The sequence below is a fragment of the Harpia harpyja genome, chromosome 3, assembly GCF_026419915.1.
Source record: "Harpia harpyja isolate bHarHar1 chromosome 3, bHarHar1 primary haplotype, whole genome shotgun sequence".
NCBI classification, from domain to species: domain Eukaryota; kingdom Metazoa; phylum Chordata; class Aves; order Accipitriformes; family Accipitridae; genus Harpia; species Harpia harpyja.
In genome coordinates, this window is record NC_068942.1 from 64,638,959 (window position 1) to 64,766,418 (window position 127,460).

The window sequence follows — 127,460 nt, forward strand, 5'->3', positions numbered from 1 at the left end:
CCAGCACCTCTCCATCCCACCCTTTGGGTGACACTGGCATCCACACAAGCAGTGACTGCCCCCCTCCCCTGTGTCAGAGCCCTGTCAGGTTTGCCACCTCTCTCCTGGGAGACAAATCTCAGCATCCTGCCTGGAGGCACAAACTCAGCCATCCATATGCTTGAAAACCAACTGACTCTTCTCTAGTCTTCTTTTAAAGAAAATTGGGAGGAACAACTTGCCTATAATAATGGTATTAATCTGGATAAAAGAGGTTAAACACAAAAATTGAAAAAAATAATTGAAGAACCATGACCTCACAGAAATTAAAAAAACCCCCTCTTTAATAGTACCAGAAAAGCAACACACAGCAAAAGCAACAACCTTACTGTAAACGATTCACACTTCCCAACATGCGTCTGTCTGACTAGAGAAAAGGGAGAGAATCAAATACTCATTACAGGGGAGTTCTGACAAGCTCTTGGGCAGGAGATAGAAAAGCTGGCACAGAAGATGTGGGATTCCAAACCGGAGAGCTGCTCAGAAATCCAGGTCCTGCTCTTGGGTGGAGGTGTAAGACCATCTCTGAAATTTGGACACAAGTTCAAATTCCAAATAATAATGTCCTGACATGATAAATTAAGGGATTTCAGTTTAAGCCTCTTGTGAGATTAAAAGACAATTGCTATTTTGAAAGCTATGTCTGATCACTTCTTAAACGTGGAGCATAAAACAGATACATCATCTATTTAGATATGTGCATAGACACTAAATCATTACCCATCACAGAGTAAAAATTTTCCTTCTTTCTTTGGCAGATGGAAGACAAAATGTTTCCAGATATAAAATGACCAAATTCTAATTGTTACTAAAATATTGAGTTATAAGAAAGCCAAACCAAGAGATCTCTGTAATAATATTTCCATTCTTCCTTACTGATATTGCCCATTTTAGCATTTTATTCAGGTATCATTAAAGTGAATTGTTTGATAGCATTTGCTTTTGTAATGCATTCATTTTTGATCTCCCCTTCCTCTGCTAGCTATCTAACCTCTCTTCAAAGCTATGTGTCTTTACCATCCATCCATAGCAAACAACATGAGAAAAAGGAAGCTTGAATTCTTGTGGAATAAAGCAACCATGTTCAGAAATGAGAGATTAGGCTCATCCTAGCAGCAATAGCTGTCCATAGCAATTTTTGAATGGAGAATGTCAGGAGGACATCTCTTGTGGAGTGGCAGTAACAGCAGCAGAGTGCCCTTTCCATTACCTGTAGACCAGATCAGGTTTGCATTTCTATTCGCCTCTGGCGTGGTGACAGATCTGAGCCTAAGCAACCCCAGATCAAACTCCAAGACAACCCAGCTGGAAACAAATTTGTTGCCAGAAACAATTTCTGGCAAGAGGACTCCATGGAGAGGAACAGAGTATACTTTCAGGTGAGCCCATTTCTCAATCTCCCTCTAACAGTGTTTTAAACCTATTATTTAGTCTTTTTTCTTTTTCAGACAGATTAGCTACAGCTTCCGGATGAAGTGCCTAAAAAGTTATCCTTTTGCTACCTGGTAGATTAACAGAGTTCAGAGCGTGGTTTCTAGTGGAGAAAAAGGAATTACAGTGAATGCATCCCTCAGAGAATAAACTGCAATATTGTTTTTAGCTGCTGATGATTACTAATACCCTCACTTAAAATTATTGGCTAGTTTCTTCTAAACATTAAAGCTGTTCTGTGTCTTTTCAAAACCAATTGCCATCAGCTGTCAGGGACAGCAGCTCTGCAAATGCTTCAGCTGGCAGAATAATTCATAACAAGCATTAAAAGCCACTCAGAATAAGCTTTATAGGAAAAGCAAACCTCTTAGAGGAGACATTCAGCTAATTACAAGGTAATGAGCCTCACAAGGCCGCAACCTCTGGAGTTCTCTTTCCACAGTTCTTCACTTAAAAATAATTAGCAAGTTGTGTAAATGTCCTTGTGAGTCTGAAATAACTTTTTCTTTGGTTATCACCACACTGACACAAGAATAGCCAGTGGGAGTGAAGCCCCAGGGCAACACAAATGCACCCTCAGGTCAGATCTAGAAAAACTGGTAGGGAAAAAAATTTCTTCTCTGTGTGCTGTTCAATGGGATGCCAAGAAAACTTGCAGTTACAGCATCAGCTGGGTAATGTGAGTGACAACAACCACAGGGCTGATTAGGGAAGGAAAACTTACATTAATGCCCACACCTTTCTACACATGGCCCTGTGCAACTGTGCTCAGCCACAGGCAAGAAGTTTCCAGTCTGTCCAACCTCAGGAACCAGCCATCCCCCAGGCTCACCCTATTTGATGATATCTAGTATGATGACACCTATGTACACCTAGTTCAGCTGGGACTCACTTTCCTCCCTTCTCTCCCCTTTCTCCACATCTCCCTTCTCTCTTTTCCCGCTGTCCAGGATTGCTTACACTCCTCAGGTCCCAGAACAAATGGAGTCAATTTTTGTCTGCCAGCCACAAACTGAGAAAAATACATCTCACTGCAGATGTCAAGTGAGATGAGGTTTTTTAATGAGATATTGGAACCGCCACTTCTTTCTTCATTTAAAACTGTGATATTCAAATCACAACACTGTGATGTAGACATTGTCACCCCCTCAGCTGTGCCCTGCTATCACAGAACAACATACTGGTCTGATTCTATAAATCCAACATTCTCTCATGGTGTACTCCCCAGACCATGGAAAGACTCCTAAAACTTTGGGGATGTACCTTCTCTCTTATTATCTAAATTACAGCTGTAAAGCACCAACCGTAAAATAAGCTGGAAACAGCTACCTTCTGCCTTTTCTTTCACGTATCAGAAAGACCTTACAACTGTATGTGTAGATGCAGCATGATATGGCAGAACACCACCATACTAGCAATAAGATTGGGAGGCAGGAAGGACAGGGGTGAGGACAGTAAAAAACTTTGTTTCTTCAGAAAAGGAATGGAAGAGTGGGTGTCAAATACACAGGATTGACTCACTTTTACTGGCTTCTTGATTAAGGCAAATTTTAAAGAAGAAGTGGTCAGACACTGTACACTTCTGAAGCCAGTGTGAACACAGGGTGCTAATGTGGAAAATGTCACGGAGGGAGCTGATTAACAGACTGCTCAGAAAGTCCCGTAATGCTCACAATGACAGTGTCATGTCTTACGAGCCTACATGTAGCCATTTTTCCTTGCCTCACTTTAAGTTTCCTTAAATTTTTATTAATAAATATCTGCATGTGTTCTGAACAGAAAAGGACAGGACAAGGCTGCTATATTCTTCTAAATTCTCTATTTCTCAGCTCCCCTCCCCATGCACACATGAAACTGATCACTCAGTGATTTACTTTCCTTGTTTCTTTACAAAGACTGTCAAGAACCAGAAAAATGTACTTGTAAGACAGGCAACCTACAATAATGAACACAGGTTTTAAATCCTATTTAAAAAAAAATAGATTCATTTCTGACCAAATGGATTTCATTTCACTAAACAAACCTTCAGATTTCTAGTTTCCCAAGTCAGGTTCTGAACAGCAGCAAGAAAAGTGGCTTACTGTTTGGAAAACATAGTAATGACATACTTCTGAGATACAAAGACAAAACTATATAGGTATACAGAGAGCACCTACACACCAAGGTATGTTGTTTAAGAGTTTCTTGTTAGGTGTAACTTTTGGCTTGTGTTCTCAGAGGAAATGAAGTATTTAAATCACTTAGCAGTCATTCAGAATAGCTTATATCTAGTCAACTTAAAGAGTCCTGCTAAGTTCTCTGAAAATGACTACTGGAATTTATCTACTGGATATTTCTTTGGTTGCCTGCTGCAAACATGAAACAGTTTTTTAGTTTGTCTTCATTCCCTTTCATCAATACTACTTCAACATTTTGCTCTCACACCTAAGTAGAACTGAAGAAAGTTTCTTTGGAAGAACTTTTATTCAAAGTTCCCACTAGTGGGAACTTGCCAAGGAAATTAATTTTGAAGTTGTGATTTTTTTTTTTTTTTTGACACATTGCTTTACTTGAGTCCTTGGACTGCCTCATTGTTTTGCTTTAACAACCTAGCCAAAAAACTGTCCTGCCACCTTTCCAGGGGTCTTAACCTTGTATACCTGGCTCAATGATGGAAAATTTCTTTGCTTCTAAGAATGAATAGATAAAAATGAAACTCACCTACGAGCAGAGTTTACGCAAAGAGGTTCTCCCTGCAGTGTGAAGAGCATGAAACTTCCCTTCTCCCAGCTCCTGCTCAGGCTGCTGGTGAGGCTGTCCTCCCAGCTGTGAGCAAGGCTGTCGGTGAAACAGCACAGGGAAGGAGGAGGAGATTGTTTCAGCCCGTGCTCTTTATGGTTCAACTGCGAAGGAGTCAGCCCAGCCCAGCCCTCTCCTCCCTCACCCACACATTCATAAAGGAAAGAGACGAGAGTGCCAAAAGCAGACACTAAATATGGAGATTGCAATGCACACAGAGCGGTGTTCACACCCAATACCTACCATCACAGATACCAACCAGCAGATAACTGCACTATGATCACAGCAGCTGGTGCAAAGCCCAAATACTGCTGCTTACAGCTCATCTAAACACACAGAGACGTTGCCTCATGCAGGCATATTACAAAGTATACAGACTGTTAGCATTGTTACTAGTATTATTTACAGTAAGTTGTTTCTAGAGCTTGCTGAGATCAGACCTTAGTTATGTCCAAACACAGCAGAAGCTCATCTCTGCACAAGGGAGCATCTTCTCTGACTGTGCAAGAGCAAGGGCTGTGACGGGGGGGTTCCTTCCTCTCTCGTCTACACAGTAAGACAGACTGAGGCATAAACAGATCAAAGGGCTTGTGCAAGGTCATTCAGGAAGACTGTAGCAGATGTAAAAGCTGACCTCCTGCTAATTCATGCCACTGCTCTGATTCCCGCAGGGATGAAAGCTGACACATGGGATATGTATTAAAGTGTCTGTCATTCAAACTGAAATGCACTACTCTTAAAAAACCAAATAGGTACAAATTACACCACTGAAGCTGGAAACAAAAGATGTTACCAGTTCAGGCTCTGAACTGGTACGTAACTCACCTGATGCAGTGCTCTGCCATGCTGCTGTAGGGACACCAGTGACACTGCGTGCTCAGTGCAGCACCTAACGAGAGCTCCCGTCTGCTCAGTGTAATGGGGCGACAGTGCTCCAAGGGCAGCCAGAGACAGCAAGTTTGGAAATAGGACTCTTGTGCAGGGTACTCCGAGACATGTTCTCCATTTCCAACCTGGTGGAAAGTAGAGTGACATAAGCACAGAAACAAAATAGGAAAAAAAAACAGGGAGAAGATACAACGACATTTACAAAACTTGGAAATACTCCAGGAGTACCCATGGCTAACGTCAGAACTGGCATAAAAAATAACTCCTCATTCCAAACACAGGCAAAGGGCTGTTCAGGTACGACAGGCTACCAGATGGCAGAGCCTTTCCTCTGCCAGGGCCTCTGGCAGATCAGAGATCTAAAATTATCTGCAGGGTTAAGGGACCTCTCTGATTTTCTGAGGAGGGATGCAGCAGAAAAAAAAGAAAATTCTTGACCATGGCCAGAAAAGGCTACAAAAAGCACAGAACAATCCTTTGCAGGCTCACTGTGCTGCTCAGTGGATGGCAGACACGCAGACAGCATACCTGGCTGAACAGGCAAGGCACAGGCTCCCAGGAGCACAGCCGGAGGCTGAACACCATGTGCAATATTAAAGAATGTGAAGGGTTGGTATCAAATTTATCAGGGCTACTCCTCTGTTTTGTTTTTTTATTTAGTACTTATTTATTATTTAGTATTTATATGTATTTTTATATACATATATAAGAATACATATATTAAGAAAAATCACACAGACTAGGATCTTTCCAGAAGCAAAGTAAAACATTTGTTCCAGTGCCTTTTAATTCACAATTATGTACCCTTGGATATCACAGCTATTTTACTAGATTTAAAGAATTTATAAAAGATTATATTAAGAAAATGAAGTGCAGTTACTTCCTTGGCAATATGTGCACTACTCTTCAATAAGAAGCAACAGGGCATTATATTGGACTACTTGCCTTTCCTGAGAGTCTGCCAGGGGCAGAGATCACTTTGGTATCCAGGTCTTGCTGGTGGCTGCAGGGAAAGCATTTCCACTTCCTTCAGGGTCCAGGCTGCAGATGGTGAACAAGTCCTGAAAAGACCCACAGACAGTGATTACCCCTTTGGGTGCCAGCAAAAGCAGAGACACTGGTGGAAGAAACATTGTGGTCAGTATCTCTTTCCTAGTTCCCACCTTAGCTGCAATTCTCTGTCATGCTGAACTGCAAACATGCTCAAAGATGTGTTAGATGTTAGACATGCATGGCCAGAATATCCAGAAAGCAGAGCCAGAGCCTTGGTCATCAGACACAATATATGTCTATCAGAGTGTGCTAAAAAGGCAGCACTTGACCAGCGCAGCTGGTAAATCAGGCCTTGCAGGTGGAGCAGAAACAGTCACTTTCACAAACCTCCTTTTCAAAAAATTACAAAGCAAAATAAATTCCAGAAAAATCCTGATTTGCTTTTCATTAATCCAGCCATTCTATTTTTCTTGTCTCAGCATGCAGATGCTGTAAAGCAGATCACTAAAATAAAGGGATTTGGTGGCTTGGGTCACCTGCCTTCATCACTTCCAAGGGGGCACAACATGGTCTGTTGCAGACCCAGCCTCCACGACACACACTCAGCAACTGCATGTTGGGCTGTATTGAAAACTCTGAAAATGAAAAGAAATGACAGTTTTTGTAGCCTTTTACCTCCACAAATTATACAGCAGCTATTAAAGCTGACAAATAGCTATCATTCGGTGCAAGTGGCAATTCTTGCTTTTTGCTTGCTTTGGTCAAACCATTTTAATGTGTGTGATGATTAAGTAACTCTGCTGAATCAAATAGCCCCTGGCTTGCATGTGTCAGAACCAGAAACAGCAAGCTTCAAAAAGAATGGAGCTAAACTCATGCTATAAATGTCACAGATGCCACAGAAATGCAGCAGGAAGGAGGTCATCTAGACCATCTCCTTATTCTAAGGCCCAATAAGGAAAGCTAGGCTACCTCCTCCAGAGCTTTAGCTTCTTAAATTACCATTGAGGAAGACTCTGCCTCTCGTCTGGCAATGTCTCTATCCCCTGGCTAGGCTTGTTCTTAAAATTGTGCACTAATATAAAAATCTTAATCTTCCATGTTTCCAATTCATTTATTTTTTTCTTGTCCTTCTGTAAATGGACATGAAAAACAGTCTATTGCTACCTTTCTCAATGTTAATCATTTAAATGTCTGAGGATTAATCATGCTGTCCCTCTTAGACTTTTCTTTTGTAGACTAAACAACCCCATTTTTTCAGTCTTCTTCACAGATCATGTTTTCCAGACCTCTGCTCACTCATGATGATCTCGTTTCCAGTCGTCGGCATCCCTCTCTAAGCGTATTTCAGTGGAGGCCTTTTCTGGCAGTGTTGGCTCTGTTTAATTCCAATTACCTGATCTGTGCTTTGCCTATAAGGGTCAACTTTCCTATGAAGTTTGATTTAAACCCTTTCAAGCACCCATTTTTGCGAGGATAGGAGGAAAATAAATAACATCTCTCTTTTGCAGTGATAATCCACATGCACATTCCCATTTTGTGTAGCTGAGAAACAAGGACTTGCTACTGCTCTTCCTTCCGCCCTCGTACCATCTCTAGAGCCCTTGCAGGTCCAGCTCTTACACTGCACTGAGGGGTGGCTATGCAACACAAGGCATCACTTGTTTCAGCTGCCAGCGCAAGAGGGAACACTGCTGCAGATTTCACTGCAGCCTAGGCATCTTGCTTTAGCTATCTGTTCTCCTCCTATTTTCTCTTGTTTTTGTTCTTGTCCCAGTCTGCACTGCATCATGTGTTATTTTTAACCTTTTCCCCAGGTCTCAGTTTTCACTCTGCAGGGCACATGCGCAGTCCTCAGATCTGCACTCCAGGTGCTTTGGGAAGATGCATGGACCAATGTCCTAGAATTTGTGCCCAGAATATGTCCCAAGTGGTGAGCTTGGCTTCAAGACTTCCCAGTGGAAAATGCCATTGTCTAACACACATCTCACAAATAAGCTCAATCACCCAGGCCACCCTTCTACCTCCAGAAGAAACTTCATGTCTCTGCCCTTGCCACTGTGCAGGCAGTTGTCAGGTTAGACCCGCTCTCTTCCCTCTCAGTGTCTGACTTCATGGGATTTCCCAGCTTCCCTTCAGAGCCTGCAGGGTTCCCATTCCTCCAGACGCAGCAGAAGACCTAGAGCTCAGCTCTGTCTTCCAAGCCAACAGAGAAGCACCAAGCTCGTATCCTAAAGAAACAAAAGAAAGAAGAGCCGAAGTGCTCACTAAGCAGAGCACCATGTGCATCAGTGCTCTGCCAGCAGCATGACAGGGCTTTGACAAAGCTGGCACTGATGAAAAGCACTGGCCTGAAGAAGTGCTGCTGATACCATGACAATATGTGAGGCCTGTGGCTGGGGTCACCCACAAGCAGCACCTTGGTTATCCTCCTGAGGTCTCTCATGTGTGATGCTGGCTATTTGGGAGCTTCCATCCTTCAAACAGTTAATCTCTGAAGATGTACCTAATCCTTAACTATTCTAAAGACTTTCATTTCTGTTAGTAATGTCTGTTGACCAGACTTTTATCCCATTCACCATCATGCCCCACAGAGGAAGAGACAGAGTCAGGACATGCAGGTGACTCCTTTTGCAGCCTCCACTGCTAGTGAGCAGCGCCTTTCAGCTGACTTGGTGGGTTAGTGCCTCAGCTCTACCTCACATTGGCTAGCACAACTCTGGCCGGGTATCAGCCAGGCTCTGCAGGGCTAGAAATGCAATTTGAGGCCAGGTAATTTAGCTTGGGGTACTGATGCTTTCATAATTCAACTTACCTTATCCCTTTCCAGGGATATTCCTTGTGAGAGCATGTACCTTCAGCACGTATAATCTCTCTCCTTGCTCAGAGGTTACCAAACTGGCTCTCAATTGGCACCTTCAGCAGCTACTTTCTGGAAGGTGGAAAAAAGATTGAGAACTCAGAAAAACTGGGGATCTTCTGCCACAAATTAAAGCTCAGCATGGTGACAAAGTCTGAGACCATCTTAGCTCGTCACAGGAACATGTCCACACCTCATAACCAGCAGGAAATTCTCTCTCTGTCCTCACCGTGCTGGTGTTTCCCAAGCTCCTTCAAAATGTAAATTCAGAAGTGCTCATAATTTCCTACTTCTTCCCACGTCAGCAGAGGTAGGAACCTGAAAGAACAGCAGAGACTCAGTAAAGTAGGTGTGGACAGCAAGCCATCCCCACAGGGGTTTTTTTGCTAGATAGTGTGTACCTCTCCAGTTTCTTCCTGAGGCTGGGAACATGTTTCATTTACACTGAAAGTGTAATTTAACCATCTTTCACACCTAGACTGCAAACATCCAACATAGAGACTTCATTTTGCACACTAGAAATGGGCTTCATGTGGCTGAACTTGGGACCCTACTAATACTGTATGGTGTCTACATGCGGATTAGCAGTCATCTGCAGAGGATTAAGGACCTGTAGAGGGTGAGTTGGCTTGTCCTAGAGTGAGCCCCTGTGGTGCAGCTGCAGGTAGCTGGTTCTCCCCTTTGCCTATAAAGGGAGAAAGGCCTCAGTCTTACAGAGTGAAGAGTGAGGAGATATCAGTATTACACAGCCATCCAGGAGCTCTGCCGGTTTCTATTTACAGTATTGAACAACACAAAGACACAGACACAAAGTTGAGAACGCAGGAATTTCTATGCAAAGTCTATCAGAACAAATAAAAATTTTTCAAATTCTAAAAATCAAAATCTAGCAGGCAGGGGCAGTGAAATCATTTGTAGTCATCACAGCTACTCCAGAGTCCAGGCTAGAATACCTCTGTTCTTGCTATCTGCAGAACAACAGACTGAATTCATCCTTTCCCCAGCTATCATGCCACTAAAGAGACACTGGCTTTGATGTGTGGCCTTGCAACTACTGGTTGTGTGAAGGACCCATGGATGATTGTGGATGTGTTGGGAGTAACCAGCTGGACCAACTATGAATGCATGCATGAACTTCCATTCAGATATGGAAAAGAAGGTTGGTCTCAGGTAACTGGAGTTCTTCAAAATGGATAGCCATGTGGACTTGAACTCCTGGCTGCTGTTCTTCCCCCTATTAACATGGATCTGGGAATTTTAGTTTGAGAAGAACCATGGTCATAAGGTGGTCCATACGCCAGTGCCCCGATGCAGTGGGGAAGATGGGGCCTAAATGTCCTTGAATCAATGCTTCAAGGGCAAAAAAGCCCCTGGTCTTCAGTAACTGCAGTAGACGGTCAGTCAAAGTACAAATGTACATAGTTCTCCAGATACTGGCGTTTCCCATAAAACATTGCTACAAAGACATCGTGCTAAAAACAATAGTTACTGAGTTAGTTCACTTTTTGTTTTTCTTCTCACTTCCAGTTTTAGATTTGCTTGTAAGTATACTCTCCTTTTCCCAATAGACACTGTCTGTTAAACAGATATAGCCTGTTAAGAGTTTAACACGAGGGGAACATTTCTTTTGATTTTAGTTACAAAACTTTACATGGGTGAAATTTGATCCAATAAAGTCTTGTTAGTATCAGTTTTTATTCATTTGCCTGATTACATAAGAAGAAAACAAGCACGTGTTTGTATAGGACAGGGTGGGAGACTGAAGGGAATTCAGGATCTGCCAAATGGGACTCTGCTACCATTGATATGGCTGGTTAAATAAACAAGGAAAAGGATCTGTGTTCATGGGAGCTGCATGTGGGTAGTAGGACTGGGCTTCAGGAACTCAAGTTTTTTTCAATTAAAGAAGCCAAAATAAGCAAGGAAGGAAATTCTAAAACAATGAAAATTATGTGGAAACTCGTATTGTTAAAAATACCTAGGGCTAAACAGAAACACTATTGCCTCAATATGCAAAAAGTGATACGGACCTTCTTTAACGCATCTATCATCCTATTAGTATTTTTAAGGGCTAACAAATCCTCACAGAACTTTAACCATCAAAGATATCTGCTGGTCCTAAAACATGTAACAAACAAGCGTAGAAACTGTTATGAGATCTTGCATTAAAATCCTGCTACAGATAGTAGAATTCTGTATTTACTGTGATGAATAAAAGTTTGAAAGACATCTCAATAAGTAGATTTTGAAATTTGAAAACAAGACTGGCTCTAGACTTCATGCAAACGTGCATCTTCTGCACCACAACTACCCGCAGTGGTTTGCAGCACATGGTGTATTTCAAGGCTTGGCCATCACTTGTCACAAACACGGAGCAAACTGGAGCAATACAAATGAGCTAAAGGCAGATACGGGGAAGAGACACAGTGAGAGTGCCTATGTCACTATGCCTATTGTCACTATGGAGGGATGTGAGGGAGGAAAGGCCCCTTGAACTGAGGGCACTGGTGTATTTGGGCAAAATATTCAAGCAGGATGAGCAAGGATGAGGCAAAGGAGTGTGGGGAATGTTTGAGACAACAGTAGATGAAGAGCTAAGGAGCATCAGAAAGCACTGAGAACAGATGCTGAGATCAGGACTACAAACTGACCTCAAGACTTGAGAATGTGACTGCCTAACAGAGAGTCTGGCAATGGCAGAGAGGTACAAAGACATGACAACAGCAAGAAAAAATGGCAAAAATGTGACAGCTGGCTGATAGATGACTAAAACCTTTAGCAATGGAAGCAGGCATGGAAAGAGTAGTGAAAACTGGAACTAAATCTGGAGGTAAATAGGGTACAAAAAGTGAACTCCAGGGTAGGAAACCGTTAAAGATAACACTCTGGCCTGAAAAACAGAAAGGTCTCTAGTGCTGGAGAGAAGTCATGAAGGAAGGAAAGTTGCTGGAGATAAAGTGGGCTTGGCCAGACTGTGGTAGCTTGTTGCACTTTCTGAGCTGTAGGACAGAATCTAGCAAGAAGGCTCCTTTGTTTGCACATTTCATGCAAAGAGTTTTCTGCTAACACACCATGTGGTTGTTCTTGGAAGAAGTGAGTTTAGGGACATACTAAAACATTAAAAACATATTGTTCCCCGTCAAACGTAGATTACCCACCTCCTTTAAGCCTCAGCTATACAGGAGCAAGATACTACTATGTGGAAACATAAGAGAAAGTAGCAACAGCAGAGAGATCCTTGTGTTAAGGAAGGTACCAAAGCTGTATTCTGGAGTGTACATACTGGTGCCCTCATCGGATGGTGATGTAAACCTTTTGTGCCCTAACTGATCTAAAACTAGTCTACATGCAGGAGGAACAACTTTACCAGATAGCTGGGAGATCTAATGGAAATAGAGTACATAAGCTGTACAGTCCTGCTTACACAATGCTGTTAACACAGCTCTTTAAAGCATTCTACCCCTTTGTTTCATTTACTTAAGGACTAAAAAAGCTGTGACCAAGCTCAAGAGACTGAGGAAATTGACGGTTACCAACCTTAGCTTAATTTTAGTTAAATCCCAACTAAATCAATACAGGGTCTATCACACACAGCTTGTGCCTGCCTGCTTTCTCCATTTGTTTTTTCACAGAATCATAGAACATCTTGGGTTAGAAGTGAACCATAAGAATAATCAAGCCCAACTCCCTGTTCCTCGCAGGACTACCTAACACTAAACCATATGACTAAGAGTGTTGTCCAGATGCTCCTTGAACTCTGACAGGCTTTTGCACTGCTATGAACAAGCAATTCTTGTTTAGAGGATTGCAGTTCTAATAAAGGTTCCCAAGATTTTCCTTTCACAGACATTTCCCCGATTCTCTCTGTTGTCTACTGTTCTCTTCACACTTTTGAAGAAATCCTTGTGACTGGAAAAACACCATTTAGTTTTGCAAAACTTGCCATAGCTTCTCCCAGTCACCTTAAACTCCTGCCAGTACTCTCTTAAATCATAATTTTTTTCACCACTTTCCAGCTGATGCCATTCTTAGTTCTTATGGCAGCCTCTAGTACCAGCTTTCAAGATACACCTTCACAGCCCAGTCTATTTCTCCAGTCTAGCAACCCTTCATAACTATAACTTCATTTGTTATTTTTAGTAACTGAACTATTTCACTATGCACTGTTAGGTCAGGTTAATTCTGCCTGGTACTTGCCATTTGTAAAAACATTCTCAAGTTTTCCACCTTGCCTTGAACATCTCCAGTGCTGCCAGGATCTGATACTCCATGACTCTGATGGGCAGAGAAACAATTGTTAGGATAAAATTTTTTGGTGAAGCTTAGCACAACTGATTTTTTCCCCCCTCCCTTTCATCTAAAAATGCAAAACCACAATTCCAATGCTCTCAGCACAGCCAGGTTGATGTTTAACAAAACAAAAAAAAATTGTGTTGATCTCTTTACATCCATTTAACATCCAGGTTGTAGTCATTTCACATGAACTAGTGATTTCTGTAGCATTTCTTCTATGTTCTTTCTTAAAGTCATTTACCTGTGGCTGAAAATCTAATATGCCCCAAACATCTGGATGATGAGAAATAATTTCCAACCACATGGTGTTCCTTGATGCATCATTTTTCTAAGCTAAGTACTAGCCATTTTTACAATGCACTTACACTTGAAACTGCCCTTGTTACAGAAAAAAGTAAATTCTATTTCTTAATTCTTCTTCTTCTGGAGATTTTTTGTTCTGAACTCAACTGAAATCAGAAAAGGTCTGTTCACTTCACAATCAGCTCCCAAGTTTGAGGAACAGTTGAAGAATATCTAATAGGAAAAAAGTTTCCATGACTCAGTGTCTCTGTAAAGAACCTGGGCTTCAGATTTCTTGGTAAGGAGATACTCTTGTTGTTGCAGAGCATGCAACTCCCTAGAAGCAACTTCCACAGCAGCCGTTTCTTTTACTTCAAGCAAATATCGTCCTGTAGTGCGTGCAATTTTAAGCAAAATTTGTTTCCTTGTGTCAAACGGCTTCATGTACTTCGGAGTGTGAGCAAGCTGGAGGGAGCTGGTGTTGCCAAAGGCACAGCCTCTTGGCATTCTCAGAAACCTATCGGCAACTTGGCTGCCTCCTTGGGATGGGATCCCCTTACAAAAATCTGTTCCTTAATAGAAAACTTGATCTAGAGATTTAATGAGCCACGTATACAAACTGAGACACTCCATTACTGGATGCTGCTTGAAGCGTTACGTCCAGAACCATTCACAGCACTATTTAGCACACATAATTAGCAATCTTCAGAGAGCACGCGCTTCCCACCATGTCAGTAAATATCAGCATCCTACAGCCCTTTGCCATGCAGAGCTGGGAAAAGCCAGTGTGCTGAAGCCTAGGGCTCCTACAGAGAGAGGTCCCTTCTCCCTGGTGCTCAACATGTACCAGTGTACGGCTGCAGCCACCGGCTCGCCAGCTTGCTGCCGGCACTCCCAATGGCCGGGCCCGGCCGCCTGCCCACGCACAGCGGGTCTCAGCAGCCTTCAAAGTTGTGCAAATCAAAACAGTTGCTATTTCATCACAGTTCCCCTTTTCTTCTTGGAAGGAATCGAGAAGTCTGAAAGGCCTGGCAGCTCTGCCCACTTCACTTTTCGCTCACAGAAAAACCTCTCCCGGCAGCTCCTGCCATCTTGCACAAGCCGGCGCCTCACAGCACCTCTACCTGCCCAGCTCCACCTGCACAAAGGCGGGAGGATTTGCTGATTACTCTCTCTCTCTCTCACAACATAATTGACTTCTCTCCCATGTTAGCTTTGACATACCAAAACACCCATTTATCCTACCGATGGCTGCTCTGCGCACCCCAGAAAGGCAAAGAATAGCAGCACCTTAGCTGCGGGCAGGCCTTGTTCTCCCACCCACCCCGTTTCTTACCTGCTGGTGCAGCACACGGCAGGAGCATGCCAACCTGGGAGCCATTGTGTCTACCAAAGAAGACTTGAAAACAATTAATGAATTGAGCAGACTGCAAAATGACTGCACCTGCTGTGGCAGGACAGGCACCTATACCAACATCTTCCTTAATGTTCTCAGGAAGGCCCAAGCGCCACAGCATCGTGTGCTTCAACAGTTGTTCCATGCTATAACGTCTGTATTTAAAATTATCCGATACTTGAAAGGTACTATGTTAAGTATTAAGTACATTTTTATTCAAACTCACTAGAACTGAGAAAGTAAATAATTGTAAATACCTCAGAAAATGACAACTAAGGTGTAAGTGACTGGGCAGGTATTTCTAGCAAAAGCAGATCTACAGTAACTGACAACTCACAGATCAATTCCTCAGCAGTCCAGCCTGCAGGGCAATCGAGCACATGCCTCCAAAAAGGAGCTGAAAAAAGGAAGAAACACCAGTCTTTCACCTTTAGTGATCTGGCCAAGAATCAATATTCAGAGGGAATTTCTGGAAGAAGAATTTCAGTTTATCAAAAACACTCAGTATGTTCCAAGACTGTTGTATAGCACATAATTTTAAAATTGTTGCAAAACTATAGTTTGCAATTAAAATAGCAGAGAAGGCAGAAAGTTTCTTTGACAATTCGCTTCATGTTCAAAGATGAATAATTTCTCACTTTTGTAAGACAGCCTGAGAGTTAAGCATGAAACAGATTGTACAACTTGCAAGCTTGGTCAAAATTGACAGCATGCTTGGTGCTGTCTGAAGTGGTCAGAGAAGCATAAAAATCTAAGTCTGATTCTACAGTGACCTGGAAGTCACTTAATTTGCATGATTAATCCTCCTAAAGTCTTCAGTAAGAAGGTTACAATCAAATGGAAAGATTTCTGATATGCCTTTTGTGGCAATATATAAAACCAAATGCAACTCTGTCACACAGAGATGCAAATCAATACTGAGGCTTACACAAAGCTATTGCAGACAGATGTCCATCCAGCACCATAAATCATGGGGTTTTTTTTCCCCAAGGAAAAAAAAGAAGTACAACATCCATTTATTTTATTTTAATCTTTATTATAAACAATTTTGTAGTTTCCAAAATGGGATTACTACATACTAGATAACAAAAACATCCTCAACTGAATCAGTTTTAGCTTTTACTAGGTTAAATCAGAACCAGCAAAACAAGTATTTTTTTTAAGGATTTAGTCTATTGCAAGAAAAACAGCTTTACAAACATGAAATAGAATTAAAGATAAGCATTTGATCATATATACATAAGCAGCTGATGACACTCTGGACAGAAACATACAAGGAATTTCTTTGCACATAAATAGATTTTTAAAAGTATATTTGTCTCACGTGTATACAAAATTATTTTGCTTTCTATACTGAGCAAAGTTCTTGGAGACATAACCAAGGATTTCTAAGAGACAAAATCCCACATATAGCTTAGGATGTGGGCTGTCACGCACACAAGGATGTAATAATACAATTTACACAGCATTCCTATACAATACTTGAGCTTCTTATATACATACTTACAAGACACTTTTGTACATGAGATGCCACCTTTGCAATGGAAATGGCATCTACCCTGAAAGGCTGCATTAGTTCCAGTGTTTGTATAAAAGATAAAAAAAGTTTCAAAAGGCAGCACCACTTGGCTTGCAGAGTCAAGGTTCCACTGAGCTGCAGCTACAGTGAAGGCAGTGGAGTGATTACACTGACCTCTCTGTGCTCACACAGTCCCAGCGGGGAAGGTTAAGATGTGACCCTTGAAGTCTACACAGTCTACACAAGTTTACCTCTATAAAATGTGGCTGTGGAGAGAAAAATTGATTTTAACAGATCCATGGCTGAAGCCACACACTTTGGCTCTTCAGCTTTCTCTTTAAGCTACTTAAGCCAAGCGTCTGGTTCTGTCTTTGCGGGAGAAGTTTGGCTTTTACATGAACTTTTCACTATGGTGAAGTTACTTATCAATGGTGGGGCTGGGTTCAGCACACACACGTGACCTTTGAAACTCTTCTTTAATGCAGGTACAAGGGGTGCACAGTGCAGCGATGACAGAGGACCCTGCTAAGCTTCTCCTGGTGTGGGGAATGCTCATCACCTATGAGAATCAGGTGCCAAGCCTGCTGTGAGATTAGGTCAGGCTTCCGCTTTGTTTCAGGCACAACAGTGTCAAAAGAAGGGCTCGGGTTTTGCTCCTTGCTTCTCTTAATCATACTTTGTCCAACTAGAAAACAGTGCCCGGAGAACAGTCAGAGCAGCATGCAGGTGATGCCTTTTAAGACTTGGCACAGTGTCTAGCCAAATGCTACCAGGACGTCAGCAATGCCAAACACACGTACTACTAGCTGCATCCGTGGGTTACACACACCCATACTCATACCAAACCGTCTGCTGATCCCCCTGGGGGTCCGGAGACCCAGGAGTGCTGTTGGAGCTGCTTCCTCTCACAGGCTCCTCCATAGCCCCAGCACTGCCTTCTGGCATCTTACCCTGGCACTTGGTAAGTAGGGCATCACCCTGGCCTTGTCCTAGGGAAGTATTTCCCTCAGTGCTGCTGGAAACAGTTCTGGCAGGGGCCACTGTGGCCACCTCCCCAGTACGAGGGGCTGGCTTGGGTCTGACTTTAGAGGGAGTGTGTGATGCGGGTGAGTAGTGTTGCCCAGGGTTCACACGCTCCTGTTGCTGCATGTTCAGATTGCTGGTGGATGCAGTGGGTGAGGCAGAGAACTGATGGAAGGAAAGCGGCCTCTCATCCTGTGGTGGGGCCAGGGAAAGGCGCCTTGCGTCAAGCTGCCGACAGCGGGAATTGACACCTTGCAAGGAACCTGCCACCTTTGCAGACTGTGGCCTCTCTCTTAAGGTTGCCTGGGAGCTGGTTGGCACAGAAGCCCTAGTGGTTTGACTGACAGCGTCCTTGCCCCCATGCAGGTCTGCTGCTGACTTCTGAGGGCTCTCCTGCCTGTATGTCTCTGGGCCGGTGGCTCTGAGGAGGTCTGCAGAGGCTAAGCTAAATGCCCTGCTCAGTGATGTACTCCTCCTGCTCACTGTTCCAGGCTGCTGAGGCTGTGCCATCTGCCGCATCCCACTGGCAGGCTGGTGCTGTGGTGTGTGAGGAAGCTTAAGGGACCCCTGGGAGTTTGCCAGAGGCTCAGGTTCCACTTGTCTGAGGTTTGGCTTCATGTAATTTCCAGGCTTAGCTGTTCTTCCTTCTTCATTGGCGGTGGTCATCTTCATAGTTGCAGCAACAAGACTAGCGGGCATCTTAGCAGCCTCCTTTCTGGATGGCTGAACCAGCAGGTTCCCAGTAGTTGAAGGCTCATTTGCTTTCCTAAAATAATCGCTGAGCAAGTCATCTTTGTTACTGGAGGTGTCCTGCTGTGAGAAAATATGCACATGCCACATTAATGACACCACTTTTTGTTTAAAGAATCGTGCAGAACTTTGTGTTCAGATGATCTTCCTTCCCAATTAATTCAACCCAAATACAACCATAGATTTTATATTTAAAGAGGGGAACAGAAGATATAAATGTTTACAATGGGTATAAATCCAAATCAAGGAGTAACATGCTCATCATAATTAGATCATGACAGCCTTGTTTGCCAGACTAATTGTCTTAAATTTAAAAAGTTTCATCTCACTTGCAACCAGGGCAGCAGCTCTTTTGCTTCCTTTCACATCAGCCACTGTCACTGTAACAAGAATGTCATATTAATGACAGCCATTGGTATCAGCAGATATCAATGATGGTCTGTCATCTTCCAGAATACAGTTCATCTGGATAACACTCTACTGTAACTTCAGAGATATAAAAGGAGAGAATACCCTGGGGAGATGTGCTAGCATGACAAGAAAGTTTCATTGCTTCTTTATTGATTCCCGTCACCTCTCCCAGTCAATATACTATACATGTTAAAACCTGTGTGTACAATATAATGATGGTGGTATTTGATCAGCTGCCATCGGACTATTAGTAGGAGGCATACTCAGAATAGTTAAGGGACGTGCTTTCTTCATGAAAAACGTGCTGAAACAAGCTCATGGAATTTACTTCTTTACTCTTCTCTAGGGAGTATGTTAAAGCTTAATATATTCATTTCACTAGCGCTCCAAACGTTTCTTCCAGTCAGAAAACTCGTTTGCTGGAAGCGAATACCATCAATGGTAATAGTGCAGCGGGAAGATTTCTATGCTCAACTAAATGTTAAAGCGTTAGGGTTATTTTTAACTTCACTTTAAGATTCCGTTACGCACATTAACATTACAGAATGACTAGTCCTCCAAGAACACGCATGTTTATGAACAAGCACTGGAAATACTTTAAGAGCAATTAATGCAAGTGATCTGGCAGCCTTTAAAATAACAGCTAAGAGTTACAGTATGCTGCTATAGGTATTAATATGCTAGCAAAAGCTGTGGTAAGTTGGGAGCTGTTGCCTTCATAGCAAGAACAATGGATACCCTGGGGATATACAGTGAAGTAGATCTCCTATTTCCCCTGCCTGTTCTGTGCCTCACGCTGTCAGGACATGAATGACTGAGGACTGATTCGAGTGACTGCGAAGGTTCCTGACGGAGGGAAGGACATAGGGAGTAGCAAGAGGGATACAGTGCATCAGCTTCTAACAGAAATTGGTGCAATGAAATCATTTCACTCTCATTTAAACTGCGCCGACGCTGAAAAGGAACAAGGATGACAGAAAGAATGAAAATGGAGACATGATCAGATACTTACAGAGAAAAAAATAAATCAAATTTTAAACACCTCTAAAAGCTAAGAATTGTATTTAGGATAATAAGGGAATAGGAGGTATATTTAAATATTGCTCTGAAAATTCAAGGACCAGAATTTACTGATGCAATAAAATGGTACAGCTCTGTTGATTTAAATACTGTTACCAAGGCATTAATGAAACAGAAACATCTCTTCACTTACACTATCAGTGAACTGTTCTTAAGACATTAACATGCTCGATACTGCACCGCCTCACTACTGCACAGCATGTCTGAGCAGTAAAAGACAAATGCCATCTAGAAAACAAACATTTCATTTCTGACAAAGCACTTCAGCATGCGGCATGTTCTTGCAGTCATTGAACCAACAGAACAGTGCCAGTCAGCACACAAACATGCAGCATGGTGAAAGCATTGAGAACTTACTTCGGTCAGAAAAATATTCTCTCTCAAATGCACTGATGATATTTTCAGATTAGGAGATGGTTTTAACAACTGCATATTTTGCACTTCAGTTGAAAACTACTGTTACGTTTCACTTCTAATTACAGATTTAGCAGCTGAAAATTACACAGAAAACTTACCAGTTCACAAATAAAAGTACCTGGAGATGAGAACTGATGATATAATACGAAACCTTGACCACAAGTGTTTGATATTAAAAAGCCCTAGCAGTCCAATATATAGTACTTGCAGTGAATTATCTGCCTTACTTGCCATAGCTGATACACCAAAATAAATTAGCAGAGTGCTGTGCGAAAGTTAATCTTGCCTTAGTTGTTGGAACTGTTTCATTCATTTTGCAAGATTCAATAGTTCTCTGCAAGTTCCAAACCTATGAACAAGGATCTTCTTGTCTTTCCGTGTTTCCTTACACCCTCATTCCCCTGAATCAGCTTTGAACAGTTTTTTGACAGCTGAGAGGGGCTATCTAGCTCTATTGACTTACACTTGGTGGGGACAGCCTGTTGCTCTCCTCTAAGAACTCTTCCAAAGTTACCATCTCACTGCCAGGTGAGGCAGACCGTTGCCTGCCTGCATAAGACTGGGATGGAGTACTCTTCTGAGGTATATCATAAGAGATCAAACCATTCCTGTGGGAGGAGGACTCATGCCTGCTGCTAGGGCTTAAGACGGCAGAAGCGGAGTGAAAGGGATAGGTGTCTCGGAGCAAGGCTGGTGCCTCTCTGCTTGGCACTGTATCTTCGCTGCTGAGACTCTCAGTTCTACCATGGATATGATCTAAGGAACCTGAGGAGAAGCATAAATATCATTAAAGACACTGTTCTTCCCTCATTTCAGTAGATTTCTCACAGAGGTAGGAACTCTATCATCCAGGGCCACTTCCACACAGACTAGGTGGCATTTTTGACCTTGCTTTCTTCTCCCCCAGAACTCAAGGCAGTAAACTTTGAAAAATCAGGACTAGTAAATCTCTTACAGTACATACTTTGAGCGCCTGTGTTAAACAAGCACAACTACTTGTCCAAAGAATAGGAATAACACAGTCAGTAAGGGCTCTGTCCCAGTCCTGGCTGTGTGTGATCTGAGAGCCAGAACCTGGCAGTGGCAATGCAGAAAGCAGATTTTTCCACGGTGCCAGGTCACCTAGCATCCTTCAATTTCAGCAAAAGCAAATCTCCAGAGCGCACTGATTCCACACACAAGCTGTGTACAGAGTAGAGTACAGCAGAGACCTGTTGTTGTAAAAGGAGTGCAAGAGTGGCCTGATACTTCCCACGATACGATGCCAAGGCAGACTGAAGCAAAACTAGACTGCCTGCCTTAGAAGCCACCCTTTGCCAGAATCAATCTTAGAAAAATACTTCTTGCCAGCAGTTTTGATTCCCAAGACAGCTATGTCCAGATTGCATCATCATTACAATTTCAAACAACAGTCTCCCAATTTAATTGGAAGGAAAATGGCATTTTGCACACAGTTTCACAGAATTTCACTTCCTGTTTGTCAGGACTCAGCTGTAAAAGCTTTACCTTTCAAATTGAGAGGTGAACTACTGCTGGAAGCGTTTCTACTGCTCTCTAAACTGTTTGGCCTGGACACTGAAAAACACAAAACAAGCATTCAACAAACAGATCTTAAGTTCCTCCGATTCTCTAAAAGACTCAGTTACAGCTTGCCTTCTGAAAATAGGACCCATGCAACTCACTCACTTTGAAAACATTAACAATGTAATATACACAGTATGCCAAAGTCTAGACAGAGTAGAAACCATTTTCATTTTTCAAGTCAAGTTGTTCAGGATTCATCTTGTTTTTCTCACTTATTTTTTGCCCAAAGAAATATGTTCTGGGTTTTGCTTTTACAGCAACTATAAACAAAGTAATGTAAATACTGAAGAAGTTCAACAATAAGTTGCTGTCTCCTTCTCAGTTTGTTTCTTCAGAAGGAGCTGGTAACCAGCCTGCAAATTAAGTCTTTCACTGCACCAGTGCTCCTGCTGTGCATCCACACCCCCCACCCCAATTTTTTTTTATTGCTGATTCACTCCCTTAAGGAAGGAATTGAACATTGTCCAGAAAAATCAGCAACAAATCTGTAGGACATGCATTAAAGGATCTGTTGCTGGGGCAAGGGAACTTATCTCAATGTCAGCATTGTTTTTGAAAATTTATTTTGGGAAAACATCCATTAAAAGCTTCTCAGTAGAAAAATAGAAGTACTTAGACCCACATTCCCCAAATGGTGTTGCATTACTACATCTCATTCTATTATGTTAATTTAACTAAAATGCTCCAGGACAGTTCATGTGGATACAATGAAACAAGTCTTAATGTAGAGGTTTAGAGCATTCGTATATGCTACAAGCTTACCGTGCTGTCTGGTGCTTGCAAACTCTACCACAGGGGACTGTTCACATAGATTATCTTCTGAATTATAGCCTGAAAAGAACACAAAACTTAAAAGGCAATATTAAACACAGGAAGGTTAATCCTTCACATCAGTCTCCAATGCATTCTAGCAGTGCAGAAGACTGAGGTGATCAAGAGGCTTTTATAGAGCCAACATTGGAAGAGCAGCCACCTTCCAATGACTGCTGTGAACCACTGGGCAGGGAACCATGGGAGAACTGACATCCAAATGTGGTCTGTCAAGTTGATGACATTACAAGAGTGAGGAAACCCTGTATCTGATCAATTAAACCATTAAGCAGATAAAGTAGGAGTGAAAATACTAGTGCTCTGTTTTTGTGCTTGAATGCCAGTAGAAGCCATGTTTCACCCAAGCAGGAACTATCAAGTAGCCTGACTTGTACTAACACTGGTATATCAAATGCACCGCACACCTTTTGGTCTGTTCTGGAGCCTGGAGATGGGGGTGGAAGTGTGCAGATGAATTGCTGACGTTGAGTAAGTCCTGGGACCCAGTTCCACACAGCAGTGTTTTGTCGCAGAGTCTGCTGAGATTTCAACACTATCATTGCTGCCTCCATGATGGGAATTCCTCTTTTGCTTTAGGTCCATTAGCACTTAGGGGGAAAGAGGTAAATAAATACGAGTCAATGAAAAACAGCATTAGGAGATTTGTATTTATCTGCCCATACAAACATGACAAGCAGGCACAACGAAACTGCACAACAGAGGCACTAGTTTTGCAAGCTTTTCCATAAACAGTTCAGTATGGGATAGGAAATTTCTGCCACCAGTTTTTCAATCATGTGTGTTCTCTGTAAAGTGTGGGAGTGACAAGGGCTGCTTAGTGCCAGTGGGAGGGTTGATATTATACATGCAACAATTACCATGAAAGGAGGAAGAAAAGGAGCAAAGACATGAATGCAGAAAAGATAAGTGAGGTGTGAAATTCCCATAACATTATTCCTTGCAGGTACATTTTATAAGCACTTACTTCAGTAACAAAATAGAATAAGGAAAGAGTGACAGTAGTCACGCTCTTATTCAAAGAGAAATAATGCTGATTTGGAAATTATTTAGCATGATCCGCACACTAATAGATCTTTGCTGTGGGGTAAGAGCTCAGACTCTACAAGGTTAAAACTCTGCTGCTCTTATGATGCTCTGGTGCAATGATTTTTAAGTGGAATTCCTAGGATCTAAATATGAGAACAACAAAGACTACCTGATAGAATATTATTTAGATTCAGAAAGCTGAAGGCATCTTTCCCAGCAATGACGTAGGTTAATTCATTTCTTGTAAGGTGAATGTAATGCTTTAAGGCACACATAAAATAGAACAAAATTTAAAGAATTTACTATTGGAGACACCCTTAATGAGATGCAAGATTCTGGTTTTCTATATATTTCTATGGAGTACTTGCTTAACTAATAGTAACTAAATGTTGAAAACACAGAATAGTGCAGTGGTCAAAATAAACAACTTGCAGAGACAATGGACAGACAGTTAGTTCAAAGCACAGAGCAGCAGCAAAGCTGTATTAGAGAAACGGACCAAGATACTGTCATCTTAGATGACTCCTAGAAGCTGACTTCAGAAACAATGTTTTCTCCCACAGACTGCGTGGGCTCCATAGCACAGGGCTGGCGCTTTCTCTCGGAATTGAAGTTTATGGCATGCCTGTAGGGGCAATTACTGGCTAAAGCTTGGCATACAAATCTGTATTTCTAATTGACTTTGTAGATGCACTTAACACCTTCCATAGATGCCAGAATTATTAATTGCTCTGGAGACAAACGTTCCCTACAAATCCCAAAATGGGCAGCAACAGGCTGTTGTGCCAGTGTCCCTGGTTGTGCCACAGAGGGCCAAATCTCAGAGTGAGAAGGGAGATGAGATCTTTTGGCCTCTCTGCTGAGCTCCCTGTAGCATATTGCCCATGCTGCACAGGTCTCTCTAACACGGAGACACATTCATTTCAGAAGCCACCAGGTCATGACTATCATGCAGTAAGAATTCTGGGCAATGGATCCATGATGAAGGTTATTCCCAAGCTTAAGAGAACAAATCTACTTTCTTCTTCCAAAAAAATCTGTCAAAACTGAAGCAGCGGAAACTGAAACTTTAGCTCAATTCAAGATGAATTTTCATAACTGGAAGTGTAAAACCTTGCTGAACAGCAGGTTTGAATGCAAACGTCAAGCCACTTTGCAGAGAATAATTTTCCCAGTAGCTTCCACTCTATATTCAAAGCTAGACTATGTAAAAGCAGACAAAGATGTTAAAAAACCTGCCATTTTAGCATTTAGTGGCACAGAATGTTGGAAAAATCTCCAGGATTTGAAACTGCTTATATATTAGATTTGTATTTTAGTAGGACTACAACATTGTAGAAAGCATAGCAACAGCAAATCAGTTCAACACTTCAACTGGACACGATGCAAGTATGTGATTGCAAGAAAAATATCGAAGCGCATAGCAACTTCACTTTTAACATGCACCCCAGACAATATACATACGCAAACTGTATGCCATGAGGTCCCCTAAAAATGTGCTGCATTGAAGAAATGATCCACAGTGTGCAATAGTGATTCATCTTCTACAGGAAAATTTAAGTCCATGTTCACTAATCTGTGCTTGTATTTAGAGTATTGTAAAGACATGCTGAGTGTTTCTATCAGGGTGTGTGTTCTTTTAAGACACGTGGGACTTTGTTGTTGTTGTTTAAAATATTTGTCAGAAATAAATGAAGATAAATGCTAAAGAGAAGGTGTTAGAAATCTCCCAATTCCGGGAAAGAAAGAGGTTCATTAGGAGAGGATGGGATGTCGGAAGAAGACCAGAACCGGAGCCGATTAGAGAGAGACTGATGATTCGATGGAGACTTAGGAGACTTTTCTTTATCCTTGATTTTGCTTCTCAAAAAGGCAATCTTTTTGCGCTGCGCAGCTAAATTGTTATCACCCAGGTATCCCAAAAAGAAGAAGAAAAAAAAGTAAAAAAACCGCTTGTAAATAAAACTTAAAGTGTCTTAAAATAGATTAAAGACTATGCAACTAGTAAAAACTAAAAAGGCTAAACAAAGACTAACATATATTTGGAGACTGATTAATGCATACTTAATCATAATTAATCTGACTCAGATTAATGTATAGATTAACGCATATACGTAAAATATAAGCATGTCCATTAAGAAATTACTGTTAGGTCACCCAAAATGCTTTTACTTAATAAAGTAAAATCAGATAGGTGTGCATGTTACTTGGTGATAATATACTCAAATTTCCTAGATGTCTTCTAGGCTTTAATACTGATGCTCATCATCTCAACATAAGCACGTTTCATATAACACCAAAAAGAATGAAGCCCCAGAGACTTTATATTATCTCTGGCACTCCATGAGGGCCTTGTTCTGTGGCAACCAAGACCAAATTCCCAAGGTTGAACTTTGGATGCATGTTAAACACTTAACATCTCCTGGAATCACATGGATGATCTGAGACATGCATTTTTATTTTAAGTGAATCAACAACCTCCAAGAATTAGAATTGAGAAAGGGAAAGATAAAACCCAATCAAAACAAAAACTTCAGCCAGACAGACACCTGCAGTAGTTTATAACAACAGTTCTACCCTCCCCAGCTGCTCCCCTTCTGTTTCCCACACTCTCCAGTGGGAAGACAGGAATTATTATTTAAGGATTAATTTCAAAACCGCTTCTTGAAAAGTATTCCCAGAGGACAAAGATCTATATATAGAAGCTGACAGAAATGATCTCAATAGAATAAGCAAAGCTTGGAATATATATTACCTTTAATAAAGATCACAGAGTATTTATTTTGAGGAGCTTTCTTTTAAATTTCCAATCATTAGGAACACCTGATTTAATGTATGAACTAACTAAACAAAAAGGAATCACTTCATCTTCCTTACGTTCGCCTTACAGCATACAAAAAAATCATTTCATCATTTTACATTAAGAAATTTTTAGTTTGATTCAAAGTCAAAACATGGTATCATTCTCAAAAACAATTAATTACAATAAATTAGCATTTTCTGTGTTATTTCTTTTGTATGTGCGCCATCTCCTGGCAGTGGCTCTAAGACCAGCTATTACCCATTTGAAGAATAGCTGCTAATGAACCATATTATATGGTCCAACTTTAAACTGCTTTGTTGCAAAACCCCAGTAAATGAAGTATTTCCACCAACTTATTCAGTAATTTGCAATACATTCAGGCAAACCAGGAAACTATATACAAAAGCTGAAAGGAGAAGTAGTAGATAAAAGGAACAAACCAAACTAAAACCAAACCAAAACAAAACATAAATCCCCCACTTTTAGTTTACTCAGCTTTTTAGTTTAGGGGTCTTTTTTTTCTTATTAAAACTTTGAGTTTATTAAAAAAAGGGATATAAAATGTAATGTGATAGAGTATTAACATATCATACACATTAAATCTTTTAAAAATCTTTTTTAAATCGTTAAAAAAAATACTGTTCAGCTCATGAATTTAGGCTGGGCATTCCTTACCTTTGTTTGAAGAACCCCCAGGATTCTCCCTCTCTTCCATAGAGTTTGACCCTTGAGAGGTATTATCCTGAGTCTCTTGTTGATGTTTCAGTTTTTGGGAGGCAGATGGAGAGTTTACCGTCTCTGCGGATTCAGAATGCCATGGAGTGCTTTCTGCTGCTGGTTTCAACCGCTCCCTTGTCTCTTTCTTTGGCTTGATTAGTTTGACTAAGGCTCTGGCCCCAATCCAGTGGTTTTTCCTGATAAAGCAGGTTTTGTGAATGGGATTCATAAAACGCTACAAGAAATACTCCCTGAAGAAGTTTACAGCTGTGCTAAAGCCATCAAGCCATCCTACATTCTTATTTGTTTACTGTCATGAATTGGTTGGAAAGATGCAGCATGAATTTCACAGAGCTTGAGATCCTTTTCTCTCCCAAAGGCAAGATGATTTTACAGAAATATTTCTTCACCACAAGAAACGTGACAAAGACAAGCGTTCCCTCTGCTAGAAATCTAAACTACACATATGGACCCACATAAGACATTTTAACAGTGTTAAAAGGTCTACTACAGGAACAGACTGAGGAGGAAAGAAATGAAAACTGCTTTAAAGATGAATCCTGCTCTTTGCTAAGGCTATCAGTCAGAACTATGTGTGGTGGAGTTAGCTTGGCTCTTTTTTGTTGTTCTTAATATAATTTTTTAAAGTCCTTTCTCTCCGATGGACTGCTTATCCCCTTTGAAAGAGAAGCTCTGGAAACTCCTACTGCTGCTTAGTCACCATACTGGGGGTCCCTCCCCCCTGCTAGGGACATGATGATATTCATCAGGGCAAAGTGGCTCTTTTCCAATTAATATGTTTCAGATTCCAGTATTAAAACAGAGGGCCCCATGTGAGGTACTGTGCTCTATATTAACACAACCTGCTGCTTCAGGGAATGGCTTGCAGAGCAAGAGTGAAGAGAGAAGTGGAGATGACACTGTCCTTATTTCAGTTGAAATTTCTGTTATCACCAGTTACGGAGAGCCCTTTCTCACCCTCACAAATCTGTACAACAATAACAGAACCGAACCCATATGGGACTTACTTTTTTGGAGTAGGATCATAAAACTTGTACTGATCCATTATCTTCTCTTCAAGTTTTTCCTTGTGTCTCCTTAAGGCATTCAATTTATCACTGTGAGGGGGAAAAGCACATTCTGAAACATCTGTACAAAATTAAGCATAATGAAAATATTGAAGACCAAAAGCCACCAAGGGAGGAAAGAGACTGAAATATCTTCCTGTTGTGTAAGCTTCAGAATCCTACTGTCTGTTTAGAGGGAGCAAATGCAAAAGCCTACCAAACTTGCTGATGGGAGATTTTTGTGCAATAAGCATGAAAGGTGAAAGAACAACAGTAGATTGGTGCTAGATTACTCACTAATAACTCAGGCAGAGTTGCTTTGGTGGGTGTTAAGATTAACCTTATTCTGGCTTTTGAAAATTCGTTTGCTCATTGTTCAGTCTTATTCACAGATTACTGAGAATTACTCAACGGTTAAGAACCTTACATAGTCTGAACTTCTTGTCTAGGTGATAACTGGGTATTTTATTCCTGTTCTACTTACTCTGTTGTAACTAGAGAAATAAATGAAGTTTCATCTTTTTAAGACTACTTTGGTCTCCTGAGAGCAGTGTCAAAGCACTTTCAGCAGTGCCATGTAATCTTACGATTTTTTTTACTCATTGTTTTATTAACCTGCACAGTGGATGTTAGGAAATCTTTTTTCATTCAAGTAGTAGGTCTAATGTACCTCCATCACAGAACTGTCAGACACCTGGATAAATATCCTTAGAGTACATTTGAAGTGTATTTAGCCAATTTCAGCAAACAATTTCTAACATTTCAACCATATAATCCAGTACTGAAATAAAACTCAGTCAGTAACTCCCACATCATCCTGAAGTGCTTAGAGTAAAATTCTTTGGATTAAGAACACTTTTCTTCCTTCTTTCATACCTGTAAGAGAAATTCACTGCAGTGAGAACAGGATTCTTCGTAAATGTACAATATGTTTAAACAGGGTATCTCACTTAAGTGTGTCACCCTGTGCATAGGGGACACAGCGGTGAATGTTGCATCCTTAAAAAAAAAAAATCAAAGGAAGTATTTCTTATAATGCAAATGACAAAAACTAGAGGAGTATGAGTATTTGCTGTTCTTCAGGAACCTAAATATAAAATGACTCGCATAAGACTAAATTTTTGTTGCAACTCAGCTGTTTTCCAAGCTCTTCAGAAACCTTTGAGAAGTACCACTGGGTTTAACATTACATCTTTTAGAACTAAGTTTTGCACATGGTTTCACCTGTATTATTTCAAAAGAGCTGTGCTTGTCCAGGTGTGTATTGAACATCCCTTTGCAGTAAGGCAATGCGAGGAAATTTTGTAGTTTCTTCCCTTTACATATATCTCCTCCTAAACATCCCCTTTTCTAGCCAGATATCAAGTAAACCTATAATTCCCCTGCCTGTCCTATTCCTGATAGATGATTTGTATTCTATGTTTGTCTAGATGACTTTTTTAGGTTTCACAATTCAAATCTCTATAGTTTCTTACATGTACTGTTTCTGTTCTTCATGATACTGCTCCTTGTTCTCCATGTTCTGCTCCAGTAACATCTGATTCTGTTGGCTCAGCATCTGAATCTGACTCAGGAGATGATGGTTTTCTTCTTCCAGATTTCCCTTTAGACGGGACAGCAGCTATTAAACAAGACAGATTAATCTCTCCTCTGCATCTGGCTTCCCTGGAAATGCACCATAATCAAGCTAACACAATAGCATAGCAACTTAGGATACAAATCGATAAACTTTGAAGTATATGGGGGTGTTGTTATGACCACATAGCTTGACCTTCTACATATAGTGTGCCAAAAACTTCACACAATGAATGTTAGCTCTCTAACAGGAACCCAGCAGTATACCTACCTATAGCTACTCACCTCACAATGGTTATCCAGCTTGGTCAGGGAGATATCCATGGACTGGTGCTGCTCCTTCAGCTCATCGTAGCGAGCCTGCCAACGATTCAGCTCCAGCTGAGAGTTGTTCAGGGAAGTTTTCAGCTCTTTAGTGTGTGAATGCAGCCCTTCGTACTCTGCCTTTAGTTGGTTGTGCAAGAAATTCACCCTAAACACGAAGAAGCCAGCAGGCTTATGAAGGACACTTCATAGAAAGCACCTCATATTCAAAGACCACACCATCTGTGTGCAGCTGTCACTAAATCAAATATTAAGTTCCAAAAACTAACTCCTAAAGATATTTTTATTCTAAGCATATAATAAAATTTTATTAAGAAAGTAGTAATAGCATTATAAAATATTTCAAATCTACAAAACAACTGAAAGGAAAATAGATGAAAAATAAAACTTCTACTTCCTCAATGTATAAGAAACACACCAGAAATTTCTGAGGCACAATGTGTTTAGGAGCATTTGGATATAACAGCAGCTCTCTTTGGCACAAATAAAGAACACTCACAGAATTTTTTTACTGATGCATGAAATATGAGCATTAAGTGCCCTGAACTGTGAAACATTGTAATGTTACAAGATGATACTGTGGCATTCTTTTATAGCTTTTGGTAAATTTAAAAATGTCTACAAATCATGAAGGCGTAATATTAAATATACATAAGTAAAAAAGATTAATTTCTGTATCTGCTGACAGATCAGCTAAGCCTTGCTCTCTGCCAGCACTGCAATCAACGTTTTGCAACATCTTCCTTTGTCCCTAGAGAAACAGCTGAAAACAGCAAGTTTGAGGAAACCTCCTTAGCAGAGCTCTGCAGTGTTCTAAAGTATACTGCAGTTGGGACAGCATATGAAACTTTCATGACTGAACTTAGCATGTGCTTTTTAAATATGAGTCAATCTGACATTGCTCTAACTTGATATGACCTTGGCTCCTTATTTGTACCAAACTATTTCTCAAAATGCCTTTGTAGTATGAACGGTGGCACTGAACTGGTTATAATGGAGAGAGCCCCAGTAGGGATACAGGTTGGCGGGGGAGGGCATGTTTTACTGCTGCATTATGTAAAGTTCAGATGCTAGTTCACAAAAGGGGTTTTGACATGAGTTAACAGTTACCCAGTGATCATAGGAATCACTAAGCCCACTTTTAACAACAGGAACCAAGCCTCTTTCGAGTATTAACAAATGGCAGCTTTCTCTGTGCAATAGAAAATAAACAGAAATGTTAAATCCTACAACTAAATCATACTGCGTAAAAAACATAATACAGTTCTCCTCAAGGGAAAAAAAACTGGGTAGGAACCATTTCACACAACTCTAGCTATTATTGGGGGTTTGGGGTATTTGTAGTTCTACTTAAAAACAAGCGCTTGGAAACAACTTATTACAGAAACACTTGTGAACTGAACCACATGTGGAAGCTTATTTTGAATGAGTAAAAGTCCCTGGATCAGATCATGTTTGAAGCACAGGATAACAGTACTTGTTGACAGTGTCCATGAAGCTGATAAATGAGGTAAACAAAATGATCAAATTAACGAGACAGAAATTGAGAAAAATTAACAGACACATTAATGAAGGTATTCTGGAGCTACAGTTAACACAATATAGCAAAACAACTGTGTGTTTTGCATAATTGACTTTTTAAGGATATATACAAGAATTTAGCAAGGGAACCATACCTGTCCAATTCCTCCCTTAGCTTCTGATTTTCCCCAGTGGTTATTGCATTTGATCTCCTCTCTTGTTGCAGAACCTCTCTCTCAGTTTTTAAAACTGTTTCCAGCTCTTCCAGTTCTGCCTTGTGTTTCATTAAACTGTTGTATCTGCAAAAAGCGGAGTAGCATACTCTCAGCTTTTATTTAAACATTTTTCTTCCTCTAGTGTAAGATTTTTAATAGGTAACACCACAAAGACCAGAAAGGATTTTTTTTTTCCTGCCTACTTAATTTCATATACAGTTGTGTGGTTAAACATTTACCAAGGCTGAAGAATTCCACACTATGCATGGAAATTCAGCTTAGTCTGTAAGTCAACAGGGAGGCTTTTAGAAAAAAAACTGCATTTTTTTAAGCAAACTGGAGTGCAGTTGCCAGAACCTTATTTCAATTCGAGATTCTGATCATTTGGTAGAAAGCATGCAAGTCTCCAGGGTGAGTGGAAACTGCACCATTAAACTGGAATCCCATTCGCAAATAATTGTCAGTGGCAGGTTTCAAAACCCTGACTAAACAGCAGAAAGCAGCAGCCAAAAAGCAACAAGAAAGCAGTGGAATGAGCAATAGTTTATTAGGTAACAACCTAATGCATACTAGGTTATATGCTTAGCTAATAGCATCCTGCATAGGTAACAATCTCCTGCATATTCCAGACAGATGATGAGGCTATTATCAGTGAGATGAGAGCATCACACCTTTAAGTAGGGGCTGACCCACCTGCTTGAGTGGCTCTACTTGTTCACTACTGAGAAACCCAAGAGCAACACCAGTGTTCATGTCCAGGCTTCCACTGTTCCTTGGTTCATACAAATTGTGCATAAATCATTCAAGGCAGGGAGATGGGCAGAGACAGAGGGCAGGTGCCATCGACTATGTCTTTAATTTCTATCTCTGGAATGCTAAAATAACAGAGGTGTGGAACAACTTCCGATACTTTCCACAGGCATCAGTTAGGCAGGCTTAGCCTCCCTGAGCTGCTACACTGCCTGCATTCGGAAAATGCTGCAAAGAATGAGCTGGCTTAAGACCACTTTGCAAAACAGCAAGCTGTTCTCAGATTTTTTTTTCCTCTGGTGGCCTCTGTCAGGGTCTGTGCCCATACACGCACATCAGCAGAAGCCACTGGTGACACTGGTGCAGTGAATGTCAAAAGTCATCATTTTTCTGTGACTATGATAAAAGGATATTGCCCTGAAATATCCCTGGGCAGATACACCTGTGCCAGTCATGGAGAAACATACTTCTAAGCAATTTTAAAACAGCAACTAGGTGGAAGATGCAGCATTGCTTGAAAAACCTAGAGACAACAAGCATCATCTATCTGCGACTCTCATCCCAGCAGAGATGAATGCAGAGCATAGTTACTCTGCAGTCACGAAAACTTCAGAACAAAAGCAGCAGACAGCACCAAATACGCTGACTCCTTCCAACTTGTTTTTCTTTCAGGCTACCATTCCCTTCATCCCAGGGTCAAATTGCAGCCTGTCCCAAATTCCAGTCCATTGAAGGGCCACACAGAAAAGTACCTGTCTCACAGACAAAAGCTGCTTTTTGCTATTCATTCCCAGTAACAGCAGTGGAGTTTAATTAACCTTATTTATTTATTTTCTTCCTCCATTCAGCTCCAGGACATTTCAAATTCAATGTCCATACAACAAATGGAAGAATCTGAAAGCAGAGGAAGGTTTCACATCCAGCTCCAAGGATTTAAAACAGACTGCGTACCAATCCAGAGTCTGAGAAGACAAACTCCACAGTCAGTCCCTTGGCAGAGATTACCATGGCTGCCTCTGCAGAAACTGTGTTGTGAATTCTTTTGCCATTTCTGTATGATAGGGCTACTCCGTTCATTTTTATCCAAGCCCTCTATTTTTTAAAGAGGGCTACTTAGAGAGAAGCAGTATACTGGTCCAGTTTCAGTGGTTTGGCCCAGCTCTACATGCTGCCTTTGAGCATGAGAACCCCTGAGGTAGGCCACAGCTGGTACCCTAGATATTAGGTGAAAGGCAAGAAAGAAGAGACTGTCTGTAAAAATGCAAGTAATACTGCATCTCTGGAGCCCTAATGAAATCCCCAGGCAAAATTTTCTCATAGTTCAGATTCAGCATGGAGTCTATCAATTGAGCAGGATTTGTGCAACCTGACAAGCTCTACCACTGGGGGCAAGGTTACCCATCCTGTAGGCTATTCAACACTCATGCTCACTCCACTTCTCTAAGCATCAGGCACTTGGACAGAGGGGTTTTAAAAAGATTTTCTTACACATGCAAATGAAATCCATTTTGGCTCTGACACAATCCATTCCTGGGACTGAACAATCATATTCCTCTTCACTCCTTTTGTTTTTCACTCTTTCTGCTGCTTTGTTAGGAGAAATACTGCAGGTAGGTATTTGTGTCTGAGAGAACTTTAAAAATGCTCAGCTATGATAAAAGGCATGTGGCAAAAGGAACCCAGAAAAGTAACTACCAGCCAGTATTGGTAACATAATAATATAAGTCCCTGCAATATGTAACCCTCCACAGCAGGGATTCTGTTTTTCCAGTGAGATGAGTTTTTCCAGTGTCTCTGCAGGATTAGACTTCTCCAGAGTAAGCCACAAAGAAATGTTCAAGGATCTGCTAATCAATTGTGGCTAGTAAGTTACTACCTCCCCTTAGAAATGTGCAGTATGGAAAGAAATTTAATAAAATGCAGCAAAAGAGTCCAGCCTTTCTGTGTTCACTGAGACGGTCAGCCAAACACCACAAAGTCAAGAAACTGCTATTAATGGTAAATGATCCTAACATACTAACTCTCCTTTTCTTGCTAAGTCAAACCCACATGTCTGTGGTTTGCTGGGCTATGACAGGCCATTTCACTGCAGTTACACACAACCCATTATTAAACCCCCACTGCAGTGCTAATACTGTGCAGACAGAGCCATAGGAGGTTTAATGAGGTTTGCTCAGGTGCAGAAAATATTCTGTGGTTAGACTGCATCACAGTGAACTACACAAACCTCAGGGATCTTGGCTGTACATGGTGTTACGAGTCCACAAGCTAACTAAAGTTGCTGTGGATTTTTTTTTTAGACAAGTTGCAGTCATAGGTTTATGCAGGAGTGCAAACCTGCCTTAAGTAAGAGAACTATGATTACAGTGCTGTCACCAACTGAGAAGAAACAACTACCTTGGAGTTGGGACAAGCAAACCCCATCTCTTAAACCCTGCACAAGCAAACTTCTTGGATGCACTGAGCTGCTCTGGGAAAATTTAGCAGGTGGTACATTCTGGCTGAAGTTGAAAGTAAGATATTTCACCTTAGCAGTTAAATGCCTCAGCATGGCAGAAGAAAACAGTTTCCTTGCAGCTGTTTTTCTAACTTTCTCCCCTCTGCTCCCTCAGCCAGCTGAACTGCACATAGCACACGATGGAGGGAAAACAAAACACACACAAAAAAAGTGGCCTGTCTTTTTTTTCTGGCAGCCAAATAGAGATACAGACTGTCCTTGGACAAATCACCTTGCTAAGTATTTTCTGAGACTGATCTGCTGAGGAGGACACTGCACTCTTAAAACTGCCAAAATCAACCTGCTTTGAGTATAGAAAAGGCCACCATCTGCTCCCCTGCAACATCTCTCACTGGCAGTTACATCTCGGTAACAGACAGTTCAAATTGTTAATGTTTACAATGGTGACCTGAGCACTTATCACTAGAGATAACCTGTTTTTAGAAAACCACTTTTTCCTCAGGTTAGAACTGTTTAATAATTGGTACTCATCAAGAAAAGAAAGAACCCAACTGCCTCAACACACCACAGTGTGATAATCTCAAGCAAAGCCTGAATCAAGGAGAACCATTAATCAGTCTGAGAGAGACTTGGTAAGCAGAAACAGTGTCTGTGTAATCACTTACAGCTCATTTAGTTGACAGCCAAGCAGCTGTCCTGTCAAACAGCCCTGGTGGATATTTTAATCACAATAGGTTTATTTCTGTACTTTATCAAAATCTACCGCACGCGTACATTGTATTGCCAGCTCTTTAGTCTTTGGGAAAGAGAAGTCTAACACCAGTTTTTAGTCCACCCTCAAAGATCACCATTGAGTTGCTCTGAACCCAACTCATGGTCTTGCATAGAAACTGAACCTAAATACAGTATTTTGAGGAAAATCACTGAATTGTGTAAGAAAAGTTTTGAGGCATAGGCAGAGCAACATTTATATAGTAGTACATTATATATATTGTTTTATCCATGCACAGTTGTCAGAAAATGACAGTGACTAGAGACTAAACAATAAACAGATTACTCTGATTTCACAATTCAATTGAAGGTCCAGAAGCAAAAACCTTAGACTGTAAGAACTAGAAGAAAATAAATAATACATCACTATTTCATAGCTAGCTCAATACGGCTTCCTTCAGAGAGCCTCCTTTGTCATGAGATTGATGCCACACACAATCTTCAATGATTTAAATTTCTCAAGATATATACTACTCACACATAGGTAATTACCTAGGTGACTTGCAGACCTTACTGTATGACTAGAAAAGATACCCCACACAGTAGAACTGGGAGAATCTTTTTAAGGCTGCATGTTATTATAGCACAGATCCTTAAATGTAGTAAAGCCATTTAAGCTACTTCTGAGAAAGCATCCCCAAGACCCAAGCCCATATTTGCTAAATATCACCAGAGTCATCTGTGGTCTGCCACCTTCAGAGGTCTGAAATCTACAGCTTTGCAAATATTTTCATCCAATCTCCTAATGACGGCAAGAATGAAAAGACACTTTTTCAGGGGAACAACTTAGGAGTTTCCATTTGTAACTGGAGACCAACATTTAAGGCTGAAATTGTAACATGGGGACATCCAGCTACACTACACCCCTGAGCAGTGAGCGTACCTCTCACCCAGACCTTTGTGCTCCAGATCCAGGTTTTTGTGTAATGTTTTCAGGCAGCTGTGCTGGTTTATTAGCATTTCGTATTCTGCAGACTGCCGTTCATGCAGTGAAGCAAGGTGTTCATGGTCCTGAAGCAATGACTCATACTCAGCTTTCAGCTGCTCCTTCTGTTTCAGTAGATTTTCATTCTCGTTTTCCTTGGCTGTCTGCTGATTTTGAAGTAAAGCATTCTGGGCCATCAGTGAAGCACTCTGGGAGCTGAGGGTTGAATTTTCTACCTAAAGTTTCTCAAATAAAAAGCAAGCATTACTTATTTACACCTACTGGTACATACAACAAACATGTAGTAGCAGCTTGTGTCTGTATAGAGCTAATCAAGAATGCATCCATTGCTTTGTAGACTTAAGATATCTGTGGACAACTTGGCGTCATTTTGGTATCATTGCTGGTAGTGTGCGCCATATAGAGCCATGCTATCAGCAGTCTGAAAAGTATCAGAGTAACCTCCAAACTGAAAAAACACTGTTTTACTAGCAGAAGCTCGTGAGACTGAAGACCAAGATGAGCTAGAATACTCGCAACTCAACTGAATCTCTGACAATCACGTACAAAGCCAAAAGCTACCCCATGTTTGCGTACAAGTAATGAAAACTTAAGTTCACTCAAACTCAAAAAAATTAACTGCACCACTGTGTATGGGGGCAGCACTCCTAACAAGTCTGGTTTTAGTAGATAGGTAATGCATTAATTTTGTATGTTGCTTATATACTTCAATTACAGGTGAGAAATAATTAAAAAGAATAAAAAAAAAATCTGTGAACATGCAAGAGGAAAAGCTTAAAAAGGGAAATTCACATAAAAAAAAAATTAGAGCTAACCCAATATTGTCCTTTAAAACTGTTCTCTTTCTGAAGCTAAGCTTATTTTTGCAAAATTCAAGTAATGTTTAAGAGTATCTTTTTTCCACTGGCAACTTTGACATTCTGTCTGGAAGTATGAAAATTGTGATTGGAACTCATTGCTACAACACCTCTTGGGAGCTGACTTTTGTCGTCTTCCCATTTCTTCCAAGCTCTTTCACAGGCACAGCATTAACAGAAAAAAAGAGCAAAGATCTTTTATTCCAGAAATGCAGCTTCTGGAACAACACATCTGGATTTTGCTGTATTGATTTTAAAAACTTATCTCTAAATAACTACCTTCTTAACAAAGGCTACCAGACATTAGCTACAGAGTCGATTTCCATCCTAGCTTGGAGAAATTCAGACCTCAAGCTAAGCTCCACCTTATGGGCCTCATCTTTACATCACTACATCAGCCTACCAATACAAACATTTTCTTATTAGCTGTCATCTTCTCCACACTACTATAATCAACTCCAGTCTCCTGGCACAGAGGCGCAAGGTTGTCCTGACCTGGAGTTTGGCCGTCTGTGTCTGCAGCGCAGTGTTGTGCTCCTGAAGGAAGACGTTTTGCTTCTGTAGTGTCAGGATCTGATTGTTGAAGGAGACATTCTGTGTTTCTAAATGCTTCAGCTGTTCTTTAAGCAGCTGCTTCTCAGCATGCAGGGCTGCATTCTGAAAGAGAGATGGCATTGAAGCTGTGACAGGAACAAATGAAACAGCTGTCCTGATCATTTGGAGTCCTATCAAAGATGAGAACCAATTAGTGATGATCGTTCTGCAGCAAATGTGCAAAAGCAAACTCTTCCCAGCATTGAATGAAGGTAGGACAGATGTTATACACAGGATTAATCCCTGCAATGATGTTATACAAGATGTATATATAGCATTATAGTCCCATGCAGTCCTAAGAGATACCCAAGGAATTTGGTAGACTCATGTGCTCCACAAAACCCACCAGATTCCTACAAGCTCAAAAATCCAGCTCCCAGCAACCCACTCATGATCACAAGGGTAGACTGAGGGATAACAGGAAATAGGAGAAGGCTTACATTCCTTTCCAGTTCAATTGCCCTGTCCTTCAGTTTCAGCAGCTCCATGGTAGCCTCTCTGTGTCCCGTTTCCAATTTCTCATTCATTTGGTGGTTGGGAATGAGTTTCTCTGCAGAATACCTCAGTGACTTCTGAGCATACTGCCCATCCTGTTGAGTCTGCTTAAGTGCATCAAAGTCCTTCTTCACCTGCAAAGGCAACAAGCAACAACCTTCAACACTGATATAACAGTGGGATTTTACATTAATAATGATGGAATATGCAGTTCCTCTCTTGGACTGTAGGGACTTTAAGGGATTCAACAACCATTACCCTCACTTCACAGATGGGGAAACTGAGACACAGACAGGTGGAGGAATCCATGTCTCTTGGCCTCCAGTCAGGTGCCCTTGGACTTAAGCTCAGTCACCTAACAATAAGACTGTGCTTAGGTGAGATGTTTCAACTGCAGTCTTCCTTAGCCTATGCTTTCATTAAACAAGGCAGAAAAACAAGACCATGGCAATGAAAAAAACATGGGAAAACAGAGATCTGCAAATGGTAGTTATGTAAAAAAAACTGTCACGCCCCCAGCCCAATAATTTTTCTGAAATTGGTGCCATTATATAGAAAGGTACAAGAGAAAGCAGTCCAGTCAAAAAAGGTTTTTGGGAAGTGCAGGTATGGGGGGGGGGGGGAAGTGTAGACATAACTTGGTTTTGCTGAGTATAAAAAAAAAGCATGTGAATGTGCAGAACCACATCATGAACAATTAAAATTCAGTTAACCTCTTACCATATTTAGATCATTCTGTAACTGTTGGTTCAAGTTCAGGGAGTCTTTCACTTGAGCCTCCAGCATTGCAATCTTTTCCTCTTTCACAGCTAGTGTTGTTTTTAGTGCCGATTCTGTTTTGCTCTCCAGAATCTTGTATTTTCTGAAAGACATGAGCATAGCTTTCCAATGTCTGCCCCTAGGATATGAGCCACCATCTACACAGGAGACTTCACCTTTGCCCATTCCAAATCTCACCATGTTACATTATCTGTATTTGCTTCTTCAGGAAAATGCTTTCCTCTACTGCTGCAGACCGCTACTGATATATTATAGCTGGGGAACCTGCTCTTGGAAAATCCAATCAATTTTAATAGAGGTGACACCAGCATGGTTCTACAGAAATATCTAAGAGGTATGTAACTTAAAATAAGATTTTCTCTTTTTCCCCTAATTACACTACATAAGTTTCTTCTCAAGGCTCTTTTGCACATTCTTGACAAGGAGAAAAATCTGCAGTAGACTCTAAAGTCTCCTATGAGATGGGTATGTTTCTCTAATCAGGTCTTACCACGAGGCCTATACGCACATGGATTGTTGGGATTTCTTTGTTCATTACCATAGGACTTGCAAAGGAATTCCTTGCAATCAGGAATTTCTTCGCCAAAATCTATGTTTATATTAACAGGTGGTTGGATCACCACTTACATGGAGTAATGACAGACACTGTTTAATAGACACTATTCTTACTTGTAAAGAGAATATGAGGAGGAATACACACTGAAATAGCTACCCAGCTACTCTACTGGAGAGTAGAGGGGACTGTAGTAACACTGGCTGGTGTGGAGAGAGAAAATGGCATCCAAGAAAAAGTTTTGCAAAACTTGCAGTATACTGCCAAGCTTGCAAAAAACCCATATGCTTTATGTCCAAAATTGGTAAGGGTAATTGGAGTGAGACAGATGAGAACCAAAAAGAAAGGCAAAGGGCTTGAGTTAGGCTGAGGAAAAGCCTGCAGAGTCAAAAGAATGACTAAGAGAACTCAGTTTCCTTACGTGTCATCATTGCCGTTGTCATCCTGTAGCAGCAGCTCTTTGTTCAATCCTATCTTCTCCAGTTCCTGGCTCAGTTTGTCCAGCTCACTAGACAACTGTTGACTCTTCAGCTTCTCCAGAACCAAATCCTGTAACAGCACTAATATGATTAGTTACTGTGCAAAGGGTGGTGATAATTCTCCAGCACTATAGATTTTTTGAAAAAGTACTGAAAAAGTAATTGGATAAAATCCTACTTCCAAGAAGGTCAGCTAAAATTCTTTGTCAGTGACAGCTGAATGCAAAATTAAACTGATTGCTTTTATTTATAGTTTACTTGGAATAAATCTGAAGAATGCTTCTTTTGGCCTTTGTCTCGCTCAGTGTACTGAACTGCTTCTGCCAACACTGGCATCCTGCCCACCCACCAAAAGAGGGAATGTGTGCAGGCCAGGAGACATCCTCCCCTTGTGCCACAGAAGGGATATGTGCAGGTCAGCGGACACCAGCAGAGGGAGTTCCCACCTCTCAGCTAGGACAAAAAGCCCTCCTAAAAAGCCCAGCCAACACTGGCACACACACAGAGGAGTGACAGGACTCCAGTATGAAAGTTTCCTGAGATAATACGGTTAAGAAGTTATTACCAGGGGACTTGGTAATAGTGCATTTTCACTATTGACTCTGAGTTTCTGACATATAGTAAAATACTGCCAAAATTAAAAAAGCATAATTATGTTGCCGTGTAAAAGACAGTACAGCTCTGGAGACTGGAGAGCTTGGTCACTTATTCTGGCATCTACTGGCCCATTCAGGTTTCATTTAGGTTTATTTGGAAGAAACTTAAGCAGAACCAGACAAGGAAGTCATACAAGGAGGGGATTTGATGGAGTTGTACCAGAAGGTATATTGGGAAAATGCTTTGCTGTTATGCCCGTGAAGTGGTCTGTGTGGAAATGGCCTGAGAAAACATAATACCAGCCTGCATGTTTAAAAAGGACAAACCATTTTTGGTGCATAGCCAAGTTCAAAGATTCCTACCATTCAAAAGTCTCTGAAATGCAAATGTACCACAGAGAACTACATTGCTCATGTTTCTGCTCAAAAGTTGTCTTAAACAAGGCACGAAGAAAGAACAACAAAGTTACTGAAGCACTTCAAGTAAGAAAAAATATTATCCTCAATATCCAACAGAAGGAGGAACAAAATTTTAAAAAAATACTTTGTTAAACATAAACTGTAGGTATGCAATAGTCCTCAGATATCACAAATTTAGCCACATATTCATTCACACGGCAAGAAAAAAAAAGGTAAGGGTAAGGCCAGTGCCAGCCCGTGGTCTTTATCAGGTCCCTTCAACATCCATGAACTCCCTTCTGTAGAATCTATATAAAGTAACTAAGGAAAAGAAGATGCGCTTCTGTATGGGTCTGCACCACTGGAAATTTGCAAAAGTCTGAGAAGGGAAAGATTAAAAAGAAGCCTTTTCAGAAATGCTATTATTTTATTTATTTTCAAGGAAAGTTGGATAGAAGCATAACTTGGGACTGTTTCAAATATTTCTGGTATTTTTCCTCCTCAAAATTACACTAATGCTTCAAAAACTAAAATAAAACTAAATCTTCAAGTAAGTAATTGCTTACTGCGTTAGTCTTGCTGAACTTACTTATTTCACTGAGCTACTGCAGCACTGAGCATTTTCCTTTGAATGCTCTTTCACAGGAAATCCTGTTTCCGGCAGGACAACAGCAGCTGGGGCAGGCAATGAGAGCAAGTTGCAATAACCTGAATCATCTCATAGGCCATTTGTAAGAGTGTCAGGTTCTGGCACACACATCATTAGTTTGCTAATGTCCTAATGCTAATTGTGTATTTTTAAAAGATCACTATTAGGAAAAGTGCGATTACTGCATTCTGCAATGGAGAGGAGTGCTGGAAGAGATTGCTGTTGCTTAACAACAGAGCTGCTTAGCATGCTCTCACTCTGCAGGGAAGCTTTTGGGGAAAAACGCTGTAGGTAGTTGTAAAGCAAAATCTTGGTGCAGCTGTTATTGAAAGGGTTAGGTTGGTCATCTGGGATGGTTCTTGTTTTAGCTAAGTCCGTTTTAGAAGAGCGATGTTAATGTATCCTCAACAAGTGCTCTAATTTCTAGGCTTAAGAGTCAATCTCCCCTGCTGGAGCTCTCATGTTAGCAAACAATTTTGTGGTCACAGGGTTAGTGAAAGTATCAAAATCTTTGTTTACAATTACCACGCGGGAGCTATGTTAAATCCCTATTCTGCATGAAAAAAGATGTCATTTGGAGACATTATTTTTGTGGACACAAAGTGGTACATTGCAGTTTTTAGCAGGTTCCACTTTCCAAGGCAACACTACCAAGTGATGACTGTTAAGGCTGTGAAGATCTCCTGGCTCATGTATTAAATAGACATGGAACAGATGTCTCCTTTTGGTACTTCACAGAGCTGAAATAAAAAGTAGCATCATATTGAAACCAGTAGTACTATTTTGCTTACCTCTCTCAATGTAGCTAGTGTTCTTTTATCAATTGTAACTTGCTTTATGAGATCTTTATTGTCCTTTTCAAATTCTTTCAGCTTATTAGATGAATCTCTGAATCGAGCAATTTCCTTTTCTAACGTCTTGTTTTCTTTCTCAGCAACTGCTAACTTTACTGTACTATCATCCAAAATAGCATCTTTCAGCTCCACCTGCTGCCAAAGCCTTTTTGTTTCTTTCTCTAGCATTTTTTTGTCTTTCTCAAGCTGAGACATTTCTTGTTCTAGGGCTTTGTTCTCATTTTCTAACCTCTCTAACTGTTTGGCAGAAATCTTTAGCTCCTCAAGGTTCCTCTGGAGGACCTGATTTTCACTCTCCATTCCCTGTACTTCTTTTTCTAACTCCTGGATCTTTTTGCTGCTGTTCTCCACGATTTGCTGAAGTCTCTGGTTTTCAGAGTTGACACTCTGATAGCTTAGCTCCAGCCTCTCTGATTTCTTGCTCATTGCTTTTAACATTTCCACATTCCTTCTTAAGTCCTCTTTCTCCCTCTCCAAATCTTTATTTTCTGCTTCTATTTGTGCCATTTTACTGCTGGTAAATCTCATGGTCTCCACTACTCTCCTAAGCTCCAGATTTTCTTCATCCAATTGTTTGTTGTCCCTTTCCAGGTCCCCAAGACGGATGGAAATATTCTGTAATGTGTCCAGGGATTTTCTTAGCTTCCTGTTTTCCACTTCCAGATCCCCATTCTCCTGCTCCAGAACTTCCACTTTTTCTGTCACTATTTTCATCGCTGCTGCCTTCTTTGTGAGCTGTTCATTCTCCCTCTCCAGCCGATGGAGCTCTTTTTCCATTTCTTCCACTCTTTCCACTTTTTCTTTAACCTGGTCAAAATCCTTTTGCAATTGTTTCTTCTCAAACTCCAGCTTGCTCAGTTTACTACTAGTCTCTGTAACTGTTTCATGAAGGATCTTGTTCTCTTTTTCAATGTCTTTTACTCTTGCCTCACTGCTCACTTGAGATCTTTGCCTCAGGGATAAGACCACTTGATTAAGGTGATCATTTTCTTGTTTAAGGTCCTTTATCTACATAAACAATAAAAAAGTCATGCAAATGTTACTCACCTACCTTACGAAGTGCAGTATAATTTAGTCCTGAAGCAAACAGATGATTGTTAACAAAACCACGTCCATTTAATCCAAGACAAATTTCTCAACAGTTTTCCCTGATTAAAACCAACAACCCAAATTAATGAAAAAAATTGGTATCTCTGGTAACCCATGATTCTAAAGAATTAAAAATAGTGCTATATTCCTGCTACCAGCTAAGAAGGTCGAGGCAGAAGGAGAAAGTAGAAGGGATCTTCAGAGAACACCATGGAGAAGATACTTGGTTAGGAATCATTCCTAATAAAGAATATCTTTCTGTCTAGGTTTACATTCCTCTTTGGGATCTGAAGACACAAATTATCTCTGATAAGGCATCAGAAACCCCAAAACTTTTGAAAATTTATAGCAGTTATAGATCTCATTAAGGACACACTTTCTGTAAGAACAGTACGTTTACTTACTCCACAGGTCAAATTTCAGCTGAAGCAATTGTGATTTAGACTGCAATTTACATTTGATTCTTATCTAGACAACATCCACAAAAATCAAAAAGGACTTAGACCTGAAAAAAATCAGAATCTGCCCTTTTCTGATGATTGAGGATACTTCTGGTTTTATTTCCTGCCCTACCTGTGAGGCATTCATAAATTCGTACCACTAAGAGTCTGTATGTGTTCTAACTGAAATGTAGGACTCTGGTGGTAAAGTGCAGTTTCCCAGGTAGAAGTCTGGGTAAGAATCCTTCAAGATGAAAAGCACTACACAAATAAGACATTTTGTTATTTAATCTTCACCCCACCAAACTTGGGAGTAAATTTTAATACAGGTTGAAAATATACAGACCAGTCTCAAATGCTCTGTGTCTCTATTTTCTTCACTAGTCAAATTAATACAGATGATACCTTGCACAAACCTATAACAGGATAGTTTCAAGGCATTGCACATGAACTGCAGCACAGTAGTAAAAGCTGAAGGGCATTTAAAATATCAATCCAGAAGACATAAATGCTTTCTCAGCATCTGTTTAAAATAGAGCAAAAAAGGTTGGGTGGCTTAAAAAAGCCCAACTAAACCAATCAGGACATACAGCTGGCAGAAAACCAATCTTCCGCAATAAGATGGGGTTTTATTTGCACATCCTAAAACCAGTTGGTATCCCATTTAGTTAAGATCCAGGGCTTTTTTCCCCAAAGAGGGAAGGTCTGTCCTTACAACAGCTTGAAGATCCCCCTACGGTAATAGAGGCAGTAGCTAGCAAAGCATGCTGGGCTTTTTTGCTTGAAGAAGCCTTTTACCTACCTACCTTTGAACAAGTTCAACCTGCACTTAATAGCTCTCAAATTGCCCTATCTCCCTGAGAACTAGATGCTCTAAATGACATCACTAAATTACCACTACTGAGCATACACTTTTCTATTACATTTGTGAAGTTTGCACCTGTCTGTCTTTGTCAGCTTTTAGAGTCTCCATGATGACTTGTAGCTGTTCTTTATCTTTTATCAGCTCCTCGCTCAAGGTCTCCAGATCTTGATTACTTTGCTTCTCTTTTTCAATTTGATTTTGCAGCTTCTCAATCTGCGTGGAGAACACACCAAAACGCATCAGCCACAGCTTGACACAATGACTGTTTGTACTTTAAGTTATTTTGAAGACCAGAGAGGAATGAGATGGGGTCTATGGCTGAAAGATGTAATCCTTCCCTTCTGCAGCTTGCCAGTCTCAGAGGAGGAAATGGACTGTTTTGTTTTTCTCACAGTGCCAAGAATCTCCTTCATGCCTTAAGATGAGAGCATATAAAGTACAGCAGTAAGAAATGCTTCACCTGCCTGCCTGAAGGCCCTGTTGTGCTCCTGTTGTCAGTGATTAAGAGTCTGATGCTCACCTTTCTGAGGGACTTGCCTCCTCCTAGTCTCTCCATCACAGATGGCCTTAATCTACCAGTGAATGTGGAGAAAGTTATTAAGACAATTCAGTGAGCAATAGAACTAAAAAAAAAAAAAAAAAAAGTCAGGAACAGAGGAAAAGCACTGGAGTTTCCAAGTTTACCTTTCCTCTCCCTGTGCTCTGTTGGCCCTCTGTTTTCCCCAGCAGGTGACAAAACTGGATTTGAAAGATTTGTGAATAAGGTCCAGTCCTACAATGAACGTCTTCTTACTCCCTCCTTCTGAAAGTTGTACTCATAATGCGCTAAGCACTGAAAAGCAGTAGCTCTTCAGTATTTAGAAGCAAGAAGTTCAGAGAGCTAGGCTCCCCAAGTTGGGAAGTATTCCTTTTTATGCTTGTTAAGTACTATGAGCACCTACAGTTCTGCACAAGTATCAGCTCTTTTTTTTTTTGTGTTGGTATTATGAACTTTGCCAACAGTGGAAAATGTCAATGAAAAAGGTATTAACAATAATTCTTACAAGTGGGAAATAGCTGGAGGCTGGGCTCTGCCTATGTCAACATGTGCCTCATTACAGGAAGTGTTTAAACAAGCAGGGGCTGCCCAGATTGGAGATAAGAAGGGCTTAACAGTTAGAAATGTAACCATGTTAAGGTTCATTGGTCTCAAAGGAGCTGTTCAGAGAAAGCTGGAACAAACTCAGTAACTCAGCAATAGCTGGTCTTCATTAGCACCTCCCAGAAAACTGGAGGCAAGTAAGAAACTACTGTTTACAGCTTGTTTCAGTCCACGAAGTCAGGAATGCAGAGAAAACAGATAAGTACTTGGACTGCTACTACTTGACTGTGCCTGAAAGGAGGGTTTTCTATTATTAACTCCTCTGAAAACCTTGCAAGAAAGGAAAAAAAAAGATGTACGTGACTTTTCCTTCATATCATCTCCTCTTGTACTATCTGAATAATCCTTTTCTGGCTACATATTCCTTCCAAGCACTAGATCAGTAGATAGCCAAGCATACTCGAACAACAATTTTTGAAAGTCTCAGACAGTGGAAGAAATCTGACTCTAGTTAAACAACTTTAGGAAGGCAAGATTTTACTATGGGTATCTCAGGAAAGTTACAAAAAAATCCTACAGGCACAAAACATTTGAGAAAAACATTTATCTCTTGTCCTGTGACTTTATATGTGCTTGTCTTTAACAGTCCTTAAGAACTGTTGCCTTCTCCTCTGCCTACGGTAGTAACCATTCTGCAGTGAATCAGACAGACTTCCCCTATTATCATCCTCTCTCTCCACTAGCACACCTCCCTGTGGACATGCATACCCTCTAATTAAGGGGATACATGTGTGAGAGAAATACAAAAACACGTTAGAGAAAAAGAAGATTAAAAAAAAATACAAACATCTCAAATCAAGATTATTTTACATATGATGTATCAGGTCTCTGTACACTGAGAGACAACTGTGTCTCACACAGAGACATACCGTCTACTACTTTTTTTTTACCAGATCTCCCTGAATGGGAGGTGAAGTCCATCAACAACTTGACTGGCCTGTGGTACTCAGTCAACAGCTCCCATCATGTTCTGTGTTTCTTTGGTGAAGAGTTCACGCATTTCAATTGTTCTTAATAGTAGTATTTTTTACCTGCCATTTTTTTCCTCATTGGTCTGATAAATACAGTGCTCCCCTTTCACCACACAGGCATTCCCCACTACTGGTTTTTGCCTTATTTAACTACCAGACCTGTAGGTGACCCCACCACGTCAACACATTCATCATCATCAAAAACATCAGACTAATTCTGGAATCACAACTGTTGGCACCAATACAGTGCCATAACAAGAGGTGCCCACAGGAATGTGCCTGGGGCAAAGCCAAAGGTTGACCACAGTTATTCAAGTGACTTAAATTGCTGTACACCACAGGTATCTGCTGAGTGCTTTATATGCCTTGATCTCAATTTTTAAGCATGTAAATTAGAGCTGGAGTGAATTACTCATACACAACAGGTCATAAATAGGAGTGTGGAAGGAGAAGTACAGTGAACTGAATTTTTGCAGTTCTTGTTCACAGAAGAAAGCCAAGCAGCAGAACTGGTCTTTCAACTTGGCAAAAGAATCTCTCCAGAAGATGGAATGATCCTGTGATGGATACCTGTTCTCCTTGGCAGAGAAACTGGCACTCTGCTAGTTACAATCTGGTAATCCATGACCAGCATTTCATATCCAGATTCTTTCGCCCCTTGTCCTTTAAAGCATTCAGTTAGCCCATAGGCAGGCCAGAGAGGACTGAAATCTTTGTATCAATGTCTCACACACACAGGTTACAGCAGTAATGAGAAAATGACAAATGAGCCTTATGTTCTGGATAATTTAACAAAGGTAGGAATGTGGGAAAAAATGACATGGACATTTTTTATACTCAGACTAGCAAGCATCCTCTTTCCCCACCGACACTTTGGCTCAATTAATCAGAGTTCAGGATGTAAGTTACTACTCAGACAAAAATAAAGCTAGTGGTTGGAGGTGAACTGAGCACTGTGTTTCCCAAGGATAAGCACTGAGCTGACATTTGAGCTACATGTAATCACAGTTAATTAAATAGAGTGTAAAACACAGATAGATAGATAGATAGATAGATATAAAAAAAAATAAGTTTAAAAAGCAGTGACCTTCATATTTGTTATAAAGATTAAAAGAACCCACATCTTTGCAGAGAGGGAGACACTAGAGAACTTCTAGTAGCTAAAAGGACAAGACAAAGACAAAGACCTGATCCAGGACTATGGACAGCAAAAAAGGCTTATTTAAAAATATACTAACCTGAATTCACCTGCGTGATTTATTTCACTTACGTGGAAATAATATTAAAACTTTCAAACAAACAAAATAGTTCAATGTGGCCATGGCTTCCTTGCCTAGTAGTGACTGCCATAAAATGACAAAAAGGGGCACAACAACAGTACAATCTGACAGGGGCAAATGAGCACTGAAAGACAGCTTTTATTAAACAGGAACAGTCACTTGCCTCCAATGATGCACGTAAGTAGGCAGTGAAGTAGAAGGCAATAGAATACACCAATATTAGAATGCAGTTAAATAGATGGGCCAAAAATCACACCCAGTCTGCTGGGGAACACGGGTGAATTCCCTGCAATCCCTCATCATTCAGGAATGCCATACAGCCCTGTGTGCACTGTGTTTAAAACCCGAAGAGCTCTCTTTGTTCCTGTGAACAGATTACCTTTTTGCTAAGCTGTTGATTTTCCTTTTCCAGTTCCACAAACTTTAGGCTGCTCTCTCTCGAGGTCAAGGAGGCATCTCTCAGCTCTTGGATTGTGTTCTGCAAACTCTGATTATCCTTCTCTAGCTTCAGTATGCGACTGGAAGCACATTCATTCAACTCAAACACAAAGGACTTTCTGGCTGTTGAAACATGAGAATCAGAAGGTGGCACTAACCAATTCACAAACATCTCCCTTCCTAGGTCATTAAGATTCACTTGTATGAAGATAATTGCAGTCAGATCTGTATCATTTCAGCTTGACTGCTATGTCAACACTTTGTTAAAAACAGAACTCATTTTCACAGATAACAGTTAAGATCTTTAATAAATAGGCAAGTAACTGAACAGATAACCATCTTAAAAGTTACTTATTTTCCTAACTCTTCTTAAAGTTGCTTTAGCCATGTTAGTAGCATGTTTAACGTTAGTAGCAAAATATACATTGATACCCTCTCATACTTCCATCAGAGGAAATAAATTGAGGCAGAAAGTAAACCACTGTGAAGTGTTTGCTAAGACAGCAAGATGGTGCACTTCCAAAAGCTAGTGAAAACTTAGGTATTGAATCACATTTAGTCATGGAAAAAATTCTTACAAAAGTGAGTTCCAATGCTTATCTTCACAGCCACTTCATCAAGAATATGCTGGATCAGGGAGGATATTTTACTACCAGGTATCCAGGCACAGGACATCCATCAGAATGTTAATCATAGAAAAGTGTCTGAAGTTGAAATCTCAGAACTAACAAAATTTATGCAAGTTTTATTTGTTATTTTACTCTAAATGTTTGTAGATCAAAAGTCTCACTACCTCTCAGCCTTAACTCCCAGCACCAAAGCCTCATTGTTCTGTTCATTTCTCTGTCAGCACCTGAATCATTATAAGAGCAACCCTCTGTTTCACATGGAATAATTGCTACCCTTCACCTCAAAACCACATTTCATATGAAATTGACTTTAACATTGTCTTTAAGTCTCAGAAAATTATTCATTCCTGCTAAATACTTAGGACTATTACATACAGCACACTGAGTACTTTAGAAGTGGCAAGTTTCTGAGAATGGTAAAATCCCATTTGTCTCTTTTATGGAGCATCACCTGGAGAGTTTTGTTCAAATGAAGACTCAAATAGTGAAGTTTCAAAGTTTAATGTTCTTAGTTTTTTCAAAATCAGGCTTCCTTCATTATTTTTTTTTCCTACTGAATATAAAAGATTACCGATGTTCTCAGTTCCTTTTACTCTCTTTTTCTTTGGTTAATCAGAGAGGTTCTGAAGGCCTAGTGCTGAAATGCTAAGCATCAGTACAGTGAAGGAATCTCATCTTTTTTCATTTTTTTTAAACCACTCTGTTAGGCAAATTTTGAAAGTTATGTTTGACAGAAATGAATGTTGTGATAGTTACGGAAATCAAATCAACCATTAAAAAAAAAATCGGCCAGTTATTTTAACTGTATACATTTTTCAGTATCTAGTAAAAATAAATGACTTCAGCATACACTACTTCCTGGGACTTAAAGACCAGCTAATTGTCTGTACTAATTGTACTACAGAATACTAAAGATCACAGACTCCTCCCAGCCATTCAGTTAGAAATATCCAGTGTTCAGTGTGACTTTTCTGCTGTCATTTACAAAGCTTTCTTTTTTTAAATTTTTATCATTTTACTTAAAAGTCGTGCTCTCAGTGACAAACAAAACAAAAGGAAAACATTTTAATGCTTTCAAAAGAAAGTGAAAGAAACTAGAATGAATACATTTTAGAAGTTTTGAAAAACTAAGTTCAAAGTCAAGTGGCTGAATGAGGGAAGTTGTCCAAGGTTGGACTCAACTTCTGTTCCTGTCTCAGACAACCAACCTGTCTACTCTGAAAGAGAACACAAACACAAGAACAGCTACCCAGCTGGTACTCACTATCTGCAAGATCTGTGCTTTTAGACAGTTGTTCTAGTTCCCAGCCTAGATGTGCAGACTCGTTCATGCTCTGTTTCTGTGCAATCTCCAAGACCATGTTCTCCTCCAGCAGCTCTTCAATTCTCTTCTTGTCCGTGTCCCGGTCCTGTGCAAGACACGCATGAATGAAAATGCATATTCAGCTTATCCGTAAAATTGTTCTGTCAGTTGAACTGCTACAAGCACAACACACATTGAGGGTAGAAGAATGTCCTTAAACAGTGTATACTTTTATATTAAAATACATGTACAGCATTTAATGTTTGTTGTGGGCCGCAGAATACAGTACAGGGACACCCAGCTGGCCCTGTTTAGAGTCAGCTCAGGTCCACAATACACTTGGAGGGAGGGTTACTTGAGTGAGAACATACTGGGTGATGACTGGGCCAGTACAAACCAGGGCTAGTAAGGCAGGCTGGATTCAAGCTGTCCCCACACCTAAGCTCTTCAAAAACATGTAGCATCATGCAATGACACACTGGAAACTCTGCAGATATAACCTTGAATTCTATAAAGCTTCTTCAACTCATCACGGCAAATTTGGATCCAGTCATATGGATCAGCAAGTACCATCTGCCTCATAATCTGGGTTTTAAAACATCCAGAAAACAGATCTGGAGAATGAATCTACTGTTGCTTCTTGTGACTATTTTGGCCATTTGCATTTGTGGGACCTGAAGTGGTGCCTCAGAGGGTCCAAAATTTTCAGAAAGCATTACCCAAAATTTCACCAATTCACCCAGAAAAGCATCATTCAAAATCACCAGCCACTTTGGAAAGCTGGAGCATCACATGACATTTACAATGCCCTGAATCAGCCATTAAACATAACTCCACACAGCACCTTCAACATCTTTGTTTCCAATAGACCCTGTTGGGAACCCTATACAGTTAAATCCCTATACAGTTAAACCTACAAGAATTCAAAACACAGTGGGATAAAAGGAGGACTGCTAAGTAAAATACAAGAGATGAAAGAGTATTTATTATTTCTAGGGGGATTATAAAAAAATATATAATGTTGCTTTTTGTTTGTAGACAATAATCTGCCACTTCTTACATTTCCTTGTCTATGAAGCAATAAGCCATGTCTCTGATTTACACAGAAATAAATTTTGGAATTTTGTGTCTTTTACAGCAGTAACAGAATTCTTAAAGTCACTGTAATGGCTGGGGGTTTTGTTTCCAACATGAAAGATTATTTACCACAGTAGATTTCATTTCCTGTATCTAAGAGATTTCTACTTAACTGACAGATTTTAACATCTCCATTATCAATATGTATGAAGGCAATCTGTATTTTAAAATTGTGATATACCTTCTTGCATAAAATTAAATTAATCAGTCTCACACAAAGTAGCATTGGCAATATTTACACTGCTAACATTACAATATTTCAAGAATTCATGTACACAAAATTCAAACTAAAGACCTCTTTAAAAGCACTGTTGATTTATTTGGCTGTCTCCACCGGTTTCTGCGACATGAATCTGTGACCTAGCATAAAAACAGAAGTTGAAAAAATTAGCATAATGAAAAAGAGAGGACATACCAGCTCTACATCATGAAGTTTGGATTTCAACTGCAAGTTTTCCTTCTCTAATTCATGCAGTTTGTCACCACGAGCTCTTGCCATTGTTAGCTGTTCTTCTAGCATGGCCTTTGTTTCAATTAATATGATATTGTCCTCTCTTAACTCCTAGGGAGAAAAAGTAACAATATTAATCTCTTCACATAAACTGATTTTTCAAAGACCACGTGACTTTCATAAACTAACATTGTAAAACACAGGAAAGAAATTTGACATGTTTCTCTGTTTCATAAAAAAGTTTTTACGTGACATTTTAATGGGAGATGATACTATGTTTAATTATCTGTGTCATTAATGCAAGTAAATCTAATATTTCTTGCTGTTTTTTCCTGAATTTTAGATGTTTAATGGAGTTCCTTTTGCTTTATATGAGGCTACATTAAGAGGTGCACCAAAGACACTCAAGACACAGACAAACAACTGTTCAATTCCAATTCCACTGTTATAATACCTTTTCCTTAGCCAACTCACTGTGGTCCCCAGTCTCCCCAGTTTCAAAATAGATTATTTACTGTCAAGGGATGTTATAGTATATTCAAAACACATTGGGGAGCACTATCCATCAATATATACTATGTCCATATCCCTGTTTCAGTGCACTTACATGTAAATGTCTGTTTGATGAAGTTTCTCTCTCTCTCTCATAAACAGAATTTTAATTCACTTAAACAAAAGAAGTTGTTTTATACTTATCACTTAACACACCCCCTGCTCCATCCCCAATAAACATATGAGCATTAACTGCACAAGCCATGTTGCTTATCCATTACAGCTTTTGGATCTGTTTTTGCTGAGTAAAAGTTTAACTTATTATTCTCATGTAGCCACAGCATTAGAAACAAGTTAATTATACCACACTCTGAATGTTCCTTGCAAAGCAACAAATGAAGCTCTGTGCATTCAAGTATCTTATCTCCAGAAACATGAAATGTCTAAAGCGTAAAATCTGGCCATGTATTGTTGGTCATATTTTAAACATATCTATTAAATTATGTCTTATTTCAAGTTATAATACCTCACTGCTAGCTTTTACTCTTGTTGATCCTCAGACAAGTCTTGAGTCAGAGACAGAATTTTCTATGAAAGGAACATACCAGCATTTAAAAGATTAAATGGACACAGGAAGGATTTTTGCCCAGAAGAGTTATAATGGGGCAAGAAGCTGATTATTTGATTCTCTGAAGAAATTTCCTTTTGTCTTTCTCTGCTTTCCTCCCTACTCTCTCCACCCCTTCCCCTGCTCCAATGAAATATGCAAAAACAGAAAATGTGCACACAGGCAGGATGAAATGCTTATGGCTTGACAAGTTTATTCCTGGACAACTGTCTTCAAAATGTGAAGTCTGCTGACATCAGTGTTCATGTCTGCTCTCTCAAACCACAAACATCCAAACCAAGTAGATTCCTGAAAGATCACCAGGCATGAGCAAATCACCTTCACTGCTTAATCAGCAACTACCTTCTCATTTTTGGGGGTAGAATCAACATTAAGAAGCCTTATGTGGCTCAGTTATTTAAAAAACAAAGAGGAAAAGAGGAAAAGAGGAAAAGAGGAAAAGAGGAAAAGAGGAAAAGAGGAAAAGAGGAAAAGAGGAAAAGAGGAAAAGAGGAAAAGAGGAAAAGAGGAAAAGAGGAAAAGAGGAAAAGAGGAAAAGAGGAAAAGAGGAAAAGAGGAAAAGAGGAAAAGAGGAAAAGAGGAAAAGAGGAAAAGAGGAAAAGAGGAAAAGAGGAAAAGAGGAAAAGAGGAAAAGAGGAAAAGAGGAAAAGAGGAAAAGAGGAAAAAAATAAAACAAACCCCCAGAAAAACAGAAAACCAAAAAAAAAGAAAACAAACAAACAAACAAAAAGAAAACCAAAAAAAAAAACCCTGTAAAGCACAAGTTAAGAGTGTCTGATGACAGCCACTCCCCTGGCTTTTTGATACTACAGGGGGCCATGATTTAATAGCCTTATATAGCAAGCAATCTTAGTTGTTTGCTGCATCTTGACTGTAGATGGCATAATATGGAAAGTCTACCTTATGCAATACCATATTGCCCTTGATCTCTCAGTGAGTCAGCTACCAACTTGCAAAATATGAGAGGAAAAATTTCCCTACTACAGTAGCATTAAAAGGATAAGTATGTTAGTGCTTGTGAAGTGGTTCAACTACTGCAATTAAAATGTCTGAGTACGCAAGTAACTAAAATAATAATAATACTGAAACACTAATTTTATAGAACCAGCATTTTGGGCCAAGTCTGATCTAACAGGGTCACTGCAGGGTGGGCAATCTAAAAAAGGCTGGCACTAAACAGATGACAGACCAGAGGAAGTACACAACACAAAATGTGCTGGGTGTCATGTAAGCTGCCACAATACCTGTAATGAAACAGCAACATGACAAGAGTTTACTTTGCTAGATCATCACATTCAATCTGGACCACAGCCCTAAGAAGTAAGGTGGTGTCTGACCTCAAAAACACGGCCTCAGAACTATCCCCAAAACTGCCTACCAAGCAGGAACTAGTTATTTTAGTGTCTCATGAAGTGTCAAGCTACGTGCCAAGTACATACACATATCCAGGCTCTGGTACAAACCACACATCACTGGGAGCTGCAATATATGGACTGAAGCACTTCCCATCCAGCGCCCAGGAGGGGCGGACATGTCAGTTCAAAGTACTTCTGATGACATCTTAAATTAATAACCTGGTGGAAATGCCTGCTATGGCAAGGTCAACACTGCTCACTGGTCACTGGTATACCCATGATCTGAGGTCGTCTTAATATTGAAAAGTTCACATAATTTAAATAATTACTCCATGGGAGCTTTGTAGAGTTGCGTCTCAAGACCTGGAAGGTAGAACTGTCGTAACTAAAACATGTCAGCACTAACATCTCCCAGAAGTCACTGGGATAACATAGTTGACCTAAACATGCATCTGGCTACAAATTGCACTTGTTAGATAATCAACAGGTGGTGGTCATGGGACAGTGGTGATTCCACTGGAATTAAGGTTTATTTTTTCTTTAATTAACAAACCCACCATTATTTTGTAACTATGAGTTTATTTTTAAATTGACAGCAAAAATAGTTGGCTGTGGATTTTTTTTTTAAAATACACTGAATTTACTAGGCAAGGGATTAAAAAAACCCTTTGTTTTATATCACTTAAATTGTGATGGTTTAATATCCAACATATATAATTCTGCTTTTGTAATTTCTAAAATAAATTACATATTGTGGTTTGATCCTGTATCACTGTGCCTTGAAATAGCTTTTCAGCTATTCAACTATCTTCAGCTATAGAAGACTGTGCATTGTGTACTCATATGGTTACAATTAACTCTCCGGGTAAGTGGTTGCACAATCAGGGTGTGTTGCTACTGGAAAACATTTTCAGAAACTAAAGTAGCAATCAGATTGTTTAAATCTGAAACTAGAGAAATTGCACATGCATCCAGACCTAGTTATTAAACAGAGTTCAAACCCCTCCCTTCTGGCAGTTCAGAAGCTGCCCCTGCTGAGCCATGACACAGTTAACATCTTGTGACAATCAAACATTACCTTGGACAGCTATATGAAAACATACAAGAGATGCTTTTGGTTTTTTTAACATTCACAGAAATTCCTCCTGTCATCCTGCATGGAAATGTGATTGCAGTGAGAAGGAGGAAGAATGGGCAAGGCAGACTCCCTGGCCTTGGAAAATAATCTGATCTCCTCTCTCAAGGTTCAATGGAGAGGAATGCCAGAGGGAAGCTTTACATTGGAGAGAAGCACCTCCTTGGAGGAAGCCCTGCATTAAGTCTGCTCCTCCACATTCACAGTTATGACCTTGTTAAGCCACCCCAGCAGGAAGGTCTCCAGAGCATAGTCATCTCCATGTTCCTTGCACACATGCCTAAATGTGTTATGTTCACATAGAGAAAGACTTGGTCCTTTTGCACTCCTTTTTGCAATAGCTCCTTAAATCTCTTCCTGCTGCCACTCCTGATTTGTATTATGTGCTTTCAGAAACTACTTGTAAGCTTGTTCGCAATACCTAAAGCTTGTCACAGTATCATACACAGAGCATATTCCATAGTTTTTTGCTCAAACTAACAAATGTGTATGGGAACTACAAGAAGGAAACGATTTTTAAGTGCTCATTTAATAGCTTTCTGCATTGATGCACAAAGGTAAACCCACTTTTTCTTCTCACTTACCAATATGGCACTGCTTATTAACAGCCCTGTCAAGAACCTATGGAGCCTTAAGGTATCACATTATCACAGAAAAGCAGCTTATGCTGTACTTTATGCACCTACATTTTCATTGCTGTGCCTCTGTAAGGTTTGTTCAGGTCTCAAGACTTAAGAAGCCAGCCTCAACCAGTAAATGTCATGAGATGAATCAGCACCGTACTCTCTAGTGGCAAAAATCTCTACCATGTTACAGCCCTGCACAAATCTTACAACTTGGAATTGTAAGCCAAACAGTTTTTGAGGGAGTGGGAGGAATCTGAGTAGACATTGAACTGACTGCAGCCATTAACCCTTCTTTTGGAGGGGTGGAGGACTTGAGACAGATAAGACAGAAAACTGAGGGACCACGGAAAGTTGGATACTGGTTACTATGCACAGCCCTTGTGCTACTCCATGACCATAAAAAAGACAGAATAAGTGCCCTGTGGAATCCTCTGAATGTATCAACATGAAACGAGTGGAGTTTGCCTGATGCTGCCACTGCTCAACACTGGCGGTCCATGGCTGTGCCAAGACTTGTTCAGTGATGGTAGAGGGAGTGGTGAGAATGTGAAACACTCTGGCTATTCTAGACCACAGAGCAGCCTCCAGACAGCTGTGCAATCCTGCTGCATATTAGAAGAGCTCAGCCCCTACAGCAGCGACAACTTTTGCTAAAGGGCACACTGTGGCCCAGAATTAGAAAAGTGCCATATCGATGGGAAATATTCTTTGTCTCACTACTGTATTTCAGGGAGGTATCCTTGGAGAACCTGCACTCATCTCTAACATTCAATACTTTCACCAAAAACTGACAGGGTGGAAGAGGGAGTCAGGAAAATTGGAACAAATCTGAAACTGAAGTGGATGTCTCTCTACTGAATGATATGTTAAGCAAGATGAGCATGCAGACAGAGCAGGAAACTGCTGGCTCTAGGACAAGCAAGGAGGCTGAGAACTCAAGAACAGAAATAGCTACTCCCTTGATCTCAGATGAAGACAAGACTAAAAAACTCCTCTCCTAGTTCCAGCTAATTTATCTGAGCAGCAGATAGAAGCTAAGTGACTCCAGTGCACAGCCACAAGGGAAATGCCAGGATGCCATGCTGATAGCTGGTGTGCCAGCTTAATGCATGACTGATTTGCCAGCTTGAGGGAGGAAAACAGAGAAAGCCAGAGCTTCATGCTTCCTCATGTAAACTGGGAGTTACTGAGAGGGAAGACAGGCTTTTGTAGTCTATTACTACATTTAATAACCATCCATTTTAGTGAACCTATTCATAAGAAGCAGCAGCTAGCTGGCCCCTCAGGTTAGAGAGGGAAAAAGAGTCACCTACAAAGTAGAGTTTATAGAGCAGAAATAAGATCTGTGTTCTCAGCCAGAGGCCTGGCAAATGTGATTTTCAACATCACTCTTCTACCTCAGACCTGGGATTTTATCTAATTATAGTGAGGTTGTCAATTACTGAACCTCCATATGCTCAGCAAGTCTGGATATTTATTTGACTTCAGCTGAAGTGTTATGTATGTGGATTATTGAAAGTTTAGGTGAGAATCACGCAAAGAACCGAAAAAACAGAAAATAAGAGCAGTCTAAATTTAAAGTCAGCCTTGATGTGAGCAATGAGTTTGTCTAGATGGTCTCCAAGGTCCTTTCCAACCTATGTTAATTAATAATTCCAGGATGGGCATAGCTGCAGGGGACTAAGCTGAGTAACTGGCATTACTACTGGAACAAAGCTATATATTTCTCATTGACATACACTACTCGGGGCACTAAGTAAGGTCCAAATTTTCTCTCCTTTCTACTACAAGCAACAGTTGCAAAAAGGGGTGGCTAGCATTTGTCATCTGAGGTCATGCTTAAAAATGCCCAGCCATTTTAACAACAGTTGCGTCTGCTACAAACCCCTGAGGAAAAACACCCAGACATTCATTTAGCTAATTTATACATGACATTTAAAAGGTTGGTCAAAGGAACAACTCTGGAACAGAGACATTTTACCTAAGAGTAAATTTTCAAGGCCTGGATTCTCTAGAAGAAGCATCCAGAGAAGGTCTGTCCTGTTTAGCCACATAATACTGAACTAAGCAGAGTTTATTAAAAACTAATGGGCATTTATTTTTTGTGTACACCAAGTCCTTCTTGCCACTGAAAGAAGTTTTAACCTTGCTAAGTCAATAACTATGACGCATATTACGAAATTTCCACTTGCTCTGATGTTTTGCTATAGTCAGATCAATGACAAATGACACATGAACTGGTAACACAACAAAAGCCAAACATTAAGGATTACTCAGCAAATCTTTCTCCCCATTTTCACTTGCCTCCATGCGAGCTTTGTAAAAATCCACATCATGAAGTTTCTCTTTGCACCGAACAAGTTCCATCTCAAGTCTCTCCACACGGTTTGCCCTCTCTCTCAGAGAGTCGAGCTCATCTCTGTACGCTCGAGCAGAGCGAGCATCTGAGGCCAGGTGGATATTCTGTGAGAAGTGAGGAATAAGCAGGGAGAAAAATCTTAGTTAATACTTTAAAGCATGTTCTTTAAACTTTATTTTTGCTTATTTTAAGTGTAGGCAAATAGCATTCCCCTGGTTCAGGAGTAAGAGAATTCTACTAGCCAGTAAATTCTCTACTAGACAGAGAGGTCCTTCAGCCTGTTGGGACTCTGACATTTCTAATGCCTGATGCTGCATAAGCTTCAGGCATTACTAGGCTATTTGCAAGCTGAACAGATGAGACTGCTCTCACCAGTTAAGTGGAAAGCATAGCATTGCTATGCCATAGCCATAATCATCAAACAGCTTGCTGGAGTAACTTGATTTCTTCATTAAAAAATAGGCAATAGTAGTATTTTTAGCCTCACACTGAAAGAGGCTTTTTAAAATAGGTAACACTGTCACAGTAAAACAAGCCCCTCTTACCTCTTGTTTTATTTTTTGCAGCTCTAGGGTGAGCTGCTCAACTTCATGTTTAGAATCTACAAGCTGCTCAGACTTCTCTTCCCTGAAAAGGATTAGAAAAATCTCAGTAAGAATTTATTTTTTTTTCCTGAAACAATATTGATTATATGGACACTGCTGGGAATCTGGAAAGGAAGACAGAAATCTCCTAGCATATTCTGAACATAAAGCCTCTTTGTCATGACAGCTTCATAAAAGTAAGAGGTTTTTTCTCATGATACCATACACATATCATGGGTCTGAGTTTGCAACTATTTTTATATGAAGTACCTCTGTTTAAATCTCATTGGTGCTACTGCTGCCATAGCTAGCTTCGCTGGCCTCTGGACTTCCCACTAATAATTAAAAGTGCAGGTAGCAGCTAGCATTTTGAAGAGGGGAAGACAGAGATGAGACACAGAAAGATAAATGGAAGTAGCCATCGCTCTGTGTTTAGAGAGCAGTTAAGAAAGAAGAAAGATGGAACACCCATGCTAGCTTCCTACTGCTATGAATAAAAGATTTCAAAGATGTGATTCTGAGAGGTCGCATGGAGGCCAGTGTACTGAAGCTGACAGGCACCTGCATTTTAACATACAAGTGTCTCTAGAAGCACAAATCACTGGTGACTCACAGCTCCTGCCGGATTCTTCTCAATTTAGCCTTCGTGTCGGCCAGCTCAACTGCAAGGTGCTGCTTGTCTTCATTAGAAAGAGGGTTGGCTGGGTTTGGTGAAGAATCTGGACTTGGTGCTTTCAGAGGACTTGGTGGTTGCTGAGACTGCAGATAATCTCTCTCTTGAGTGAGATCTACAATGACCTAGAAATACAAAGAAGTATGTAGTGTCAAGAGATAAATAGTATAATTATACATTGTTTTTCAAGTATCTAAAAAATTATGTATAAATGCAGAAAATTATTAGCCTGGCATTATACAGAATTCAAGTGATAGCCAGGAGGGAACATTACACAGAGGAGGAAAGGAATCTCCACTATGCTCAGACCACTAAAACATTCCCCTTCCAATGCTCAAAATAAGCAGTCTGTTTTGCTTGGAGAATTCATGAAAACCTATAACAACTAACAGTTTTAACTAACACAATCACAGTCAAAAGCATGACAGAAAATAAACAGGTTAAATAAAGAAGGGGAGAAGCCTTCTCCAGAGATCTGAAGGGAAAGGAACTGATGAGTCACAACAGACAGGGCCATCTTCACACTGCAAAAAACTAGAGAAGACACTGGAACTCATGACGGTAGATACCACCGGAGAGACAGGCAAGCAAAGAGAAATACTGAGCAGAAACGCAGAGACAAAAATCTCATGACAAAGTCACGATTTCAAATATTTTGGTGTCTCCACTTCATGGATAGAGTACTCCACTCCTCTTTACCAATCATTTCACCACACCCTGGTGTTTACGTGAGAATCAATGGAAAAGTCAAAATCTTTCTACAGATTTTCAGGGGTGTAGTAGAAAGGTGTAGAAGATATAGAAACCCAGTGCACAAACAAGACACAAGAGAAGGAATGGAGCCTGTGGCTGCTGCTCCACGTGAGCTCTACATGGGAGAAGTCATCATACTTCTGTGCATTCGTCTCTCTCATCAATGAGCCTCTTGAGGTGGAAAACCATATTCCTGGAGAGGGACTCTAGTTCTTCTGGGGCCATATCTGGGAGCTCCAGCCACTGCAAGTCGAAGACATTCTCCTGGTTGTGAGTAACCTAGGAACAGGAACAAAAAAAAGTCTTTCCACTGGTTGATTTGTAGGATTTTTTGCTGTATATGCTGCATCCCCCGGGTTCTTCTACTGATCCATTAAAAAACACATCACATTTCACCAAAACCAGGTTGTAAATAACAAACACAACTACCTTAACTGTAATACTACCCAGCAATTTCTGGTATTTATAGTTTTTTATAATTATTAAGGCTGATTTTTAAAAGTGATCAGATACATATTATGATCAATAGCACATGTGCTTGCATATTAGAAGTATGCAACTGTCTTACTGCAAGCACTGAGGTGGTCACCACAGGGATCTGAAGGGACTGATCCCGCACTGAACAGGTAGGCTGGTGCCTCACTGAGAAGAAGCTTTGCTTTCAATGAATTTTCAATTTGCAGCTGATAGAGCTGGGAGGAGCTGCCTTTAGCAGAAATACCTCTGGTTGCTGCTAGCAGTGTACCTTTCAACTGCTATCTTACCCAAACTGATTTCCTCTGAGTCATTTAGCAGAAACGTCAGGCACGTCTCTCATCTCAGTTAAAGACTGTTCCTGCTTTTGTCATAACCACATGCTTAGTTCATCACAATTTTATTTTTATTTTTTTAAAGCAGAACTATTTTTTTAAGTGTTAAGAAAAAAGTTCCCGTCTTAGACTTTCACCATTTGTTCCTCAAATCTGAGCATATCGGGCTTTCTACACCTGCACGCACTGACAGCCGGCCACAGCCAGAACCCACTCTGGGCAAGGCACAACCAGCTGGGGCCGCTTCCACATGGCTCTCCTTTGAGTCTCCAAAGCAAGCTGGTTCCTAACACCTACCTGTATTCATTGCTTCTACAGAAGCTTTAGGAGTCCAAAAATACTCATCATTGGATCAAACTTCGCTTTAAAAACAATTTCAGCTGCAGAGTACACTTTTCAAGACCATCTGAGCCTGGAGGCCACTGTCCAAAGCAAGCCACTGGGGAGCCTGTGTCTCGCCTACCACAGGACTTGGGTACTAAGTGCCTACACCATTGCTGCAAGGGGCACTGCAGCTCCTAAGCCATATGTGCTTTTCGGAAATATTACACATGTATCCTTACAACAATTCCTTCTACACAGCCTATAACTGACAAGCAAGGCATTTACCACTGCATCTCTTTAAAAGACCACTGAGCCAAGTAATGTTCCCAGAGCCTATCATTTTCATCTTATAATTTAATTGCAGTAACGTATTCAATCTTTTTTTTGGTGAAGTTCCTGAATCCATTATGAAATTCCAAGCATTAATGTTTCATAGCAAAAAAACCCCTGTTAAGTCAAGGAAGGGAGAGATAAAAAGTCAAATAGACAATACTGTGAGTCCCACCTCCTGAATGTGTGACACAATGGCAGCTTGGGTTTCAATATCCAGTTGTTTTATTCTTTCAATAAACTCTTCTTTTCTTTCACACTGTTAAAAGAAAACACACCCTGAAACAGTGCTACATATCCTAAAACTTATTGCACCATTTTTCATTTAAATGGGAAAAAAAAAAAAATCCCCACATTGCTAACAACAAAATGTTCAACATCTACACTTTGTCACACTAGAAGGTACAACACTTCATTGCTTCATACGGAGCATGAACTGAATTATGCATTAAATTATTTAAACTTTTTACAGTCAGTACAATTAAGGCGAAGTTAAATGGCTGGGTTTGCTCTTTAAAAACAAGTTCAATATGCAATGAGATCAAGAGGCAAGGCAACAGCCAGAGGAAATCATCACAGCTTCATTAATGGAGCTGCACAAATGTAAACCTACATTTACATTGCATCATTTAACCTGTCTACTTTGGTGTTTGCATTTTGCTTGGTTTTAGCAATGAAAAGAGATGCATCACTTTAGATACTATTCACATCAATGCATAATATTGCTTGTTGGACTAAATCAACACGTGCTTTAGACAAAAAATGGGGCTGCGAAACATTCTGGATAAAAATGAGTGACAATTCAGACAAAACAGATCTTAGTAAATCTTTTACTTAAGGCTTTAAAAGAGAGAGGCATCTGCTATCTGTATATCTGTGATTGTATGCTAACAACATTATTGCCTTCTTGTAACAACTCTGCATTGCAGAGAAGTTAAGCATTACGTAAAGTTTTTTTAAACTCATTTACAGTGTCCTTCTGGGGCCTGGTTCCTAGTCTCAACCTTTCCTTGCACTGTGAAGAACCTCAGACCCATAAATGGGGACTAAGGATGCACAGCAGCTTGCCAAATAAGACCTTTATTCTTTGTGCTGCAATGCAACACTGAGATAGTTCAGAGCAGCCATATGCAGACAGCTTTGCCCTGACATAATTGACTTGACATAGCTGAGCAGGGTAAGTGTCCTAAGGCATGACAGACACATTAGACAGACCTACAAACAAGGTCAATTATAAGCAAAGGCTAGCCCGAAACACATCTATTGTTTACCACCACAGAGGTTTGATGGGCAGAACACTGATTTCTTTATCTGGTAACTGTCGTGCATTTCTGGGGAGTTTCCCGTATACATTTGCCTGTCTATTTATTTTAACAAATGCCACATAAAAATCCCCACATGAATATACAAAATATCTATTCATTTCATATTTTCTACACGTAATATTCAATCAAAAGATAATGCAAATAAAATGAGGATTCATTAAGCAAATGTTTAAACTTCTAGCTTATCTATTTGTTTGACATTAATATGTACTGTTCCACTCTGTATTTTAAAACGGTAAGAAAATAAACCAACAACCATTTTGATATCAAGAACACTGTTCAATGCTTATCTCTTCCCACTTTGTTATCAAAGTGGACTACTTAGTTACAAGAGTACACATCCTGTGGCTGATTAAGCTTTGGCAACAAATTGAGATAACTGCTATCACAAAGCGTGCTTCCTTTCCCCTGCATTTCTTTCATTCACTTATAGTGTCTTCTCACAATTTCAGCTCACATGCTGCCTCAAGTTGGAGATTCATTCATACAGCACTGATCTTTGGATGGATTTTCTCAGTCCAGAAAAAAATAACAGATTCAAAAAAATCTTATTTTTGAAGTCTTTAATGAATGTTCACCTGCACAGCACATCCCAGAACCAACAAGAGCAGCTTCTTAATTTCATCCATACTTTTACCTAGAGAGGAAAAAAGGGAATCAGTACATACATACAACAAATTAAGTACCTGCAAGTGATTGATTCTCTCCAAAATACCCACCTGAAAAGAGAAATAAGACCTTTGAACAAGTGCCTGAACAATATGTATGTGCCCGTTATAATGTTGCCATACTTTCCATGTAACAACACAGTTTTTATGGATTAGTTTAAAATCCCAAATCCAGCAAGTCTTTTTTTTCCTCAATGTACTATCCTCACCTACATTTTCTGAGCCTTTTCTATCAATGCAGGGGTGGGGGTGGGGAATCCTTTAAATAGTTCAACGCATATGCCCAATGCTTGTCCCTTGTTTTGTGATTAAGAAGGGTGCAAAAAAGCCCACCAAACCACCACCACCTCTTCCCCCCCTCCAAAAAAACACCAAAACAGAACAAAACACCCTGGGCAGAAGCGAAGGAGGGTTACTGTCAAAGAAAGAACTTGTCCTAAATTTTCTGTCTCTAAAATAGTTGCCACTCAGACTTCCCAAGGCTGAATGCCATCCTGTGCACATAAATTTTCTCCAAGAGATGTTTTAGCAAATAAATTCTGCCTCTGTTCTGCATCAAAGCCTGTTCACACTTTGAAGCGCAAACCCCAGGTGCTAAAAGGGATAAAAAAAATGAACGATGTAGAAGGGAGAATATGCAGCTAACCATATGCTCAGGGAGCCATGGGGGGGGGAGGAGATATATGCAGGTTGTTACTGCAGGGAATCCTGCTGCGACCAACAGCCCTGCTGGCCACCTCCTAAGGTTAGGAGAGAGAAAGCCTTGAGCCAAGTCCAGATCGTGTTTCAACCAAATTAATGCGGGGATTGTTGGGTGGTAAAGAAAATTATATATATCAAAGTTAGACAAAGGGAGATAGAAGGCAAGGAGCTTCAATGAGGAGATAAAAAATCTTTATGGAGTTAGGTTCAGGAAAAGCCTGTCCTCATTCTACACTGGGGGAAGAGAAGGAGAGAGAAACAGGCCACATACAGTTTTCTCTCATCCCTATATATCTGTGTACTTCCTGACACAGAGTGTATAACTGTGGGATAAACACTTTCATTTTATACCCCGCTTTACTTGGGTGTTCAATTGCTTCTATCGCTAAATAGACAGGTAATAATTTCTGAGTGCAACTGTGCTCCTCCACCAACACCATGCCTTTGTAAGGCTGCACTGGCAGAAAGTTAGAGGCATGTGCAGGACCCAAGGCCGGGCAACCGGGGTCAAACTGACTCGTCAATTAAGCTGCCGCAGCCCCCCAGATGCACAAAGGCACACTGACCTAAATTACCACAGGGCTTACTTCCATTCTCAGAACCTTGCAAGCCAGCACGGCCACATGCAGGCAGCTTAGGAAGTAACTCATTTTCTGTTTTCCTGATTTTAGGGCACACAAATGCCCTAAAGCAGTCTTTAAACGTACCTTACTTGTTAAACAATTTTTCAACAACTTTTAGGAATGTTATCTTTAAAATGTTTCAAGAATGCCCTACAGAAATTATCAGTATACTGTACGAATCAACACTAGAATTCTCAATATCCAAGTCCCATGTTATTAAGATTTTGCAAGCAGGAATTCTTCTCTTCTGCAGAGACAGACCTATTTAAAATGTGCTAGTTTACACTTCACCCTGTAAATACAATATTGTTCGTTTCCCTGCAGAATATTTAAAAACTGTTTTTGAAAGATGGACAATCATCCTTACTCTTCTCCCTGTATCTAGCAGCATACATGGCTTGCTCTTTCTGAAAAATTACAATTTAATACACAAATAACATTTCAGTATGTGAAAGTCTGGTTGTTCTGTATAATTCTGAATAACACAACCTTAAAGGCAGACAGTGTCACAAAGAAAAAACGCTCAGCAACAACAAAAAAAGATCTGTTACTTAGTTAACAGTTCCTTTGAGGGCACTACTAGCCCAAGGAGATAACTCGGTTTGGTCAGAAGACATTTTTTCACAAAACTGAGCTCTCATTAGCGTTTCAGCATTGGGTTTCATTCTGCATCACCTTCAGGAATTAAATGGAGAGCATGTGCGTGGGACACAAGAGCAAGTTGCTAAGTTACAGAGAGCAAGTGACTCAAGTGTGTGTCTCATTCTGCCAAGCTTACCCAGGGCAGAACATCTTCTCCGTGAGACACTGAAGGAGTAGCCACCAGGCTGCTTGCTCTTGATCACACCAGACAAGTGCTCTAACCCTTGCGTGCTCTGGGCACCTCCATCTGTTGACCATAAATTCCAATCTGTGCACCATGGCATCACAGCTCTCCTCAGGGTGAGCCTAGTGGCTTGAAATCACTCGCTTCAGAAAACGTCAGGTTACTTTCCAACAGTGAGAGCATCTATACCATCCTAAAAACATGCAAGCTACTTAAGCTATTCAAAGCACACTCCACCTCTCTGCACCAAAGGTAGCAGGCTTTGCTGTTCTCTCCATGAGCTAACAAACAGGCGTCAGTGACGCTGCATGACCCTGTGTGGTGAAACACCTTCAGCTATTACTGCAGAATAACTTAGCAAGGTCAACCCTGTCCTCCCACCAAGGACTGACCTTGCCTGGAAATACCACTCCGAGACCTTGTCCCCACCTGGGCCCTCTCATCAGGAAGAGAAGCTGAGGCACACATGGCAAGCCCCTTTGGCAGGGAAGGCCAAGCCAGAGTTTATAGGAAGGAATGAGAAATTAAAAGACTCGAGGTAATCATGAGATTATTAAGTTGCTACTGTTTTAAAGATAACATTTGGCAGTCTGCTCTCCCCGCTGGCAGCTTTCACAGAAAACTTAGCTGTCAGGATTTTTCCACAATTTCTTTATTAATAAATTATTTTATGCTTGCAGACATGTTAAGCACATGTAATGAAAATGAGATTGTACTACCCACTAGAAACACTCTTAAGGTTGAAAGGTCTACTTAGAAGCTCTACTCTGCCAGCCACACAAGTGTTTCAGAAGATCATGTGTGACTGTTTTAAACAATTCAATTCCTTGGGCTTTCATTCAGAAGCTGTTTCCCATGGGGTGGAGACAGTTTGTTGGCATTAAGGCACTCCAAGATCACTCATACTCAAGCTAAGTTTGAGTAACGTTTTAAAGCCTCGTAGAATAACATTATTTACAGGAGATATTTAGAAGAAATAGGGTGTGAGTACGAAAAAACCTCTCTACCAATCTAAAGTGCTTTGGAGAGAGTTTTCAATTAAACCTCAGAATGAGCCAGGAAGGGATTAATCACCCCTCTCAACTCACCCACACGAGAGCTGATACCACACATTTAAGTGGAGTGCCCAAGGTTACTAAGTGAATCAGAAGCACATCTAGGATTATTACACAGCACAGCAGCTAAGTTCTACACTCAGGACACTGCATTTATCCTGTAATGCATGTTGAACAAAAGTAAGGTATCTTTATCCCCAATTCAGTCATGCCTCCTGAACCATGAATGATTCTGTGGTGTTTTTCAAAAGGCTTGATTTGTGCTAATTTAATAAGGTGGTAAAATTCCTTGTGCAACTGCATAAGCAGGAACGTGCAGGCTTCCCTATGCTGGCTCATTGGGATGACACAAGTCCTTTCTAGATGGCTGGGAAGAAAGTTTACTGGGTCTACCTAGGCTTATTAGCTGACCTTACTAAGACACTGTCCTCCTACGACCTAGGATGCAAACACTTAGGTCTGGGACAGCTCCTGGCAGACAGGTACCCACAAGCTGAAATGAACGGACAGGACTCAAACTAGCACTTAAACGGAAAGGTGCTAATTCAGAAAAAACCTCTTTTCTTTTACACCCTTTTGAAAATTCCAGGGCAGCTGCTCTCAGGCCATGTGGTTGTGCCTGCAAGGGAGCCAGCCACCAGGGGGATTTGCAGAAAGACCATCTGCTCCCAACCGTGAGAGAGGGCCAGCGGGTTTTCTGGAAAATAAAGGGAGGGAAAGCCCGAGCACCACCTGTGCATCCTGGGAGCCTCCCTGTGCCAGAGCCAGGAGACCCCTCTGCTCTCACAGAGGACAGAGGGTGGGAAACAGATGGCAGGACTCAGGGAGAAGGCTGGCAGAGGGATTAGGAGACACAACAACAAAAAAAAGGAGGATCAAGGTACAGAGAGAATACAGACAATGAAAAAAATGAGAGGGGGGTAGGAAAGATGGCAGAGAAAACAGGAACGAGAGAGCCCAAGCATGTGAAATCTTGAGCTTGTGCTGCTTCTTTCTGCACATTTCTACTTTGACATTCCTCCAGTGGAGGAGAGGGAGCGCCAGGGCATGTAGTACTACATGTAGTGGCCAGTGGACGTGTGGACAAGGTGCGAAGGGGTGAAACACACAAGTGCCATTTTTCCCAACTGTAGCAACATCCTGAGTGAGAAAAATTTGAATGCTAAATTTACACTATTGAGGCGGTGTTTTGTTATTAACTTTACATTTTATGAACCTTTGTGCCTCTGGAGGACTGTGAAACGAAATGAGGAAGGAAGCCAGACATGAAAAAATACCCCAGTGAGAATAGAATTCTTTTATGATTTTAATGAAAAACAGTTTCTATAGACACTTGTTAGCAGGGACTTCGGGCTCTCTCATTCACAAACTTAACAAGTAATTTAAAAAGGGAATTTAAATAGCAAAGTTTTTTGAAGAGACAGAAATTACCCTACTTCAGGCAAATAAAACCTCATTTCCATTCTTGGTCTGAAAAAAGTTAAAATCCCCCCCCAATTAACTATGACTGTTTCAAATGATTAATTGCCTTCAGTTTCCAAGTATACTCACTAGCTGTGTTAAACTAAGCATGTCTAGAAACTAAGAAATTAATGCACCTCTAAATAGAGGTTCAGGACCAGTACTGTATACTGATATTCCTTATGTGGGCACATGAATGAGTGGCCATTTATAAGACATGCTAAAAGCAGAGGTAATTATAAAAGGTGATTACAGTGATGTGTATAGATGATAAATACGCTGATGATTCTCATATTGAGCACAGGGGGATTTGTGGTGCAGCAATGAATTGAAAAAGCTGTTCAGCAAGAAAAAACATGGAGGAAGACAAAAACAGAGAGGAAATTTAATGGTAGTAGCTGTCTACTGTACAGTGCAGATAAGAGAATAGATCCTGTAGCATCAGCTGCATCGTTCTGCAAGTCAGATTCCTGGGAAAATTTTCTAAATCCTTTATTTAAACTTTCAAGTTTCTTTTCAGCTCCCTATATTCTAGAAAACAGTCAAAGCCTTTATCTTCTTACAAATATTTTTACAACTTTTATACTCATGGCCAAATGAACTGAAGTAGACAAAATTGCCACGGCCTGGAACAAAAACAATTTAAAGGACATGAAAGCAAGTGAAGCTCCTAAACCCAGCAGACATGTGCCTTCTCCTGTGTAAAAGCCCAACTGCTACTGCATTTTTAGTGGTGGCAGCTCTGTTTTTCCAATAGCATCATGTTCAAAGCAGAGCTGCAGAATCCCTCAACAGTCCCAACCGCTGAGTGCCAAATGGGAGCTAAACAGCAAGAACAGCATTCTCAGATTTAGAGCTGCTCAGTTCATAATTTAATACATGTAACACCACTTTTGGCTGTGTTTTAGAAGGAAAAAGTAAAATTTACAGATAGCAGTGGGGAACAGACAGCTCTGAAAAACATGTGTAGCAACACATCACGTGGGCTTGTTACAAGGAATGTCACTGAAATTGTTACACGGTGAATCATATTGAATGATCTAACAGCTCTCTGGTCTCGGACCTGTGGAGTCAATACAGTCATTAGGAGCCTTCTCAACTCAAATAGTAAAAAGCAACACTGTATTTGTTGCAGGAATGTAATCATTGGATCAATTTTTCTTCCTCTGGTCAAGAGGGACCTTTCATTCAGATAACTTACATACAGGACAACGAAGGCAAAACTGGGATTTCATCACTGCCTCTCAGATCCACCCCAGCCCTGCAGACCACCTGCACCTCAGTCTCCCGCTCCTAGTGCTCTCCGCATTGCCCAGCACTGTCTCTGCAGATGCCCCCTCCAGGACTCTCCTCCTTCCCTCTCAGCCTCTGTCCTGGACTGGATCACTGACACAAAGAGGTTTCTCCTCTACCATTCTTGCCACTTTTAAACACTTCCCTCAAATAACCACATCCATCATCTCTTTGTCCTCACATCTCTATCCAATCTGTAGTCCTCCTTTAGCGCTCTCACTCACAGAATCTCTCATTTCACTTGTTTTTCCCCTCCCAAGTGCCCCTGCCTTCCTCTCGCTCCTCTCTGCAAGACACTCAGTAACAAGAGACATCAATCAACCTGACAGTCACCTGGTCATCACTTACCACAGCCTATTCCTTCATTCAGCTTTTTGTATCGGTTTCACTAACTTCTCCTCAGCCTTCTCCTCCCTGTTCCCTCTTTCTGAGCTTCCCATCAGCCCTCAGCCAGGTTCCTCTTCCTGAAGGAAGTTCTAGTTCTCCACTTCTCTAACTATTTCTTCAGCACATCTTACCAGTGATCATCTACCTAAGGGTAAGATCAAGATCAGCTTCTCTTGAAATCCTATACCTCAGACACTGTCCTCCTTGAATACATTCTTTGAAGCAAGTACATCTCAAGTCTTTCTTTATTCACCACCTTCCTCTGTAGTGTCTAAGCTGGGACTGGTTCTCAAAACCATTATATAGTATGGCTAAAGAACTTTATATTTTTTATACACACATACCCCATCAATCTCAGACATCCAGAAGTTAAATTTTTTGCATTCTTTATCCTCTCTTCCCGTGTTCTGAATAATGCCAATAGTAAGTCAGCAATGGATAAAATAAATTCTAAAAGAACACATTAAAAAAAAAAACCAAACCACAAAAAACAAACCAACCACCACATTTTAAAAGATGTCAGAAAGTGAGGCAAAATTTCTGGTTGTAATTCAAGGAGCTGGAAGACAGGAACACATAGATGACCAGTATTTTTCCTACAAGAGACACATCAGGTACTTTCTTCAAAGAAAGAAACATCTAAGGTGCTGACAAAAACCAGCAGGTCAATGACGGGAAATTATAGCTTAATATAGGACAGCTTTCAAGCGTGCAGGTTCCCCAGGAACCAACGCTGTGGTTACTGCATTATGAGTCTCCTGCCAGCTGTCGCTCAGGAATGACCATGACAAGAAATCCACCAGCCCTTCTCATTGACACTTAGCCAGCAGAGATACTGCCTTGTTGGCCCAGACATCTCTATTCACTAGCATTCTTGACGCTATCAGCCCATTGCCCATATGACTGAGAAAAGCAGCAGCTCTTGTATTTCTGTTTTCTTCTTTACCCATAACAGTAGCCTGTACAGAATTAAGACTGGCATTGCAGACTTTAATCTGCTTGCTGAAGAAGTGGATGCCTTACTCTCACCTTGATTTTACTGCAGGAGTGCCAAGACTATGAGTTTCAGTGACCCAACATCTCTAAGTTAATATTCTTTTCTGATATAAACCCTTTTTTGTACATACACTACTGCTGCTAAGAGCAGCAAAATAAAATCTTCTGCCAAGGTTTCTACCATTTGTTTGTTCTGGAGATGCTGATTACCATGTCATTCCCCATCACTGCTGACAGGGTTCATCCAGTTTTCCTTCTTTGGTAAAAACAAATACATTGTCCTTGGCACCAGCACAGGGCTAAGGCAGAGATAGAATGGGTATGCAAAAGAAAAGTAAAAGCCACAGCAACAAAACCTTTCATTTCAGAAATGTGGTTCTAAGGAGAAATCAACTTTGTTTTCAGGCTAAACAGCTTTCATTTCATCTCACCAAAGACATTGGACTCTGGACGTGAGCTCATTGGCTTCCAAGTCACTTTTGATGTGATACCTTATGTGACAGATGTCCTTGCCTAGACAACATGGCCAGACAGATGTTTTTCTCCTTGTCCATTCTCCTCCTCACATTTTCCAATTTGTCATATATGTGTTTTTCTCTCCACCCTCATGTATTTTAATCCCCCTACTTCATTTGCAACAGTTCCTTCACACTTTATGGCAATTCTGCAAGACTCTTCTGGTGCGTACATATTGCTACAACTGAACTGATTATACAGGCATACTGGACAGAAAACCTGGAGGACAAATGATTCTCCTATGGCAGACTGTATCCTGGGTCACTTGCAGCAAGGAGTTAAGAGACTTGACTTTCAAGCAAACAGTTGCTGTTCTGGCTTTGGCAAGAACTAACTCACTATCACATGTATGTGTATGACATGCAAACACATGCATCGGATATTGTATTTGTATGTACAGGTATGTAAATATAAGTGTTACATACTAGACACATTAAAATGTGAGACTCAGTGGTACTCAAATATTTGTAGTTTGCTACAAATATGTATAGATTGTTTTGTTTAAAAGCATGTTTGTAATTTGGCCTGTTTAGGGGCCTCATTGACAGAATCCCTTGGGAGGCAAGTCCTGAAGGGCAAAGGAGTCCAGGAAGGCTAGACATTCTTCAAGAAGGAAATCTTAAAGACATAGGAGCAGGCTGACCCCATGTGCCAAAAGATGAGCTGATGGGGATGAAGACCAGCCTGACTGAACAGAGAGCTTTGGCTAGAACTCAGGAAAAGGAAGAGAGTTTATGACCTTTGGAAGAAGGGGCAGGCAACTCAGGAGGACTACAAGGATGCCGCAAGATTATGTAGGGAGAAAATTAGAAGGGCCAAAGCCCAACTAGAACTTAACCTGGCTACTGCCATACAAGACAAAAAAAAAAAATCTTTCTATGAATACATGAGCAACAAAAGGAGGGCTAAGGAGAATCTCCATCCTGTATTAGATGTGGGGGAAACATAGTGACAAAGGATGAGGAAACGGCTGAGGTACTTAGTACCTTTTTTGCCTCAGTCTTTAATAGTAAGACCAGTTGTTCTCCAGGTACGCAGCCCCCTGAGCTGGAAGACAGGGATAGGGAGCAGAATGAAGCTCCCATAATCCAAGGGGAAATGGTTAGCGACCTGCTACACCACTTAGACACACACAGGTCTATGGGGCCAGATGGTATCCACCCAAGGGTACGAAGGCAGCTGGTGGAAATGCTCACCAAGCCACTTTCCATCTTTTACAAGTTAACCGGGGAGGTCCCAGTTGACTGGAGGTTAGTAAATGTGACACCCATCTACAAGAAGGGCCGGAAGGAAGATCTGGGAACTAGAGGCCTGTCAGACCTCGGTGCCGGGGAAGGTTATGGAGCAGATCATCTTGAGTGCCATCATGCAGCGCATACAGGACAAGCAGGTGATCAGGCCCAGTCAGCATGGGTTTATGAAAGGCAGGTCCTGCTTGACTAACCTGATCTCCTTCTATGACAAGGTGACCTGCTTAGTGGATGAGGGAAAGGCTGTGGATATTATCTACCTAGACTGCAGTAAAGCCTTTATCACAGTTTCCCACAGCATTCTCCTGGAGAAATTGGCTGCTCATGGCTTGGGTGGGTATACTCTTTGCTGGGTAAAAAACTGGCTGGATGGCTGGGCCCAAAGAGTGGTAGTGAATGGAGTTAAATCCAGTTGGCAGCCAGTCACAAGTGGTGTTCCCCAGGGCTCAGTATTAGGGCCAGTTCTGTTTAATATCTTTATCAATCATCTGGACGAGGGGATTGAGTGCACCCTCAATAACTTTGCAGACGACAGCAAGTTGGGCGGGAGTGTTGATGTGCTTGAGGGTAGGAAGGCTCGACAGAGGGATCTGGACAGTCTGCATCAATGGGTTGAGGCCAATTCTATGAGGTTCGACAAGGCTAAGTGCTGGGTTCTGCACTTGGGTCACAGCAATCCCATCCAATGCTACAGGATTGGGGAAGAGTGGCTGGAAAGCTGCCCAGCAGAAAAGGACCCAGGGGTATTGGTCGACAGCCAGCTGAATATGAGCCAGCAGTGTGCCCAGGTGGCCAAGAAGGCCAATAGCATCCTGGCTTGTATCAGGAACAGCATGGCCAGCAGGAGCAGGGAAACAATCATCCCTCTGTATTCAGCACTAGTGAGGCCACACCTTGAATACTGTGTTCAGTTTTGGGCTCCTCCCTACAAAAAAGACATTTTGGTGCTGGAGTGTGTCCAGAGAAGGGCAACAAAGCTGGTGAAGGGTCTAGAGCACAAGTTCAATGAGGAGCAGCTGAGGGAACTGGGGTTGTTTAGCCTGGAGAAAAGGAGGCTGAGGGGAGACCTTATCACTCTCTACAAGTACCTGAAAGGAGGTTGTAACGAGGTGGGTGTTGGTCTCTTCCCCCAAACAACAAGCAATAGGACAAGAGGAAATGGCCTCAAGTTGCGCCAGGGGAGGTTCAGATTGGATATTAGGAAAAAATTCTTCACCAAAAGGGTTGTCAAGCATTGGAACAGGCTACCCAGGGAAGTGCTTGAGTCACCATCCCTGGAGGTATTCAAAAGACACATAGATGTGGTCTCAGGGACATGGTTTAGTGGTGGACTTGGCAGTGCTAGGTTAAAGGTTGGACTCAATGATCTGAAAGGTCTTTTCCAACCTAAACAATTCTATGATTCTATTTTAATTTAAGAAATAAAACACATACAAATTTTATTTGGCATTTCAGAGGAAGGGGGTGAAGAACCAAACAAACTACTCACCAGAGAGAGGATCTTTGCCAATCATTAAAACATTTGGTAAATTCATTACAATCAGCTGCTGGAGGACCTCCTATACAAGAGAGAACGACAGGCAAAGTTCAGCATGGAGGAATCCCAATCAATCACACCACAAAGAATACAGAGGTCCATCAATTACAAAGCTTTTAACATACTGGCAGGTCAGAGGTCACAAGAGGAAGCCCCCACTTGAGAGAGAAATCACTATTTGAAGATGGCATCAGATTGCACAGCTAACATACACTAATCGCCTCTTTTAACAATGGATAATATAGAATTTAAAGGGTCCCATGGCACTAATCAGGATAAATGCACAGCCATGCCAGGCACACCAATCAGTCATGCCTTTACTCCAGGCATGACCTGTATTCATTTGATGTTCAACATTCAGCTGCTGTCATGTTTCAGGGCATATAAATGCAGCTGGTTCAAAGGTACCTAAGCCATTCTGTGAAGTTTGAGTAATTCAAATAATTGGTCAAATTATTTCATGGGTCTAAGATTTTAATGATGGGCTGGGGAAGTGGGTGTGGGGGAAAGCTATTGAACAGGCATCTGGCACTGCTCAGAGAAACTGGATTTAAAGTTCTAGATTTGTTTGCATTGTTTTTAATGGGGAGTAAAACAGATTTAAGTATGTCACGAACCTCGTTTAAAGGTCATTTTATTTGGGGGGAGACGAGGGAAGGGAGGTGCATTGCTTCGTCTGGTTCACCATTTAAATGTCAGCTGCCTGAAGCTACTCTGAAATGACAGAATGGGCTTAAGGGAAAGGAAAGGCTATGAGCCCTGGGGCAGGCAAAATGCTTAAAGGTGGACAAATAAATACATTGCAAAGGGGACTGCATAGTAATACCATCAGCCATGCACCCCAGTAACATACAGAGCACAGGAGTATAGTTTTTAGCTTCAACCTGCAGCTACCAGCACTCCCTTGTGATGATCCGAATAAAACATTTTGCAGGCAAGCATTTATTTCACAGAAAAAGCCTGGGAGAAAAATGGTTGTGTGATTAAAACACTGTGCCGGGATTCAGGAAACAACGGTTCACACATACAACTCTACCAAATGTTTGGCAGGTGCCTTTTCCTCGTTTGTCTCCATTTCCCAGCCTACCTCTAGGGCACTGGGAGGGCACATGCATTGATACTTGCAGAGCATTCAGAGCCAGGGGAAAAAGTACTGCAGCCAAGCACAGAAACACTTTTCCTGAAACAATCACCCGTTCACCCAAACACTTCTCCTCCAAGTTACCCCATTGTTATTTCTCTGCTTTGAAAGTTATCATAAGAGGAAAATTAAGCCTGATTGAAAGAGGAAATATTTCAGTGAGCCTGCAGCATTTGATAAGTAATCAGAGTGGATATTCTAAAAAAAATTTCAGACATATCACATTTAATTTTTTCCCCTCTGATCCAAAACATACTCCTCAGCAGTCTCTTTTGGATAAAGTAGAAATATCTCAAGTGTCACAGCTGATAGAGCTTTTGGTACTGTTAAGAAAGAAGGCTCTACAGACCTTTATGCAATGTGAAGTTTGGCTAATGTAGACCAAGCATTCACTGAGTCATTACCCAAATGCATTTTATAGTTTGTGCATTTGAGACATGTTGAACAAAGTTTGTTTGCACTTGTTACCAAAACTGGTGCAAAACCTACTGGATTTAGCAGCATATGGCTGGACTGCAATATCTGCTATGACAATACAGTATGGCACTGAGGCTTTAATCAAAAAATCAGAATTTGCATATACTGAAGTATTGAGCTTTAACCAGCAATTTCCATGGCAAAAAAAGAGAAAGAATTGTGCTTCCAGTCAGCCAGCATGTGGAGTGGCACTGAGGCAGGAATGCATAAGGAATTTGCGTTGTCTTTGTGTAATCATTGGATCGCTAGCTATTTAACTGGCAGACACAAAAGACATTACAGCTAACCTTTATGCTGTTAACATTCCCATGAGCAACTTCTATAAAATTGAGTAAACCATCCAACATAACCATGACTGAATGCCCTCGTAGGTGTTTGAACTTAGTATTTTCTGGCAAGAATCCAACAGTCACCAAATACAAGCAGAAACGGCCCTGAGCCTTAAAGAGTGATTAAGTAATTAAGATTCAGATTGAAAGATTCAAATTGTTGCAAGAGGTGATACTCTGACCTGTTTATTTTTAAAATAAATTATTTAAACAGATAACTATCTTTATTGTTCTAAACGACTTCACCTTCAGATCAGTGCTTGTGATAATACCTAGCTGTTACGCAGTGCAACTCAGTGGTAGATCTCAACACTTTGTAAAGGAAGGTCAGTGTCATTGCCCTCCTTTTTCAAGATAAGGAAAGTGAGTCAAAGAAACAAAGTTACTTCAGTTTAATAAACTATCCTCTGTCAACAGAGATGTACCAGCGAACCAGGCACTCACACAACTACAAGTGTGAGATAAAATGTGTTAACTTAAAGCTCTTACACTGACACTGATGAATTTAGCTCAGATTTTGTCCAGGCTAAGAACACAGCAAGTTAGCAAGGCTCAGCTGACACTCAGTGACTGACTCATTAGCTGGGATAGTGTGACTGTGTCTCAGGTCCATTGCTTAAAATCCCACATCTGGAAATACAACCAAAGTCCCCTCCCCTAACAGCACATCAGAAATTCTTCACCTTCTATCCACTTATCAATATTTTCTTGTTTTCCTTATCTGAAGCAGCAATAACACAGGTTGACAAGTAAAATGCTGTACCTCAGTCTGGCCTCTCTGCTCCCCTCATGTCTTACCAACCTACCCAAAAGACCCCACAAAGTAAAACTTGTGGTTCAGGCAGGGAGCTGTCCTGTTACAGCCTGTGAACCAGGACTGAGGACCAAAGGCTCCACAGACTCAACTGTCTCCCAGGTTACAGCTATGCTGGACATTGGGTTAACCTGGACATGCCGCTGAAGGCCAGCCAGCAAAAGAAACGCAGATAAAATGCAATGTTTCCCCACAAGGATAGCAAGTTATTGTATTATATAAAAGGATGTTGTTATGCTTGAAATCAAACATAGCTGCAAGACACCACAGCAGAGGCAGAGATGGCATGTATGTGTCCTGCCTCAGGCAACTGGCATGCCTAGGGGCAGCATGCCCAGGCAGGAGCTGCTGGAGAGCAAAGCAGGGTTTTCAAACACTTTAAATAGCCCACAAAAACCCACAGTACTCTGGAAAGCAACTGTCCAAGCAAAAAAAAACAAAAACAAAAACAAAAAAACCCCTAACTCCTCCTGTGAGAAACCTTTTAATCATTTTTACAGCACAACTAAAGCTTGGTTAGAACAGTAAAGGTTACAGCAACAGCATATGGTAACAATTTCCCTGATTATTAGAACAATTAGGGTCTGAGCTGCTGGCTTTACACCTAGACCATTAACCAACTCAGAGGCCAGCTACTACAAGTCAGGAATCACCTCCCTCAGAGTATCATTTGCCTTTTTTTAATTATTATTATTGTTGCTAATGAGATTTCCATGAAAAAATAGTGTTGGTATCGGAAGTGTTATTTAAGGAATCCAATTCGAAACAAATCCCCATCAGGTCTTCGTGCAGCATCTGTAGGTGCCTGAAACGCTCCTCTGCCAAAGATCAGGATATTTTAAGCTTGAAGAGATTTGTCCAAAATCTCAGCTCTTTTGACAGCAGTGACAGTAGCAAGAACAGATGCTTCTAGTTAGCAGGTCAACACCACTATCACAAAATACAAAGATCAGCAGCCAAGTCTTACACTACTTGAGCCAGACCCCCAAACTCAGTAAATAAAGCCCACAAAGGTTTCTGCATGCAGTTATGTGACTCCATATTGATAGGGAGACCTTTCTAAGTGAAGGTCAAACTGGGTGTTCAGTCCTTGATTGCTCGCTCTGCTGATCTTGCCCACAGAGATGCAGAGCATGAAGTAGGTAGACTGAGACAACCGGCACATTTGAGCAACAAGAAGGATACTGTCTAAGCCAGAGGTAAGTTTTGCTGAAAATAGCTAGGCACTCTAGGACTGGTACCCCAAGGATTCAAAAACATTAAGTTACCTAGAAATCATGAAGTTCTACACAAATAAATAAATAAATGGTGTGTTCTCATTAGCAGCCTTCTGGCATCTAAGCCCTTGCTGCACACTTGCTTCACATTTGCAAGCTTTTTGCAATCACTTTGCTAAGAAAGGAGCTTAAAAAAAAAAAGCCAAAATCCCCCCCACATTGATTCTAGCAGCCAAGGGCTTTAGGAAAAATCAAGACACATATGAGATTCAGGATAAAATTCTAAGCACCAAGTTAAGCACTTAGGCTTATTAAGAGGATGAAGAAATATATTCATTCCTTCCATCTAAAAGTTTCTAATTTGTTTCTGAAGTGCTGAGGCACATTTTACCTACTCTTTTTATCCTTCCAAGATCACACACACTGGATATTTGCTCTCTGCCTCAGGTCATCTGAAGAGATGCAGTGGCAGGTCTCACTCTCAAGTCACCATGGTCACATATTAACATTTTATTTACCTGGAACAGGCTAAGTGGGCCCCTTGTAATTTTGTAGGAACAAAGTCTCCTTGGCCCATGCTACACTTCAATACACATTTGCTTCTTAAAAATACATGTGCAACAGCATGGAATAAAATGGTCTTAAGGTATTATTCTTGGCTGCGTTTTAAAGTGCCAATGTAAGCGTGCCAACAGCTCTTGCAAAGAACGCATTGCTAGGAAAGGAGCAGGTAAAATTGTCTTTTCCATGGCTGAGAGACCAGGCAAGTGTAAGCTCTACACAGAAACCATCCCCTGCACTGCAGTGCAGCACAGCATTAACGTAGAGTAACTACTAGCTTCTCATGCAGAATTAAATTAACCTCTGCCTGAATCCTAAACAAGAAGAGAGTACTAAATAAATTATGTAAGAAGAGCAGCAGTCTATCGGCCATTGTAATTCAATGCTCAAGCCAAACAATTCCATTTAAGTATATTGCTTGGCTATAAAATGCTAATTGCCCAGCTGACTGGAAGCCAAATGGTGCTTTCCTACTTAAAATGCCCATGAGGAAAAACCATCACCAGCTTTATTTATATCAGCAAGAGCAAACACCACCTAGCCAGGGAATCTGGCTTATATTTCAGCTGCAACTCAGGCCAATGGAGTAGGAAAGTTCAGCAGAGTCCTATCCATGCAGCACAGCCAACATCTTTCTCTGATAACCTCAGTATGGATCTGATCCCACAAACATCCTTGGAGTGGGAAACATTTGGTGAAGGAGACACTACATGCTTAGCTAAGGTCTCAGCAGGAGTCAGCGACCATCTGCACCAGCTCAGAGCCTTCCAGCAGCAGGATTGGGTGGCAGCTTTACCCCTACACATCTTAAGGTCCCTTTGGATGCTACCACAAAGATAGGTTGGGAGCTGCATCTCCCAGGCAAGGTACACTCCAAGTCCAGGGGACAACCAAACTCAAGCTTTTCTGGAATCAGAACTCTAAGGAAGAGTGAACACTCAGGCTAATGAACAAGTTTTAACATTAAAACATATTTTAAACAGCAAATTGAGACACAAGGGTTGTTTTTTAAATATGGTTTTTCAAAGTTTCCAGTTTTGTTTTAATATAATAATGGAAACAAGTTATTCTGCAGCCTACAACAACAAGGACGTTATGTTTGAAAAGAAAAAAATATTTGTCTTCCAATATAGACAAACTTTAATTTTTTAAAGTTTTTATTATTTTACTAAATTATCTGGGGACTTATTAATGGTGTCAAGGAAATAATTTATAGCAAGATTCTGTAAACTGTATGACAGGGTCTCACAAAAGATCAGACAAGATGAAACAAGTTCTTGCAGGGGAATGTCAAGGAAGTAAAACACAAACAGATCTTTTATTGAGATGTTTTCCATGTACATCTTACCATGTGAGCATGCCTGATGACACTATGTGTGTGACTCAGTACTCACTGTTTCCCTGCCAACACATTATATACATGACAAAATTTGATTAAGAACTTTGCTCATCTCTGCAACAATTGTGTTCGTTATGTGACACACTAGAGGATTAGCTGTCTTTAAAGGGATTTTTTTTTTCTGAAAACCAGCAAATTACATAGCACATTTCTTAAAGACCCTTCAAGTGGAAACCCAAAAGCCACTAAAATATCTGTTGCCTCATCTGCTGAAAATAATCAGTTCTGACAATCATAGACTGGAATCTCAGTGGGAGGGGATGTGAAGGAATCATACCTAGTCTTAGCCATGCTCAGCCTGTGCAGGGTGCAGATAACCCACCAAATGACAGAAATATACTCAGTGTAGAAGTATACCATATAAGATCAGGTTTTATTAAAAAAAAAAAAAACCACCACACACACATGCAATTTGGATGGCACATAACAGAGTATCATATAAAAAAAAAAACCTAGAAAGGACCCCAGCACCATCATCCACCCAATTTATTGTTATGGCTCGGGTTTTGTTATTTGTATTTCAGTAGTGCAGAGGTCCCAGCTAGGAGCAAAATCTCATCCGCTGCAAGCTGTACAAATTCATAGTGAGACATACCTGGAACAAAGAGCTTGTCCTATATATGCAATGCATCAGTAGGCTGATGAAAAAATAGTAACAAGCAATGGAGGAAGGAAATGAAAAGAAGATTCTGTGGTTATAATGTCATCCATTGTGCACACTCTCACTGCTTTATGAACTGGTTAAATCAACTGCTCCAGGCTGGCACAGAACTAAATCACTCCAGACATCAGAGGGCAAGGCAAGCAAGGCAAGTCCTGATAAAAACATTTACTTTAAGATCAATTCAAATTGTTTACAGTGCACATTGTTTACGTCGCATAACAAAAATTCCATGTATATTTAAATAAAGGTACTTTTATAAATGGAAAAAGTATTTTAGGACATAATTAGTTTTACTTCTAGCCCAGTGGAATAAACAATGCAGAAGCTGCCACCCCCCCACACATCAGTTGCAGAGGAAGTAATTTTTTTCTAAACTAAATACAAAAATATACATTTACTTCTAAAATATGAAAGCAAATGTTCAATGGCTATGTAGCAGCACATTTCCTACCCTAGTTTCACTGACTCCAAGATGAATCACTTATGTTAACACAACATACAGCACTATGGTTGTGCCTAGTGGCAATATTGATTTGACCCAGCGAGGAGAAAATCCAATTGTGGAGCATTGTGTTCTCCTGCTTTTATTGCCAGCAGCACCTTTGACTAATTTACCTACTTTGCTGAAAATGGAAAGCCTATTGATTTATCCTCAACTTCTCTCTTCGAATCATGTGCAAGTGACTTCACGTGTTTATAATAGTATCCAGACAAATTACTCTCAACTTCTATTCTATTTCACCTTAGATGTGTCCTGGGGTGTTTTATGCAGTAACAGGGAATATGAAATGTGCTGTGTTAAAGGCTTGTCACTTGACATTACAAATATAACCAGCTAAAATGCAATCCATCTGTTCAACATGCTTCCAGCTAATCTATGGTGGTCTCTAAGGACCATAATAATTTAGCCTAACACACATTAAAAAGAAACAACACAGGCCATCAGAACAGACTTGAAGCACTTCTGAATTCTCTGAAACTCAGCACCGCGCACATCCACTTGTTTTAAAAGGAAGTCAGTTTTCCCATACAGTTTGAACATATTTTGCTGGGATAATAAAGCCAAAAATTTTCACATCAAACTCTAAAACTGAGCAAGTATATTTCAGCTTTTAACACCGAAGCCTGATACCAAAGTACATTAGCCACGCAGAGCTCCGAGGTACAAACTTTGCTCCGCTGCCCTTGTTCACTGGAGTGAAAAAATTTACAATACTAAAATACAGCATGCCATCAAGAAATAAACACCAACCCAATAACAGCATTTCTAGGAAGATTATGTGTAAGATGTGTTTTCTACCATTTCTCTTATTACAAGTATTTCTAGAACTTGGCTTTTTTTATATGTTTATATGGAACAGACACAGTAAACACCTAACTGGACACATGATCCTAGTTCACATAAAATACATTGAATTAATTAATACATTTTTTTATACTGCCATGAAGTGCAAAAATAATTAACCCGAGGCAAGCATATGGTGAGTTGTGGGGCTTATTTAGTGCTTCAGAGCTAGAGATCTGCATTGCAACTTCAACACTGCAATATGAGTCCCAGGCTCTGAAAAAGTGCCAAGAGCTCCAAAGAAGCAGCCGACCACTGGAGTGACAATCATAATGCAATGCCTGCAAAAGTAGCAGCCGAAAGTACAGGAATACAAAGGAGTTAGAGACAGGAAGATGTAGGAATACTGGTTGCACATCATAGCAATATTGCTTTCCTAATGAGCAGAAGCTACGTAGTATAAATGTACACGTTTTGCACTTTTCCCAGTATCATCAAGTCATTTATTAGTATAAATCTCGCTTGAATGAGAATGATGCATCTTGGGAAAAACTCTCTAAAACCAACTGTTAATCCCAGAAGGGAACAGAGGCATGTATGAGAAGAACCATTTTGAGGTTCTCTAGTACAAATATTGAAAAGTCAAATCAAAGCTTTCAAAGTTTAATTATGAAAACAAATCTGTGAAACTAGAAAAAAATTAATGCAGCAAGGAGGGGACACACACAAGAATGGGATATTTTCAGGACTTCTAATGAATTCCTTGTTATGAACAATATTTTAGTAGCAAACAGAACGCCTAACAGATGTGATCAAGTTTAATGTGAATGTATGAGTCAAATTTCACCAGTGACTAAGGGTAACAGAAATAAAACAAACATCCAGGTTGGCTGTTACTAATCTCATACTCTTATGTCCTGTTTGAAGCAGGAACTTGCTAGTAATTTTCAATCCACCCCTCAGTCCCCAAAAGAGACAAGCTGCTTTACCCTGCCACTCTTATTAACACTAAGTAACATCCCACTGTCTCAGTAGCCCTCCTGATTGCCATGGGATCTACTGACTTGTTGTTAGCAAAAGGTGCCACACCTTGCCTTCACTACATCCAAACATCCTTGGAGTTGCTCAAATATAAGGTAGTTAAATGGTTAGAAACAAGCACAAACGTGCTTGGTCTTTCCAGGATAACACTCCCTGAATAAACAAGATTTAATTCACATTACATTGGTAAACCATTTTGAGAAACTTCAATGGACGGTACTGGAGAAACGCAGAAGATTATACCTAGAAACTGAGGAACAGTAAATACATGAACAGCATTCAGGCAGTGATGACCAAAAGGGATTTTATGGGATAAAACATGTAGGTTATTGGCTAACATTGCTCACTTTGAAATGCATTAAAAACTTTCAGTCTGTAACTCAGGAAAAATGGTAATCCCAAGACAATTTTTTCTCCCAGTAAAGAAAAGGGTTGTGACAGTTCTTGAGGAATACCAGAGAGAGAACTGAGCAACTGGTCTGTTAGCAATCGTCCTATTCTCTCCCCCAACCTTCCTAACATGCATATAAATGTGAAAAAAAATGATTAAATTTAGTTTAGACTAATTAATTTCCAGAAGCTTATTTAAAGATTTTTAACCATGAGTTTTCAACAAGCTTAAACCTTCTTACGCTTGGGCAGCTTACAGGCAACCTAGTACTGAACAACAAATTAATGTTTCAGAAAGCATGCGAACAGTCACTATGCCATTGGTCTATTATCTAACTTCAACAGAGGACAGCAGCATGCGCAAGAGAGAGGTCCTTGTGGCATTTGCAGAAAACCATGCAAAACTCCATGTTGGATTTACAGAAGAGGGAAGCTTTCAGTTGGTGTGAAAGGAAGACAGAGAGGGTACAGGGACAAGCTATCCCACCCTGCCAGGATGCCTGACCAGACAGTAAGATGCTATGGGACAAATGAGGTGGTTGGGGAAGGGAGGGAAGGGGTTGACTGATGCCTGTAGGTTAAAACAAAACCAAAGGGGCTTATACATGCTACTCATCTGATGACGCTAGCTGCTTTCTCATTCATCTCCTGCAACAACCTGACCTTCTCATCACTGAGAGCTCTCTCTTGCAGGCAAACTCCTGTTACCAACCAGTTACCAGGGGCACTAAAAACTCAAATACCAGTAATGTAGACAGTCCTCACAGTTCAGGCATGCCCCTGTCAAATACTCCTAGAAAACGTTAAGGGTATCATTGCAGGTTAATGTTATGAGCTTTCCAATTATTTTGAAGCAGAATTTATATCCAGCGTCATTACCTCAGCATATCACTGCATTATCAGTATCATCTGATTTACCTGATATCAACAAGTTCAACAAACACCCAGACAGTCCCTAGCCAGAAGATCTGCCACTGTAGCAACAGTCTGCAAATTTTTTCTTAAGGTGGGTAAAGGGAGAAGCTTCAAGTCAGACCAGATGGTTCTTCCACACACAAAAGTACAGTGGTGTTTCTCTTGATAGCCAGCAGACTGCCCCAGGCAGGTAACATTCAAGGGATTTCGAAATGCCGTCAAATGCTTCTTGCACTGTACAGGTGGAGAAGCTGCAGTAAATTTCATGTGGCTTTCCCAAAGTAACCCAAGAATCCTTGTGAAAGAAAACACTCACAGCATTTACTGTGTCAATCACCAGCTTTACCATTAGCACTGTGCTGCAGTTATAACATGTTGGGAAAAAAAAATTAAAAAAAAAAAAAGAGAGAGGGACCACAGAAACTAGCAGCAGTTAAAATGGGAGAGGGCAGGGAGAGGAAATGGGGGCCATTCCCTCAAAATGGCCTCTGGGCCTCTCATAGTTCCCTTTCTGGATTTTCTATGCTCATTTGTTTTCAATAGCAAACCACCTTTCTATTTGCAGAGTTTCTGCGTTCCCCTTTGAGGAGAGAACAGTTACCTACAGGGAGGAGACACAGTCATTTGCAGTTGACACTTAGCTATTCACAGAGTCTACTGCCAATAATTTGCACCTCAGCAAAGCCGAGTCAGGCATAATCCACAGGCAATTACCAGGTCAGGCTGCCAGGAACAGCCTCCCTGGTCTTCCCAACTTGCTTCCCAACAGAGGAGGTGACAGAAGAGCCTCCTCCTCGGTCCCACCCCAAGCAGACCTTTCACTGGCATCTGATCCCTTTGTAAACCGCCAGCCCGCAGCTAACATGACAAAAAGGGATGGTGCTTCACAATGCTTACTTAGCCCTCCGCAGCCACCCAAGGCAAGCAGGTCCAAGAGGGCACCTGGGGCAGCCCCAGTACATCCTCAGCCCCGGGACACCGGGGCTCGGGTCCCATCCTGTGCCATCCCCACCTCAGCCAAGTTCACTCGTTGCCCCTGCCTTTTGGACATCACATAGTAACAGAAATACTATGCTCTAGAGGACATGGATATACATATGTATCTATATACGTATATATACACACACACAGACACACTTATAGTTATGTGTATAGATATGTTTCTGCTACTTTTCCCCACTATTACTCTGGAATTACTATACCTGCTCAAACCTGGGACAGGCAAAATCCTTCTGGAGACACCATTAGATTTGCTATACATAAGACTGGCCCATGTTCAAGCATTTAGACTCCCATGGCTCAGCAGAGAGAACATTAGGAGTTCTACCCCACACTATACAGCAACAAGCTGGCTTCTTAAACACACAACACTGAAAAGTCTGCAAAAGTGATAAAGTGTGACACTGTGCACTTGATAAAATTTAATGTTAGTTGTTCAGGGTCAGGAAAATTCAGTTATTCAAGTTATTTTGGGTCTGAGATATTACACAAAAAATGAGTTGCTCCAACACTTCCTTTAAAGAAAAAAAAAAAGCCACAAGAGAAAGTGAAAACTCAACCATTTTGAACAAGTATGGAAAAGTGCAACACAAGGTGCTGTGGTACATTAAGATTTTAAATTTGCAGTCATTAAATCCTCCCTTATGACTGATTCATCCTCTACACACTTAAAAAACCCAGTCACCTTCCACATTCTATTTCACACATGCGCAAGAGAGAAAACCATTAAAAATTAATGGTGATAACCTACCAAGCCACAATGAGTCCACAATTCAAGTAGTAGTTAATATCACAGGATAACAAAGATCTCCTTACTGTTGCAACTGCACAGCAGGGGAAATATTTCATATTCAAGAAGAAAGAGTTATGGTACAAAAAAAAAAAGATAAAAGAAAGGAGAAAGTCACTTCCAACAGCTGCCACAATTTCACCTATACACAGAACAGGAAATAGCCAATGTCCCTATGTGGTAGCTGCTAGGCATAATTTACTTATCAATGGTAATCCAAGCTATGCATTCACACACATATGCATACTTGCACCTGCAAACACTCTCAAGAAGAATTTTCAGCCTTGCCAGCTCTTAACAGTGCTCCTTTAAGTATCTGAAATGACTAATTAACCCTGCTCAATACAATCTGTGTCATCTACTGTGAATCTTGCAGATAACTCATAACTGTTAACATTAATTAACTCAGCAGAGCTTTACCGTTCTTGCTCCCCCACCCGTCTCATACCACAGACCTCAATTTAAGAGTTCTCTTTCCCAACAGCCCTAGCAGACAGCTTAGGCAGACTTAAGGAGCAATGGCGAGCTTCTGATGTAGAAAACCCAGTTAAATAATTGATGTGCGTTTTTAAAGACTTTATCTCCCCATTTTATACTTTTCTGTATCAGTACTCACCAGTAGTCATGACACACTTAATGCATACAACACCCTGGGAACACCCATGATATCATAAGAAAAAATGTGAAGGGTGCAGTTGCATCCTAGAAGATCCTTTCTTTATGCCATCTGTCACAGAGACAGAGGTAAGCTGTGTCACTATGTTATTATTAACATTCAGGAAAGATTAACTTCTAATACTCCTGCTATGCCAGTTTTAAGGCTTCTGACCACTGGATTTTCTGTCAACAAAATACAATTTCCTCTTAAGCTGTGATGTTTAGTGTTTTCCTGAAAGCAGATCTCATCTATCATGTGTTCATACGAAAGCCTCACCTACAACTGAAAGAAATAGCGACTTTCAAGACCTTGTATTTACTGAGGAAAACCTTAAAAATGGTCACAAAAGTTTCAAAACCAGCAAGAGCCCCCAAACACAAGGAGCTGCTTTGGCTACAGGCAGAAAAAGTGGAACTATGCACACTGCCAAAAACCTTTTGTATTACTAGTGGCATTTTTCAATTATACTTCTTTATCTCCAGTGTCCTTTAACGGCACATGAAGGTGGCAGGCATGTATCTTTCTAGGCAATTTCCAAGCTGCCTCACATGTGGATCCTATCCCTCACCTACATCAGCAGAGCTCAGTTTACTACTCAAGCAACATAATCGAGGGAAACTTAATATGACATATCGAGTGACTTGTTTTGTGATCTGGTTGATAGGGAGCACAACAGCAGCACAACCGTGATGGGCTGGCCTCTCAGCTAGCTGAAAGCAGAGGAGGGGAGGGTAGATCCCCAGAGAGATTGCTCCAGGCAAGAGCAATTCAAGCCTCAGGTTGCAGAGGGCTGCAACACCTTCTCTGGTCTACCACATTTGGACTGCGTTGCTCTGTAAAAATAAAGATTATTAGAATTTTAAAAGATACAGGTTACACAAAAGTTTATATTGTTGTTGCAACTACTGAGCAGCAGATCTAAGCCTAGCAGCATTCAAAGCATGCCAAAACTCCTTGGTGGTCTGGAAAAAGTCTGACTCCTAGAAGCAGCCTCAGATGAAATTTTAAGGGGCACTACAATCAAAGAAAGGTAGCACAAGCAACATTTTATCAGCAGAAAGAGTGTTTACACCCTTCACCTCAGTGAAGCACAAAACCTTGGCAAGGACATCCAGCTGTACAACAGGGAAAGAAGCAATGCCAGGACCACTGTAAACTCCGAAATGTTGACCACATTAAGTGCTGGAGTAAGTACTCTTTTGTTCTGGTTTACACGCAGCTTTTCACATAACTTATTAAAATGGCTCTGTATCATTGTTTAAAGATACTTTGGTGGAGGCATTGAGTTACTTCGACAAACCTGGTTTTTGCATCATGAATTGGTTGAGTGATGAATGGCTGATCAGAAACCGGAGCTCTATGGGAATTAGTGCAGCCACACACCAAAAGAAATGCTGCGGTAAAACAATTTGTGCTCTTCAAACCTACAGTAACAGTTCGCATTTTGAATCTGGGCATCTGAACTAATGGTCTTACTTCTCAGTGCTCAGAAAACATGCAGCTCCCACTAATTTTAAAGGGAGAAACAGATAGTTACTATCTGGAGGAAATAATCGGAGAAAATCCAGCAGTTACAACACAGTACCTGAATGCAAGTCTAGATGCTCTGGCACCTCAGTAGCACTACCTGAATCCACCATTCCTCTAAATCTCTGCATAAGCCAACGTTCATATCTCCACAACATTTAAGACATACAATAAATTATAGGGTGCTAAAATTAGGCATTTAAGTTTGAATCTCCAAGCTAAGCAATTTCCATTGACAGTGTAGATATGCAGAAGATCTGCTAGGTCTCCAAAGTTTACTACTGAACATTAACACACTAGTAAAAACCAGAATTTCCCCCAAGCTAACCTGCAGTCACGGATCTTGCTTTCTAAGCAGCAATACAGAAACAGGCATAACCAAAACTGAAAATAAAAAGAGCATTTGCTGAGTTTCAGATTAGTAGATACATGATTCCTTGTGAATTTTGACTGAAAGTCATTCTCACGAGGTAGAGGCAACGGCCCCTTTGAAATCAGCTCAGCACAATACAGGCAGGAACTAAGCAAACTCCTTCAAACAGCTCTGCCAACACCATTCAGCTCCAAGCTGCAAAACTCCTGCTGTTTCAAACTTAGGGCCTCCTGTGAGCTGACTGCTGATTACACCAGGTCGTATGGCAGGTTTTTGCTATGTGCACAGGGCAAAAGAATGAGAATCAGACCTGCCCACTGGTCCTGTTAAATAAAAGATTTTGCGCCACACTGAAAGAAAAGGACACTTTGCCACCTATTCACTCCCTTGCCCTCTATTAAAGAGAAAAATATATTGTCATACGCTATACACATACTCAGCTCAGTGTGTGCAACTCATGCAAGTGTTACTGGACGTGCTACTATCATGAAAGAAACAGGAGACAGCATAATGCAAACATCATATCTCCAAAGTAGAGGAGATATGCACAGTCAAAAAAGCCAGAGTGCTCAAATGCAGCGCTGCAGCACATTTAATCAGGCTTTTTATTCCCTGTTACACTTGTACATTGGAGATTTGGAGCAGTCAAGGAAAGGGAATAAAAGCAACTCAACAGGCATTTTTCAACCTGATTTTTATGACGGGGGGCAGAGGAATCAAACTTTTACAAGTTTCTGTGAAATTCTGACAGGGGACACCCTTGGGTATCTCTCCCAGCAACGAAGAGCAAGGGCTAACCATACCAGGCAGCAGCCAGGTCAGCATACACCTTGCTCCACATACACCTCAGCATGTGTGTAACATCAGGTGCAAGCCACGGGAGAAAAGCAGGGTTTGTGGAAGACACTGGACCTGCAGAAAGCTCTCCCCTGTTCCCAAAATAGTTGGTTTATTTATGAATTTGAGCAAAGAGGCCTTTGCTGCCTAATCAAATGCAGTCCCCTTGTTGTCTTGTTGTAGCATCACAGCTGTGAATCTCCTAATTGCATCTTTGGTATGCAGAAGGTAAGAAATCTTCATGAAAAGATGACACAGAAGGTTTCACTGGTTCATCATAAACATGGACATTAGAGTCTTTCCTCAGGGAATGGCCAGTACAGAAATCAGATGCTCAGAATATATTTCTGCCCATATGGTTCGAAGTGATGAATAATACACTTTGGAAAAGAAGGATGACAAAAATAATAAAACACTGCAGTAGAGTACACATCATATTAAACAAATAACAGGTGGTGACTAAAAATGCATTTTTAATGAGCGCCTCTTTACGAATGCACACAATGCAAAGTGGTTTCCACTGCTTTGTAACAGACTACTCAACATGGCTTAAAAACATCTCAGTTATATAGAGCTAGATGTGTAACCTCTTTACTTTCTCTTTGGACATCTCATGGAATTTTTTATTTATTTTTTTTTAAAGATTTAGCAGCCAAACAACATGAACTTTAAATTCTGAACTCTTAATACTCACAGATTCTTTAATTAACACTAACTTTTTTCACTAGGTAAATTTGTAATTAGATGTCAAAACATCTACTTTGATGTGTGTTTTCAATGCATCTGCCTCATCAAATGTGCTGTTCTTCACATCTATACAATGAACTGAGGAAGAGGGCAGTCCAGTGGTTAATGCAGAAGACAGTGTTTGAATCTCTGGGTCCAGACAGGCATGAAACACAGATCCACAGCAGTTCTTCAAAGTGAACTACTGCGTCCACAAGCTCTTCCCAAACCAGTATGCATGAAATCCAGTGACCAAGAATGAGACACTACTCCATAGTAGGAGGTGCTCCTATACCACAAGGTATTAAAAACATCATAAGAACCATTTCACCAGGGTTACTTACCCAACTGAGAGAAAGCTAGAGAAATTATCATAGAGACTAGTTATCTAAGATATTTAGAAAGCAAGACTGCTTTAAATAGACTGTTTCTGCAACGGAAGAAGTCTCAGAAGGAAATCTCAGGCAGTTAATACAGTTAGGAATGAGACTTTGCACTATTAGAGCTACAGCGTAATAAAGTATGTTCAGCTAAACTTGTACCCTGCGCTGTCTCAGCAGAAGACCCATATTACCTCAAGGACTGCAGCAACAGTTTAAATGGTTACTTAAGTCTGAATCTTCTTGCATGAAGGTCAGTGTTACAGAACATGAAAATAAATGTATTCCTCCTCTCTCAAGTGTAGCTATCTTGTTAATCTCAAAGATGACATATACCTCATATATCAGTCACCACTTTAAAGCCCTGATTCATACAGAGGGACTTAGGAGCACATAGCAGGTTATTCCTCCAGCAGGTTGCTTACTTCTATGAAGCATAATACTCCTTGTAATTCTTAACTGCTTTCCCCCTCGAGGGCATACAGCATGTGTCTTGGGAACTAGAACAGACTTGCTCTGAATATCAAAGGAAAATTAATGACTTGTCATTAAAAAAGGTAAGAGGTAGTAGTTATACTCTACCCTCTCCTAGCTGGTTGCTTAGAAGGACAATAATTTTTTAAAATGTTATTTTTCTCTGTTTATAATTGTTTAGATGATATGCTAAAAAATATTAACAAAAAAAAGCTTGTCCCTGCAAACAGAAATTATTTTAGGCTGCTGCATATTTAATATTGTATTATATTAGCCAGCCTGGTTGTTCTGTTAAGCACAAACTTCAATGGCTTCACAAATGCCAGGAAACCAGTTCACTCCATTCATAATTTCTCTTTGATACAGCAGCAGTGTGTGCCAAAGATGTGGAACTCAAAAGGGTCCGTATCACATGGAGCAGTTGATGATTAAACAAACTGGGAGCGCTTAAACTGACACAAAAACCTCCCTCTCTCCCTGTCCTCACAATAGTAAGTGCAGTGAGCAGATCTCAGTTGATGTTAAGAGCCAAATTCTGCCTTTTTATGAACACACAACTTCCCTGAGGCCTTGAGATTTGTATCACAAAGTACAAAATCCTTTCCTAATTTAAGAGGAAGAGCCAAGAATACTCTTCTAGTAGACTTTTCAGAGCACCCAGCAAAAAAGCACTGCACTGTAATTTCAGCATGGCATTTGAATGCTTCTTTGCATATACAGAGTAATTAAATGACACACCTTATGCTAGCCAGCTGGACACCGACTGTACATATTAAGATACACTAGCGTAATAAGCCTCAGAGTTTATGTGGGGAGGAGCTGCCTTGTTGAAGCAGCTGAGTATGACTGCAGTTCCCAGCACCACACCTGGAGAAAAAAAAATAGCTTCTGTCACTGTGGATGGCCCTATTACATGTAGAAATTCAAGCCAGTAAGTGCAAGAGGAAAGTCTACTCAATGGGAGCTTCCTTTTGTATTGCAAAACAGCAAGATGCCAGAATAGATAGCAAACACCCCTCCGCAAAGCTCTGGTCTCTTAAAGCAGCATGGGTGTAAGCGTTCACAAGGGAACACGTTCAAACTGTGTTTACTGTACCTCATGAGGGAGTCACTGCTCCTGAAGGCGAATTCTCTGTTGCCTTATGTCATATGCCCTACACAGCGTGAACTGACTGGGAAACGCTTTACGGCCACCACAGTCACAACATATCCGACGGATGGAGAGAACCAGTTCTTAGAACCCGGCACCCATCAGACAGAAGGCTTGTGCTTCAAGTTTTAGAAATTTGGGAAGCTGTACGTTTAAAGCATGAATCCATATGAACTGAAGTAATTCAAAGTCACCATCAATATCAACAAATCTACCTGGCAATAAAGCAGAAAATTCAAAGTTGTTGCTGCAATAACTGCCATGAACCGAGCAAATGAGATCCCATCTCAGATTTTCCCCTTCTCCCAAGTAAATCTATCAACATCTAGAGTGCAGGTATTCTGGGGTCAGGGCATTCACAGTCTTTTCCTCTGACAACTGTTCCATTTAATTTATTTCATATTCTTAACCTATTTAATATAAGACACACAGATGTGCTTTGATATAACTTTTTCTCATTTTGTAAAACTAGCTCTTTTCTTCTGCTTTTCCTACAATTGCCCCAAACAAAACATTTCAGGCCAAGCTAAACATTTCACCTGGTAGCTGGGAAGGTAGGAAGGGGGAAGAAGGATTTAAAAAAAAGTAAATCATAGTCCTAGTTGAAAGTGGAAGATGACAACAGTTAAAGTTATCACAGTGCATGAAAAAGAGTTAAAAAATGCATACTATTTATTCATGTCTATTTTTTGTTACTGCAGAATCAAACTGATGCTTGAAATATTAAACTGTTGCATTACACACCTCGGAAACATCTTACATCTGAACTGACCAGTATGAAATATTTAGCGGTATTATTTAAATATTATTTAAATATTATTTATTTTATTATTTGCAGTTCCAGCTCTCCTCATTTACACTCAAACACACTTCATTAAAACTCTCAGGCTAACTTGACAACCAATCTCCATGGTGATAAAGGAGTTCCAGGTGTCTCCAGACTTGTACACTTGTCCCTTTTACAATCTGTTGGTACCATACTAGGTGGGAACCATTCCTTATCATCCCAGCAAAGAAAAAACAATGGTTGCACATACCCCAGCAGACAAATACTGTGGTGGTCCACCACTCCCCATCATTGGCACCAGCAGACAGAGAAGATAGGGAAGCAATTGTAAGGTCACGGCATATACCCACACAGTACATTTACTCTTACTTAAAAAAAAGCCAAAAAACAAAACCCAACCAACCAAACCCCAAAAACAAACACAATGAAACCTACAGTTCAAAAAAAGTAGCCTTTGATGCAAATTTTTGATACAGGGGAGTTGGGGTTTTTATATTTGTTTGGGTTTTTTTTAAATAGGGCTTTGTTTCAGGATGAAAAACACAAGGACTGAGAGTATTCTGCAGCCTTTTCTCTGCTTACACAGATGTATCTTGCAGCAGCACCCCTCTACCAGTTACACAAACACAAAAAACACAAACTGACAGAAGTGCAACACTATATACTCAAAAAAAAAATAATACTATAATGACTTAAATCTAGGGCTAACCTGATAACCTTTGGCACGCTGGTCAGACAGCTGCTTTAGAATCTCAGATTCACCTATGCAAAAGTATCGCACACAGTGTAAGCTATAGCCTCTGGTTTCGTGCTGCTGCAGAGGTACATTAAAAACTGCCATAAGAAAAGCTTATTTAAAAACAAATGTGCTGAATGCATCTGCTTGTCACCTCCTTTGCATATTAAATATGGTTGCTGGAAGCAGTCAAGACTCCAGTGTATACTGAAGTTTTAAGTTGGGAATCGTATGCTACCTGTTACAGAAAGAACAACAAATCAGGAACTTGTTTGAGTTTTAAGCACCATTCTGCAGCGTTTAGCCAACTAAAAATAAATCACTCTTCACTATTAACTTCCTTGACTTAAAAAAGACTTTGAGGAATTAAGATTAATGCAACCTGATGGGAGAGACTTATATGGGTATCAGTAAGATTAAGGTGATTTGGTTTTTGTTGTTTGTTTGTTTTTTTTTTTAATGTATTTGATACTTAAGATTACCCCTTTAGAGTCTCAAGAGATTAAGTCATTGGTTTTAAGTGTATTTCTACTTGTTTATAAGCAAACTGAACAGAAACTTCAAATGATCTGTCCTTTATAAACAGGTGACAGAGTACAGGCCTGACTGCAAACTCTGCATGCTGGAAGAGCAGAGCAGCTCAGTTCAAATTCTTATAAAAACAACTGCTTTTTACTCTGTCACACCAACTCAGCTCTCTCATCTGAGTGCATCTCTCTTACCAGCAGGTTTGGCAGAGTGCTCAAAGCCTCCAAAACTAGGTATCCTGCTAAGCTCAAGCTGGGAAAGCAAGTCAGGATGGGTCCTTCCGCAGATATTCAAGCGGTTGCCATAAACACTGCAAAATCTCTAAGTACTGATAAGGTGTGATAAATACCTTGACATTAGTAAAGGCTGCAATATGCTGTCAAGGAGAAGAGCCAAAACAAACCATGATCTGGCAGACAGCTCTGGTTTCACAATATCCAAGGGTATCAAAGCAAAACTGCTTAAAGATCCCACCATGCAAGATGCACCTCAAGTTATATCAAGTCAGTTCGAGAAAGTAAGTGCCACTTAAAATCAGGTCCTATGCCATACAAAGAAAGTGCAATAGCAAGTTAACTGAGATGCTTTAAGAAACAAGAGGCCGAACTGCAGCTGCGTCTTATGGAGACAAGTCTTCAAGCAATAACACATGATTTGAAATTTGAATCCCTCAATTGCACAGAATTTGGACCCAGCAAATTATAAAGAGAAAGGGCTAAGTGAAAAAGGGAGATCAAAACCACCTTTCCAATCAAGGTTTTGGCTCAGGCTACAAAGGAAATGCATACTGGAAGAAATGTGGGACAGCTCAACCAAGTCTGAGAATTAAAACAGAGCACTCTGGTTTAGTTCCTTCTGCATGACTGGAAGCTGGGAGCAAGATTAAGCGCCAGAGCACTGAAGTGTAAGCAAGGCTTCTAATAATGGCAGCTTTTGTGGTCCTCTACTACAGGCTCATTCCTTCTGCATGTAAAACTGTAAAGATACATCCACATGCTGTTCAGATAAGCAAACATAAACCTTGAAAACAAAGACAAAGATTTCAATACTGGCACACAGCTTTTTCATATTCAGGAAAACACAGAACACATAGGGTGGGGTTTTTTTGTTTAGTCATTGGGATATTTTTTTTCCTCTTTTTGAAAGATCAAAATTGAAGAAGTGACCTTAAGACATAACATTAAAAGGCAACTCCTTGTAGTTAAACTGTAGTTCTTCTTTGAAGTAACTAAACAGTCTTGAGAGACACCAAGTAACTCAAAGAGGTAACTAGTCAAATTAGAAGGGTTTGGGGTTTTGTGTTTCGGGTTGGTTTGTTTGTTTGTTTGTTTAAAAAGTGAAGCATGCTTTCCTTTTAAGGTAACTACTTCTCAGGACTATTCTTTTTCTTTGGAACCTGCATCCTAACAAGTGAACCTTTTAACATACATAGTAATTCTGCATTTAATATCAAAACTTAAAAAAGAAATTAGCCTCCTTCCAGTTTCTAGCAGTCAATGCTTATGCCTCCCATGGGAGTCCAGCCACTTAGCTTTACTGTAACACAGCTGCTCCAAAATAAACCAGGCATTAACCCCAGTACCACCCTCCCCTTTTCTTCTAACACACACACTGCACGCCAAACAGGTCTGCAATACAAATTAGATGCTGCACTCCCTTACAAATACCTTTCCAGTGGATATATTACAGATGGGATCACCATCTTAAAAAAAAAAAAAAACCACCACACACCACCAAAAAACCAACTCTCTGAAGTGCCACAGGGAATTTATCTTTCTTCTTTTGCTTCTCAACCTTACAGCAAACAAGTTAGATGTTTTTGAAATCAGTTCTTTAACGTCAGGTAAATGAAGGTGACTTTTTCTAGAGGAACACCACTACTATTGTAGTTTAAAAATATTAATAACCCACTAGATAATCATTTTCACAGGACAAGAATATATTTAAATGGAATTCATACAATACTTTTCCTTTTGCAAAAGACCACAAGTCTCTCTTCCACCCCCCAAAGGAGCAGATGTCTATCACTGTTATCCTGATCACCTAACGGGCACTAACGATGTCATTCTTAGTCTAAAAAACAAATTAAATAAACATCTAGAGACTTTTAATAATGTTAATTATGAAAGAGAACAGACAGTGACAGCTCCACTGGGGCCATTTCAGTCTGCTGAGCAGATTTTTATTTAGGCACTTTTACTGGCCATATGAGGACCCAGCAGAATTTAAACACTTAACTCCCCTTTAGCTCCATCTCAATCATAATGGGAAACAGAAGAGGCACCAGCTTACACACAGCTTACATTCAAACAGCCCATCTAAACAGCTATAAAAAAGTCATTCTGCTTAAAGTACAGTGTACACACACATTAATTTGCTGCTCTATTTGCTCTTTAGAGTTTGGGGTTTTTTAAATCCTTCCTTTTAAAAACCAACATATTTGCAAATGGGAGATGTATGCATGCATCAGCGAGTGACAGCTTTTCAATTTCTGTGCGTTCATGAGCAGGTGCCTTCCCTCATTTGTGCTGGTGTAAGGTCCATACACCATGTAAAGTAAGAAATACACCCTTTTCCTATGGTTTGTCTTCAGCAAAGAAACTAGCACACTAAAACTTTCTCCTGTCCCCAGGTCTGTTGCTTCCTCAGGTCCAGAGACACGCTCAGAAGGGTAAATCCCATAATTCTTAACCAGGGTAGGTGACTCCACAACCTCCATGCCCGTTTCTTGGCCCAAGAGCATTCACATTTGCCAAAAGTACTGGAGGTCAACATAAGCTCGAGCGGACCTTTACAATGCAAACCGCATTTTGTTTTCAGAAGTAAATACAGCTCTGCATTTGGATAAGATGCTCTGTCCAAGATCTCCCACACATTTCTGAAACTCCTAATCACTACTTCAAAGTGACAGAGAAGCACCGCTTTAAAAGACATCTCAAATATCCATCTCAGATGGAAACACACTGTGGAAGAATTGCTTACAGGTCTAATGAGACATTAAAAAAAGCAGTGTACAAAAAGGTGAGAGCTCATTGCAGACCTTTATAACAAAAGCTAATTATGATGCTGTTGGAGCAGAAAGCCTATGCCAGCTGAGTTAAAGGCACAGAGACACCTTTGCTCACTCTGCACCACAGGGTCACAGATGTCCCTGGAACTGACAGGAACAAGCCTTGACACCAAACCCTAATTCAGAGTCAGAGTTGTGTAAGAACAAGACTGTGGGCTGAATCCAGTGTGCCACAATATAGCATGTGACAATATCCTCAGTAAAAGCCACACTGGATTAAACAATACTTTCACAGACAGAACACACAAATAAAATAAGAACATATATCACTTTCATTTGCTACCTGCCATTAAAAACCAGAAGTTATTTGCTTTGGGAACTAGTACACAGTTAGGGGGTTTGTTTTACAATCATACTTTATACATTTGTGGAATTCATGTTCTTGTCTCTTTGAAGACTTTTTAATGAAAAGGACTAAATGACATGGAATTCATTACAGAAACACAAGCAATAAAGCAATCTTTAACTTTTGTTTATTATTATCTTTTAGCAAAAATAAATCTCAAAGCTATTTTCAGCTACAACTGGCATGCAGGCTATTTTCTAACTTACCCAAAATTGGCAGGCTCTACAAAATTTAGTTCTTTCCTTCGCAAAATTTCAGCTGACAAAAATGGGACATTTGCCCGAAATCTAGGCAGCAGGACTGAACACGGCTGTCGGGTGAGACTGTCTGAACAGTGACTTACATCTTAAACCTAACATCCAAAAATATATACATAGTAGAGAACTGAAATACCCTGCGGCTTTAGCATTGGTAATCACAGCAATAGTCTAAGAGATTAACATTAGGCCTTGGCTTTCATTAAGAAAAGCCACACATGCTCTCACATTACCCTTTTTTAAGCCATAGAAAGGACACAGTGGATGCGTTCTGTAATTCAGACATCCCAAGAATGGTTTTCAGCTAACATGTCAGAGGTTAAGTAAATACTGCTGCGTGGGAACCAAACAGCTATTCCATACTGTAAAATTTTTACAGATCACCTCTGTTTGCCTCCATATTTTAGGACACTGCTCCTCTCTTTTCTTGGCTCAGTTTCTTCATTTGTCTGCGCAATGAATTCACACCCCTCTAGCTTATTAAGCAAAACAAAGACAGGACTACACAGACACATGCCAGCCTATTCTGCCCTTTCCCATATTCTAGCTCCAGGAAATTACAGGCAATAAAGTAGTTTAAAAGCTAACCTATTCTCTTCCATCTGTTTCCGGTCACTATTTCATTCTGTATTAAAATGCATGTGGAGCCTCAGGGGAAAAAAATATGTCTCTTTAAGCTCAGTCCTCCATTAAACTTCCAGACATAATTCAATATATCAGCTGAAATGCATCCTAGAAACACAGCCAGTAATCTCAATCAGGAGGCCGACAGCATGCTACTAGCCACCTGAAACAGTAGCTCTTACCAACCTGGGAACACTTTTCAAACTGACCTCTGCAGAAACTTATATCAACTCTGGGGCAGAAATGTTTGTTTTGCCTAGTTCTTCTGGAAATGAGTAAGACGATTCTCACTAAAAAAGCATCAGACAGTCTGGCTTGCAGTGGTGAGTCACCTGTCTCTGCTCTTTCTCACTGAAATCCTTGATAACAGGACCTGTAAAAAAAAGACCACGATCTTTGTGGTCGTTCTTACGTTCATTCCACTTGCAGCAGTGGTACCACTATTTTCAAGTGAAGGACTAAATCAGGGACTAACATCACCAGTTCAGCATTTCCCAGAACGTCTGTGCCAAGGTCAGTCATTCCCTTGCCCTGCAGCCACCACTGCAATAACTGAACATCTTCACAATACCAGTCTTACATGCAACCTTCATGTCTTATGATCATACTACTGCAGGACAGAAAACCTAATTCAAAACATTTTTGTCACTGCAGAACCAAGAAGGCCTCATGTGCTGGTTTTGGCTGGGGTAGAGTTAAGATAATTTTCTTCATAGTAGCTAGTATGGGGCTATATTTTGGATTTGTGCTGGAAATCATGTTGATAATACAGGGATGGTTTTTGTTATTGCTGAGCAGTGCCTGTAGAGAGTCAAGGCATTTTCTGCTCCTCACCCCACCCCACCAGTGAGTAGGCTGGGGGTGCACAAGAAGTTGGGAGGGGACACAGCTGGGACAGCTGACCCCAACTGACCACAGGGGTATTCCAGACCATATGATGTCATGCTCAGCATATAAAGCTGGGGGAAGAAGGAAGAAGGGGGGGCATGTTCAGAGTGATGGCATTTGTCTTCCCAAGTAACCGTTACGCATGATGGAGCCACGCTTTCCTGGAGATGGCTGTAGTGAATGAATTCCTTGTTTTGCTTTGCTTGCATGCATGGCTTTTGCTTTACTTAAACCGTCTTTATCTCAACCCATGAGTTTTCTCACTTTTACTCTTCCAATTCTCTCCCCCATCCCACTAGGGGAGGAGTGAGTGAGCAGCTGTCTGGTGCTTAGTTGCCCGCTGAGGTTAAACCACCACACCTCATTAAGCTAAGTACCACATAAATACATATAGGCAGTCTGTGCCTGTAGCAAGTTTAAACTACAGAAGTCAAATGAAGAATAGGAATGGAAACAAATACAGAGCTAATAACATCCTACTCTAGGTCGTGCCTGTGGCAGAGTGGCTGTGTCTCCTGAGTCCTAGCTCACTGCCTTACTGAAACACAGAGCATCTCTGCAGTAATACCTTAGTACTTACTTACTTGTCATATTAACGTACTTATTGTACACTTTTGAAAAAAAACCCTAAGATACAGAGAGCTTCAGCTGCTGGTCACCGTTGTTTCTCCATGCAGCTGCAACATAAGGCCACAAGAACCTGTAAGCTACCTTTGGTAAGTGCAACAACAAAATTCCCAACGCAGAAACAATTCAGGAGACTATACATATAGCCTGCTCAACTGTACAGAAAAGGGAGAGAACATACTCTTAAAGAGTGCATGAGATCAGCAAAGTATTTGAATTAGAAAGAGCTTATCTGTTGAAGCTTCTGGTATCCTGCTCAAGAAAGCTGACATTCTCAGTTAATAATCTTGGAATTTAAAGCTCAAGATGAAGAAAGGTTCCCCTTAAGCCAAGCTGTTAAATTAAGATTTCTAGGGAACAGGAATCAAAGGAAAGCAGTCACCCAGGTGTATTGTAGTTTAACACACCAAATGGACAAGGCTAGCAAAAAGCAGTTTATCACCTAATTCAGTAGGTCACTGTGGGTATGAACTCTCTCCCTCAGAACAGAGGAATGCTTTTTGACTTCAGGGTGTGCACATTTATGTGCATTTCTAGCATTTTGGTGTTTACTTTGCTAAGGACTGGATTACTAGCCCACTAGAATTAGCCTGCCTAGTAGGGAAATATTTCAACTCACAGAAGAGGACATTGCTACTTCCAGAACTTTATTTATAGCTTGAGTACAGTTGCCAGTTAGTAACTTGTGCCCAAATCTGAAGCTCCAAGTTTTAATTCCTTTTTGCAGTCCAGTCAAGAGCTCTACACCTGACTCAATGCTTCAACTACAGAAGCAGTTCTTTATTTATCTGGAAGCTATTGGTATTGCAAGACCTTCACTGACCCACCAGGAGAACCAGCTTTTGCCCCAGCTTGAAGACAAAACTGTCTCTCTTTTCTGGAGGTTAGAAACACAGCACTACTACAGCCCCAGCACCAAACCGCTCACAGCAACAGCCAAACTCACAGGCAGCTAACTCCCTTTAACATGCCTGGTAGAAACCCTGCTGCTTGCACTTGTTTTACACAAATATAGAGCAGCCAAGTAAAAGTAGGACGACACAGGTCTAAAGAAACATGCCTTAAAAGCAAGACATTCTTGCTCACCGTTATCTCTGAGCCCAGCTAAGTGAGTTTAGGTGGGGAGGGTAGGATTTGTGGTGCTATAAAGTCTCTAAAAATTCAGTGAATGGTTTCATCTTTACTCCCCACACCTCCACGTTAATGTAAATGCTAAGAGTTAGGAATTTCTTACTGAAGCTGCAGAAGCCACACAGTCGCAACTGGATTCAGAACTGTCTCTCAGTACAATTTTTTTTTTTAAATGAAGAAGTCTTTCCAACCTATTTAGAAACATGAAGCAATCTGCTAGGTATTCAGTGGCCACAACTGCAGGCAATACAGGCAACAAAAATACAACCATGACCACATTGCAGCATTTCTTCCAACAGCATTTCTCATGCACATACTCCAGATGTGGCCATAATAACCACACAGGGACTAGCCAAGGGATGATCACAATCTTTTTTTTCTTCTTCTCTCTATCAACCTCAAGTTTTTCATGTAAGTGGTAGGAATTTTTGCTTGAGAGTGCAGTATATACTGTTGGGAGTGATTACTGGCATTTTTGAAGGTTGGAAAAATAGCTGACATAAAAACACATCGTTTCATAAATTTAGGGTTTTTTATAAACTGGTATCAAAATGATTTTTAGTTCCTTAGAAAAACACTAAGCCCAAGGGTTAACACATGAGCAGAAAAGGACAGCAAAGCCACTTCAGCTTCCCCTGCCAGCCTGCCTTCGGCCTCTTCCAAAACTCTATAGGTCTGAGCATGTTCTCCAAGTGTTGCAGGCATCAGGGCAGCTGCTCTTACATGGACACTTCAAGTATCAGCACCTACAGGATTTAAATATTCCCTACAGCACAGCAAAGGGATAGGCCAACACCCCTCAGATATTCTAGCTGCCTTCTTCCATCATCAGAAGTGACAGAACCAGCAACAATGCTAGCTCTTGCACAGGTGGTTGCAGCTTAAGGGGTTTTTTTGTTCCTTGTCTCTTTTTTTTTTTTTTTTTTTTAAACTTTGCCAACGAACTCTGCCAGAAACAGGGACACTGCCACACCACTACGAAGACAGTTGCCACAACTGGGATTATTCACTATTTGGAAAAGAAGCACAGGGTCCCAGGGCATTAAGGCCATACCAACTCACTGTCAACAAGGGTCAAGAGCACATATTTCGGTGAAGCCAAACGTCATTCAGTCTTGCAGTACTCACACCCTGAACTATATTCAAGCCAATGTAATTGGACCAGTAGATAAGCCTTAGTGGAGCTCACAACAGAAGCATTTCAAAGTGAAGGCAGAGCTCAGGAATAGCAAAATAATTTCATCTGTGTTGCACTGGGCTAGCCAGTCTCAGCCTAAGTACCAACATTCCCAACTATGTTATCAACACAAGGCAGCAGACAACAGCTGGAGGTCAATCTGTCCCATATACACTGGTCAGCTGTAGTATGGGGTAAAGACTTCACCCTTTGACCAGGATGCACAACACCTGCACCAGCAAGAAGTGGATGGGTATCTCTTCTCCAATACACTCAGCTCTCTATTGACCCCTTTAATCAACCTCCTCACTGCAGTTACAGACAGTAACCTGCAATTCTCTGTACTAAACTACTCCCTACAAAACCATTTTGAATTCCAGTTTAAAGACAGCCAAGTGTCTGAATTCAGTCAGAGCAAGAAGAGACACATAAAACTCACACTTAGAGCAATGAACACATTCTGCTGTGCTCAGCCCTTTTCCAAGATATGGCACCAATTCCAGAAGTTTTATGACCAGCCATTTCTCCAGTGAACCAATGCTGTTAACAGTTATTAAATGCAGCTAATGACAGATTCTCTTGAATGCTCATGAAATCCCACAGCAAAGTGAGTCATTTGCCTGGTTTCAAAACAGGGGCCTCTCAAGCCAATAACGGACCTGCAAAGGTGCAACCGCTCAAGTGGGAAATGCAGAAATGTTGCCTGCTACCACCAGTAACAAATATTACATACCCAATTAAAAAAAACCCACCAAGCCCTCCATTTTAAGAGTCTTGACACAATGTTTTTTCCTAGTAGCCATCAGCAATCCAGTTTTACGCAGCTGAAAGTTGTGAAAAGGCAACTCTTCAGAAAGTTGTTAATGAACAAATTCAGTTATCAAACTTCTAAAAATGAAGGCTTCTCTACTGCATTTACCCCTCCCAAGTTATGCCTGCTGAAGCACAGCTAGGAACTGATCTTTATGGCTCAAATCAAAGCCAAATTCCACCAACAGCCTGGTTTGTCCATAGCCATTCCCAGCACAGACACTAAGCCTAAGAGATCAGGAAAGCCCCAACACTGTGGAGAAGACCTGGATTCACACTTAGAGACTAGACCTGTCCTTGTTTTCTGAGGTAATATTACCTGTATTAATGAGAATTTTGCTTTAACAAGGAGATTAGCTATACAAATGTAAGTGAAATCTGATATTAGATACAGATATACTAGACAATTATATGATCCGAAATGTCAACTAGCTTCTGAATATCAGAGTTAATTTTAGTAGCCACTTATGTCACCTTCCTCAGATACAGTTTACAGTACCATGAATTCACATCATACTCTTGATCTGTTCCTGCCCAGTGCAGAGAGGAGCAAGTATTCTTTCATACCTACCAATGTCCTTCAATAAAGCATGAGGTGGCATTTTCCTCATTCTAGGAGACCTGGTCTACTAAATTGCATAACTAAGCCATAAACTTGACTGGGGTCCATTAAGTGAAAGGGAATGTAAAACATCAAGGCCAGCACTGTATTTTTAGAGCTTTTGTTCCCCTTGAGGAAGCAGCAAATTTGTGTTCCTATTGTTTGTCAGGAACTTCCTGCCCGCCCCCCTTCCAGTCTGCAACCAAATTTGATTGCATGTTTTCAGTCAGTAAGATACTACCCTCATTTTAACTTAAGCTAATGTATTAATACTACTTCATCAAACAATGCCCACAACTTCAACCTATTTTCAAAAAATCTCTAACATTCAGGAGAGAAGAGGCCTAACAGTATTTAATATATTCCAAAGCATCCATTTGGTTGCATGTTGAAAAAACTAGTAAAAGCTACTTAGATCCTAAAACACAAGAATCCCTCCAAATATCTAACATAGACATTAGTACAGATGTGACGTTATACTCAGCATCAATCACACACAGAGTTCAGTTACAGCATAGATGGCCTTAAGTCCTCCCAGACTATGAGGAGTTGAAGGCTGCACACCACCACATGTAAAGAAATCTCAGATTAGTGTCAAGACCTTGGATTTGCCCTGAAGATGTGATTGTGACAAGGACAAATAAGTTTCTTATATAATGTTATCATCACAAAAAAATATGATTTTATTTTAAGCTTTGTTGTAATTACACATTGTCAGGACCAAATGCAAAGAATGATAAGCTGTCATGACTGCTTTGTTTATATACAGTATTTATAGTCTTCAGGCAGCAAGATTTATAGTACTTAATTTCTACACTACAACAGGAACATCACTGTTACTCCTGCTACTGCAAGCCTCAACTACTGTTTCCCATTGAAAACTCTGTGTCTTAACCTATTTTAGTTGTTGCTAGCTTTATTGGATTATGATTACACAGCTCAACAGCTAGGTCAACAAGACACCAAGCAATGTATCACATGATTCTGAATCACTTTTCTTTTTTCCTGACTGTGATCTCTCTTCAGGTACTCTTAAAAGAGGTCAGATTATCAGCTCCAAGACAAAGAACTCACATAAATAAAAAGCTTTAGAGTTTCAACACCTGAAGGACCAGACTCTCAGACTGTAAATCTTGTGAGGGTGAGAAGAGAGGGAGAAAGACTAGTCCTGTCCCTGTCCTTAAACACAGTCCTTTTTGCTTGTAGACTCCATATACATTTACACTGTTCAGTGGGTAACAGAGAAGCCAAAAAAACCTTCAGCCTCTAGTTATGACCAAATGGAGTTTCCCCTTAAAAATCACAAGTGTCAGGAATGACATCACACTGCATCAGCATCTCCAGTTCTCAACAATCAAGACACAGATCAGCTGTCTTCAGAAATACATGATACTCTCCTACATCATCTCAAACCTGAATTACACACTTCATTTTCCTAGCAGGCAACTGGGACTTGCACACGAGTCATCCACCTCATCTGACTTTTTCACAAGTCATTCTCTCTTGTAGGCTTCCCTAAGCAAGTCCAGAAGCAGAGTAGTGGCAATAACATGGAATAGCAATAGGCAAGCTCTGGAAAAGAACAGCATCAAAAGGCACTACTGTAGTTAAGCATTACATCTCTTCTGTATTTTGAAGACAAAGCCAATACACAGTCTATTCTGTATGTACAGAAAAGATGAAGTGTCCAGGATGAGCACACTGACATCAACTCCAACAGTTTAGTTTTGTCCACTATTATTGGGACAAATATGCAGAGGAGCACTTTAACAGTCCTCAGTGGTTTCAGCCTGGTTTATACTGCACAGCTTTCAAATCTGGCAAAAGATGTGTAAAAGGAAACAGCAGAACAGTTACCCTTCTCACTAAGGAGTCTAAATATACACAATAGTGTGTATTCAGAAATTCTATTTAGAGTAACTGAATTCACTCCTGTGGCTTTCCAGCAGCATCCAACATGTACCTAAGTCTGCAAAAGTGCTCAGCTGTCACCACCCTGGTTTTAGGGGAGCACTATTACAGCAGAGGAACACTGATGGTCAGTTCAAGGATGTCGCTTAAGAATTGCACTATTTGTGAGAATTTGCTGTCGTTCCTGCACTTAAGCATCTTAGAGAAGAGAGTTCAGAACAAACAATTCCTTTAACACCTAAGAACAAGTACACAGCACGAGAAGTCTACCTTCAAGATAAGCACAAATTTATCTTTTCTAATTAACAGTATATCAATTTGAGGCTTACATTCTAGCATTAAAGATATTTCTTCATAACAATTTATGTGCTGGCAGCTCCTGTAAGAGGTTACTTGCTTTAAACAGGTTTTATACCCTAAAACATTATTCCAGTTTCAGCAAACCCCTTCACATGCACACCCCACAACCCCACCACAAAAGAACCTTTTTACTACATGTGTCTCCCAGTGCTATCACAGCCTTTGAGCACAATTTCTTCTTTAAAAAAAGAGGGTGGCAGGGAAGCAGCTTCTGGCCAGGAGGGATAGAGAAGGTAGCCATATTGTCATTTCATAAGGAAAGCATGACTGAAAGTACCTTTACACAAACACAATTTCCCCTCCATTTCCTTTAGCAAGCTTCTTTTTGAACCACCAGCCCCTGCACTAGCTGAAATGTTATAGCAATCACCACAGATCAATAAGCAGAGAACAGAAATCTCACCTGATAGTAAGTCTTAATGTTTCTGACTAAGATGGTCAGGTTTTGAACCCGAAGATACGTGTCATTATTTATGTGCTTGTTGACACGTTGGTTGGTTGGTCGAGGATCTCTATTAAAAGAAGAAAAAGAAAATCAAATATTACTGGTTTACTCAGTGCTAAGACTTAGCATCTCCATAACGCACGATTAGGAAAACCCTTAAAAATTTACCCATTAATGAGCCGACATAATTATACAGTATACATATATGTTAATTCATGATAGAATAAGCTCATTACCTTTGCACCTATATATAAGTTGGAAATCTTCCTGTGTGCCACAAAGTATCCTACTTCAGCTTAACCCACACAGCAGTTCAGGGCAGCTTCCCTCCTTGCTTTTATTTCCCCAAAGAAAAGAGCATATTTAGTTTGTGCACACTAGATCAAAGCAGTCTCTGATAATAATGGATTTATCTTATTCAAATAAAGGGAAGCCTAGGAAAAACTACCATGCCTTCCTTGGCTTTCGAGTCTTATGACAAGAGGAGGGTGTTAACACTTGATCAACGGTCACTGTGTAAACTGCAAAACCCAGATGCATTATACACTGTAGTGAAGGGAAAAAGGAGCACTGCACTTTTATTATACCCGTTTCATCTAACTAGACCTCTCTCATATACCCACTGTGTCACAGAAGACAGCTCTACTGGCTCTCATTCTACTGGGCTTCAAGATATGAACAAAATATAAACATAGGCAGAGATGTAAGCAAGACAGGAAAAAAGTTGGTGGAAAGATTTTAAGGAAAGAAACCTAAAGTTTTTGTTTGATTTTAAAGGAAGCAAATAAAAATTGTACCTGAAGGAATTTTATTTCTAAAATAAAAAATAAAACACAGGAAAAAAGCTTCAAATAATTTAATTAGAATGTGTACCTTCAGATTTTCTGTGTACACCCTAACATGTTGCAAAAAAAGGAACCTGAAAACCTTTATCTGTCAATAGCATTGATCAAAGCTCTGCGTTTCCCCTCTAATAAAGACTCTTGCCAGCAAACTCCTACACAATCCAAACACCTGCCTCCCAGAGCTCTGCTTTGGTTGTTAATTAAGCCATTCACAGCTCTTCCAGGGCCAAATATTGAACTCGGGCACTGACAAGGAAATAAAAGAGGAACTGATCCAATATTTATTCTTAAAATATATCTGCCAATGCACAACCATCCCTCTAGTGAAAGCAGTGCTATGTGTATAAATATGACAGAATACACACATATTCCAGAGATGATACAAAACTGCCTTGGCAGCAGATAACATGAGACAGTATTTATGTACCAGGGTTCAAGCAAACTGAAGCACACATGACCAAAACTGCCACTAGCATAAACTAGGAAGACCCTGCACAACCTTTACAGCAGCAAAGGATTTTGTATACCGATTGGCACTGTAATAAATTATGAAAAAAAGCAAACAAAGAGAGGCAACTGTAACAAGCTTTTAAAGTAAAACCTGTAATAAGTATTCCATTTTACTGATGCTCAGACACAGGAGCACAGAAGCCATACCCATACGCAGCTTGACAGTATGGGTCTTCAGCACCACAGCAAGTTGGAGAAGCATAAATGGCACCTGGGCTTGAACTTGGAGAGTACCTTGCCTTCAGTACTCTCTGAGCAGATGTTGGGTCCTGAAGTAAGCTGGATGCTTAGCCTTTTTAGGCAAGGTCACAACAACAAACCAGGAAGCTAAAAGGGAAGACACGTACAGTAAAGGGAAGACACGTACAGTAAAGGGAAGACACGTACAGTAAAGGGAAGCTGGCCAAACAGAAGGGTCAACCTACAGTTCTTGTTTCCATGTGAAAGCTCATGTAGGCAGCACCACTGCCATGCCACTGTCTGGCAGTGACCCAGGTCTACTGCCAGGAAGAGAAAGCTTTGACTATATAGGAAAGCAATACTCCACGACCCTTCCCAAAACTGCACAAAATGGGGCAAAAATCCACAAAACACACCCACCAGCCACAGCAAAGGAAAAGCGATTTCTTCAACAGCTGTAGGCAGCATAACTGCAGGGCTTGGATGATGTTTTCAGAAGCACTTAAGACACAGAGCAACTCCTCCTTCCACGACAAGACCTGCTCATCTTTTGGCACAGCAGAGCTAGTTGTCCGTTACGAGAACATGAGCGTTGGCAGGACGGGGCCCTCAGAAGCAATTCTGGAGCTTTTATCCTATCATCTTCATTAAGGGTAATCGGTTGCCCCAAGAGCCCTTAATACCACTGACCTCAGGGTCCTCTTAACCTGGAGCCAAGCCGCAGCACACAGTGTTACTCTGGCAGTCCAGCCTCCTCCTCCTCACAGACAAGCAAGTTAAAAGCTTTCCTGAAAACAGAATGTCACTCAAAAAAACGATGGTTTGGATTTCTGAGTATGTCGTGTAACCAACTTTGTCCAGCACATCAGCTCACTTGAGAGGACCGTATGCGCAAGATGTGAAAGGCCAGCACAGCTGACACTTCAAACTACCACAGGGCTTATTGTCTCCACAGGGAAAACTAAACAATTCCTTCTCAACAAGCAATATCCCATTTCTTCTTTATTTGTTACCATATCTTTTCTTAATCCTGGATCAGATAAGCTCGACTACTGACTACAGCTGTCCTAGCTCCACAGCCAAGAACTTGGAGGAGCCACAGAAGGTTGCTCTTGGAGACGCTGGGAGGTTCCGAAAAAAAGAAAGATTTATTCTTTTCCATTTACCAGGTAAGTTCAGTTTTATCCAGTTGAACTGGCAAAACACCTTTTGACCTAATAAGCACAGAGATGAACACTTGTAAGAATCAAGGGTTCAAGGCATGTGTTTATTCAGAAAGAATATATTTCTTGCATTTTTCAAACGTCTTCTGCGTCAGACCTCCTGCCTAGAACAACCGTGTCGCATTACGCAAGGTCAGCTGGATCCCTCCTGCTGCTGCTGCCTCCTCCACGTCACTCACCCAGCTCCTGAGACATCTCGGGGGGACGTGGCAGGGGTGAGACCGAGGAGCCAGGAGAGGCAGCAAACGGCCCTCCTGCTGCGGGAGCTGACCCAGACCCAAAGGGGAGCAGAGAGCAGCCCAGAGTCGGGCAGGCCTTGCCGCAGGGGGAACAGAGCAACACCCCAAGGCTGAGCAGGCCCAAGGTTACCTGCACTCGGGGAAGGAGGGAGCTGCCATTCCCAAAGCCACAGACGCTCTCCGATCTCAAGAGAAGTGAAAGAAAAAGGCTAAAAACCTAGAGAGACCGAGGTACTCAAAACACTACAACCTGAACAGCCTGATCTACGGCAGGGAAAAGCAAGAAGGGGAAGCAGAGACCTGAAGGAAAAAAAGCACCTGAGTAAAATTACACCATAAGAGGCAAATTCTGTCTTTAAAAATCTTTCTACCCTGAAGAAAAAAGAGCTGTAGGTACCACACTCCACACATAACAGCACCTGTTTGGTTGGTGAAACTTGGTTTTGAAGAATTTTACAGAAAGAAACTCTTTCCAAGGTTCATATTGAAAATTGAATAGATTTTTTGCAACACTAACCAGTTAATCCAAACGAATTCCTGTTTTGAATGTATCTGAAAAATCCCTGAACACAACCTCAATGAGATGCTTTTTCAGTCTTTTGCTGTTTGGTCTTTCCCTTATACACAAATACAACAAAAACTACAATTCTCTTTTTTTAAAAACCACCTGCTCCTCAAGATCAGAAATGTTACCTAAATAAGACTGAGGCAGCATGACTGAGGTGTGACTAAGGGAGGTACTTCACAAACCAGTAAAAAACACCCAAGCCAAATAAAAAAAAGGAAAGTCTCAAACCTCACTATATACCCAAACATTTTGAAGAAGTCCTCTGGTTTGTACTCCTTCATGGCTTTTACAGGAGCACAGAGGAAAGGAAGGGCCAGGAGACAGAGGCCAAGCGACGAGTTCAGCAGACGTGGGACCAGCAGCACAAGGACTTGAAGATGCAAACACTTAAGCGACCAATTAATAAAAGTAACAAAAAAAAAATTTCATTTTTAAAATTCAAAGTGACAATCCCATTTGAGCAATTTCTGACAAGTAACTTTGATGAGTAATGGGGAAGCCCACAAGCCAGGCCCAAGGGTTATGAGATGCCAGAAGGAACCAGCTGTTCCTGGTGTGTCCAGCACCCCATGGCACTTCGCTCTGCAGGTAACTCACTAACTGGACATATACCACTCTTCAACCAGTCTAACTCTCCTATCATCCAGCTTCTTCCTCTAGCAAAAAGTGGGGTGACACCACTAAGGCTGGCAGGGTTTCTAAATTGCCTGGAAATGGTAGAAAAATGCACCTCTAAAGGAGATTTTAAATTAAATGGATGTGTATCTTTAACCCTCCAGTATTCATGCCATTTGCTGCAAACCACAAGAAGCGGGCACTCACAACATGGCTGTTCCTGTCACATGGTCTAAATTAAAAAAGACAGATTGACAGTACCACAAACCATGACAGCTGCAATTGAAATGGAAAAAACTATTATCATGCAGTTTTATTATGTGGTTTTAATACAAGTAGTTTTATCAGCTGTATTCCTAATACACATTCCTGTTTGCTAAGTGTTTTAACAGAAAAGCAGAGCCTACTATCAATTAGAAGAATTAGAACAAGTCAACATGAAAACACTTATGTGCCCGCATTATGTAAAACCCCCCACCATTTCCCAAATAAAACTTTGTATAAGTTAAACAGAGCAAATACTTGCTTATGCTTGTAGGTATTATGCCACAGCTGCAACTGTAACACTGAAGGCAGTCTATGCAGTGTCACCATGTGCTAGTTTCATACCACGAAGTGACACACAATCATCTGAAAAAAGTTCTTTAAAATTTGTCCACAGAGAAGCTCATTAACTCGATACACATAAACCCACCAGAAACACAGAAGCTCAGGACACGGCAGTTCCACTTTGAAGATTAACAAACATTTTTGTATGCAGAGTATTCAGCCAGTACTGCAAGTCTGCAAAAATCAACATGTCCTTCATGCATGATCAGGTTGGGGTATACACTTGGACAGAACACAGGAAAAGGAAACCATTCATTTACAGCAAAATGACTTGAAAATACATTTGTCTTGGTTTAAAATATAAGTCGGGAAACCAAACGCTGCTGTCTGTCTCTTCCTATTAGATTTAACTTGTTAAGCAGCTAGGCACCACTACTGAGAACTAAGCAATCCCCAACTCTTTTAAAAAAGGGTCTTGCTTTGTTAGGGATCACCAGTAAGAAAAGGGATCACCAGCAAAGCCCAACGACTGGTTACCTACCGACCACATTGTGGCCAGAATCTGCCTAAGCCCAAGTCAGGTTCCCTGCCTCAGCCCTTGCACGGCTACATTTGGTGTGCCTGAGCAAACTACAATTTAATTCAGCACTAGTATTCCTGGGGGCAGTTCATTTCTGAAGAGGATGGAGCGAAGGCACAGGCCTATTTTCACCTCCTGTCACACAGCCAGCAGGGAGCTGGCAGCCAGGCAAAGCGATAGATGTCACCTACCTCTCCGGTGACACAGCTGCCTTGCTGATATGAACCCACCACCTAAAAAACATTTGACACCACAACATCAAGCAGTTGGGATCTTCTCCACCCACTCCAAGCTGCCAGACAGCATTTGGGCAAAATCCAACCCATCACAACAGAAACTAGAGGCTGAGTGAACTCATACAGCCCACTCACACCTCAAACAGCTAAAGCCTTACTTTCATTCAGCAATCTCCACTGAACAGGTATATCTAGATTTCTTCACAGATCCACCTGTCTTTTTGGCCATGGATTAAACTTAAATTCTGCTTCGCTGCAGGACAAAAATGTTTTATTTTTAATAATGAAATTCAAGAAATTAGCTTTTGAAATCTTCACTGAAAGAAACCTGTTGATCTGCAGCAAAGTACTGCATCACACCTGGTGTTTAGATGCAAGCTCATGCGCCTGTGCTATCTGTGTTCCAGTAAGCAGGCAAGCAGGATATTTAACCTAAAAAACTAAAAGTGAAATAACACACGAGTGAGGAGACAGCCATACACATCAAGAGCCCAGTTCTTTCACCCTTCTATTCCCTGCTCTCTGCATATGTGTGCATGCATGCATCTGTGCTTTTAGGCAATCAACACTATCACAGCATGGTGTATCAAATTCTAGCCTATTTATCAACGGCCCTCATTAATACAACTTGAGCAGGAAAAAAAAAGGTCTCAAGCCAAGCACTGAAAGTCATCTTCAGTGATGAGGACTTGAAAAAACTGATGAGCAAGCATTTCAAAAGACATTTATTTTTCTGTTCTGAAAGCTTTGTGGGGTAGAAACACGCCTTGCAAGGCTTTCCTGATTTACAGGCAAGCAGTAATTGCATTGCAATTTCTAAAGGTTAAGTCAGGAAAAAGTGAAGGCCATAGTCAGCACCTCTCCTGAGCGCCTTGCTGGGTTGGGATACATAAATACAACCGCAATCCTTCCTAAATTAAACAGCCTTGGGCTCTTGGTTTCAAGCTCCTTAGACAACATTGGAAGCACTGCCAAAGCTGCCTAAAAAAGGGTAAAAAAAGCCCTGATGGCATATAATGGGACAGTTTCCTACTCCACACTGCTTGTGCTTCCTCCGCTTACACCTTCTGCGACACTGCTAGCAGAGATGTTTTTTGGAAGAAACAAACTTATTTTCCTGACTGCTTAAGGCAACTAAACATGGCAGGGCATTTCTCACAAACACACGACATCCTATGAAATGCCAACTAGTGTCACTGCACTCAGTCAGCCTACATCCTTATCTTTGTTATTTCAATGAGATCTTATCATTCACTCCTTGTCCCCAGAGCATTGTTAAGTTGCTCCATAGACTTTAACAATTTTATGTCTCCCTAGACATACTTCAACGATCAACTACAAAATACTTAAGCTTACATACACCACCTGATCAAGCACTTCTAAAATACATGACTCATAAGAATGCCACAGCCATTCAAAAGCCACATAACTTCAGCCTATTTAATAACAAAATTCAAGAGCAACCAAGTATTACTTTTTCTTGTTTTGAACTAATAAGGTTCTTTCACATATTAGACAACAGCGATAGTTCAGTTGGTTAAACCTGCAGCAGACTCAACTGCTGCTGTTCCTTGATAGTTTGGTTGGTCATCTCCGTGCCAAACACAATGGTCATAAATCAAAATCCAATTTCCCACATCTTGGAAAACTACAAGTCTGGATCTGAATGCTCATACTCAAGGCTCTAATTTGCAGAAAGTTCTCTTAAAGTGTAATTACTCCTTTAGAAATGCTGGAAATTATGTCTTCTCTTTACATCAAGTTTCCATCCCAGCTAACATTTTACACCACTGGTTTGTTATCCCCAAGTGGATTCTGATTGATCTGGATTCTGATCCTAATCATGAATCTTCACTATCTAAGTTCCAGTTCACAATTTCCACTGTTAGTAACACCAAAACAGAAGAAAATTTGATACCTTTTCAGATGGAGCAGCCAGGTACCATAAGATAACAAAACTTGCCAACTTGAGTGTGTGGGGCATGGGCTGTCAGACTTCTTTTAAGTTACTTTTCAGGAACTTCAATTAAAGATTCTAACATGAATTCTTCATTTAAGTTTTTCAACTTGGCCTAACATTGCAAATCACTGGTCAACCTTCAATTGATTTCATTCACTTAAGAATCCAGTGCCAAAATCGAGTGATTTCCAAAGTCTCCTCCCCTGAAAGTCAAATACTTCTCCCTACAAACTCCTTATCAGACACATTTCAGAATATTTAAAAGCAAATACAGAGATGATAGAAAACAGTCAGGACCTGCATGCAGCAGACCAGCAACAGGAAAGGATGTGGTTAAAAAATACACAAGTTCTACCAACAATTCACTTCGGTATTTTCAGGGCTTGCTCTTTTAACCCATTTATACGTTTCCTCAGGACATATCCTTATAGTGCTGCCCGAAAGAGATATCACAGAAGCTGGGTTGTGTTTTCTTCCTAAACTATGTATTTAATATCGAAGTTTACGCAAGAGTAGACACACTTCAGATGAAATCCTCCCAGTAAAGCTTCACATGATAAAGTACTTTCATTTCCTTATTTGTACTGCCACATACCTTCCCCTAAAGTATATGTGAACAACTCAGAAAAAGTAACTGTTTGGAACAAAACAAAAAAAGCAAAAAACACGTGCCACCCAAAAAAACCCAGAAAAGCGTTGAAGCACGTTTTATGGAACCGGATCAGTTTGGGGTTTTGGCTTCTTTCCCTCCTTTGTTTTTGCCAATTTCAAAGAGCAACCAAAAGGAGAAAAACGCAAACCCGGTGCTTTCGCCCTATACCCTGTCCTTCCAGCCTGACCGCTGAGAAAGCTTCCCGATCACAGAGGGACACACCGCACGGGAAGCGGCGGCCTCTCCCTCCGCAGCCCCGATCCCACCGGCCGCCGAGGAGCCGAGCGGCGCTCGGCGCTGCCGCCCCGGCCCCGCGCAGCGCGGGGCTACCACCCCCTCCCTCGGGAGCCCACTCACATTTGCAGCATGATTTTGTTCAGGACGACGCCATCCACCAGGTCCATGTAGACGCCGAGGTTGTCCCCGTCCCCGCTCCCCAGCGCCCCGAAGGTTTTCACCTGCCGGGAGGAAGGACAGCGGGGTTGGGGGGGTGGCGGCAGGGCCCGGCCGCACCCCCACCCCCCCCGCCGGGCCGGGGCCGCCTCGCCGGCAGCCTCCCCGCTCCCCCCGCCCCGCTCTGCTCACCCAGGTCACCAAGGGGCTCTGCAGGAAGAGCTCCAGGAGCTCGGAGACGGTCACGTCCATGTCGCCGGGGCCCGGCTGGCGGCGGCGGGAGGCTGCGGGAGGCTGCGGGAGCGGGGCCGGCTCAGTCGGGAGACAAAGGCGCGGAGCCCATGGCCGGCCGCCCCGCTGCCCGCCGGGCGCTGCCTACAGGGGAAACAATGCGCGGCTCATCGCTCCCCCGCCCCCGCGCCGGGGGGAGACGCGGGGCCGCTCGCCGCCGCCGCCGCTGCGGTCCCTCCTCCCGGCAGCAACAGGCCGGTCTTCCCCCGCCGAGCTCGCCCCGCAGCCCCAGGAGGGGCTGCCCAGGCAGGCGCGAGCCGCGCCAGGAGAGGGGGGCGAAGGGGGACAGCCGCCCGCGGCCAGCTCCCCCGAGGCCGGCAGCAGAGGCGCGAAGCTCCCACGGGGCGGCTCCGGGCAGCAGCGCGGCGCAGCCCCCCAGCCCCGCTCCGGCCGCCGCCGCCCTACCTGTGGCGCGGCGCGCCCTTGCCCCGGCAATTAGACCCGGGCCGCGGCAGTGCCGTGACGGGCACGGCCCGCCGCGAATGAGAGGCGCGGAGACGGTCGGCGCAGGCCAATGGGCGGCACCCCTGGGTGGCCGCGGGGGCGGGACGCGGTGCGAAGCCGGGGCGAGCTGCCGGCCCTTTCCCTGGCGCGCCCTGCCGGTCCCAGTTTCGCCCGCCCGTTGCGCCCCCCCCCCCCCTCCGTCCTCCCGTCCCCCCCCGTCCCCGGGAGCGGCCGCTCCCGCCCGCCGCCGTCCCGCGGCCGAAAGTTTGCGAGAGGGGGGCCGGCGGCGTCTGTCCGCCCCTCTGCGGCCGGCCCCGGCGGGGCGCGGCGCTGCGGAGGCGGGAGGCAGGAGGCAGGCAAGAGGTAGGGGGTAGGGGCGGCCGCGCCTCGCTCCCCCCTTTGAACCGAGGTGATGCGGGGCCCCGCGGCGAGGTTACCCCGCGGCTTGGGCGGCTTTGGGACGGCGCCGTGGGCGGTCCTGCCCGCGCACCCGCCTGCGCCCGCTGCCCGGAGCCGCGAGGCGCTGCGCCCTCCGCTGCTGGGGAGCAGGGCGAGTGCAGAACGCCGACGCGCAGTGCTGAAGTTTCTGCTCTAAAAAGCGTGAAACTACGCATAACGTGCTTCAGCAGGCGAGAGCGGCTTTCTTACGGAAGCTTCGAAACGTGCAGCGTAAGCCCCTTACTCCTGGAGAGGAAAACTTTGAGAAAAACGAGAGGCACAACCTGTTGCGTGCACGTTTGGAATAAAATGCAGCGAGGTGCCAACGGCGCTCCTCAGCGCCGCTTTCCAAATGCGCAACAGCGTTACAGATTTTGTCGTGGGCTAATGGTGCCGAGATTTACGGCGTAAGCTCTTTGCAGAGGGACGCCGTCTGTTCCGGGCTGGTGCGGCTCTAAGGACGACGGATGCGCAGTGAGGGACCCGAGCGCAGCCAGCTACGACTGAACAGTTTTGCCACCAAGGATGTGAATTATTTTCCTGCGGGGGCAGAATTTATCCTGTCTTTAGCTGGGGGGCGGGGCGGAAGAATCCCGGGTAATCTAGATGATTACTGCTTTATTTATCCCAGTCTCGGGATTTTGAGGAAATATTGTCATAAAGTTGAACCATTACATGCACGGCGTTACGTAGTGAGGTTTGGGTTTTGCTAGGATTCACACTTGAGAGTTTGCTCTATTTTTCCCAGATGTAATCTTTTGTCTCTGGTATTGATCATTCTTTGCACCAGCCACTTCTTAATGCATTTTGCTTATTTCTTGTTTGATCATACTGAACTCGCAAAATGCGAGCTCACAGTCAGGCAGACTGTATCTGAAATTCTGCTTATTATTAACCACTTAATTTTCCATACATATTTTTGGAAGGGTAGGTGGGGGTGTGTGTGTTTGTGTATCGGCTGAGGGAGGGACATCTGTTGTTTTCCCCGAGGGACCTGAGCAGTTTGCAAGCGACCTATTGCTAAACGATGGACACTGTTTGCCCCACCAAAGATCGGTCTTAATTACATGCTTCATGAGGATCCTTGTTTTAGGCAGCCCTGCACGTATCGAGGGCCCTGCACCCTTTGGTAGCACCAGTCACGGATACGTCAGTGAGGTCAGACTCTCTGTTTGCTTCTGACAGACTCGAACAGAGCAGAAGGGGAAACGTGCCACCACGCAAGGGAACGCTGCCCTGACCCCGGCTCCATCGCCCTCCATCACCCGTCACTGACAGGCTGGGCCGGACCCGGCTGCATTGGGGGGGCGGACCCAGCTGCGGGGGGGATACCCGGCTGCGGGGAGGGCCGCGGGCACTGCCGGCGCTCACTGTGCGCTCCTTCGTTAGGTCACCCTGGCAGGGGTGCCATCTGAGTTCTCATTAGAGAAAGTGAGAGTAGCCCAAGCCTCAGGCTTTGGGTCTGCATTTGGATGGATCCCATTACTACATGGGAATGGCCCTAAATTAGCTGGTGAGCTGGTATTTAAGGCATGCGATTTATTTTTGATCCTCAGACCTGTAGACCGAGGAGGGGTAACTCCTGGTTGTGAGCCGGACCTGGCCCATGTGAACTGCCACTTGTTTACAAGTCAGTACAGCTGTTTCACTCCAAGTTTCTTGAGAGGATGTACCAGGAGGGTACAAATAGTTAAATTAACCCTTTGTTGTGCGAGTCACGTAGTCCAAGCGTTTCTGAACCTGGAAAGAAGGAAGGTTTGCAAGGAAACCATCTGTTGTAGTTGGAAGGAGAAATAGGTATGCATTTGGGCGTAACAGCTCCTGCTCTGGTGTGGAGAGGAAAAGAAGAGTGGTTAGTAATTTCTCAGCACTTCAGAGAGATGGACTGCTATACTTCTTGAAGCCTTATGATCTCTTGTTTTGTGAACAGATTTCATTAAATAAAATTTTAATCTTTGAAAAATATATAGTGCCCTTCAGAGAAGACAAAATACAAATGCAAGAATGCTTTCCCACTTTTCACAACTTGGATGCGACTCGTTTGCGGGAGTACGCCTCTACAAACTCCTGAAATGAAGCAACAGTTGCATGGTCCGATCTAGGTGTTGCAGCAGTGAGATAGTTGAAATGCATCATGGAGCACAATTACAAACCCAAACTTCTTACCCAGGAAATCTTCCTGTGGATGCTGTTAGGTGCCAAGTGCTCACACGTTATTCAAGGGAACAGCGTGTGTTACAGAAAACGTTTGGCCTCTAGCAGCAGCATAGGGGGTGCTGCAGATGCAGCCGCAGTAGCAGGACGGGGCGGGGGCGGGGGCGGGGGCCGCCTTGGCCTCGTGGGGCGGGGGCCGGGCGCCCTCTGCCGGTCGCGGCCGGCGGCGCAGGCGGCGCGTTCCCGCCCGGGCCGGGGCGCCGGAGCGGAGGCCGAGGGCGGGAGCGGGGTGCTGCGACTCCGGGGGGGCGGCTGCGTTCTCACCTCTGGTGCTGAGAGCAGAGCAACAGCAGGAAGTAACATTTTTCCTGTTTTGAAAAGCGGTACCGCCGATGTAGGACGTAAGACACTGTGAAACTCCTTGAACACGCATGGCAAGGGGAGATCGAAGCGCCGCAGGGGTCTACGGCCCTCAGCTGAAGCGGGAAGAGCTGAAGGACTGTGGGAGGCAGGCTGAGAAATGCCGCACCGCGAGTCTTCTAAAGGCCCCGAGTCTAACCGCTGTCCTCTCTTGAACCGCAAACTTGAAGCTGGCCACACCGCTGCGCGTCGGTAAAACCCTGCTGACCTGCAGAGGAACAAGACCAGGCTCGCCTTGCCCTGGAGTCCTGCAAAGTTCAGGCTGGGGTACACAGCGCAGGACTCAGGGAGGTCAGGCCGCCTGCCTTGGGCAAAAAACATACCCTGGCTGTTAGACCCCCAAACCGTGTACGTTGGGTTTTTTCGCCTCAGTAATTCTATGACATACCAGTCAGCCCCAGCTAGGTGTGTACTGCTTCCTCTATGGTCTCTCCAAACTGTTACTTAGCGTTTATAGTGTGAGCGCTTTTATTTAGCCACCTTGTGTCTCACCAAAGACGTAGCTTGTAAAACCTCACCTACCTACTACAGGTCAAGTTGTCACTTCTGGTGGTGCCTGAAGCTCCTGCCTTTCTGCAGCAGACAAAATAAAATAAATGCCTGAGAATATGTCCAAGAAAATAAAATAATGCCTGTGAATATATCCAAGAAAGTTCAGATTCAGACACGTACATGAAATTGCATTTGGAAATCATGCTTCTTACAGTAAAGAAATGATGAAAAAATGTAGTATTTAATTTTAATGTGATTTGCACCAGCTTTCTTTTCATACCATTTGCACATGGTCACCTTTTAACTAAAAACATAGTTATCAAAGTAAGAAGCGCCAGAACAACGATTTAAAACACATGCAAAGGTACAAGCAACTAAAGACACCAGGATGTTTAATGCCTCCGTTATCATCATGTGTATTTCCAAAGCTCTCTTCACAGCCACAAAGCACTCAACTCTCAGCAACACAGACCACAGAAGGAAATTTCTAAGCTCAAGCATTTCCAAATGTTCCTTTAGGCTGACTGTAAATGGCATGATTCACCTCCCTCAGACTGTCCCCTAGCAACGATTACAACCATCAACAAAGCTCCACCATTCATCTGCTGTCTGAAGTGTAAGTTGCTGAGGGATGGGAATAACAGAATTCACGAGGTTACAATGCAGGAGTTAAACTCATGGTAATCAGGAAAGGGCTTTTTCTCCTCCTTTGCTTGGGACTGTCATTAAGCAGCTTTCTTGTAAATATGACTCTACTGTTCATCAACCAACTTCTCAGCCATGAAGCAAGTTTACTTTAAATAGACTCCGGAGCTGTAAACAATGGGTGCCAGGAAAAAAAGGAGGTGGCCAGAAGATAGCTTTGCTCCTCGCAATTTCAGATTCTGAAATGCTGTTTTCAGTATTGTCCATTTTGTTTGGACAAAGGTGGTAAAGAAACTGTGTTAGAGAAATTTGAATGAAAATTAAAAGAAACAAAACTATATGTGCTACCAAAGCACAAACAAAAACCCAGAAATATTTGCTTATGTGCCTTAGATCAATCTGAATGTGAGGGGGTGGGTGCTGTGGTTTACAGAGTCTCTGTGGCTGGTATCTGAAAGAAAACATTCAGAGAGAAAGTCCCAGAAAACCTAGCATTAACCTTTGATACAGGGTGGGATGTTCATTCAGTGCTGAAATTTAAGCCAGCTGCATAGGCTCCTGACAAGATTAACATAATACAGAATTTAAAATACAAAGGAGAGAGAGTTTGGGCAGAATATCTCATAAACTTCTGAGTCCATAGAAAACAAATACAGAGTCAAATACACGAGGCAAACAATAAAGTTAATACTGAGCAAAAGGTACGGGGAGAAGACGAAGGGGCAGCAGGGGTTTATGGCTCTTTGCATGAACTTGAAAGCAAGGGAGGAGTACTTGCATCCCAGGCAAACACAGGAAGGATGGCATAACCTCCTTGACTTGAACCCTTCGGAGAAGCAACAAGTGCCACAGCAGTGGAGGAATGCTGATGAGCCTGAAAGAAAAGAGGACAAGTTAATTTAAGTTAGATTTGTAAGCTAAAGAGGTTCTAGAAACAAAGGCTGGTCGTGGTGACCTGAAGTGGTGAGCTCAGGTACAGGAGTGTGGGAACTGTGTGTCCAGCAAATTGGGAAAGATGTCGTGTGAAGCAGCAGCAGCAGAGGGGGGGAGGCGTCTTGTAGGTTTTAAAGGCACGATAAGGCCTGGTCTATTGAGAAGGTGACTGCTGAAGAGGCAAGGACCAGAATAATTGAGGAAAGGCTTAGGGACGTTACCCAAAAGCTTGGGTTCTCATCCAGGCGCAGGACATAACCAAGGCAGATGATTGCTATGTATGTTCCTCAGTTTCTCTCTCTGTGGATGGAGGTAAAAGAACTACACCAGCAGTGTTAACTGGGAATCACGAGACGAGTAGAAGAACCGATAGAACCACACTAGGGACTGTCACTGGCCACTCTACAGGGAAAAAGGGAAGCATAGAAAGAATGAAAATGTATCAGATGGAACATCTTTTGATTATGTTAAAGAGTTAATACTGATGATTTGAAAATGTTTTCAAATCATCAGTATCAATTCCTATCAATCATCACTAGCAAATGTCCTTATAAAAACAGAACATGATTTTGAAGATCCAACGCTTTAAGGAATCGTTCGTTCTTCAGACTGCTGGTTTGGTGTTTTAGTTATACAAGAGTGTATCAATACCTATATTGATGACATTGGGGGCTAGGTAAAAATAACAGGCAAGCACAACCATAAGCGGCTTTGGAAAGTCCTTAGGCTGGCTAGAGTTGAAGAAAAGTGTAAATTCATGTGCAAGGAAAAGAGTCCAAGGAGGAGAGGTTAACAAAGCCTCGGCAGGGAGGTAGATGACAGTAGGCCTGGGACCACCACCAACTCGGATATCTACCAAGAGGAGAGCCATTTCTTGGAACAGTGAACAACGTGGGGAATGGGGAAATTTGTGCTACCTGCTCAGACAGCACCCCGAATTCATTTCTGGGTGCAAGAGTCAGACATGGGAAGAATTTTAAGAATTTGAGGAACCAATGAAATTAAAGACTCCAGTTTTGAGGGGTTGTGACAGAAGGCACAAACCTAAGGTTGTCCAGTGATAACCCCAAAGAAGGGGTTAGAGATAGCTGTTTTACAACAATGTGGTAAAAATTGGTGATCAGTGGTTTATGTATCATGTGTGCTGACTTAATGTGCTGAAACAGAGAAGGTAGCTTGGATTCTACTGAATTATGTAAAAGTTTAATCTTATTTAGAGAAGGTCAATGTGAACAGAAACTGACTTTAAATCACATGGGCTTGGCTCAGACTCTTAGAAGTGAGATTATTTTTTCAGTTACAGATGGTTGAGAGAATTGTTGTTTGCATTATAACACTGGTGTTTCACAGATGCTGTAGTGACTGTAAACTCACTGTAGAGCAAACAAGGACTCTCCTTTGGTGAGGCTACTGTTCAAAAGCCATTCTCTTCCTTGGCTGTACGTGCCTCTTGCCTGTCCTCATACTCTGATGCAAGACCTGTGGGCAGATTATCAATCAACATAACTCAGTTCTCTCACTATTTGATGTAGTAGTCACTGGGGTGTCCAAAAAGCACAGAGAGAAGATCAGACACATGTTGTAGTGATTGTATTCACTACACTGTACGTGCTGTTGTGTCTGATCTACATCAGCCATCTAGCCATACTTTGCTAATATTTTACAAAGGCTGGTAAGATACTGCAAGCTGCCAGACACATTTTGATATTAGCAGCACCCTAAAACAGCCATAGCGTATTGTTACTGCAGTAGAGGAAGCCTTCATGCTCAGTGGGACAGGTCTGTCAACGAAATAGTTATTAAGAGGTGGGCTATGTTGTGATATGGTAGACTACCTTTCAAATGTCTGGATAACAGCTAGAAATAGATGAGGTGGTGATGTGAATGGTTTAGCTATCAACATCACACATCCAGCTTGCAAAGTTTCTTTAATTGCCAGGTACGGCTCTGGAGAAGGACAGGCAAGCTGAAGCTTGCTTTTAAATTTGAAGCAGGTAACTGTAAGGACTCCCCAAAGATGTCAGTGAACTATGGATTCCGGTCTTGTGGAGTGAGATGCTTTGCTGTTCTGGTGAGCAGTTTTATGCCTTCAGTTATAATATGCTGAATGTGGCATCTCCTATCTTGGGTGTCTTTTGGGATTCTGGATTTTAATAGTCATCACAGCCATCTGTAGCTGGCTGTTTTCAGAGGTCTATGAGAGGCTTCCCAAGGGCACTCTGGCAACCACCTGGCTTGCTTTGGCTAGTTTTTATTCATCACCAGTAACCTGCTGATCCTTTCCATCCAGAAAAAGGTGTTCATTTTCCACTGTCACTACATTTGCAGTACTCTAAGTAGATAGCCTTCATTCCTGAAATAATTGATCCTTAAGAGGATCCATACATTTTAGGCATGTATTTAATTTATTTTTCCTTAAAATGATGGAATTAACAGCAGTTCTGAGTTTGAGTAATATTGCTTCACTGTGAAGCTAAGTTGCAAGATGAATGAGATTTGTAAGAATCCATTGAGGCTTGTGGCACACTGAAGATGGGAGTAATTCTCATTAGGGAGGATATAATCAAACACACACAAAAATCTCTGTAGAGTTTCTGCCGTTGTTCTGATGTCTATGATAAGAACCAAGAGATCTTGCAGCCTATTAGAAAATTGTCAGCACATGGCATAGGGGCTAGCATAATTGCCTGATGAGACAAAGGTGATCAGTGTTTTGATGGAGATGCTGTAGCCAGCCTGCTGTTCTCAGGTCTAGCGTGCAAACTTGATGCTCTGGTTATTCCTAACTTTGGCAGCGACATCAGGAAAAGGTCTGTCTTGTTCTTGGATATCAAAAGATATGGCTGCAGGTATGAAAATGACTCAGCCATTGCAGCTGGACAGCCAAAGACTGGCACCTTGCTTCTCCCTTATGCTACTACCATGCAAGCAGTCTCCCTCCCATCCTGACCTCTTTGAGTCTGTCTCAAATGGTAGAAGAGTAATACAGTTATTAGGTGTCAAAAATAAGCATACTTCGGCAGTGACTTGGGTAGAACTTGACCCAAGTTGCACTCAGGGACGAGGGGTTGAAGTGTGTTCTCCGTAAAGCCATCAGGCACTTCATACAGCACCTAGTGCCACTAGGTTATGAGGTAGGAATGTGTTTTTCCCTGGGATTACAATCAAACACCCTTACATTAGCAATAGGCTGCAAAAGACGGCTCATAGCTCCAAACAATCTACACAATTACCACAGCCATTTCCTTCAGGTATCATATCACATATGATGTAGCCACAGTCATGTTCTCTCTCAGCTAAAGAGTTGTGAAGACAGATTTGCATGCAAACATGTCATGCAAATGTAGCTCTTCCTTACTACAAAATTTACATGAATTTGATACCATTCAATCAGGAAAATTAAACATACTAAATGCGTGGAGTTCAGATCCTAGAGGCTTGAGTCTGGCTTAGGTCACCCGTGTCAGGCACCTCACTCTACAGGGAAGTCTTCTTTTGAATGTCCAAATGTAGAAAGCTCATCTTATTCACCAAACTGAGCAAGAAGAAAGTCCAAAGGTCAGCTGGTTGGGTACTCGAGAGGTTCCACCTGTTGTCCTGTTCATAACAGTGAGGACTGTGGTTATTCTCACTCTGCTGTGCAGAACATCTGTATGGCCCCGATAGACAAGTGTATAAAAAAATAATAAGTCCCACAACACAACTGGTCTAACGAAATAACATGCATCTCCATACTTGGTTCCAAAGGAACACATGCTCTAAAGATGAAATAGTGCCTATATATTCAGATAAAGATATGGCTAGCTGTATAAATACTAAGAAAATTTGAAAGGTGCTTTATAAAAAGCACACACATATAAAAACTTCTGAAGACAGACAAACACTTGTATTACTCTATTACGAGCTCTGGTACTTAGTTCTCCTGCCCATGAAAAACAAACATTTACATCTTCCTTGTTTCTTACTGCAGGTAATCTAGGCCTTGAAGAGGTTTCCATTTTGAGGCTAAACTCAAACATGCTGAAAGCTGTGCTTTGTTGTTGGTTTTCATCAGCAGTTATTTCTTCAATAAGAACTGCAGCTTCCAGCTCTTCTGGCTAGTCTACAAAATCCTGGCAGCAGAGGAAGTCACTTCTGTTTCGGACGAATTGTGGAGGCGGGGGGAGCCATGGGGAGGAAACAAGCTTTTTTTCAGGATAAGACGATCTAACTTAACACCATTTTCAGACGTGCAAAAGTAGCATCAGATTGGAAATGTTGGCTTTTTAAAGTTTCTCCCAAATGTTCGTTGTTGTTAGCACAGACTTTTGTTAGCATAGACTCCTGTGAATCAGTTCATCAGGAGCTGCTTCCAGTTACCTCCACATGCTTTGTCACCAACATTGATCAAATCCTGCTGAATGGTGAGATGAACGAATTGCACATCCCCGATCGTAGCTTCCTTTGGGGATCCCTGACCATTCAACACGAATTCAGTGACAGTGAAGGTACAGTTGTGCCGTCTCTGGCCTCACCAGGAGGATGGAAGACTGTACTGAACTCTCCAAGCTAACAGCATCAACCTCACATCTGAACACCACCACAGCTGTCAGACTAGCCTCATCTGAAAACTCATGAGCATAACGTAAGTGCTCCGGTATGCACGTACTTCCAGAAGCAATGCCAACGAACAGTGATACACGTGACTACTGAACACTTCTGAACCCTTTTAGGTGGGCAGTGCACATACAGTGTCTTTATGCATGTAAATTTAAGTTGCTTTCAAGTGGAGTATCAAAATCATTATTCAGCCCAAATCATCCCCAGTCTATATTGCAGATGCACGTTTTGTGAGCATAATTCCACCCTATACCAAATAATTTCCAGGTCTCAACTGAAACCACAAACAGTTGTTCACGTGGAGCCATTTTAGAGAAGTTCTGAGACAGGTACCTTACATCTCCGGGAGATGCAACACTGTACAGCGAGGCTACTGGCATAGGCCTGAAATCACTGTAAATCAGTAGCTATGTCAATCATTTGCCAGGAGCATTCTACCTGCTTTTTTTTTAATATTATCCACTAGCTTATATATTTTTACATTGTTCATAAATACAATCGGCATATGGAAGACTGCATCTCCCCCTTCCTTTTTTAGATTGCCTTTTTTCCAGCAGTCCGCATGGTTTCATTTCAGCTTTAAATAGTTTTATT

General features: G+C 41.4%; 2 protein-coding genes across 7 annotated transcripts in view; both read right to left on the reverse strand.

The window, feature by feature from the left end:
• The window catches only part of GPR68 (G protein-coupled receptor 68), a 20,146-nt gene extending 15,874 nt beyond the window's left edge, over positions 1-4,272 (reverse strand). The window contains exon 1 of the mRNA XM_052782987.1: positions 4,171-4,272. The gene's annotated coding sequence lies outside the window, so the exon portion shown is untranslated. The remainder of the gene's footprint in view (positions 1-4,170) is intronic.
• Positions 4,273-15,971: 11,699 nt separating this feature from the next.
• Positions 15,972-117,130, reverse strand: CCDC88C (coiled-coil domain containing 88C). 6 transcript variants are annotated; one of them, XM_052782989.1, is made up of 31 exons: positions 116,643-117,129; positions 116,415-116,515; positions 107,859-107,967; positions 75,408-75,477; positions 64,720-64,778; positions 62,992-63,075; positions 61,492-61,632; positions 60,541-60,725; positions 59,889-59,970; positions 59,289-59,447; positions 52,713-52,859; positions 51,122-51,266; positions 49,170-49,351; positions 45,474-45,611; positions 42,942-44,012; positions 40,449-40,576; positions 39,415-39,556; positions 38,640-38,828; positions 38,101-38,262; positions 36,686-36,963; positions 31,764-31,907; positions 30,049-30,235; positions 29,664-29,809; positions 28,150-28,239; positions 27,080-27,318; positions 22,980-23,162; positions 22,507-22,575; positions 21,667-21,735; positions 20,624-20,925; positions 19,402-19,617; positions 15,972-18,312 (listed from the first exon to the last, which is right to left on the reverse strand). In XM_052782989.1, exons 1-31 carry the CDS (start codon positions 116,700-116,702, stop codon positions 17,299-17,301), a joined length of 6,291 nt encoding a protein of 2,096 aa, XP_052638949.1. In that variant the 5' UTR covers positions 116,703-117,129; the 3' UTR covers positions 15,972-17,298. The 6 variants fall into 6 exon arrangements, with proteins under 6 accessions (XP_052638949.1, XP_052638948.1, XP_052638951.1 ...); XM_052782988.1 differs by having other exon boundaries at positions 15,972-18,315; XM_052782995.1 differs by having other exon boundaries at positions 18,053-18,315; positions 19,443-19,617; positions 116,643-117,130.
• Between the last annotated feature and the right edge of the window lie 10,330 nt (positions 117,131-127,460).

Excerpts from the sequence above, each read along its gene's own strand:
- CCDC88C (XM_052782988.1), bottom strand. The coding sequence starts at position 116,702 with ATGGACGTGACCGTCTCCGAGCTCCTGGAGCTCTTCCTGCAGAGCCCC. Across the intron at positions 40,577-42,941 it reads CACTAGCTACATTGAGAGAG|GATTTGGTTCTGGAGAAGCT; the intron begins GTAAGCAAAATA and ends GTGCTGTTACAG. Across the intron at positions 38,263-38,639 it reads CAATTGAACTGGAAAGGAAT|AATGCAGCCCTGCATGCTGA; the intron begins GTAAGCCTTCTC and ends TCTCTCTTTCAG.